Below are 144,179 nucleotides of genomic sequence, written 5' to 3'. Positions count from 1 at the left end.
ATACCTCTTTGTTCATACTTTATTTTTGAAGCAGAGGAGGTTGTTGTTTGTTATAAATACTGACAAAATATAAAACACATTCGTTGATAGTCTCTATCCTCCTTCCTGAGGAGGGTATGGATCTAAGCTCTACCATTTCTGTTTAGCGAATCCCTAAAGATTAAGAGAGTGAACATTATAAGGAGTGATTGAATTACACATTAGATTTTAGATTTAATTTATCTTCTATATTGACTCATTACGTAACATATTTACTTATCTCAATGGTTACGTTTATGTTCATGTTATCACAACAGCAATAAGAGATAAACAATGAGAATGTATTTAATGTCTTATGAATACGTGAAATTCATTTAGGATTATTTACTAATTACAGGCTCAGCACAACATATCATATATAACCTGCATGCCACTTTAAAGTACGATATACTGTACTTCCTGATGTTTCTGGTCTAAAGTGTAGTTATTAATTTAACGCAAGTGTAGTCACATCGTAATATTAATAGATAAGGTATATATATATATATATATAAAGTTTGGTTAATATGTCTCAGGAAATGTTTTTGAATTACTGAAGAAGCAAGTTACTGGTACTAACCAAATATCTGTTTCTTAATATTATTATTATTAGCAATGCATCTGTATGTGTACGTTTAATTTAAGTAAGTTTTCATGTTGAAATATGACCAGCAAAACTTCAGACATTGAATATATATGAGGTAACTTCGACAAATAACACCAGTCAAATATTAACACTAATTGAAGCTTTACATTCTGCTAGCATTAACACATGTTTCGTAAGTTGAACACCCATGGTTTTGCAATATGCAGTGGTGTTTGTTGATTTGTGTATACAAGAAGCAATGCTCAGTCAAACGTCAGTTAAAAGAAATAAATTAGTAAGTATAGATGCGATGGCCGTGTATCAATAGTAGAAGCGTGCCGATTTTCATAGCATCAAAAGAAATAAGCATCTTCTTTATGTAACTTTAAATTTTAAGAATTGCTAACGGTATACGTATTACAGCGATAATTAGGTTAGAACATAGATAGTATGTGCATAACTGGTGTTTTAAGTGTAGAAAGTTTACAAAATAAAAAATATAAATAAATAAATAAAATTAATTAAGTTTAGATTAGTATGTGATTACTTGTGTATGATGTTCACTTTCCTTCGGACTATGGATTGTGTAAATGTCTCACTCACTGGTGGTCGGGAACATACTGGGCCCAGTACAGATATACCACCAACAATCACCGATCCTTTCACCGAACCAATTGTTCCCGGAAAATGAAACTCAAATTTTGCCCAAAGAAGATAGTTCCAGAGCCTCTTCCATCACTACTCACACCCAGGTATCCAGGACTGCAGTCCGTCATCCGCAGCCCTTCGTGAAGAAGGTTGCGGACAACAAACTACCGACACTGGATGTCGACCTCCCAGTTATGTTGGCAATGAGAACTCCTAGAAAATCTGATGTTTTGTCTGTAATGGCCCTAAAAGGAAAAAATCCACAATGACTTCGAAACAAACTTTAGCGCAACGGAAAATTTAAAGAAAACCCAAACTGAAAATTTTGAAAAAAACTGAAAGAATGAATATCAGAATTCGATTGTTCCCATTTCCGATCATACTCAGAAAAGATTTTGGTTTCCTTCACCGCTGTGATCATCATTCTGACAAGTGAGAAACATTTTTAGGTATTGCTTTAAACCTCATCAATATATCCTACACACTGTGAACATCAAACTACATCCTTAATGACTTAAAACTAAAGTGGTATTTTTCGTTTTCTGTTTTGAAAGAAAACATTCAACTCACGGCTTGTACACTTTATTTACATGACCTTAGTCTTGACATACTTTGCTGAAGAAATTTTAAAATAATGAAACTTCGACCCAATGTCACAAGAATTTTGCGTAAAGATGTCTCTAGCTAGACCTATTGTATTTAACATATTTACTGTCTGCTTCTTTAAAATAAAAAATGCAATATCTATTTAGCTTACAAGGTAAAATAATAATAATTCTGACAAACTCAACGGACGAGTTCTACAAACATTCTAATAATCAGCTTACATTAATTTTCTTTTTCTCTCCTCCCATATGGTGTAAGCTAGATTCGTTTTCATTTAGCTTGCTGTCTTTTCTGCTGCGCTTCAATGTCAGTTCGACCTGGTGATGATCGGCTGCAGGATATACGCAATCTTAGCGACCTCACACATGTAGCACGATACTTTTATTCTACCAAGGCCACTCTACTGACACCTGCTTTCTTTTTTAGACACAGCCACAACATACAAGTAAAATCATACTAATTATTCTTAACCTAAGATTCCTAACCTACACTAACCTAGCTAACTAAACTAAGTTATCCTAAAGACACAATATATACATCGACACTTTTTCCACTGTAAAGTAAATAATCTCTCTAGCTACCACATATTTTCCAAGAAAGTTTCGCTATCAGACCCGCTGTCATATTACCATTAAAGAATTTAGATTTAAATATTTCAAATTGTTCCATTAATACTATGAACTATGATGAAGCATTAAAATATGGTAGCTGAGGTACGAGCTGTAGACGAGAACCTCACCTTACCGGTAGTTAAACTTTTACACCAATATACCTTACTTAAGCGGGTTATAGAAATTTATCCAATGGGATTTCACTTTCATATGTTCTAATTATCTCCATAACATGTCTTCTAACTGAACCTTTCTTAAGAATGCCAGCAAAGAAAAGAGATGAAATTTTAAATAATGAGCAGTACTTTGAATCTCCCAAACAAAAATTTCTATAAATAAATGGTCTAAAGTAACGTTAAAATTTTGGGGTAAACATATATACGTGTAGTCCATACATTCGTTATCATTTTTTGACAACCGTAATTTCTAACCTGTTTTCCCCCCATTGAGTAGTTCTTACATTTCACATTGTGAAAATGTATATGTGTAATTTCTTGGGAAAACTCTAAGCTTAGCACATTATAGTAACTTCAACCAATTGTATAGACAACAGCATTTTCACTGTCACGACACAAAAAGTTTTGAAGGTTTCATACCGAACTCATTTTTGGCTTTACTCTTTCTACACCACTTACTTGATATACAGCCAACAACTGTTGATAGTTGAAATATTTCTTTGAAATTATAAATCCACTAGATTTTACAGAAAATCTGATCCGTGGCCTCAAAAATATCAATAAGTCTTTCATCCAACAGACATGTCACGCCGTCATGGCTGACTAGTGACCTTCTTCTTTGTTGATGCCAGTCGCTACTCATTATTTTTATCACTAATGTCCTAAAAGCCTTCTGCAAGCAATTTCACTCACTTGTTCATTTTCTGAAAGTTATACAAGTACAAAATGCCACTACAACTGCTGTCACCATTAAATTTTTCACATTTTTACGTTTTATAGACGATGATAAATTTTGATGTCTAATTTTTCACTCTGCTTCAGGTGAAAGACAAAAGATAATGGGAAGAAGATCCCTAATTGGCTATTATTGATGACGTAACTACAGAACGAGATTTTCTCTACTTAACATCAAAGACGCCGCAAATATCAAACAAAGCTGTGATTGCTGATGATCCAATAGGAGACAATTTTCACTGGAACAAAGAGATGCATCAAGAAGACATTATGGTTGAATTTCTAAAGTTCAGAATTTTGAAATTACGAAATAAAATTTTGAGGTTTTCTTAAGAAAACTTTCTACATCGAAATTCCATTTAAAATAAACTAGAACCTACTCAAAGTTACAAAATATCCTTCTATTTTCTAAAATAACTCCATATTTTCAATTAAATAATCAAAATTTCGAATATAATATTATTACATATATTTGTAAAAAAATCTATACTAGAAAATTATTGTTTTGACGAAATTATGAAAATTTTACGACTTACTCCTACGGTACCACAAAAAATTTCTACATGTTTTCTAAAGTCTTGACTAGAGAAACAAAAATTGTAAATATATACAGAATGCTCAAACATTTCTCGGACCATGTTACATTATACTAAGGTATACGATAACATCTGCCGAGAGCTTCGGAAAAATAATCTGAACTAATGTAATAATTTGAGATATTTTTCATAACGTTATGGCTATCAAGCATACTCTATATCATACAAGATAAAATGAAAAAAAATTAAAGTTAACATGACTATATGAATACCCTATATTATAACTTTTATTATCTTAACCCAAACTTAACCTAACACAATGTTTTTACTTTAGTTTCTTTCTCTTTTCAAAGAATTCTCTTGTATTTATTCTTTTAATAATTCTTGTATCTTCTGTTCTGAGCATCGAAACAGTTTTAGATTATTATAACTCTGTACTATAATGTTTTAACTTTTTAGAGTACGTAGTTTTGCTGAGTTTCTGCATAAAGAAGTGATCAAATATTGTCCGACATAGGTATGCATGAACTTTGCAAATACCTTATTTGGTATTGACGATATGTGATGCGTTTCCACCATTACTAATGAACCTTTTGTTATTGTATCTTGCTGTTTCTCTTGCTTTCTTTCCTTCTTCGGTAATACTGCTGGAATGGATATGACTATTTTCTTGTCTTCCCTTATCTGTGTAGACTCCTTTGGCCAAATATAATTATTCTTAAAATATTTAGATGCTGAATAGGATAAGAAACGCTCCTCAGAAGTACATCCATATGCATCACACCAAGAATGATTACACAAATCTTGACCTACTTTCAGAAAGTTACTCCCTTTGGACTGGTTCTCCCTGCAATAAAGGCGAAGAATCCGATGAAAATTATGATGACTTCTTTCAATAATGCTATGAGAAGCAGGATGGTATGGCGTGGTAAATATATGTTTTATCTGATGTTTTTGACTGAATTCGCGCCAAACTCCCGATAGGAATTGCGGGCCTTGGTCACTCACCAAGTATTTAGCGTATGGCAATTGATAATAATATATTTTGTCAATGACCGTCACAATCTCCTTTGTGTGTGCCGTCCGTAAAGGGAAGGAACACACAAAACGACTCTAGACGTCCAAAATAGATAAGACATATTTGTATCCGTGGCCCCTAGGAAGGGGTCCGACCAAATCGAGACATTGCTTCTCAAAGGAAGAAGAAGCCTCAACATGGCCGAATCAATGTTTTCCACTACGCTGGCAGGAATAACCAGCAACCAAAGGGAATTTTGTGAATTTCGAAGGTAAACTAAATTATTGTCCACATCTACTCTATTATTGCTTTGAGAACCCTTCCAAACGGTATGCAACTTTCTGCAATATGGATCATTCCTCTGTTCTCGCTTCAGTTCTGCGGGATTACAACTCAATGAGTCTACGATTTCATTGTCGGAGCCTCGGATATGGCCAACTTGAAGATCAAATCGTTGTAATTTTAAAAGACGAGTAATTCTGACATCTAAAATACGAAGACTGAAGGCATAGGTAACGGCTGGGTTATCACAATGGACTGTAGTCCGTCGATCAAAAATAAAATATGAAAATTTCTCACAAAGGAAGAGAACTGTCAATTCTAATTGAAAAACTGATATAGAAACTTCGTGCGGTATTCTTCGTCGACTCGCATACGCAGCAAAGTATGGATCATCTAGTCCCGTGGATATTGCGCAACGTAACTAGCCAATGACTCTGCAGAGGCATCAGTGAACAAATGAAAATCAAGATTAAAGTCCTGTTGTGCAAGTGCGGATGGACTGCTTAAGAGGTCTCTTAAATGTTCAAATTTCTCAAGTAACTTCGGAGAGTATTCAATCTTTCGATCCTTATTAAACAGATCGTAAAATGGAGCCGTCAAGCCAGCGAAATCAGGAAAATGTCTCTTTCGCCATCCCACGAGACCGAGAAATCTTCGCAAAGCCTTCTTGGTCCGCGGAAGAGGAAAGTAATGTAGAGCACCATTACTTTTTGTATTAATTTTGACTGAAGATCCCGAAATGATGTGTCTCAGAAAAGGAATTTCAAACTGAAGAAAATTACACTTTTGAAAATTGTGAAAAGTTAGCCGAACGAAGAATTTTAAAGACCTTTTTGAGATGTTGGAATTGTTCATCAATTGATGAAGAACAGCTTAAAACGTCATCTAAGTACACAATGAGATAATTTTTGAAGGATTCTAAGCCGAAGAAAGTGTGCATAACTGACTGAAACACTGCTGGTGATGATCTCAAACCCATCGTTAATCGAGTCATTTGATGCTGACGTCCTTTATAGATGAAACTAACGTATTTATAAGACTTTGGGTGAATCGGGACGCTGTGATAGGATTGTGTAAGTCTAACGACGAAAATATGGCAGCACCACTTACCCGTGTGACTACATCACCTATCGGTTCGATCTGATTCTTTGGACCTATCACCTTTTCGTTGACTCCATGGAGATCCTTCACAGGTCTCAAGTCCCCAGATGCCTTCCGCACCACATGCACAGGGCATCGGTATGGTAAAGAGCATTCTATGATAATCCCTAGCTGTAACCATTTATCCAGCACTTGCTCAAACTCCTTATAAAGGTGAACTGGTATAGGATACAACTTCCGTACCGCGGGAATGTCGTCAGAAAGCTGTATCTAATATGGTTCAACATTCACGACTCTTAGGTTCTCTGTGAAGAGATAACGATATTTAAAAAACAAAGAAAATAATCGATTCCGAGAGTCTGAATCAAGATCTGTTCTCTGAGAAACGAAATCTTTAATTTCTTCCTTAGTAACAGACGGCCAATATATAGATTATTTCTCATTATCTGACGACAATTCTGCAACCGCTACTTCACAACAATGCTGCTGTTCCATGTTAATGCAAATAATCTGTGCTGAATCGGTTTCAAAACCAATCTCTCTGGATTTACCTTTTAGAAAAACGTTGTACCGAATGAAAAAAGGAAAACGTAAAATACAATCAGTTTTGAGCTTGTATCAGGAAAATACAACATACACAGGAACTTCGAATATATGACCCTAAATGGTAAAATTTTAAATTTGAAAATCTTTTACTTGAAACGACTCGTCTCCTGCAAAACTTCGGAGTGAAAGATTAGATATTGGACGAAGCTTAGCTGATGGATATATTTCCTTAATTCTTTTGTAGACGTCTCCAGACAACAAATTCGTATCCGCTCCTGAATCCATGATAAAAACTAAGGTTAATCCCCCAACTGAACAAGTCATCGTGAGTGAAGGAAAGTACAAAAAAATACCTTTATCTGCACTGGAGTCACATTCCTTCTTGTCTATCACAAAACGAATCGAGAACAGAGATGTGCTCGATTTGTTTTCTTGATTTTCTGAATTAGCCGAAACAATAAATTTTAAACTAAGGTTACGAATAAGAATCTAACGAGGTTCTGGCCAAACTATAATTTTGTTTACCCGATAACTTACTTTGTTCTTTCGAGGGAGTTGAGGAATCCATCTCGCAGTCCGCACTCTCCCCTAATGAGGGCTGCCATATGCATTTCCCAAACTATTCCCATTCAATTCCGGCGGCTTTACCATCGGTGGTACGAACCTCGGATATTGCGGAGGCCAACCAGTGGACATAGCCATGTTTACCACCTTGAAAGCAGTGGGCATGGAAGTTGCCACTCCAACTCCTGGAGGCAAATTCGGCGCATACACTGGATAAGCTTGCGATCCCGCCATTTTCGTCGGATTTGGCGCATAAGACTGGGATGCACCTCGATGATACACGAAGTTCATCGCTCCCGGCTGAAACGATTGGTTTGAACCGTACGGAACAAACCGATTCCATGGTTTTCTCTTCTGCAATTTTGGTTTCCATTATTGTACCACGTTCGTGATTAATGATTTCTTCTACGACCTCTGCTTCTAGAGACTATCATTCTTCTCTTCCTTTCCAGTTGTTTCTCCATTGTTCTTCTTCCCTTCGTCTTCCCCAGTTTATGACGAAGTGTCTTTGGTCAGCTGTTTAGCAGTGTTCTCAAGGTTTTTCGCTACTTTGGCCTGACGCATTTGGAAACGTTTAAGCTTCTTGTCTGTTACCAGTTAACTTGCTCAGGATGTCCTTCAATTTCCGCAATTTTAATGATCAAGTGTTGTATATTCGCAGGTTCAATGGCTCTCAACAGTTTTGCATCACCCGCTGGTAAGCAATCTAAGAAGATGTCTATCAATTCGGTTTCATCTGGATGCTGTATCACCGCATAATATTCAGCAATGATTTTCCATGCAAAATCTGTACGTCTGCTGTATTTCGACCGATCATACTTCATGCTTTGTATAAATTTCTTCTGTAGACGTTCCATCCTAGCCGAAAAATAACTTTCCTTGAACAGATGCACAAAATCTGAATATTTTTGTATCTCCTTACTGATTGTTTGGTACTTTTTCTGCCCCAGACGTCAAACAACAAGGTATTAGGATCAAGCGTTCAGGTTCTGAATACGAAATTAATCTAAAAGTTTGTTCTAAATTTTCCAAAAAGGATTTTGCGATACCATATTCTTTTGAAAAAGTGGGTAAATAATTTAACTCTGATAACCTTAAGTTTGGAGCTCGACTACCTGAACATCCCTCGTATTTGTTGGTATTCAGGGAAGAGTTGCAGTCATCCACAGAGCTCTTTGCACCCGGAAAATTTTGTCTGAAACTTGGAAAAGTTTGATAATTTTGACCTGAAATAGGATTGTTTGACATCGATACCACCGTATGACAAAACATTCCCTCCTGAACTCCACCAATCGAACAAGTCATGTCTACCAAATTACTTGAGGACACCACATTATTCGACCTACACATACCTGTGGATGAACCCGAAACCTGAGGTAACATCGACAAATAATTTGATATTCTGTGCATCGACTAACAATTCACTGTTTCACCACAAGATAGATTCAAATTGTACTTGTTTAGAGGTTGTGAATGAAATTCAAAAGGGAGTATATTTGTACTGTGAATAGTAGTCAGCTGACAGACAGAAAGCGTCACCTTGGAACAGCACGAGTCTGCCCAACAGAACAGACTGGTACCTCCACTTGGATGTCAGAGTCTGTTCCATCAGTGTCAACCAAATCACAAGCACCAATGTCACGTGACCGCTTACGATCATATCGGCTACCTTTTCTTTGCTTCTGATTTTCCGAATTCTTTGAATTTTAGCCTCAAGTGAATTATATGTTTCTTTATTACTCAACTCGAGATGTGATTACTCTTTAACCAGTTCATCACATCGTCGATCCTCTTTTTTGGACCGATGACCTGAGATTCTTCTCGACGCCGTCTACTCGAGCATTTATCACGTTCTGATATTCCCAAAATGTAGTTTGTAAATCACTAACTTCGGTTCTCATTACATCCACGTCCTTGGTCACATTCGCAACCTTGTCATTTATTAATTATGACATTTCAACCTTTACGTTTCCAAACTTTTGATTCCTAACCTGAAAGTTACAACCAACCCTACTACTTATATCCTGAAATCTTTCGATACACATTTCACTCATAGCCTGGAATTTGTTATTACACATCTGATATACGTTTTCAACCTTTTCACCCATAATATGAAATTTGAGATTAAAATTTCAAATTGTTCCATTAATACTATGAACTGTGATGAAGCATTAAAATATAGTAGTTGAGGTACGAGCTGTAGACGAGAATCTCACCTTACCGGTAATTAAACTTTTGCACACATATACCTAAATTAAGTGGGGTAAGAAATTTGTCCAATGGGATTTCACTTTCATATGTTGTAATTATTTCCAAAACATGTCTTCTAACTGAACCTTTCTTAGAATGCCAGCAAAGAAAAGAGATGAAATTTTAAATAATGAGCAGTACTTTGAATCTCCCAAACAAAATTTCTATAAATAAATGGTCTAAAGTAACGTTAAAATTTTGGGGTAAACATATATACGTGTAGTCCATACATTCGTTATCATTTTTTGACAACCGTAATATCTAACCTGTTTTCCCCCCATTGAGTAGTTCTTACATTTCACATTGTGAAAATGTATATGTGTAATTTCTTGGGAAAACTCTAAGCTTAGCACATTATAGTAACTTCAACCAATTGTATAAACAACAGCATTTTCACTGTCACGACACAAAAAGTTTTGAAAGTTAGATACCGAACTCAATTTTGGCTTTACTCTTTCTACACCACTTACTTGATATACAGCCAACAACTGTTGATAGTTGAAATATTTCTTTGAAATTATAAATCCACTAGATTTTACCAGAAAATCTGATCCGTGGCCTCAAATATATCAGTAAGTCTTTCATCCAACAGACATGTCACGCCGTCATGGCTGACTAGTGACCTTCTTCTTTGTTGATGCCAGTCGCTACTCATTATTTTTATCACTACTGTCATAAAAGCCTTCTGCAAGCAATTTCACTCACTTGTTCATTTTCTGAAAGTTATACAAGTACAAAATGCCACTACAACTACTGTCACCATTAAATTTTTCACATTTTTACGTTTTATAGACGATGATAAATTTTGACGTCTAATTTTTCACTCTGCTTCAGTTGAAAGACAAAAGATAATGGGAAGAAGATCCCTAATTGGCTATTATTGATGACGTAACTACAGAACGAGATTTTCTCTACTTAACATCAAAGACGCCGCAAATATCAAACGAAGCTGTGATTGCTGATGATGCAATAGGAGACGATTTTCACCGAAATAAAGAGATGCATCAAGAAGACATTATGGCTGCACTTCTAAAGTTAAGAATTTTGAACAAATTACGAAATAAAATTTTGATGTTTTCTTAAGAAGACTTCCTGCATCGAAATTCCATTAGAAATAAACTAGAAGGCACTGAAAATTACAATCTATCCTCTTATTTCCTAAAATAATTCAATATTTTCGATTAAATAAGCAAAATCCCTAATATAATGTAATTACATATATTTGTCAAAGAATCTATACTTGAATATTATCGTTTTGACGAACTTATGAAAATTTTGCGACTTATTGGTACGGTACCACAATAAATTTCTACATGTTTTCTAAAATCCCTACTAGACAAAAAAATGGAAATATATACAGGATGTTCAAAAATTTCTCGGACTATGTTACATTATACCAAGGTATATGGTAACACAAAGGCTGCTCAAAAGACAAGTCCCTTGTTACGGAAAATAACATCTTTATTGCGCCGGGAAATAACGCCACTCCATTTAGTTGCTAGTATAAAAAATAATACATGAGTTGAAAATATTTTCTATTGTCCCAAACTGGCTGTTGAAATGTGTGAAGTGTGATATTTTATGGGTTTTCTTTTCACTTAGTAAGAAAATGTCAAATCAAATGGTCCAAATGAAAAATGTCGGGCCGGATAGTCTGAATGTGATAGTTTAGATGGTCATCCAGTACATCACGGAAGTCATTAGTGCTGCATGAACGTTAAATTTTCATACGAAAACATGATTGCACTTCTGTTTTGTAACGGCAACTCGAATAGAATTAAAAGAGAGAATAATTCGTTTACAGACAATTTGATTTGGTTTAACCAGAAAGCCGTCTAGAGAATGTGTAAATAGGTCGTCGTAATTAATACATTTTATAATGTAAAGCTCCTTGTTACCATCTTCAGAAAGGTCGAAAAGTTGAACTATTATAAACTTATACGATTTAACACAGTAACAGTGAATGATTTTTATCCCCTACGAGAGAATATACTTGGCGCTTCAAGCTTTTCTGACAAAATTGGGCTAATTTACAATAGAGACGACACTGCACTGCTAGTCACGTACAACAGCAACCAAAGAATTACGTACAGAATACAACTAACGAGTACGTAATGCCACACAAGAAAGAAAAACAGAAAGGCGAAACTGGTGGTATAGTTGTGTGCACCAATGCATCGGGTTTCAATTGGATTTCCCCAAGGGTTACATGAGAAAAAAGAGAATTTGGTTATAATCCTCCTACAGATAGCACCTACTCAATGACCTCGTATGCTTAGGGTATGACGTCGCTTTTACCCTAAGCAATGTTTCAGAAAAAAAGCAACCCGCTGCAAAACCTACAGATACACGATCCGTTTCAGAATCACCTCAAGATTCCCCAATGGCCACTCTGTACACTAACTGGTGCCGACACTTAGAAGAACCAGAAGCATCTGTCGGTGGTTGTTTTCTGAATACCAAGGCAGTATTGGTGATACATGCTGTTTACAAGCGCTGCCCCTTGCATCTCTTTCCATAGAGAAACGCAAATCCTCAACAAGGAGGACAGAGGATATAGATTTGTTTTCTGGATATGGTGTTGGATATTACTGCATCGATTCAGGTGGCTTAATTCTGTTACATATTTCATAATTATTTAGGATCAACAGCTGTCTATGAAAGCTTTGGATGTACGTAAATTTTATTTGGAAATTTCTTGTGAACAAAATCCTTTCTCATTTTAATCATGTAATTACAAGTGTGGTTCCTCCACGTTTCCTATAAAGTTTTCAATTGACTAGAACAGCAGTACCTGATTGAGGTAAACAATATGAAGGACACTTCAAACACATGATTTTTTTAAATTAACTTCCCAGCATAATTTAATGTTATGATTCCACTTCAATAATTTCATAGTTTTGTGGTTGATAAGTATTTGTGTCACACTCTGAATCTACAAATGTAAGTTGAAATCAAAATATTTTGTATAAAAAACTGTTTATTTTTTAATGTTGAACTTTCGTTTTATACATGATACAAAAATGCACAGAATGGATTTTTGAAAGATTAATTAATCTTAAGTGTTGCAACTTAATTATGTTTTACCTATTTTGTATAATTAACCATATCTTGAATAGCTTTTTTTCACGTTATTCGATGTGTTATTCGATTTCTCATTTATTATTCAATTGATTCGCGTTGTTCTTTTTTATTATCAAAAAGTAAAAGATTATTATTATTATTTATGATTTTTCTTGTGACTGATTCGATTCAAAGCATAGATATTTTGCGAACTCTTCTATTCAAAATAAATCAAACGTGATTGTGGTATGAAACGGAACAAATTACTATTACTGAACTTTGCCTTACAAGAGAAAAAAATATGATTTATTCGAGCATTTCAAATTCGATAGCCTCCATATTTGCTTAAATTTATAGCAGTTAACGTAAGTATATACAACTCATCTGACGAGTGAATGCTTGTTTTGTAGAGTCAGTAATAGAGTTATGAGATTGAATTGATTGAATGAGTGGGAAAGCAGACGTGTATGTTTCTTTGTACTAGTTGTCAGAGTTTCCAGAGGAAAAGGGAATCGCGGTCGATTGTGTTTAAATTGGTATTATATCACATTGTGAAAGTCGCTGTGCAAAACAAGAATTGTGATTTGAAGAGAAAAACAGAAACGCTCAGAAATTAGTATTCACTTGCCATAATTCGCAGAAAATTCAATGCGATAGAATCAAGAAAAGAAAAGAAAAAAATCGTTGGAAATAATGTTCATTTCATTCACATACTTTCATCTCAGATACCGTCCAAGCATAAACTTATTTTTGTTATTTTAATATTCCTGTTTGAAAATACATATAAAAGCAAAGGTCAAACGTGATATGATATTGATCTTTGAATTTTCAATTTATTTTCAAATCTGAAAAATAAAGTACCCGGTTACACAGATGTTTAATATTTAATTGCTCGCTAAGTAGAGTTACACGTACAGCGAAACAATCGACTAATAAAGTATGCACACGTTATATCTTAAATTGATCTACCAGTGAATACGTCCTCGGTGATCAATAGGTGTTGCAAGTAGTGCAGTGCGACAGGCAGGAAATGTGTAGCAGAAAGGCAGGAACGTAGAACGTGCTTTAAAAGATTGGTTTATCGCGCTGATGCAGGTTGCCCTGACAATCACTATCCTAGGTTAGGAGAGATATTATTATCAGAAAATTGAAGCATTCTTCCGAATAACGCTGTATGCATCATTTCACTCAAATCAAGAACAACGAAAAGAACTGATTGCATATACAGTAATGCTCCTTCAAAGTTTGCCACTGTACTAATGTCATATACTGGGCAGAGACATGGACTTATTAGTATATGTCAGTCATATTCTGTAGACTATGATCGCGCTGGTAATTCGATAGATACAAAAATGTGCCATACAGAGTTATTAGTGACAATACTTCAATTGACAGAATACACACGAAAAAAACTCCAACTCCAACTCTAGCACTGGTTAACACAAATACACCAATCATTTCGATTCACTTTTTGCTGAAACTTGACATATTGTCGTAAAAACATCTTTAACAACGAAAAATGTGCTTAGAAACGAAATCTTTGAGTTTTACGTCCCACGCTTATGCCGGTTAGGCTAAAAGAGACGGTGATGATAAGAAATCAATGAAATGGTGGAATTAAGAAAGTGGAAGATCCCCAAGGAAATCCACGCACATAGTGTTTGTCCACCACAAAATTCATCTGGAGCAAGCTGGTATCAAACCAGGGAGCCAATGCACCAGAGATGAATGCTCTACCACTGAGCTACCGCTGCCCCCATATGCTTATAATGTCTTCGAAGGCTTTATTCATTCCAAAGCCCCAGATTTTCGCAATACTATTATTTTGCTTTTCGTTCACTTAGCGATGTTGATAAAGATGCTTTTATAATAATAATGTTTATTATTATTATTATTATTATTATTATTATTATTATTATTATTATTATTATTATTACTAGGAATGCAATGGATGTACCCGATTGCAATTAAATGAGCTGAGCGAGCTTAAACTACGTAATCATTCCTGGCCATTATGCAATAATAAATGCCATTTTTAATTGTTGACAAAAAAATCGCGTGAAAACTTTTTCCCCATGTTAAGTCTATGGAAGCGTTTTTCGGTGATTATTCCTCGATGGTACATCGGATTTTTTATTTCGACCTATGTTGTCACTCAGCACGACATACTCTATCAGCGTGCTAAGTTTGGTTGAGATCGGCCGAACGGTCTAGGAGGAAGCGTTTTTCGGTGATTATTCCTCGATGGTACATCGGATTTTTTATTTCGACCTATGTTGTCACTCAGCACGACATACTCTATCAGCGTGCTAAGTTTGGTTGAGATCGGCCAAACGGTCTAGGAGGAGTTCGCGGACAACCAAACGGCTAACCCGAGTATAAGAGCTTCGCTTCGCTCAGCTCAATTATTATTATTATTATTATTATTATTATTATTATTATTATTATTATTATTATTATTATTATTATTATTATTATTATTATTATTATTATTACTATTATTATTATTAAGTTCCAACATATGGTACAAGGGCAAAAATTTTATTGCAACCGCATAGTAGAAAACATATTTTAATCTGTAGGATTTTAGAAAGCTATAATGAATGCATATCTTAAAATATCACTTTATTTTAGAATTTTAAATATAACTTAGTAGTTTTTATTTTTATTTTTATTTTTTTTACTTTTAATTTTTGACACTTCTTTGTTTTAATAATTGACGTACACTACACTGTCGATGTTTTTATTAATAATTTATGATATAGATGTAAACATAATTTTATCACTAGTACTATTTATTCATTGCTAAAATAATGTAGAATAAGACAAAGTGCTGTATTTTTGCTGTATTTTAGCTGTTCTCAGCACGTAAAATAAAGTTTATTATTATTATTATTATTATTATTATTATTATTATTATTATTATTATTATTATTATTATTATTATTATTATTAAAGGTATGAGTTTGGCTAATATATCCAAAGAACTGTAAATTTTATCTTCAGAAGATAGCCGATATATTTTCATCTTAATTATTTCTCATAATATTCTTGATGGAACTTTATTGGTGATTTTGTTTCCATAAGAACTTACGGTAACACTAGAATTTTATTTCTTTTGTCCCTAAAGCTTCTACTCTGAAATCTTCCATTTATTAATATAAAACTATTGATGCCGCAAATAAATCTTATTCTGTTATAGATATTTTCTAAACTAAATTTGTGTGATTTCGTTTAGAGCTGATTTTTTTCGCAGAACATTTAATGTTTCTTATTTGATTCAGTGTGATGGTGTCATTTTAGAGTTCTTAGTAAGGGATGTAATTTGCAAATGCTGATGATGTAAATTTAATAGGGGATGATAGGAGAACAATAGAAAGAAATGCAGAGATCTTATTAAACGCTTGCAGGGACATAGGTTTAGAAGTAAATGCAGAGAAAACTAAATACATGGAAGTGCGTCGGGACCGGAATACAGCAAATTATGAATCCGTTAAAATATTAAAGAATACTTTTGATAAAGTGGATAGTTTCAAATATCTAGGATCAATATTAACAGAGGAAAATCATATTCACGAAGAAATTAAATGTCGACTAAAAGCAGGGAATTCGTGTTACTATTCGGTTCAAAATCTCTTGTCGTCGCGAATTCTGTCGAGGAATCTGAAGCTTAAAATATACAAAACGATAATCATGCCTGTTGTTCTGTATGGTTGCGAAACATGGTCGCTTACTCTGAGGGAAGAACATAGACTGAAAGTATTTGAGAACAAGATCCTGAGAGGAATATTCGAACCCAAGAGGAACGGGAATGGGGAATGGCGGAAACTTCATAACGAGGAACTACATAATTTATACGGTTTACCCAACATTGTTAGTTAGGGTCGTCAAGTCTAGGAGGCTTAGGTGGGCGGGTCATGTAGCTAGAATGGAAGAAAGTACAAACGCTTTCAAAGTCTTGACTGGAAGACCCATAGGAAAACGACCATTAGGAAGACCTAGGCGCAGATGGGAGGACAATATTAAGATGGATCTCGCAGAGATTGGAATACAAAGTAGAAATACAAGTAGAAGTTGGATGCAGTTAGCTAAGGATAGAAGTCAGTGGAGAGCTTTCGTCAACGCAGCATTGAACCTCCAGGTTCCAAAGGTCATAGAGTTAGTTAGTTAGTTAGTTAGTTTAGTTAGTAAGGGATGTAATTTTTGAACTTTAACCATTTTTTCTTTCTTTCTCCTTTCTTCTAGGCTTATTTAGTTTGTGTCTTGTATATTAGTATGTTTTATTTGATAGGATTAAGTTAAAAATGTTTATTTTCAATCTGTAACACCAACTATATATTTGTCTTTTATAAAACTATTTTTTTTCCTTTTAGTGTTTTGTAAACTTATTCAACTATATTTTAATATTCGGTAGAGCAGCGGTACACAAGTTTCCCTCACTTTTTTATTATAAAAGACGTTATTTAGTTTCTGTACTCTAATAGATTTTTCCTCTAAAATTTTACATCCTGCCCGTAGCAGCTCGAAGATTTAAGGTTTGTTGTTAAGAACAACCTTGCCCGTTGCAGCTCACAGGTAAGGTTCAGTGAAAGAAAAAAAGAAAGTACAGATTAAAGGAGAAAACCTGAATAATGTGCTTTCTGTTGGGAACATCATGACAAGACGGTAGTGTCAATCGTAATACTGGGTGAAACATCCTTCTTTCCTGTAGCGACGCACAGTGGTCGGAAACTGGAAAAAAAAGGACAAAAATGGTTCATTCCAAAACAATGGAAGTTGATGGACGCCTGTCTATCTTTTTATACGTAATTGTCCTTTCTAAATCGGTTGCAACTACTGCAAAAGTGATTCGATCAACCCCTGCTGCAATACGTGCAGTTATATATACAGGGTGTTACAAAAATGAGAAAATCGTCATATAAATGTCAAAAACTGCAAAATATAACCAAAGGAACAATGTAGGGGAGTAATAGAGGTGAGAAGAAATTGGGGAGGACACAGAACAATGAAAGCTGCCATCATGAAATCCACCATCATGAAACATACATACAGTTTATAAATTCAAAACATATCATTTTAACGCTTTACGTGAATTGAACATTGCTAGCCAGTACGAAGTTATGGCAGGTATTAATGTGCATCTAAGAAGCGATTACGGGTTAGTGTTTCCTTCTTAGACAATGTTGTAGAGGTCTGTGCTTGTAATTCCATGTTTTCACTATCAACTGATTCATCTATTGCAGTGTAGAAGTTTATTAATGGCATCTGCAATTGATTTCTTGCCTGATACACGCAGCGTATATTCTAGAGCGTAATATCGTTCACTGATTGAATATTTTTCGGTAAGCAAATGAGCTTTTCGTCATTTAAAACGTTCAGAAAGGGACATAAACTTTTTTTCTGTCCGACCACATCTTGAGCTTGTTTGATCATTTACAAATTGAGAGATGTCTTCTTGTGGAGGTGACCTTTCAAAATGGCAGTCATTTAGCCAACTCTCATTGTTCTTCAAAATCCTCGATTTTACACGATAACATTTAGTGCACTTTGTATTGAATTGCGGCAGAATCATTTTTCTTAAACTCTCACTCAACTATGCTTCCCACATTTTGGACAATTTAAACTTTGTTAAAACATAGTTAACCAAAACACTTACATTACGAAGTTTGGATGCAATTAATATATCTTTGTTTCAAGAAGATTAAAAGAGTCAATATAGAATTATCCTGTATACTGCTGCATTGACGTGTAATATACAGCAGCTGCACATGACTGAAATATGTATGATTCTTTTACTACAACTTTGATTCAGGGACGAAGGGCAATCCAAATTATGTACAAGACAGAATACCTATGTTTTCTCTTTGTAAGACTCAGATAGAGGATTTCGATTGCGATCACAACAACATTACTCATCACGCATTTGCAGTTAGATGGGACTGCTTCTTCTAACTGCACTTAGCTACAGCTACATCCAAGGCTCAATCTTTGTACTGTAACGTGAACAGAGACTAGGATGAAATTTTTTATTGTTTATAAAAACTATTGATTGAAAATATACCTAGAAAGAATTCACGGAAACAATCCTCTTATTTGAACAAACAAAGTGTAGTGAAAGGGAAAGCAAGAACTATTTCTGACAATAGAAAGGTAGACCTGTGACGAGATAAACAAGGACTTCCTGATTGACGTCACAGAGATATAACAATTTTGTGGTTAAGAAAGTCCAGAAATAGAGAACAGGAAGATAGAAGAGAAAAACAAACTGTGTATAAAAACACTAGTAAAAATTTACTAGGGGACAGTTGGTCAGTTAATCATTATCGGACGAAACTATACGAGTCGCGTTATCCGTAGACTTTGTCCGTCTCTCCTTTCAACTGTTGGATGTACTTGGAAACATGTAAGTTGGAATTGTTCTTTATTTGTTTCTTAACATGCATAAGATTAATACCAGAGGTAATATATATCCTAAACTAATTCCTCAAGCACCTTAGGCCTATGTGCCAGGACTGTATACTTACATTGTACTATATCTAAATTGCATATGAAATTAACTCAGGTTTTGAATACTCATGTCCAAAACTATTTGACTTAATGGTTCAAACTAATGTTATTTATTTGGATAATGGACTGGAGTAATAGATATAATTTCATTGTAAATGCTTGTCAATGTTGAATGAGCTTGTTGGTCCAAGGTATTGTGCCGACATTCGCGTCGTGCTTTATGTAAAGATTGATTTAGTTGTGAGGGCCAACTAAGCTCATCCTTTCAATTCAGATTTACTGTAAATAAAATGATAGACTGGATTCTTAGTATCATCATTTACCAGTAACGATAATGAAAATCCCCGCTCTCTCGCGTGACATGCTAATTAACAGTAGTTGCTATCTTGCTTGTTATATTTAATTTAATCCAGATTACCTATGAGTTAGATAATTTGATATGGCTCCCCGAACTTATAGAGGAATTATAAGGATTATGCTACTTTGGTTTTGATTTTATGCTATGCATGACCTTTGCTCCTAATCTTTAAGTGACATTGCATTTTTCGCTGTTCTCTCTTAGTGCAATTTGCCATTTTTTTGTTCAGTTGTGTTTCTTAGTGTGTAATTGTGTTAACTATGGCTAATACGCGCTCTGGCAGTAGATCTAATAGTACTAACCCCGTTTCGATGATTATCCCTTCTGTTTCTTTAGATGTGTTCTCTGATGGACCTTCCGAAAATGTAGATAGATTCTTAGCGAACTTTGAACGTTTAGCCGAGATTAAAGGTTGGTCTTCAGATCGCATAAAGGCTATTTTTCCCACGTGTTTGAGTGGTCCTCCCTTATATTGGTACAAAACCCAGGAAAATGTTTTACGTACGAAAGACTGGGCAGGATTAAAAGCGGCCTTTGAAGAACAGTTCGGATCATCTCAGTTACCTTTAACGGCGTTGAATGCGTATAGATCGCGAGTTCAGGCCCCGGGAGAACTTTTAATGCATTTCTTATTCCAAAAGAAATTTTTAGCAGATAAATACAATCCAAATCTATCATTTAAAGATTTCGTAGCAGACGCGGTCATTGCTATGCTTCCATCGCATATACACTATTTTTCACAGAAGACGTACCCTAATTTTGATGCTTTTGTGCAGGACGCGTTTACGTCAAAAAGCAGACCTACTGCTTCACAAACGTCTTTGTGATCATGACACTGTAGCTAGAGATCCCAGGCACCATGCAGTGGTATCGTCAGCAACGGCTCCCAAAATGCAATCGAACCCGGTAGCACAGGCAGATCCTTTTTCTGAGATATTGGAAAAACTCGAATCACTCCAACTCCAGTTTAATCAAAAGGCATCCGTTTCGCATGTTCATTTTGCCGAAAAATCTTATCGCCCCCCACCCCACGGGCACATTAACCTGCTAATGATGGTAATTATCAGCGGCAGCATCACCATCCTCAGGCGAAACCGACATGCCAACAATGTCCACCGTGCTCTCATGGAGGGCAACAAAAGGGATATAAAAAAGGGCAAGGTTCTGACAGAGGCTCGGAATCGAACCCAGTACGTAACACGAAGCAGAAGCCCAAGAACAAAAAGAAAAAACAGGCAAATAATCAGCCCCTTGGGAATAATTCCCAATCATATGTCGGTCAACTTCCCCCTACATACCCTCCGTATGCAGCACCGTATTCATATTATGGATACCCTCCTCCATACCCATTCTACCAACCTACGCCGCATCTGGTAGCCCAACCACCCCCAACTTCTAGTGCCGTTACTGATCAAAAAACTAGCGCTCTGCTCCTGCAGTTTCGCCCGAACCTACCCCTGCAACAACAACACTACATCATGCAACTTCGTCTATTACGCTACCACTACACCTCGATGGTCAATTAGCATATGTGGAAGGTCATTTAGGTAATGAAAAGAAGCGTTTTCTACTGGACAGTGGCGCGGAAACGTCTATAATTCCGTGGTCCGCACTACCAAGAAACGTGTCTGTTTTTCCGATACAAACATCCATTTATGGTATTAGTGACAAACCCATGGTTCTGACCCATGCTACGTATATTAAAATTAAATTAGCTGGAAAATCCTTTACTGTCTTGTTTCGGCTTATCCCTATTCCGAAATTCCCCATAATTTTGGCAAATAATTTCCTCAGAACACACCAGGCAGTAATTGAATACCAGACGAATACGCTTACATTACGTCATTTAGGTTACTTTCCTAACAAAGAACAGAAATTACCACAATGCATTAATAAGTTGCCGGATGAAGTTGCAAAACAGGTGAAAACAAACAAACACTTAACGTTGGTATGTAAACAAACTACCACGGTTCCCCCACGTTCAGTGACCTTTGTCCCACTTGAAATCCCGTTAGCTATTAATTTCAATACTCTGCACATTCACACGCCGATAAACAAAAACCTTAAACGTTGTTTCATAGCACACACGGCAGCCAGCGTAGACAACATAACGGTTCCAGTAGTAAATTTGGCTTCCAAGCCCAAACGTTTTCATAAAGGAACGCCTATAGCTATTGCGTCTGAGCTAACAGACACTCCAGAAACAGCGCGAGTGAATACAATTAGAAAGCTATTTACTCCTAGTAGGCAGCAAGTGCAACAAAAAGTTAAACAGCGAATGGGAACGATAGGACATCTCATTGACCAATCTAAATTTAACATAAACCAAGATCTCACGGCACAACAGCAAAAACAGATTAGAGATAGACTTATGAAATACGCAACTGTTTTCAAATGGTCAGACGTAGATTTTTCTCATATTGAAGCATATGAAGCATCATTAGATCTTCAATCTAGGGAATCGTTTCGCTCTCCGATGTTCACCATTCCGCACCGTCTCAGAGAACGTGCGCGGGAACAGATTCTCAAACTTTTAGAGATGGGAATTATTGAGCTTAGTGATTCTCCCACGAGAAATAACGTCTTAGTTATCCCAAAACCTAACTCAAATGAACTGCGCATTTGACTGGATCTCAGAAAATTGAACCTTCACTCTTTGACTATAGGAGATGCGCCAGCCAACATGGCGGATGTTATAGATAATTTGACCGATACTCAATTCTATTGTACCTTAGATTTAACACAGTCATTCTACCAAATTCCATTAGATAAAAAGGATAGACCTTTTACGTCTTTTTCGGTCCCATCCCTAAATTTAACACACTCGATGTATCAGCTGACAGCCATGCCAATGGGTCACGTAAATAGCACAATTATGCTTCAACGTGTTTTACGGGACATTTTCGAAAATGTAGACCCAAGTAGACTCACGATGTACGTAGATGACATATATCTACACGCCCAAACTTTTGAAGAAATGCTTGAGACTTTGTATAAAGTACTTGCTACTGCCCAGCAGTATAACGTACTCTTCAATCTTAAAAAGTCCGTGTTTGGCGTTACTCGATTGAAATGTCTCGGGTTTATTCTTGAGAATGGTCACATACAACCTGACCCTGCTAAAATAGAAGCAATTCTGAAAATTCCAAAACCAACGACGGTGAAAATTGCGGTCGTGGTTAGATTCAGTTAACTTTTTTCGTGGATTTTTTACAAATATTTCCCTTAATTCGGCACCCTTGTATGATGCCTTAAAAGGTGCACCGAAAAAGTTAATTTGGACACCGGAGCGTGACAAGGCTTTCGAAGAGATGCGTCAAGCATTGACGAGCCCACCCCTCCTCCAAATTTACTCTACTACTGACACCACCGATGCCTTAGTAGTGGATGCCTCAACCATTGGCGTCGGAACGTGCCTGTTACAAAAGCGTTCATCCGACACAGAATGGCATCCGGTGCAATATGCATCATCGCGTCACCCCCCACGAAAAACACCTCCGCCCGTCTATGAATTAGAACTGTATGCAGTCTATTTTGGCTTACGCAAATTTTATAAATATCTAATAGGTCAGGAGTTCATAATTTACACCGACTCGACGGCAGTCACGGCTTTAAAAAGTTCGGATCATCTGAGTGGCAAACTTCAGCGTTGGCGAGATTTCTTTAGTACATTCTCGTTTTCAATCCAACATATAAAGGGCCAGAATAACACATTAAGCGACCTGCTTAGTCGGAACCCGCTTCCGGTCTCAGCTGACACCATTGAAGAGGCGGAAGAAACTCCCCAAGAATTTCAATTGTTGGCACTTGATAAGCGTATTGATGTTGGCGAACTACAGCGCCAAGATTCATTTTTTGGCAAAGTGATAAGAACACTACAAGCAGATGACACGTCGCACAGACAGTATAATCAATGGAAAAAGGAATTCACGATTTCTATGGGAATTCTTTATCGAAAAATTAAAGCGATCCCACAAGATAGACTTGTACTCTGTGTCCCTAACAAACTAAGGGGTTCTATTTCTGCTGAGTTGCACACGCACTCTTTGACCCACCCAGGCTTTACGAAGCTGTATCAATTGTTGAAGGAAAAATATTACTTCCCACAAATAAAGAAATGGCTGCATAGTAAACTGCGGAAATGCCATGAGTGTTCCTTATTCAAACGCTCTTACAATCCTTCTGTGGAGACTATTCAACAATTGCCCCAGAGTACTATTTTACGATGTTTTTCCATTGATCTTGCTGGACGTTTGATACCATCTGAACGGGAGAAGTATCAATACTTCTACCTGGCGACTGACCACGCCAGTGGTTACGTCATCACCGCACCTATTAAATCCCCAACGTCAGAAGCGTTTATTAACTTTTTCATGGACCACATTGTGATTCCCTTCTCGTGCCCATCTACCTTGTTTTTAGATCGTCAAACCAGCCACACCTTCATAAAAACCAAGAAATTCTTAGAGAGTATGGGAGTAGAAGTAAAGTGCGCCCTTCCTGCCCATCATCAGACACTAGGTCACGCCGAAAGTCGAATTGGCGATATACAAAATGCCAATCCGCTTTCTCACGAAGGATCAGCATTCACACTGGCCTGAGTTTCTTCACATTGCAACGGCATCTGTGAATAAGACTCCGATTACAGAGCTTGGAGTGAGTCCATTCTCTATTTTGTATGGTATTCAACCTGTATTTGCCATAGATCGTGTATTGAATGCCCCGGAGGATAACCTCGACAATCATGCGCGGCTCACACAAGCACGGGAAATGCGTGATTACGTTTTACATAGACGAAATCAGATTTTCGAACGTCGCCAAGAAAAGTTACACTCGCGAAAAACGCCGACGGAATTCTTACCCGATCAGAAGGTTGTTGTCCGACGTTTATACACAAAACCTTGAGATTGTAAGAGCTTTCAACAACTCTATGTCCTCACGAAATCCATAGTAAACTTGATGGTAACTCATATCTAGTTGCTATCAATGACAAACAGGTTCCGATCACTAAAGCGCGCCTCAAACTCTACATTCCAGAAGACGGACCTAATCCAGAGTTTGTAACCAAATACAGGCAATATTTACAGTCAGGTTAATGATGTACAAATGTGGAATATCATGTATATGAGTGTATGGTATAATTGCAACCTTCATGTTTGAACTCCCAATTCTATTTCACTTTCTCACAATCGGTTTCAGTTATATTTTTGCTTTTCCCGGTAGCTTTAGCAAGAAAAGAGTAGTTCTTTTTTTTTAAAAAAAAGTAATTCTTTACTCGATGCTGTTTCACTTACTTCCCCCTCCGTTATTACAGTGCTATTTCTAGCTTACATAATATGTTATGCGCTCCCATCATATTACTTGGGAATGCACCTTCACTGGTTAGCAGGCTGCATAGCATTGTTTACGGCATACGCACGAATGTATACTCATTCATTGAACAAGTCATCCTACACGTTTTTTTTCTCTCTCGACCGTAAGCAGTGTATCTTCTCCACAAAACTGAGGGAGGCATCGCCCCCCCTAGAGATAGAATGATCCCCCGGAAACGACTAACGTTATTAGCTTTGCATATTTAACGTAAAGCATTGGACTAGGCCCTCGCACTATTTACGGGCGCCCCCCCCCCCCAACAATATAATTTCTCATAGAAGCACTGACCATGTGTGTTCTTTCTTTTTTAAATTACGGAAATATTATGATATTACATCAAGTAACACATATTGGGCTAGTACCCTAACACACTCATCTCATAATATTGCCCCACTTGTACATACAACAAATCACTGGACGACAAAATAATTTTGTGGACATCATGTTCTGTACTGTTGATGACCTATGCCGCCTATAATATCAAACACTGAAAATAAAATCCTGTGAACTACGGATTTTCATGTCCGGTCACAGAGGGGACTTAACCCGCGTTTCCCCCCATTCGGAAATTTCCCCCATTCAGAGCTTAAACTTCTTTTGCATTTGAAAAACAAGAATTGTTCACCTCTAAACACTGCAGTAACATGTATACATAAATGAGCAATGATTAATGCAATCCAATATTTTAAATATATTACTCATAGATTTCTGTGCAAATGTGTACTGATAATATTATTAAGCAGAAAATGCATTCGGTTGTAAAGATGAAGAAGTGGGAAGCAGCTTAGTGCTGAATGCTTCGACATAGGCCGAAGTTAGGTAACGACACAATTGTGTAACACCCAAAGAAAACACGACATAGGTCGTGGTTAGGCCCAATACAAACCCTACCCTCCCTTCATTGTGGTATTCCACATTCCTTTACAGCAACCCTTTTTGAATGCATTTCCTTCTATACCAACATCCCTAACCTACGTTATTAAATGCACATTTATTATAGCTCCATCTTTCAGAGGACGAATAAAAAAAATTATACGTAATTTACAGGTACTCACCAGAGCGGCTTCCCAATGCTACGGCCAGTAAAACGAAAAAAAACACCGAGTTTTTCTCACGGAACAACCTTACGGACTGTATATGATTCACACGCGTTATTGTCGACACATCCCTATCGCAAACTACATTGCAACACGGAAGTCTGTATTACGATGTTCCACACTGGAAATTCCAAGGTCAAGATTTCCTACCCCCTACGATGTCCATAGCCTATCTCCCCCAAGTGTTTTGCATGATCGCTATTAATTTGCACGCATGATTTCCTGGTTCACTGGGATCGCAACCCCGTGACGTCATTGGTAAAGCTATGTGCACCTGACCTAATTTCAGCGCTGACATGTATGAGGAAGTTACAAAATTATCTCCATCTGTAACAAGTTCTCTTTCCCCATATGGAAAATTGTTAATATTAGTTCGCTGTTTTCTACCATCAAAAAAGAAGCTCAGAAATAAACTATTATTTCTAATTTTCATTTTCCCTTTCTAATATAGTGTACGTTTAGGCCTTCATATTTCATGTAGAGTCATTTATTATATGTAGATATATATATAAAAGGAAGTCCCAGTACACGTCTCTATTCCGACCATATTTTCCTTACAGGATTCTCATGTGGATCTTGTGGATACCAGTGGCGCAGGCAGCAAACCTCATTGACGCATCTACCTTTGTGATCACTTGTGCCAGTTTAGGTTCGTTGGCATTAATAGCTTCGTTAATTGCTTGTATTTGTATTTACAGATATGCCCGCCGACGGCCGCGATCACGATTCTACAATTCCAATATCACGTCTCAATACAGGAATAGTCCCTATAGACGGACGAATCCCGTAACTAGTGAAACTGCGGTGCTTATGTCGTCTTTACTAAGTCCATCAGAAGCATCCCCGTCCACACCTGCGACCCCTGATTCCATGAATGCTCCCTTGAACAGCCCATATTATCATCGTTCTACTTCACGAATATGATTACCTATGTAAATATGTTTTGGTGTTGGGTAATTAAAAAAAACGAAAAACCCTAGTCTGTCATGTTTTACTTTTTCGTTCATTAATTGGTCTCTTGATTTCACCTTGAATTGTTATAACGATTAACCTCTCATAGTCCATAACAGCTAATCACCTTTTAACTATTTCTGTGATGGTACATGTGCATTTGAGAGAATAGTAGACGCCTAGGGCATCTCACTTAATGGAGCAATGGTTGGTGCGAAAGAGAAACCAATACGGAATTAATTTCCAACAATATATATATATTATATTCATATACATATACCCTATGTAGTATTAGTATTTAATTTCATAGTTTTAAGTATTATTTTTTAGGTATTGATGTATATATGTTATGTCATTCTAAAATACACATGAAATACTGATGTTTACCTCTTGGTTTATAACCATTGTTATAATATCTATTTCAATTCCAACAAATTTCACGTTGACTAAAGTGTTTCCAAGCTTCTAATAATGTTAAGGATTATGTGACTTTGTTATTTCAATACTTATAATGTTACATTTTAGACTATGTGGTTGAATAATCTAAATCTTCCATACCATTTGTCTATTTTACGATTGGTGTACTTTTGTATAACTTGGTACCATTAATGACACACAGTCTTTCACTTCTATTCTTTTGTGTTCTCTGTCTGGCAGCTTACCCATATGCTGTGACGATCACTCTTCACTTCCCTCTTGCTTTTGTGCTTCCCTGGATCTGTGTTGAGTACAAGTGTTTACCAGTGTTTCAATATACAGGGTGTTCCGAAAAGACTAGCCTGAAATTAATTATTGGTGTCCATTTCAGGATCACTCAGTAGTATGTTTTTTAAGTGGAGGAGTGTAACGTGAACAGAGACTAGGATGAAATTTTTTATTGTTTATAAAAACTATTGATTGAAAATATACCTAGAAAGAATTCACGGAAACAATCCTCTTATTTGAACAAACAAAGTGTAGTGAAAGGGAAAGCAAGAACTATTTCTGACAATAGAAAGGTAGACCTGTGACGAGATAAACAAGGACTTCCTGATTGACGTCACAGAGATATAACAATTTTGTGGTTAAGAAAGTCCAGAAATAGAGAACAGGAAGATAGAAGAGAAAAACAAACTGTGTATAAAAACACTAGTAAAAATTTACTAGGGGACAGTTGGTCAGTTAATCATTATCGGACGAAACTATACGAGTCGCGTTATCCGTAGACTTTGTCCGTCTCTCCTTTCAACTGTTGGATGTACTTGGAAACATGTAAGTTGGAATTGTTCTTTATTTGTTTCTTAACATGCATAAGATTAATACCAGAGGTAATATATATCCTAAACTAATTCCTCAAGCACCTTAGGCCTATGTGCCAGGACTGTATACTTACATTGTACTATATCTAAATTGCATATGAAATTAACTCAGGTTTTGAATACTCATGTCCAAAACTATTTGACTTAATGGTTCAAACTAATGTTATTTATTTGGATAATGGACTGGAGTAATAGATATAATTTCATTGTAAATGCTTGTCAATGTTGAATGAGCTTGTTGGTCCAAGGTATTGTGCCGACATTCGCGTCGTGCTTTATGTAAAGATTGATTTAGTTGTGAGGGCCAACTAAGCTCATCCTTTCAATTCAGATTTACTGTAAATAAAATGATAGACTGGATTCTTAGTATCATCATTTACCAGTAACGATAATGAAAATCCCCGCTCTCTCGCGTGACATGCTAATTAACAGTAGTTGCTATCTTGCTTGTTATATTTAATTTAATCCAGATTACCTATGAGTTAGATAATTTGATAGTACTATTCATGGTCAACTCAATAAACCTTATTTTGCAGATAAGCGAGGATAAGCTTAGACTGCAGAGCTACTAACATCAGCGTATAGGTAACTTTTCGATAACACTAAGAAATCTATCATATAAATTATATGACAATGGATAATAAATAAAACTCTTCACTAAACACACAGTATTTGAGTCCAATGTACTACCCAACCACATTCATCGACCTCAGAAACGATATAAATGGTTAAAACATATCATACCGTCTGGTTCAGTTTTTACTGATTTTTCGGCACTTTTATTTGTTCATGTTCACATGCATTTTATGGACAGCGAAAATATTCCTATGTCCTGAAACCCATGGTCTAGAAGCAGGAAAGATACTTATAATCAAATATCAATACCGATTTCATAGGCGGCAAAGTTGACAAAATCGATTTTTGACCGCTTTCTTTTTTCAGTTTCCGACCACTGTGCGACGTACGTCAGTAAGTAAGAGCACCAATTACTCCTGCGAAAACAGTAAGCATCGCTCTCATGCGTAACGGTTTTCATCCAGTATTATGATTTACACTACCTTCTTGTCAGAAAGCACATCTTCCTTATTTCCTCCTTAAATCTGGACTTCGTTCTTTTCAGTGTTAGAGGAGTCTCTCTCCCACCTCCGATCCAGCTTGGAGAGATAGGTAGATATTGACCAGTTAACAATTGATCCCATCTGCCTCGAAATGTCCATTTTTATAGCCATTCTTTGGAGGCGGAGCCTGTGCAAAGGTTCAAGGGATTCTCTTCGTGTCGTTTTCGTGTTACTCGGTGTCGGTATCTGTCGGCTGCTTGCTTATGCTTGTGCCAAAGTGTGTAGTTTTGTTTGCTAATAGGGAAGATTGCAATATTGCGAATAACCATCTATTTTTATATTTTGTATGATATATTTATTCTAAATGCACATTTATTATGCTCTTATTTTTCATTATTATACTTTTTTAGATTGTAACAGATACTTCATGTTTTATATTATCTTTCTTTAATATTTTATCTATTTCAACTATGTTTTGTATGATCAGCAGTATTTTATACTATAGCATGTTGTTATATTCTATTTGCAAGCGCCCTCTGCTTGTAAATATCCTTTTCTGTAACACTTGAGTCTCTGTTGCTGTTTGCTACCAATACACATACTTCAAATTATTATTATTATTATTATTATTATTATTATTATTATTATTATTATTATTATTATTATTATGAGAGGGAATATTTTGTTTGGCAGGTCATTCAGGTATTGTTATCAAATAAGTTAAATTCTCTTATACAAGGAACAAGAAGTAAGCTTTACTATTTTACGCTGTACTATTTTTAAACAGCGGCCTTCATTTCAAAGAGCTAAGAGTTGATAAATTTATACAAACTACTTATAGGACCAAAATTACAATTTGAATCGGGAATATAGAATAAACTTTCCATAAATTTGACAAACATCTGTGCGAAAGTGTTTAATGTGAGTCATCATGTAGTCATCAGTAACTGCCTTCTAGAGAGCCTCACAAAAGAGAAGTCTTTTTTTATAAAGTTTGCGTGTTAAAGGTATTCGATTTTATATATATACAGAAAGAGAGAGAGATAGATACGATATTTGTAATTACTATATGAAATGTTTGTTTGAAAGTGCCAATCCACGGCTTAAGAAAGTATACGATTTTAGTTCTTTTGTACTGTAAACGTAAAATACTTTGAATTGCTGACCAATTCTTTAAATATAAAAGTTTAGATCACAATAGTGGTACAAGTAGTACTAGTAGTACAACTACTACTAGTAGTAATCTCTTTTAGTAAAGTTATCGCATTTTCAATTACGACTCAAAATCTTAACATTTGGCAGAATCTCAAATCTCTCCATTTCATCTCAATTCTCTCCACAGACGTCTCCGTTTCCTTCTTTCCGTCTGTGCCGTAAGGGCTTTATATAGGTTATAAACAAATAAAGTGTGTTGTGCTACAAATATCCGACACCCAGTACTGTGCAGCCAGTAATTTGTTCTTACTTTGACACTCATCTGCTATGTTGCCTTCTCCTCTAACTTTTTACTCTCGACAATGGTCGAACATAGTGAAGTTGTAACTAGGAATTTGTAAGCATACATTATTATTTTTCTTTTGATGATGGTGCCACCGCAAAGCAGATAGACACCTCTACGATGCTCTTGCTCTTCAGTATGATGCTTCAATTCTTCTGAACTGGTGCAACTCTTGGAAACTTAGTTTAAACATCGAAAAATGTGCTTCTCTTACGATTTCTTAAAAAAAAAAAAAGGAACCTATAAATCACATCTACAAAATTGGTCATAAGAACATAAATCCTGTCACCTCTTTCAGAGATCTTGGTATTATCATTGACAGTAAGCTTACTTTTGCGGATCATATAAGCACAATATCTCGTACTGCTATGAGAAAACTCGGACTCCTTTATCGCTTCACTGACATAAAAAATCCTAATTCCTTAAGCTTGTTCTATAAGTCATGTTGCTCCCACTATTGAGTAATGTTCTCCTATCTGGTCTATGGCCTGCCCTACTCATAAAAAAATTAAATTCTGTAATTATTTTTTTAGCCATTGTATCCAACGAGTACCTCGCCTCCGAACACTTCCAAAAAAAATGACGTTTTAAAAGCCCTCAATACCAAACGTTCCCTGATAAGAAACAAAATATCTGACCTAATACTTTTGCATAAAATTGTAAATGGCCATATATCATGTGAACAATTATTAAATCAGATCAATTTTGGCGTACCCGCTAGAACAACACGGTCTAGTGATCTCTTTTACTCTCGAGCGGCAAGAGTTAATGTTGTCCCAAGGTCCCTTCTAAACCGAATTGTCAGTATTTATAATCAGCTACCAGAAATTATAGACGTTTTTTCTACTGAGTATACTTTCAGAATCTCTATAAATAAGCCATCTTTGAAATGTTCCCATTATGATGTACCATCTTGAGCTCAAATTGTTATTCTATTGTTATGTTACATAAAATCTCCTAGTACTGTATCTGAAACCTGTTATAAAAAAGTAAATTTAACCTCCGGTGAAAGTTATTACGTAGTTGAAGATAGACAAAATTTAATTTTAAATTCAAACACTGAAAAAACTAGAGGTGTGCAGGAGAGCCCTTTTGTCAGAATGACAACTAAGATCAACAAATATTCCCATTTCGAGACCTAAATGAAAATAGCAAGTAAGGTGGTGAAGTTAGAAACTTTGAATTTTAAATGCAGAATGTCCGAGTCCCAAAGTAGTACAGCAAATAAAGAATATTCTCAAATTAGCTTCTCTTAATGCCATTAAAAGCTAATCATACTTTCACTCCTTCTGTTAATGTGATATAATTCAAATATCTTTTGAGAATAAACAGCTTTAAAAAGTCCAATTTGAAATATTAAACAGTAGAGCAGGCAATAATATGATGTTGAAAATTATAATGACTGCATCATTCCTATCCAGTCGACCATAGCTTTCTGACCATGTTTCATTCTCTCTGTTGGTAGGTCATGGAACTATAGTTCGCGTCACCCCAATTAGCGTGTGGTTTCAGCCAATAAGCTCACAGTGCCCTGTTACTATACCTTCAGGGAGGAATCTAATCATTTATAATTGATTTTGTTCGTATTTGTGGACAACTATGAATGATTAGATTCGTCACTGAATGTTTGGTAGCAGCGCACTGTGAGCTTATTGGCTGACGCCATACGCCAATTCGGGTGACGCGGACTATAATAAGTTTGTGTTTGTTCTTACGTTCGAGCCTGTAAATATTTCTTCCACATTTTTCAATCTTTAACTCCCTCTTTTAACTCAAGATATTTTCTTCTATTTTTTAAATCATCGATCACTTGTATTCTTCTTTCTACTCCTCGCTTTACTTCCATCTTTCTCTCGATACCAGTTTGAGGAAGACATTTCTTTGCAAGATGTGTCCAATCTGATTGGTCTTCCTGGCTGCTAACTAAAAGCGTCCTCTTCTCTCCTATCCTTTGTGAAATATCTTCGCTTGTTACTCTTTCCGTCCATTTTATCTTGTCCATCTTCCTCCAACACCACATTTCAAAGTTCTCTAAATATTTCTTCTCTAATTTTCGTAATATCCAGTACAATATATTACGTTAATAACATTATTCGCAAAAGTATTTGTTTGTAAAAGTATGTATTATTTTGTTTTGTAATAATAATATTGAATTACTCTTGTTTGAACTGTTGAATTCGAAATAGCTTTCAAACTCAAGTATTGTTTAGAACTGTAGCCTTTTCTTTATTATTTTCAGTTTCGGAGAAATGATTAAGAAGGCCTGCCTGTATATTATATTTCTTCTTGTTAGTAGTTTGAAAATAACGGAATCTCAGGGGAACGGTATGTAAGAAAGAAACCATAATATACTTTCGAAACAAAAATATGAATAAACCTTTGTAGAGTAGTATTATACAAACACACAACTTCAAACTAGCTCAACTTCAAACAAATATGTTCTAACCTAAGTTATTTTATAGTATAAAAGCAAATACAAGTAAATGCAAAATAACTTATATATTTCCGAAGGTATATCAATAATTTTTATGCTACTTGATGTTTGCTTTTTATATATGAATTCTTCAATGTATTTTAGTTCAAAGATTCAGTTTTAGGAGATTTTGTTTCTACTGATTGCCATTCTAAAACTGAAAGCCGCCATAGTTTAATGTTTTAAGTGTCTTATAAGAACAGTCTAGTTGCTCCATGAAAAATGTTCTCCACTACATAGCATACTGATGGTCAATCCCTGCCATAGGACCATCCTCGCCATGTTTTCACTAATGCTTTTCTTACACACTGAACCGAGACAGCATTACATACCTGAAAATTTATAGACTACATACTACGAATGGAAAGAGTTGCTTAATTCAATTTAAATTAATTTTTCATAATAATATGTACAGCCACAAATATCCATGAATTCATGCCCTGCGGTCTTACAGTCATCGAAAGTAATAGATTCGTTACTCATAGCTTCTATTGCAAAAAGACTACAACAATCGGTCAAATTGACTAGCGATATACAGCATTGCAGATTTTGTAACTTTTGCTGAGAGATATTCCAAAGCTAAAGTGCAACATCCCACACAGACAATTTATTTAACGCTATGTTTTAAGGAAGTCATTTATACCTTTGGAGGGTTTGGGTACAAAACCTCGCGGCCAGAACCTCGCGGACACAAACCTCGCCTGGCCAAAACCTTGCCTCCCAAGATCTCGCGGCCCAAAATGTCGCCGGGCCGAAACCTCGCCTGGCCAAAACCTCGCCTTGCCAAAACCTCGTCTTCCAAAACCTCGCGCCCCAAAATATCGCCATACCCAAAATCTCGCGATACAGAGTCTCGCCTGGTCTAAATTAAGCGAGACGTAGTGTCGCCTGGGAAGAAATGTCGTCAGGATAAACGCTCTTCACGACGATTTCTTCAATGTAGAATGTTCTATATATTAGTGTATGTGTAATAACACATAATTACATTAAAATAATGACAAGAAAAATTCTAATGCATGCTTTGGAAATCTATATATATAAAAATTAAATGACTATGTTTGTTACATTATACCTCTTGAGCCATCCTACCGATCTCAATCAAATTTTCAACATAGATGAGGTTCGAGCCTAGGATGTCTTTTATAATTTCACTTTGTCGGCGCAACAAAAGGGAGGGGGAGTGATATATACAGAGCCGTGGCTAGAGATTTCTGCCCCCGGGGCGAAGTAGAATTCGGCGCCCCTACTCTCACCACACCAAGCTCTTCCTTCCTTTTTTCTTTTTACTTATAAGAAAAGCAGCAGATATTGTTATATTACAGTGAATTTCTATTAAGCTGCAGGCGAGATTTTGGGCGGCGAAGTTTTGGCAACGCGAGGTTTTGGCCCGGCGAGATTTTGTCCCGCGAGGTTTTGGCCACGCGATTTTTTGGCCGGCGAGATTTTGGGCGGCGATGTTTCGGTCGCGAAATTTTGTCCGTATCCCCTTTGGAGGTATTATATCGAGGTAAAAGTCTATATTTCTTTCTGGATATATAAATGACTTTATACGAATTGATTGATTGATTTGCAAGTACTGACAACAATATGTGGTACTTTCAGAGCGGCAGCATGCAGAAGTTATGTGTACAAACAATTAAATAGTAAACAATGGTTATGTTCTTAACTAATACAGATAAATTTTCCTACATGTTTGTTTTGAGTTATTCGATAACTTATTTATAATTGGGAGAGGAATTGTTGGGAGTTGTTATACATATCCGGATGTTAGGAGTTATCGTGAGTAGTATGTGCAAAGAGATGAAATTGTAGAAAAAGTTGGATTCGTATGAACTGTTTATATGAGGATTAATTAGTTGTGATAGCCTCTGATTGAGCAAAATATCAGAGTTGTATTTGCTTAAGTATAATTCGTTGTGGTTTTGGTACTTGTTGGTGGTAGACTCTATAATTATTATAATGTATAATAAAGTATAGGTGGAAGTGAATAACTGTGTTGAAATTACATTATTGATCTAGATAAGTTATCACATAAGTGTAGGGTATTGAGTACACCTAAATAGATACATCATTGGTCTATTTCTTACAAACATTTAGTTTCTAACGATTTATATTACCAATGTTAAAACATTTTTTTCTAATGTGTGTGTGCTTAGTGTTCCATACTGGATCCTAATTAATTGCAACTTTATTATGTACTATTTTTAATGAGCAAATGTACCTAGGTACATACTAAGCAGGTCGTTATTGAATGAATCTAACCATTCATTTTGTCCACTATATAATCTAAAGAATGTCTACACTTTATCCATAATGCGAAGTAAAACACATTTTTTATCTTATTCACAGCTCATCGTCGAATCACTGTGAACCAATTCGTGGCTATACATTGCCCAAGTTCTTCAGCGTACACCTGGAAGGAAGATTGCAATTACTGCAGCTGCTCAAAAGACGGGAGATTATTTTGCACCAAAAAGCTATGTTCTGAACGGGACTGGACATGCAAACCACTTGCTACCGAATACACAATCAATGGAGAGTGTATATGTAGCGAGGACGGGCAGCACACAATATGTTTTACAAACCCGAATATAGGACCGAGTTTTCAGTTTTAAAAACAGTTCATTTAATAATGATTTGAGGATCTCATACCTTTCTTTGAAGAACAGTTTAAAGAAAATATTACTTAATTTGTTGGTTTGTTATTGGTAATAATTTACTGTAATAATATAAGTCACCTAATTTTAAATCAGGTGTTAAAAGTAAATTTTCGGAGAAAGTAGAAAGGACTTTATGTGTGACTTTTTGCATTGCTTAATGAGAAATTAAATTTGTTTTCGAACTTCAGAGAAAAACATCAAATGCTATGTATAAGCACAATGAAATTATAATTGAATGATTTACGTTATGTGCTCCACATTTCCAAGCCATGAATCAAGATAATTTGATTTCAAGAAATGCAACCATTATTGTTAAGTAACAAAAGAAATTATATTCAAAATATTGTATCTATGTGTATTAAATGTTAAAAAAATCATAAAGCCTTTTCAATAAAGTTCAGATATTAAGTGGTACTGGCATAGAAATAAATTACATTCACACTTTCCTGCGCGTAACAATTCTAGATGTTTCCTAGTTTATCATCCAGTTAGTGGAAACTAATGCGAATCAATTACATTAGGAAAAAATATTATTATATTTTTCTTCTATTAAATGTTTTGATAACGCTATTGGTTACAATATAAAATTTAACTACTTGTAGCACGTAGAGCAGCGTTTCCCAACCTTTTTCAACTTGCGGCACACCTCAGGGTAACTTGAATTCTCGCGGCACACATATTATTATTATTATTATTATTATTATTATTATTATTATTATTATTTGAAAATATAAAATACTGTAGTATTTTTTTCTGATTACTGACATCCTTCTCGCAGAGAAGAAAGCTCGATCACTGGTTTTTCCCCGTGGTAAATCATTATGCTTATTTTTCATTTTAATTTAAAAATAGAAAACAATTGCAATCAAATATAGGACTCAAGTTGTTAAAAATAAACTTTCTTTTTCGAAAACTGTATCCAACCTTTCATTAAGAAGGAGGATCAATAAATAACTAACGAACAAACAAATCTTTTTTATTTTTAAAACACAAATATAGGTAATTCGTATGCATGTTTACTTTGCCGGAAGGATTGAATAATATTGTAAATTTTCAAATTAGGAACTGCAACAATAAAGAAGCAATAATGGTCATAACAATGATAACAAATACTTTTTTTTCAAAATTAGAAGTGTGCAGAAGAATGTTCTACAAAAAATTAAAAATGTTCTATAAAAAGTAACACAGTATGAAACTATGAATTTTAGATTCATAGTAGTAATGTGAAATACAAATATACCTTTTTCTCTGTCTTGCAATTTGATTGCTATATAATTAATAATTTTTTTTTCGATTTCCTCGCGGCACACCAGCGGCCCATTCGCGGCACACCACTGTGCCGCGGCACACCGGTTGGGAAACGCTGATGTAGAGAATGTTACTTCAATGTAGAGTTATCTCATCGTATGACGTTAATGCTAATAAAAGTAATCTGTATGTAAGTAATTACATCAAAGTTTCAATTTATCTTATTAAATTTGAAAAGCGCTACATTTATAATCTTTGACTCTCATAATCAATTATTGACTAAATTTTGGAACTCCAATTATTGACTCAATTTTGGAACTCAAATTTTGACTTTCTGTAGAGTAAGCTTGAATTTTTTTTTATCTTCGCCAATAGTGCCTACAATAATGAACGTTAATTAAATATATAGTCATTATACTACATAGTATTCATGATTGTATGAACCACTTCATGATTTTATCGAATTATTTCTTACGGTAACAACACTGTATAGTTTCATATGAAGTGTCTGTTGATCCGTTACTTGTTTGAAATACAAAAACGGAGAGTAGGACGTTTCTCACTCGAGATAAATGCGTCACTGTTGAAACTGGAGTAGTACCAGCTTAGCATGATTATATCAGTGCAAAGTCATTGATTAGTCCTGTCAGAGACTAAGTCCAAAAAATCGACCCTAGATCTTCATCATTTCCCTTTAGGTTTGATTCATTTTCTTTTCACATTTGATGGAAGTGGAAATTGAACAATAATATTACATTATGTGTATCAGAATTTAATTCTAGATCAAAATAGCTAACCAATGAAAGAAATTACTGTAATTTTAAATCGCAAATGTGACATATTATTTATTATTTACATTTAAAACTATTTAAAAAAGCAAGATTGAAGGAAGGCTTGTATCATAACTACGGATGAACTACAAATGATTCAATATCTGCTTTATGCATTTGGTCAACTATTTCACTGCCAATTTAAGTGTCTCTAAAACATGCATTTATTGGTTACCAATCTTAGAGGAAAAAATAAAGAGGACTTTATGGAAGACTCATTCAAATCAGCTCTAGCAACATGTTATTCATCCTTACCATCTTTGTCTTACGAAGTTGAGAAGAAACTGCTGTATCATAAAGAGATGGAGATGTCACGAAATTTTACCACGACCTTCATGAGGCAATTAAATAATTTTGTTAAAATACGTAGGGTAAAAAGTAAATTAAAACTCGAAGATAAAGTAGGGATATATCCTAATACATTTTGCTGTGCATAAGGTGATCTTTCTTTCTCTGTTAACCCTTTCAGTCCTGATTTCTTGTTTGCTCTCCGATTTTATTTTTGTCTTATATTCTTTTTGACATAACAAATTAAATACAACCGTCAATTTGTTTGCGTATGTCATATTTAGAGAATTATGGATGAAACATTTTGTGTGCACTAGGGTTGGAATACGTACGTAAAATACAAAATGCCATTAATGCAAAATATCATAGTGATCTACATAGTTTAGAAACTTCAAACACATCACTAAGGCAGAATAAAGGTTTATTGCAAATAATTTGATTCGCTAAGAATAAAGCAGCCCACGTGGCTGAACTTCGTCCATTGCGATAGCCCCTGCAAGTACTTTACAAGCTTCCTGATAACAGACGAAAACACCAGAGAAAGAGCGGAAAGTGATTCAGACAGGTTCAAAGAATACTGACAGGGAAACCCTGACATTTTGAACCCTCCAGGGTAAATATATTAATCTTAAAATATGATGTACATAAATGTTAAGAGCAGGTCTGAAAGGATTAAAGCAGAGCTTTTTAAACAATACCATTTTTGACAAAGCAGCGAAAGATTTTCGTAACTGGTGTAAAGTCCTTCAGCAGCTAACACTGAAATTAATACTAAAAATAAACATGCAAACTCTTTGGGAAGAATTCTTAAAATTATGAATCTTTATTTTGAAAAATATTCTTACTTCTATCCCTGGCATGTAGGGATCTCACATACATTCCACAAAACTGGATTCCAGATTCTTGTAAGCGTGAATTTCTTTTCGGAGTCCCTTCGTTTCATCTTACTTTCTTCATTTCATCATTATCCCTCTTCTCAATTTCACCATTTTCTTTAACCTCAGTGTATAATCGTGAGACACTGAACAAAACAATGTTCATTTTTAAATTTGACCGTAAAAATTATTTTAAGGTAAGTTTCATAGCTAATCTAACTTTTGAAAAAAAAAAAAGAAATTTGGATTTTCCAGTGTAAGAATACTGCTGATATATTGTCTTTTATTCTAGAGGATGTTAACGTAGAGGGTAATGCTATTTGTTACAGAGTGAGGAGAGATTACAACGATCCCTGAGACACTGATGGACTAGACAATTGCGAAAAATCATGGGGTTCGTAAAAACATTTGATTTACAAGGGTTCCATAGCAAGCTTCAACAAGGACATATTCATAGAACCAGCACTACTAAAAGAGGCATCAAGAGTTCAGAGATTTTTATTCAGTTCTTCATTTGATGTTTCTCAGCAGAAACAAGAGGAATTCGTCCACTAGCGGTTTTATTAGTTTTAAGGGGACAATTATTCAAAGTACATTTAGAGCCAGAACACAAGAAACAAGTAATAGGTTGATTTTCGTACGACACGCTAATTTTATATCAATCCACTAATAGTTTGGAAGGGAGATATTATGAATTTTTATATCTACCAAACGGATTCCACTATCAATACCTGGGGAAGATGGCGGACTCCAAAACTCTTATTATTTTTTTTTAACACCTGGCCACATTTATTGAGCGTGTTCTCTAACAATGTCTATGATATTTCCAAATGTACATCGTACATTCATACAGTTTAAATATTATCAACAACTGACACGATTTTCATAATACTCACAACATTATTAGGATGCTTAAATTCCACTGTTGAAGGAAATATATTGAAAAATTATTCAAACTCAACCTCTATATGAAACTGCAGATATTTAGCGTACTTCTGAATTTAGTTAAAAGGAACAAATGTACTTTTAAAGACCGGGAATGACGCAGACCGGGAATGACGCAGAAAGTAATTTACAAACTGCACTTGGCGAGTGTTATGTGTCCGCTTATCGAAGGTAAGTTTCACTTGACGTTCTTTTGAATTTCCCATATAAAATATTACTATTCTGGCATACACTCAACAAATAAAAGCACTAAAAAACTATCGAAAAATATACGTTCACAATACTAGACGTATACTTTTTAATACATTAGAAGTAAAAATTATGCTAAAAGAACACTCTTAAATCTAATGCACCATTAAAACAAGGGAAGCCATAGTATGAGCAAAATACTAGACCTTTTGGCTCGCGTACTCTCCCCTTAAAAGTAATACTAACAACATGTACTTATCCTCCGCTATCATGGATCTCACATGATTCATGTTATAGCCTATCTACTCTTTGGTCATGGCAGAGTAGTGGCAAAATAGATTTAATTGTAAGCACAGATCCGAGGGACATAAGGACCTAGGTTCATTTTTCTGGATTTTGTCTTTGAAAGGCAGTCTACAGTTTTGTGAACAGCTGTATCCCTCGAAATGAAGCATCTTCAATTAAAAATAGTGTGACGTACCCAAAATCCTCACATTTATTTTGTAAATTTATTTTGTTTATTGTAAAACAACGAAGCGATATTCAAACTGTTTAGGAAAATAAAAACAGGCATCACACCACAATTATAGGAAGTTTTCCTATACGGAAATAACAAAGTAATGCATTTCATAAGGAGACCTGAGCTAAGCTCTACGCTACAACCAGGAAGCATCTGAATCCCGGAAAGCGGGTTGTGCTGGTTGAGGACAGAGAGTAGACTAGAGAGTTGTAATTAAGATCACATAGTGATAAGACAGCGATTGGAGATTATCAAAGCTGAACTACCTGTGAGTATTACATCTATTTACGATGTTGGATAGTCATAATGGTTAAGTTTCTGTGTCATTACGATTTAGTAGATTTTTATAGTTAAAACCATTTCGAGTCATGATAGTTTGTGGTGTGATGTCGAAAATATCCAAAAGAAATTGATTATTTCATCTCTTATCCTCAGAAGATTAGTTAAGTTAATCCTAGAGTTGTCTAAATACAAAATTTAAACCACACAAATTCACGATCCAGCAGTTCTTTAATGAATATGATGATTGTGTACGGTTAAATAATTGGACTGATAAGATAGCAAAACAAATGATAATCACCGCGTTTCCAGAGAAACTAAAAGAATAATTTCGAACTTTGTTAAAGAGAAAGAACATTACAGATGAAACAACCAATGCAAATTGTGAAGCTGAGATAATTAAATGTTTCAAGAATGCTAGAGATAGTGTAGATTTTTTCTCTATCGTACAAGTAGGATCCAGAAGAAAACATGAACCCATTCAGCCGTTTGTTTATGATATTTTATCCATGGTAGACAAACATTGTCCAACTTTGACAGAAGAGCAGATCATTTCAATCATTACAGCAGGGTTGAAACCGTAGTATATTCAACACCTAGGTTGCGAGTCTTTTGACACTTTAGATGCGTTTATCCAGGCTCTCTATACGTTAGAAGCAAATTAATGTAAAATTAGAAATAGGAAAAAGAGAGAAATAGATGCACGTATTAAGAAAGCGTATAAGAAGTGTAGAAAAGGGAAATGTAGGTGTTCGTCATCTGATTCTGAATCACAATCTACGGTTACTGACAGTTCTTCGACTGGGTCAGAGGACGAGATTACGTCACATACGCACAGGAAAAATAAAAAGAAAGCAATTAGACAATTAGTGGAGAAACAACACAGAGCTGAACACTCGGAAACTCAGAACACAAACACCTTCATCATCATCTCAAAGTAGTGAGGTTACATCTTCCATTAACCAGTTACAGAAAGAAATAGAAAAATTGTCGCTGAGTATCGAAGGCGGTTCTCCAGATTCGCAAAAGTCAAACACTTACTGTGCGCAAAATGATTCGCAATCCCATCAAAATAACAGTAATAATTTTCGAGGTAGTAAGACAGGCAATTTTAAGAATAATCAGGGCAGAAACAATATTCAATACAACAATTTTAGAGGGAAAAATAACAATTTTCGAGGCCGTGGTGGTCGTGGTAATTTTAGATCAGGACGCGAAAATTATCATAACAACCAGTGTTGGTGTTACCATATTAATGTGTCTCATGTATATACAACAATATAGTTTTAATCAAATGCAAGGTGTACATTACATGCAAACTAATGGTACGACATATTATGTTCCTGTACAAAACCCTTCCCAAATGAATCAGGTAGAGGGGACTCATAATTTAAACTGATAACGTCTGTACATTCAGACGGTGGCTGTACAGATAACAAGAAAAAGGGCACACCCGTAGAGATTAATAATACTAGTGTACACCGTCAATATAAACAAAGTGTTCAGGGAGAAGAGATACAGACTCCATTAGAAATTGAAGGGGACATGCTTAGATTTACAATACAACTGAGAAAGAAACTATTAAAAATAATTGCAGATACGGCAAGTACAATATCAATTTTAGATAAATCATTGCTATCCCCTAAAACTAAATTATCACAGGAAATTACGAAAGTTATTGGTGTTTCATGTGAATCTATAGAGCTGAAACAGACAGCCATAATCAAATTTCTAATCAACGGACGATCCTTTCATTACAGATACAGAATAGTGGAGAATTTTGGTTCACTTCTTTACTTTGTTAGAAGTTCTTTTAGGAAATGACTTCTTTATTTTTCATAACTCCCGTGTTGATTACCTCAATGAGATGCTATCTTTGTTTAGATATGGAAAGCCTCCTCGTAACACACAACAGAGTAATACAGGTCATCAGGTTTCAGAGCCAATATTTTGTTTATTGGCAGAGGAATATAATCCAAAGTTTGTTATTTATCAGAGGACGTATCTTCCTCCAAGAACAAGAATAATTGTTCCACTTAAGTGCATTAATTCGAAATCATGTCAAGAAATGATTTTAGAGCCCGACATGTCTATAATTGAGAAACTAGAAATGTTATTGCCGCGAGCTATTTTAAATAAAAACGAACCTGTAGTTGAAATTATTAACCCTTTAGTCACAAAAGTCGTTCTTCATAAGACTTTTGTAATCGGAAAAGCGGAAGATGTTCAAATTGAAGGGTCAGATCAATGTTGCCAATCAATAGATGAAAATTATGTGGATGAGGAATTATTACGGGAAGGACAAGAGTCATTTCAAATTTCTAAATTAAATATTGGTCGAGATGCTAGTCCTGAATATAGAGAAAAAGTAATAGACCTCTGCTATCGCTTTGCTGATGTGTTTACGTGGGATCCTAACAGGATCGGAAAAGCAAGACATTTTCAATCTAAAATTGAACTTAACACAGAAATTCCGTTTTCACGCAAACAATTTGCAATTCCACGTGCACTGAAATCGGAAGTTTCGAAATTTATAAATACGTTATTGGAACAGCGGGTGATACAATGATCCAATTCACGTTATAATTCTCCGGTTATGTTTCTTAGGAAACCGTCGGGAAAATTGCGCAAGATTATTGATCTCAGAGAATTGAACTCAGTGTTTTGTATCATAGTGTTAGTTTACCTCCTGTCTGTGAAATACTGTCAACTATGTCAGGACACTTGTACTACGGATACTTGGATATTTCTTATGCTTTTTTCAGATTAGAATTAGAGCCTCAATCAGGGAATTTACATCATTTATCATTCCGAATCTTGGAAAATTCGAATATCTTCGTATGCCACAAGGTTATATAAATTCTCCTTTTTATTTTAATACGTTCCTGTCAGTTGTACTAGCAAATTTACAGCCCAACAATATAGCCTTATATGTGGATGACCTATTTCTATTTTCAAATTCTGAAGAGAAATTTGTAGAAGTTCTACAACAACTGTTGCATAGACTGAGAATCTATGGTTCAAGAGTGTCGGTAGAGAAATCATAGTTTCTCATAAAATCAATCATAGCGTTTGAACACAAAATTTCAAAATTTGGGTTTGAAGTTTCAGACATAATTTTGGAAACCATTGAAACTTATCCTCCACCTAAAAATAAGAAACAATTACGATCCTACCTAGGGCTTTGTGATTATATTCGAAATAGGTAGAAATCATGGAACCGCTTCAAAAGCTCGTTCTTAAACGACAAAGGTTTGAATGGACCCCTCAACATCAAGAAATTTTTGAACTTTTGTAACCAAAATTGCAAGCAGCCCCCACTCTGGCAAACCAAAACAAACCTTTGTGCTTGCATACTGACGGGTCAATACCACAATTTCTTCAAATTTGCTGCAGACAGATTATGTAAATTCAGGTGAATGGTATGTTATCTCATACTACTCTCGTTTATTAACAGAATCTGAGAAAAAATTGAATGTTTTAGAAATTGAATTTCTAGCAATTATAGCTTCATTTCGAGCATTCCGTTACAGTTTCTGTTTAAAGACATTTTTATCTGAAGACGGATTAAATTAAAGAGCTCTAACATTTCTGAAGACTAGTAAGAATTTGCCACCAAAACCTTTGAAATTTTATTTTTATATATTAGACTATCAATTCACGATTATATAGTAAAAAGTGAGCTCAATATAGCTGACGGAGTTAGCCGTTACACACTACTTCCCGTACAGCTGGGAGATTTTTCAGTAGAAAATATCGATCAGGACAAATGTTTAGTGAATTTCACAGAGCCACAGGATATAGGCCCCTATCAAAAAGAGGAAACATTGTTTGGAGTTATTTATAAATATTTAGAAACGGGAGAAGTTTCATCAAACACCAATGCAGTGCGAATGTCGAAATGCTATGAATTAGTATATGGGAAGCTTTACCGAATACTTAAGTTCGCAAATGTAGCCAAACGTTTACTATGTATTCCCTTTAAGTTACAAAACAAAGTGTTTGATATGATTCATAAGTCACCATTAACGTCTGCTCATGAAGGTCAAACTAGAATATAACTATGTATTGCATAGAATTTATTTTTCACACATGAAAACTTTCAGTAGAAACAAGGTCAGAAGTTGCTTATCCTGTTTATTAAATAAACGAGTCATTAAACCTTCAAAAATGTTACCACAGACATATGCTCAATCACAGCCTTTTCCTACTACCCAAATTGACCAGGTAGGCCCTTTCTCAATGTCTGAAAAACATAACAAACACATTCTCATGACATGTGATCTTTGTACTAGGTATATTGTAACAGATGTTTTAATAGACGTAACAGCAGAATCAATAGCTGACTCGTTATACCGAAAAGTATTTCTCAAATATGGTCTGCCAGAGAAGATTATTTTGGGCAGACTTTCTGGACACCGTAGTAAAATAATGGCCGGACTTTCAGAAAGGTTGGGAACCACATTGAATCTTATAGCTGTCGATCAGCACGAATATTTAGGTTTGGTGGAGAAAAAGCAGACACTATTCAGCAAGCGTTACGACACTATATATCGTCTGAAGGACACACATGGGACTTATTTTTACCAGCACTCACTTTTTCGTTAAATAATGTTACAAACGTAATTCAAAATTTAGCAATTTCTTTTTGCTACATGCTTACCAGCCAAGGTCATTGTTGGAAAATGAATTTCAGACTCCAGTACAAAACAACGCAAATGCAGATCGCATTGAGGTTTTGAAAACGATAAGAGATTAGGCTTATCAAAATATTATTAACATCATGTCCCCTCTAGGAGACATCAGATCTTGTTGTATACGATAATCACCTTACAACTTTTTCTACAATTTTGCTATTTTATTTTAGTTCTTTTGATTGAAACGGGGTTCTTGGTATAGACATACTTATATTTTTATTTCATTACGTCTGTGGTGTGGTAGTTCAATGATACTTCTCTTACTTTCTGTTCGAAGAGTCCTTGATTCAAGCCCTTGCCAAGCGAGTTCGTATTTATGACGTGGAGGTCGTGGGTTTTCTAGGTTCTTGTTTCCTTCCACTTTCTCATTCCATCAATTTTTCATCACTTTTCATTATCACTTGTCTCCTTTAGCCCTTAACTGTATAACAGTAAGACGTCAAACTAAGATTTCATTTTGTTTGATTACGTGCACGTTAGAACATAAATAGATAAATTCTTTCTTTACGCTTCTAACATATACTTTCAAAGATAGTGTAAAGTTCACATTACACTTCCAAAAGAAATTAGATTTTTCTTCAGCTGAAGCTTTTCCGTCGTCTGGTAATCTCAACTGTTTTCTAAGTATGAAATACATATTTCTTGCATGTTGTCAGCAACAACAGTAACCATTGATTTTGTTTACCAATACATTCAAATTCTCGGATATTTCAGGTAGGAAATAATAATACAAATGGTAAAAAATTGACTTCTTGCACTGTACAATTCAGTAGCTTTCCAGTGTCAGATAAGTATATCTGACTAATATGTAAGCAGATTGCTTCAAATATGGTTTCTGGTATATATATATTTTCAGAAATTTTAGTAACTGTTCTCAGATTATCAGCTAGGTGAAGGCATTCACATCCGGTGTTTCGAATGCAGACTTAAAATCCCTGAAGATGAATGCGATGTCTGCATTCGAAAGGTCGGATGTCAATACCTTCACCTGGCTGATAATCTGAGAACAGTTACTAAAATCACGTAGCCAGGAAAAATTCAATTCTTTCTTCACTTTCTGAAATAATCTTTTGGTGGTAGGTTAATATTAATTAGTGGATTTCTTCATATTCTGGGGCTGCTGGAAGGAGATGAAAGTAAGTCGTCTTTTTCTAATACTGTCTTATTTGTTGATTACCATTATCTGATGGAGATTGAGTTATACTGCAATTAAAACAGTCCTTTTTCTCATAGAAAACATCACTACTGCCATCAAATACACCTTGTTCATAATTTGAAATCCAAATTTGATCGTTATCTTCATAATCTGATAAACCGTATTCCTCATCCTCTGCACTCAATTCTGAGCATATAAAGTCAACGAAACCTGGAGAATCTGAAAAGATACAACAGATAAACCAATATTTAGTAATATAAGAAATTTCCGCTGTAAAGTTAAGCTACTTTAGTGTGAAATTCTATAAGCTGATAGTCATTGTTTTCCCTCTGCAATTTTTAAAAATATATTTACTTTACATTCATTCTCTGATCTTAACAAATGGTGATAATTCGAAGTGAATGATGGAGAAACAATCGGAAGAATAAGAATGTAAGAGGAAGAGGAATACCCAAAACTCCATCTCATTGTACTTCGCTAAAATTGATTCAATGTCTTCCTTCGAAACAAGGGATGTTGAAAGTAGTATTCTCTTTTATTAATCTTTGAATTTCGTATAGTAAACATTCCTGATAATACACATAAAACTTTCCAGCAACTACAGAAGATCCTAATCTTTAGCTGTTAATGTACATATTCGAAATTGTTTAATAATTTTCGAAAAAATTGTACACTTTTTAATATTTAGATCCTTACTTTTGCATTTAATTACTTCTCCAAGTCTCTTACAGTATATAGATATTTGAACAAAAATAATATAATAACATACTATTCTTTAAAATTTATAAATAAACGAAAAACAGCTCGTCTATTTAGAACACACATCTCTGGAAGAATTTTCGTTTCAATATTTTTGTTAATATATTAAGAGCAAATCTTCCCTGCAGAGGATATTCAAGTTTACACGTTTAGTATACTATCGACGAAAGTACAAATGATGAATTACTCTTACTTTGTATTCCACATTCTTTTGTGTTTAATTAAACTAATCTTCAGTATTCAAGGAAAATCTCTAACCCCTGAAAATAAGTGTACTTACCTACACCTGCTCGCTACAATTCCATTCGTTTTGAGCGCCACATGTTTCCAACACACTTGAGAAGCGAAGTAGAAAACTTTGGAGCAAAAAATGCATCACGTTACGTACTGACATCTATCAACAATATGTAGAGATAATCGTCAACCTTCCCAAGTCAAATCATTACTCACTAGACTTCTTTACAAAGACAGCTATTTCATGTCCCCTATAGGGAACGTTAGGACCTAGATGTATATAATTTGACAACTAGATCAACAATTGAATTCAGTGACACAAAACTTAGAACAAAATGATGCCCGGATTGAACACATGATTCAACAAGTGACAGAACGAGTTAATGCCCGGATTGAACACATGATCCAACAAGTAAAAGAACGAATAACTCAACAAATGACAGAACAAGTCGATGCCGGGATTGAACACATGATTCAACAAGTAACAGAACCAGTACCTCACCAAGTAATGGGACAAACGAAATTGGAGCGAACTGATACCAAAATGGAATTGATATTTCAAGAATTTGAGGTTATTCAAGATTCAGTCCACGAAGTGCAAATACAACCCAACGAAAATTCAAACCAGATCAGAAAGCTTCAACACGAAATACAAACACTTAAGATCAAACTTGGAATGACTATGGATAATCCAATTTCAGTGGTAAACACAGCAAATTTAGAACCACGAGTGCATGAGATTCAGTTACGCGAAGAGGATCGTCATCCTCTCAGTCTACATACTTACACCTGAGGAATCCACTTGTAACTCTGAGAGTGAGGGAGAAGGAAGAAAATTTCTACTAAATACAAGTCCTCTCCTTCATGTGCAAAGGGGTGTACCAACTCATGTGAAGCATAGTAGAAAAAGGTATTCCAAGTTTCGTTTTAAGTTTAGGGAGATACGATCCATGACCAAATTTTGTGTCAGATCAGATGAAATACAGGCGACATTTTGGGGGGAGAAATTTGAACAAAAATGCGATTTAATTGGTATACATAAATCGCATTTTCTTAAAATAATTTTACATATTCTGTTACTACTCTGTTCTTCGTGGTTTAAGTAAAAAAAATCAATTTCATGAGTGTAACGAACTCTGTCCAAACTTAGTTGAAGCTAAAATATATGTTAATATATATATATATATATATATATATATATATATATATATATATATATATATATTCATAGAACATTTAACCAAATCATGTTTTCTTAGTGTTTCCTTTGCTTATTCTCTCCTTGTTTCCAGTTCTTGTTTCAAATTTTGTGTATTTTTATCCTATAAAATTGTAAACCTAGGAGAACTATATCATGGCAGCAAAGGATGGAAGATACAGCAAGATGAGTCCGTCAACAGAGATTGATTAAGAGAAGGTAGGAAAGGCAGGACAGTGGATCAGTGGTAGAACCCTCACCTGTGGTGACTGGCTCCCTGATTCAATCTCAGACCATGCGAGTTTGTAGTGAATGTGAATTTTCTCGGAATTATCTGGATTTCTACAACACTGTATTTACACTAATACATTAATGCATAATTATCGTCTCATTTAGCATACCTAGGTACATAACAATTGCGTGTGATGTTAAGATCATAATTCACAGAATTGCAGGAGATTTTTTCAAATTGATACATTTTCTCAGAATGTACGTGCATGAAGTTTCATAAATATACAGCATATTTTCATTAGAACACAAAATGTAAATGGTTGACAATCAAAAGGCACTAAGTTCTATTTAGTAACTATTTTCTTTCTTTCTTTTTTCTTTTTTTTCTTTTTTTTTTTCGCTGAATATTGATGGTGTACTCTCATTGCGTTCGATGAAAAATATGGGTAAATTTATTTAAATAGTTTTCCGATCCCTTTCTTTTTAATATGAATCACTTACTCTCAGATACATACTTCAAGGATTATTACAAGTAATTATGTATAAGACATCCAACAACGAAAACTCTTAGTGGCCATTTATGAATTGAGGCGTTGGATGGAAAACTGGCTTAACTCAGTTTTGAGATATTCTGAGATACTGAAACTTTTATTAGAATCGATATAGAAAAATCGGACAAAATCGATTCTTTGTGCTGCCCTTTTGGCCTATGGCCTGGTTCTTTTACCCTGAGACACGCGACTTTGTCATTTAACAGGTAATGGTTTCAAGTTCATGGAAATGACTTAATCTTATTTTTTTAAAGATCGCCCTCCAACGTATCAATTGTGCATCATCTCTCTTAACTTTATCTTGTATAAGACAGAGTGAAATGTAGAAGTTACGTTTTGCAGTACAGAGTGATCTCAAAGTCCCGTTAACCCCTATTGTGTGTCCACATATTCATAGATATTAGCACTTTATTAATGTGGGATCATGGCAGAGAACAACTTTGAGATGATGTGACTGTTCTTTACTATTTATTTCCCGAGTGTATGATTCTCCTCCATGTACGATATGAAATTCTCAACATTGCTGCCATGACGACAGTAAATGCACATCGAACAGCATTCTTAAGTTCGTGAACTGTCTCGTAACGTGTGGAAGCAACCTTTTGTTCAATGAACCCCCATAATGCATTGTTGCAAGACAACAGATTAGGGCTTCTTGGTGGCCACTCCAAAGGTGAAGGCAAATGGACAGAACCACGTCCAATACATTTATCCCGAAATACCTCATTGAGATATTCTCTAACGGGAAATGCATAAAAGGATTGTGTTCCATCCTTCTGGAACAATACATGACCGAGTGTTCCCCGATCTTACAGGTATGAAATAAATCAATCACGTAACATGATGAGATACGGAATGTGATTCACAGCGCCGTCAAAGGAATATGGACCTACCAAGTGGGTTGCAGAGATTGCAGCCCAGATCATGACATGTGGTAGGTTGCGTTCAAGTTCTTCATAAAAATGTGGGTTTTCTTTACCTCAGAAATAAATGTTTCTGACTTTCATACTGCGATGTATTGCACACTCGTATTAAAAAAATACTTTTCCTTTTGAAGAAAGAGTTGTGAAGACATCGAGTATTCGCTCACAAGCCTGCTGGCGTTCTGAGTGTCACTATTATTCAACTGGTTTACAAAGGTTTAAAAGTATTTAACTTCAAATCCTTTGTTATATGTTTTTTTTCTTTTGTAATGTAGAGTCTGAAACTCCCAATTCCTGTGACCGGTTACAAATGAACTTTTTGGCGACACTGCAGACTCCACACACGTCTCCAGTTGTGCTGGCAGTGGTCCTGAATGAAGCTTATCTTTTATGCGACAGTTGCAAAGAGCTTTCTCTCCCACCTTAAAATGTTGGTTTTGGCCGGAAACGTTTCTGAAACTTGAGTTTAGATATCACCATCTGCAACAATAATAAACAACAATTCACTAATATCTATGTAATACATAGGGGGTAACGGAAATTTGTGTTCACCCCGTATAAGGGCGTGTAAGTAAACTCTTACAATAACCTTGCATGTCAGTTTCTATTTTTTAAGTAAATGTATTACTATCATTAGAAATAGACTGTGCGGCAACAAAATAAATGGATTGACTGTTTAACCACAGGAAGCTGGTTATAAGAGGAAAGACCACAGCACGTAGAGAATGAAGCAAGCCTCAACAATAGTAATTGCCCACCTGATCGCGTTTTGGACTTTGACCCTCACCTTTGTGACATCATAGGTCTAAGGTCAATGACCTTGGCCCGGGGTCAATGACCTAGGGGTACCTAGGACCACCCCCTCTAAATTTTGGCATGGGTACCATAGCCCACCCCCTAAATTTTGGCAGGGGTACATAGGACTACCCCCCTTAAATTTTGGAAATTGCCAAATCTAAAAATTGGGTGTGGTAGCCTAGGATCATAGTATGTACCTCTATCAGTATTGGGGGTCTATGTCGTTCCCTTTCATGGGTAAAAATTGCCAAAAAATCAAATTTCGGGGGTTTTTGACATAATTTCTCCCCTTTGATGAGGTGTTATTATCCTATATGGTTATATGGGCGTATACAGGAGTTCATTCCCTTTCATAAGATATGGGTATATTTGTGCACCCCTTGAAAAATTTGGGAGGGGTACCTTGGCCCACCCCTTAAATTTTGGAAATTGCCCAATTTAAACATTTGGTATTATAGTACTGGATCCTAATATGTATCATGATAAATTTGGGTGGTCCACTTCGTTCCCTTTTAGGGGTACAAAATTGCCAAAAATATAAACGTAAGCAATACGTTGTACCACGTGTTTGGTTTTTGACCTAATTTATCTCCTTGGATGATTACCTATTACCTTATATAGTTATATGGTCATGTATAGGGGTCCATTCCCTATCACAAGACATAGGTACATTTGTGCACCCCTTTAAATTTTTGGGAAAGGTACCTTAGCCCACCCCTTTAATTTATGAAATTGACCAATTTAAACATTTGGTATTATAGTATAGGACCCTAATATAGATCACTATAAATTTGGGTGGTCCACCTCGTTCCCTTTTAGGGGTACAAAATTGCCAAATTTTAGTACAACCACGTGTTTGGTTTTGGCCCAATTTATCCCCTTTGATGAGGTTCTATTATCTTATATGGTTATATGGTCATGTATAGGTGTCCATTCCCTTTCATAAGACATGGGTATATTGATGCACCCCGGGAAGGGTACCTTGACCCACCATTTAAATTTTGGGAATTGCCAAAACCAATTTAAACATTTGGTGTAATAGTATAGGACCCTAATATAGATCACTATAAGTTTGGATGGTCCAGCTCGTTTCCTTTTAGGCGTACAAAATTGTCAAAATATAAACGTAAGCAATATGTTGTACCACGTGTTTGGTTTTTGACCTAAGTTATCCCCTTTTATGAGGTCCTATGATTACAGGTGTTCATTTCCTATCATATTGATGCACCCTTTATAAAAATTTGGCAGGGGGTCCACTGAAATTGTCCAATTTAAGCATAGTACAGGACCTCAATATGTATCATGATAAATTTCGGTGGTCCTTTCATGCGTACAAAATAGTACAACCGCGTGTTCGGTTATTGACTCAATTTATCCTCTTTGCTAAAGTTATAAGGTATGGACGGGTATCCCCTTTCAATTTGGTACGACCCTTAGGGTGACAAATGCTAGTACGGTCACGTGATCGATGATTTGTTTTGATGCGCGACGGGTCCCTGGTCAATGTTCTCTAGGAATTAGATGGAAACTTTGTCCAGGGTTCTCGTCTTATATCGCACAGTTCTTTAGGAGAATCTGATAACGTTGTATGTATCATATTGATGGAATGAACAATAAAAACACATAGATAAGCATAAATTCTATTTTATTCATTTTTCTGGTTTCTTCTTTTTATTTCTTATTGACAATTTTTGTATATTGAGCTGGGTTTCTTCATTAGACCTCCTCCTCTTCTTGATTGTGATGATTTGTTTCCATGTTTCGCAGCATAGCACCGGTTTGCAAAGCTTCGTATTGTGAATTTTGTAAAAAGAACGAGGGAAAAAGATGATTAGTATAGAAATAGGTGATGATAAAAACAAATACAGTCTCAATGATAAATAAGATAAAATTACCTGGAATGTATATTGTAGTAGTCTACGATCATTAACCGTGGGTACTGTTGTGAATAAGTATTGAATTTCATGCAGAGATTTTCCTTTGGCTTTACAGCACAAATAAAAATAAGCATAATAGCCACATACGGATGAACCAAGACTTTGCATTTGGCTATTATTATATTTATAGTACATACAATGAAGTTTTAAGAATGCAACATGTTGTGCATAAGGAGGAAGGCCATAGCTGTCAAAATATTCTCCAACACCGCGATTATCAATATAAATTGCAATCCAATGGCTTCCTAATTTTGTGGATGGATCTGTATTTACAATGATTGCCAGAGGTAGAGGAATCCGTGAGGGCAACTCATCGCTTGCAATACCCCGGTAAAATGATTTCTGAATAATGGACTACCATTTAAAGCACTAGCTGATTGTAATGTATTCAACATCGTGAATGGAAATGATACATAACGTATACGTACCTTGTAATTTAAAAGTCCAGAATAATGTTGCGCTGGTGGTCGATCTCTAGGAGTAAGGAAAACTCCCCATACACAATACAGTTTGCAGGTGCTGCTAATTTCTCTTGGAAATGAACTTCCAATCGGATGGCTCCATGTCGTTGTAAATTCCAATAGTGACAATCTCCAGCAGAAGAATCGGGAGTTAGGTCAAATACAAACAGTGTATATCCTTTCTTGTAGTCGGCTCTTGAAATTGTATTTCCAGTATTGGTAAAATGTATGCCAGAGCCTGAGAACAATGTGTGGTACGATGAAATGTAGAGATTTTCTTCAAAGTTGGGTTGCAATGGTTTTGAAGGTACAGCTTTTCCATCCACGTACAATGTAAAGAAATTAATGTTTAGATGTTGAAATTCAAATGGATTGCTGGTAATAGTTCCACTGGATGCTTCATTCGATGTAAATCCTACAATAACACGATTTGGCAATGTTCCCATAAACAGGTTATCAATAGTTTTGGGTTGTATATCCTTCGGGATGGTAAATGATTTCATTTGAACCCTTGTCAGAGGATACTTTGCCGGTGTAGATTGCAAAATTTTATTGTGTACCAATTTGACACTAGGGCTAATGCTGACTTTTTTCATCTGCAACGATGCATCTAGAATATTGATTTTTGCATTGACACCACTTTCACTGGCCATGAGACAAAAGTTTGGTTTTGCAGGAATAAGTTGCACACGTAATTCGTAACAACGCATTCTGAGTAAGAAGACGAGAAGAAATGAAAAAAGAAACAAGACTTATGAACACTGCTCACACTTTGCTGTTTAAAATTCCTCAGCTCCTCTTTTGTTACTTCTTATAACGATACTTCTAAAGCCTTTGATAAACATCTTGGCATTTCAGCTAAACGAATAAAAAGCAAGGTCTGACGCGACGTTGCCGAGTGCTTAGGGGTGTGACTATGGCTAAGCAGACGAACTACAGCGCGATCAGGTGGCAGAAGATAGACGTGGATGTGTACAAAATAAACGTGGCAATACGGCTGGCCTTTTATTTGCTAGCAGCATTTAAAGGGAACTAGGAGCGCCGCCTTCAAATGCCAAGATGTTTGTCACGCCGTTTACTACAAAACAGTACCTTAGCATTAATGCAGAAAATATTTTTTTCTTTTTTTTAAAAAAGAAAATACACACACTTCTCGACGAAAACAAAGAACGTCATAAAAACAAATCTAGTTAAGGATTTCGTTCTCTATCAATGAATTGAAGGAGCGTTCTCTAGTTGTTGTGATTGCCATGCGTTTTAAGGAGTCTATTTTTGTGTTGATGCAATACTTTTTAACCTGTTTCGATTCCCACTTGATGCATTTATTTTTTTTATTTTGTAATTTTTCACTCATTCTTGCCGTACGTTTTTACAGTATATGTGTGACACGGAGGCTATGGACAACGTTCTAATTTATCCAAAAATAAGGTGTACAGGCGTAGAACCTTTTCTATATATCCCAGTGTGAGTCCCCCATAGTGCAAACCACTTCTTGCATCGATCCATAAAATTTTCGTAAACCTGTAAATAAATCCGGAGTACTGGTGTTCAGGATATCAGTATCAGAATTAATACTTCCTTCATCACTGGAACGCATTCAAATTATTATTATTATTATTATTATTATTATTATTATTATTATTATTATACGCATCTTTGGTATGGGACACCCGGGTTCGATTCTCGGTGGGAGCTCATGTGGTTCGGGTCTTATGTTAAGCTGTAGGTTTACATCTCAAATAGCCAAACTGCTGAAAAGGGCGCTAAACTCAAAATCAAATATATTATTATTATTATTATTATTATTATTATTATTATTATTATTATTATTATTATTATTATTATTATTATTATTATTATTATTTTAAGTAGACAATAGAAAAAAATGTTTGAGGGTACTAAATTTGGTGAGACATTGTATTTCTTCCCAGTATGGACTTTATTGTTGTCTTGGTGTATCAGAGCCATTTTAGATAGGTTTTCACGACGATCTTACATTTTTTCTTTCATTTAAAAGTCTTAATAGCTCTCAATAGTATCACCACTTGCTAGAGTCTATCTCACAAGAATACATTCAGTTTCATAAGACTTTGGCCATCACCCTTCCCTGAACACTCTCAATGAGTATTTTACGAGAGGAGATGAGATGAGTTCTTTACTGTTTTCAAATCGATTTTGTGTAAAGGTCAAAGTAGTGAGTGTAAACCATATATTGAATTATGATATTTTTTAAAAAAAACTGGTTGTATCCTTTTTTATAAAGATAAATAATGTGCTCAAAAGTGAGATCTCTATCACATTTTCCTATAGAAAAGCTTGACTGAAGAGAAATCAAAATGAGTTGAGGCCATAATGGGACACTATTTAGTATATCTTAGATCAGCCATGTGCAACAGCCGGCCCGCCTAACCCTGTCTTGCGGCCCGCTGGTCATTTACTGAAAACGATAATTGTTATACGTTTCTTTTTTTACAAAATCTGTTAAGAGTGAATTAGAAATTTTCCATCGATCATGCAGTGCAAAATGTGGAAACGTCGTTAAGACGAGCACTTGACATACGCAGGTAGTTGGTGGAAAATTTCCCTCGGTACAAGGATTGTTAGATGTAGCGACACCCGAATCGTGAGTCGAGAGTACCGACCTCGAGTTCGGCTTACTAGAAAGATAACGAATTAAAACCACTGAAATTCAATTCGTTTGTTCTCACCTGCGTAGATGTGATTGCACATTCATAATCACTTCCTTGTGTGTGAGGAAGTGTTAGATGACTGTAGGGGACTGTCAAAAAGTAAAGGAAAATTAACTGAAAGAAAAAATATATAAATAACGCGTGTTTTTTCCATTGCATTTTACACCAGGAGAATCTTTTGACAAAACCTTGAAATTTGCCCATATTATGAATACAGTGCCTTTTTGTGTGAACTAAAAGTCGAAAGGCCTCAATCACCGCCAATTTAGAGCCTTTCTAGATGAACTGGGCACGGCGGATGAAGATCTGATCTACTACTCTGAAGTACATTGGTTGAACAACGGAAATATGCTTCTGTATTTTTACAATCTGATAAAAGAGTTGACACGTTTCTTGGACATGAAAAGAAAACTTATGTCCCAGATAAGCGATAAAAAGTAGTTGTGTAGCCTTGCATTCCTTGTCGATATTATCTATCACTTGACTCAAGAACTTTACGGATATGTCAAATGCTTTCAAAATACTTTCAATACTGTCAAAGTGTTTCAGTGTGATAAATCATTGTGTAACTTCCGTTTCTAAGCAAACTCATTGGCAGATTATTGAAGAATTTAATGTCCAGTTTAGAGACTTCATTAAGGAGGAAGTGAAATGCAGCATTTTCTTATCAGCATTAAGCGTTGACGTTAGTTCAATCCTAACAACTTGAATTTCACGAGGACGTTGTATTGAAAAGGATATTTCAGGACACCTGCTTTCAAGATTTTTATTAGAAATAATTTCTATGCAGCAGGTATTTCAACTTAACTCTTTTCAACACGAGGATCATGGCATTGTTTGGGAGAACATATTTATGTGAGCAACTTTTCTCGCACATGAAGCAGAATTCTAAGGAGAGGTCATTGATAACAGATGTCCGCCTTGAACACTACAACTCCACGTTGAAGCATCTAGTGTACCCCTGAACACTGAGACACTGGTTCAGGATATTCAGGAGATCAAGTTTCCTCACTAAAATTATTATAAATAAACACATTATTCTGGTCCTCTTCAGTGAGTAAATATTTTGGTTACAATTATAACAGTTGTTTTGCGTTGTTGTAGTGTAAATTGCGATGAACTTGTTCCATTATTGAATAGAATACCATTAAATTGTCGTAAAAATGATATACCAACATTGTGGCCCGCGACGCCAATTAGTGCTCTGTGATCGGCCTACCCACTGTTTCAAGTTGCACATCCGTGTCGTAGATCCTGCGCAGGGCGATGTTTCAACTTCGCGGGGAAACGTACACCTAGAAGAAACACTGAACTCGCTGTCGACTGTGTTCAGCACTCAGACTTGGGAATCTGTGTCGTCAATATTTTCCTCATGCTCTGCCACACATTTGTATCTTCAAGACTTCATCAAAGGATGTAACTTCTGAGAGAAAATGCCTATAATTTCTATAGCACACGAAAGATTTTGATTTTGCAATACTGTCATGGATAACATCAATGTTTTCTGGGTCAGTGTTATTAAAGATCCACTGCAGCGAAGTTCATTAACAATGAATCTTTGACCTTTTAGAAATCTGCAATGGATATTTGAGGTGATATCCTTCTAGTAGAGGTACCCAATAAAAGCTCCGTAATGTGCACCACAGAGCCGGGTAAGTTGCGATGAGCTATCCGCTCTGTTCGACTCGACTCAAATGAACCATCTTCTCTAGTCGGTTCGGTTAAAATTAAACCAATTTAAACCAATTGCACAATTAGCCCAATTGTTCAACGCATTCGAATGGACCGATTTTGGTCACTAGAGGTTAGATTGGTTGTCGCTATTACGGAAGTGACTGTATGTCCAGCTTTGTGAGTCTTCTTGTATCTGATTTCTCCTTAAGGAAATTCCTGGTTCGGCTGTGAAGAGGATTGTTACAAAACAAAGTTCTTGTAAAATCAGGTGCAAATTCCCAACTCGATACTTTTTTTTTTTTTTTTTTTTTGTATAGCTATCTTGAAGAATTGATGGATTTACGCAGTATTCAGTAGCTTTCATCGGTTCAGGTGAGGAGGGCCATGGTTTACATTGGACATTTCAAAAACAAACACTAAAAAGAATGATGTTTTTTATTATTATTGAAAATCAAACTTTACAGGTTTTGTTTCCAACACCATGTTTTGCATCCATACAGCACCACAAGATTTTCATTGGAGAAATGATATTCAAGTGACAATTAAATCAGAGTTTCTTTACAGTTAATGCACTCTGCTGTTCTCTTGGAGATATCAGTAAAAGTGTTTAATGAGTATCATTTTGGGCAACAACAACAAGCTGATGTTCTCTCATGCTTCACAGCATGAAAATTCATGAATTATCGGAAATGAATTTTCTAAAAGGTAGTCCAAATTTTTGAATATATATAGGGCATTTTTGAATAGGTCTAATATAGGCACATTAAAAGCAAAATGATGATATAGAAATATAATTTGACAGAAAAATTTAATATCTTCTCTTGAGTTCAATCGGTTAGTTAAGTTACTTTCAAAATGTAACGCGTTACTTTGTCATCAACTTTTCTTATATACAGTATATGACACAAGTTATACTAGGTGATAAAAGTAGTTGCTACTAATATAACTCATAGTCGGTTAGGAAGTAGCGTAGCTCCAATAGCTAATTCAAATTTTGTAGCTCTAACTGTAGCGACGCTACAAGTCTAAACCTGTAGCTTGTAGCTGTAGCTGAGCTACATACTCCTATTTTTATAGTTTGTAGCGAATTTTGCACTAAAGCTACAAATAAATCTTTTCCAGGATGCAAAAATATTTTGTAACTCCAATTCCTCGCAATTTTTAGTAAATTTTTATATGATGATAGAAAATATGATTGTTTTGTGATTTCTGTCTCCAATTATTTTGCAATAATATTACAAGAAAATTTTCTGAAATAAATTGCGCACTGATGATCGGTCAAAAGGATAGTAATGACTTTTAAAATACACCTACATGCCATTCTAGCAGCGAAAGCATATACATTTTTTGAGGGGAAGGAGTAACATATATATACTTTTTAAAAAAACACAAATCATAATTTACTGTGAAATGCAAATTGACAAACAAAGCTCTTATGTAATATTTTAACCAAACTTTTAAGTTCAGTTACGCATGTAAATGCCATGACATATATTATGACGAATGAAGCCAAGTAAACTGTATTTGTGACAAGAGTTTAAGTAGCGAATACGTTTCTGGAAAACTAGGTAATAGTTATAGGGAGCGACAATTTTTATCATATAGTTGTAGAGCAGCTACTTTTGAAAAGTAACTTTCTGATCACTGCTCATACTAAAATAATGTTGGTAAATGGTGAAAATACTATATACTTGACTTCTACGTATGCCTCTCAGGTCTATTCTAGGCGATCTTGCTTTGCTCGATTTCAACAAGGGATAGAAGGAATTTTATCACTTTTCTCAGTTGGTTTTCTGTAAATACTCAGAAAACGCTTAAAGATATGATCTAGAGTACTCAGGTCATAACCAAAGAATGGGCAAGAAAACCATGGCCCTACTCACCTCAACCGATGAAAACTACTAAACACTGCTTAAATCGATTAATTATTCCCAATAGCTATGCAAAAACTTTATCGAGTTGGAAATAGTGGTGTCAACTGGCTCAGCTTGAACTCCGGCTCGGTTCAACTTGACTCGGGTCGATTGGAATAAGCCATTGGCTCGGTTCGGCTAGGCTCAGGTGAGCCATTGGCTAGAACCGGATTGGTTGAGAAGAGCCACCTGCTCGGTTCGGCTCGGCTCAGCTAGGCTCAGGTAAGCCATTGTCTCGAGCCCGCTCGGTTGGAATGAACCATCGGCTCGAGCCGGCAAGGTTGGATGAGCTGTTGGCTCGGCTCACTTCTCAGTCGGCTTGGTGGTGACTGAACCGGAAGCCGAGCTGCTGCAGCCATTGACAACCCTACTACTTTGAACCTGAAAAACACCGATTTGAAAGCAGTAAAGATCCACCTCATCTCCACTCGCAAAATACTCATGAGAGATTGTTCGGGGTAAGATGATGGCCAATGTTTCATGAAACTGAGGGCATTCTTGTGAGGAAGGCTCTAGCAAACGGTGATACTATTGAGAGCTATTAAGACGCTTAAGTGAAAAAAATGTGATATCATCGTGAAAACCTATCTAAAATGGTTCTGATACACCAAGATAACATACAGTCCATAGGTGTAACCAGCACCGTAACTTAGATTAATTTTTTTTTGGGGGGGGGGAGGTCAAGCATTAATATGCGTATTAGGGCACCCTAGAAAAGTTGTTTTTCTAATTCTTGGGCCCTCTCTTTCCATCTTTCTCTTACTCTTTATAGAGCCTGTGGACCCTCCCGCAAGACAAGGTCTGTGAGACCATTAACTGCGACTCTGGGTTTATTTCAAACTTGCACTGCACCATGGGACGGAATGTAAAATCTTGTCACAAGGCTTGTAACAAGTATGTGTTACTCTTAAATGATTCCATCGATGTGACGCATCTCGAGCACTTCGATTTAACATTGGAAGAAGACTGCAGATAAGAGAATGCACCTCAGTAAAGAACGAAGCAAGAAAAGGATAAGTATACTCCAATCTAGATGTCATGAACTATATGTTTTTACATGTTGAATAAACCTATTATTCAATCCCCCGTTATGTCGTTTATTAATTTCATATTAAGTATCGGCATTTAATCAAATTATACATGTTCTGCTCCATATAATTACATCGTGCAAAATCCATATTTCATATCCTCGGTATTTATTCAGTAATTTCTTTAACAAAAGTAAGTTGCAACTCATATTAACGTAATTCATAGCTACAATCTAAACATTAAACACACGTTGCTTCAAAATTACTTAAGTATGTCAGAATATCGTGGCAAACTATGACAAATAACTATTATTTTCGATAGAATTAGAATCAATTATTGGCGAGTAATCGTCATAAAATTATTTAACTTCTATATTTTTAAGGGATATAGTATACGTAAGACCGTCTGAGTTCCAGAAGAAGCTGGACGCTCATACTTTTAGGGATTATTCATTGAGTATCTACGAACTTAGAAAGGGGGTAACAAACCCACTTTCATTTACTTATCCACTGATACGAAAATAAAAAAGAACGTACCTATTTGCCCTTGTACTTTATATGCTATAGCGCATTACATTATATGCAACAATTATTTTGGTCTGCATCATGATATAAATTTAAAAAATATTTAACATTTTTCGAATCGAAATCAACAAAATTTATTCTAGAAAGTAAAAATAGAATGTTAAGCACATATAATGAAGACAACGCAGTGATTTAATTTGGTAACGTATAAATATATAATATGAAGTATCCTCGCGCACGGAAGACAGGGGGTTCTCATGTATACTATTACCTTTTTAAGAATCACGGAGTAAAATCATATCAACATTTTTATATTTATTAAAATTAGAACGAAAGTGGCTCAGAATTTTAAGTAATTCTTGGCCAATACCTTGAGACAAAGTGCAGATAAAGTATACGTCGGTCAAACCGAATTTGTGAAAGATCATAATAACCTGATTCAAACATGAATAAACAAAGAATTAATCGAAACAAAAGACAATCTGTAACGTCCCGTTACATAAGCTACATGACTAATGAATTTGGGGACAATATTGAAAAATCTCAAAGTCATATTAATACATATTAGTTCTAGGGCACCTAATAGTAGACATTTTTTTTATTGAAATGGGCCCTAAACTTATTTTTGTTTTATTTACCTTTCGTGTGCTGTTTTATTTATGTAATGTAGTGAATCTGTTTGATGCTTCATTTATAATTTCATGTTCGTATCATATATGGAGTAAAAAAATTTTGTCTTAAAATGGGCCCCCATCGAACGGCGGAGACCTTGCCTGGGGGAGGGCAGTTGCCCGATACCCCTCAAAAAGTTACGGCCCTGGGTGTAACAACAATAGGGAGGAAATAAAATGTGTCACCAAATTTAGTACCCTCAAACCTTTTTTCTATCCCCTACTTAATAATAGATTAATAATAATAATAATAATAATAATAATAATAATAACATATTGGATTTTGAGTTTAGGGCCGCTTCCAGCAGCGAGACTTTATGAGAAGTCAACCTACAGCTTAACGTAGGCCCCCAAATTACATGAGCTCCTGCTGGGAATCGATCCGAGTCTCCCACGCTAAAGACGCATATAATAAAAATAATAATAATAATAATAATAATAATAATAATAATAATAATAATAATAATAATAATAATAATAATAATAATAATAATAATAATAATATGAACTACGTTCTGGTAGTGATGGAGGAGGTATTAGGGCTGATAATGATCTCTTGGACTCTAGAACTCCGGATTTACTATCAGGATTACGAAAATCTTACAGATTGATGCAAGCAGTGATTTACACTAAGGAGGAATTACACTGGGATATATAGAAAAAGTTTTACACTTTTACACCTTCTTATTTTTGGATAAATTAGAAAGTTGTCCGTTACCTCCTTGTGATACATACACTACAAAAGCGTACAGCAAGAATGGCTGAACAATTACAAAATGAAAAAAAAAAGTAAGAGCATCGAGTGGGATTCGAACGAGGTTCAAAAGTCTAAATCCGCACAAAAAAAAAGCAAGAACTTAGCACGCATGGCTATCGAGATAACTGTGAAGTTTTATTCCCATTTTATGGATAGAGAACGAATTTGTTAACAACTCCTCTTCCCCTTTTTTAACGAATATTGTGATCGAAAACCGTGTGTGCTTTGCAACCAAGTTTTCTGCATTTACCAATTACTATGATGTTCTAAATGGATCATTACATTGAGTTATAAAAAGAGAATTGAGTATTTCAAACAGCAAACTGTGAGCTGTGTTCGGAAGTCTCGTTATTTTTTTCCCCTTTGACTTCCAATACCATTACGTCGTCTGCGCTGTTGCCAAACCTACAATTTTAAGGGACTTAGAAAAATTAGGTCATTCATTTATATTTTGGAGAAATGTACAAAGCGAAATTTTACGATAGTAATGTCATTCGTGGCCAAGAATGGTAGATTCAATGACACGACACCTATATTAGAATGAAGCTGATTCTAAAACATATCGCTCAAGATTTTCATTATTATCTCTTCAACTTTAAGGAGATTAAACAATTTTTTTTTTCAAAATTCAGAATTGTATTTCTAATAATGTGTCCCTTTGAATTGGGATCGTATAAGTCTTACCACCGAGGGCAAGGTGCTGTTAACAACTATGACAAACATGTGAAAGTGGTCGCTTCAAGTATGACTAACTGACCAGAGAGTGATGTGGACTTCATGTGGAACGATCTCCAGTGAAAAAGCACATCTTCTAACGGAAGTTATGATAAGAAATGTGTACCCCTAAAACGAGATTTACCTGCCATTATTTGTAAGTGTTAAACAACTTATATACTTACCAAAATTACCATATCTGTTAGTTGCTTTGCAATTGATTACTAGAAAAGAACGGTGAGTGATGTGAAAATCCTTAAAAAGTGCTTTTCTTATTTCAATAAAATAACACCTTTGTACTGGCTATCATTTATTTAGGTATAAATACATGTTTGTGTTTCACCTGTGATACAAATGTTACGCAGTACTACGTTTGAGAAACCAAACGCCAATGTATTTGAAGGAAAGCTGAATTCCTTACAATAAAATATTATGGTTGATTTCAAAATGATAATATGTGAATGAAATAAAATTATGGATTTGGTGGCAGAGGTTGTTGTGCCAATGGGATCGTTAGGCATCCTTTCAAAGTGCAAGCAGCGATGCCTTTCTCGGTGCAGTGGCAGTCATTGCAATCTATCTTGAACGTTTCTCCTGGAGTGCAGTTCGTTCTTTTGTCAATCCCTGCTGGTGCAGGAGCAGGGCGAATTAACGGCTGTCTCGCTGGAGCATCTTCCGTTGATTCTGAAAAAAGGAAGCAATCCTTCAGTATTATATGCATAACTAATACGAATATTGTGCATTATAGAAGGTGAATTAGATAATTATAATACCAAACTTTTTTTTTTTTTGCTCTACTGTAAGTCTGCACTTTCAGTAAAATTGATTGCGAATAAATACGAACTTCGAAGTCAATTACATCTCCGACTACCTAGTTATTACCTGTGCCTCCACCATGTAAAATTACTTTGATAAGGTAGTAAATAGAACAATTGAATTAGTTCATACAAAAAGGGCTTCAGTCACCAAAATGGCGAAATAGTATTAAGAGGCCTCATCACTGCGAAATTAAAATACCGCTAATTTTACAGTAAATAACTTACGTTATATCTTCAAATAGGTATAAGATAATCCAAAAGTAGAACAAGACCTCCGTAGACAATATTATTTTGCGTGAGATACCGTTATCATCACTCATTTATCTGCTTTCGATTTCCAGCCATTTAGAAAAATCGGCATTTATTTTCGCGTTTCTAAATAACTGCAAACGGAAAGCTACTAGGTGACTCGTGATAACGGTACCTCATGCACAATAACATCGTCTAGGGAGGTCTTGATCCACTTTTCGATTATCTTTTATCTATTTGAATATATCATATAATTACTGTAAAATTAGCGGTATTTTAATTTCGCAGTGATAGGGACTCTTAACAACGGATTTTTGTTCCTATTAGGTACACCCATATTGAGCTTCAGAAATGGTAGATAATGGTAGATCTATCCAGAACATAATATTATAAGAAACGCTCCTGGCTCGCCTTTCGTGCTACTGTAACTACACTGAAAAGTGTACTTTATAATTTTTAGCCCTGATCTGGAAGAAATTAGCCTTTTCATCAATTTATAAAACACAAACCATTTATAAGTCCTTTTATGAACAATTTCTTGAACGATACGAATATTACGCAATACTACGTTTGAGAAACCAAACGTCAGTGTATTTGCATGAAAGCTGAATTTCTTACAATAAAATGTTTTGGTTGATTTCAAAATCATAGCATGCCAATAAAATAAATTGATAAATTGTAGCAGTTATTCATCTCTGAAATTAATATCCATTATAATTATATTCATGTCGAAGTTTAAAATAAGTGAGTTCGACAGTGTCTTGTCCTATTTGTCCTATTATTATTCTACTTACCCCTATGACTTTTTAAAATTATTTTTCCCTTTTATATGCATCTACTGAAAATTATTGTCAATAGTTTGATTCAAGCATAGATTTACTAGCAGTACACAATTAAGACTATGGAGAACAATAGATATTAGCAATTGGAGATATAATGTAAAATTCTACAATATTCTTTCTTTCATTCATTTTAATATCCGACGATTATGCGCTTTAGGCGAAGGGAGGCAAGGATTAAAGCAAATGAATGGTAATGGAAGGTTTAGTGGAATGAGAAATTATGAGGAAACAGGAATACCCCGAGAAAGCCCACGAACGCGCTGTTGTCCACCACAAAATTACTTGTCCAGGAATCGAACCAGGGACCATACACACCAGAGGTAAGCACTCTATCACTAAATTCGCAGAGCTTCCACTGTAAGGCACAAGTAAAGTACCATTACAGATAGTAACATAAGTAGCTTTAGAAGTGTGAGTTAAAATGAAATGAGTGTTATATTCTTTTTAATCTTTGTGGGCCTAATTTGCATGTGTTTTAAAAAATACGTATTATACAAGTAACCTACTTACTTTGTAGTGTCAATTGTGTTGAAACATTGCGGCTCAAATTTTTAGCAACTTTTACTCAATTTGGAGTGTTTCCGTCTCTCATTTAGCGACTTTTTGCGTTAGCAATTTGACAAACATTGACCCAGAATTTAACCCTTAAGGAAAACAAAGGTAGATACCTAGGTACCGATCTGCTGAATCAAAAGGTAGAATCCACTTAGAGCTATATTCAATCAAAAAGAGGACGACTTCTTAATTACTATACAATAGATGTGAGTTTAGTATAGTTCATTTTAGCATAGAACATAAATTTCTAAATTATATTGCACAGTAATTGCAATATAATGTAAGTATTAAAAACTAAGAAGTACAGCATAACATGATTTAGTTTAAGAAATTACAGTGACAAAGATTAGTCCGGTGGCCCGTACCTTTTTTTTTTTTTTTTAATTATTCTTTCTGCATAATTGAGTGGTCTCTGCCATTCAAAAAAGACTATGACAAGCAGCCATACTAGCGCCATTATATAATTGGATTCCTTTTATTATTATTTATATATTTATTTTTATGTTGGTACTATCTGGATCAAACCTCTTCACGTTAGAGGCGTGTCCCCTTCCGTTGCTCTAGCCAGTGTTGCGTTGCCGCATACGATCTTCATAATCCTCGATTATAGAATTTACGCTAATATGCTCGAAAAGATTATTGTTCTTGGAGACTTCTTTCCGACACCACATGAAAGATATCGTTTTTCTGAACATGTACGAGAAAAATCACATTCATAGGTCAAGTGGTTCAGCTTTTCTTACATTTCTTTTGTTTACATGTTAAGTCATATATACCCCAGACATCATATATCACGCAGCTGTATATGTATAAACAAACTTCGAAACAAGAGTCCACGTTGAAGATAAAACCCACACAACCAGATTGCCTTTCAATAACTGGAGAAACGAATAACCATGTATCACCCTCAGTCTGAATGTTTACTTTGGGGTGTGCAGTCGAAGAAAATTTCGGTGTAGTTTTTAGGTAGAGTCGTTGTAGTGTTTCTTTGTAGCGAAGATTAGATTAAACTATATTCTTTGCGTTTCACTATGTCCCTTAGTAAACCATAAGTAAGACATGTAGTACAAGTAAGACTGATTGTTCTAGTGGGTACGGTAGTAAAGTTCGGAAAGTAGTGTTCAGTGTTTATTCTTTTTTCACAAGTTACAATCTGAAGATAGCCGAAGAGATCTCGACTTTTCCAAATGCCAAGAACTAACTGCAGAGACGTGTTCCATAAGTGTGTCGACTGTTTCACGTATATGTAGGGAAGTTAAGAAAGCAAAATTACAAGGTGTCCTAAAATTATTTGTTTCCCCAAGAAAACACATAAATATTGCTAAAGAATCACAAAATTAGATGACTTCGAAAAAGATATCTCCCGTCGTACAGTGTTCGAATTTTATGACAAGGGCGAATTTCCGAGTGTCAAAAAAATTACAAGTGCACTTCAAGAAAAAATATCGTATACTGGTTCGGCTTCGTCAACAAAAAGATTATTGAAACAGTTAGGCTTCCGTCATCGCAGAACTAATGATGGCCGAAAATTTCTTATGGAACGGGAGAATATCGTTGCGGCAAGATTGAAGTTCCTGCGAAGAATGCATAATATTAGAGCATCGGGAGATACACAACCTATATTCTATTTAGATGAAACATGGGTCAATCAAAATCACACTGTCAAATTTGTTTGGCAGGATTCATCGAGAAATGGAGGACTTAAATTACCCATAGGTAAAGGTAGTAAGTAGACTCATTATTTGTCACGTGAGGTCAGAAAAAAACACGTTTCCTTCATGATAGCAAATGGGTGTTTAGGTCAAAGTCGTCTGGAGATTATCACCAGCAAATGACCTCAGATTCATTTCGAGACTGGTTTTTAAACAGATTTTTAAATTATTTAGAGGAAGGCAACATAATTTTTATGGACAGTGCTCCGTATCATTCGGTCTGATAAATAAAATTCCTAACTCGTCTACAAAAAAAGCAAGATATTATGCATTGGTTGGAACAGAACGACATTCCCTTCTCCCCCTCAGAAACGAAAACAGAACTCCTGGAAAAAGTGCTACTTTTTAAGAACAGCAGAAGATATATGAATTGGATCAACTTGCGATCGAAAGAGGACACGAAATTAACCAACTTCCCCCATACCACTGCCAATACAATGCAATTGAGCTTATTTGGGCTCAAGTAAAACGTGAAGTGGCGCGGAAAACACTAATTTTAAGATTTCGGACGTAGAAAATCTAGTTACCGAAGTACTCGATAAAGTGACTCGTGAACAGTGGGCTGCTTGTGTTAAACATGCAGAAAAACTGCTAGATGATGATTTTGTGAAAGAAATAGGACGCGAAGAAATTTTAGAACCAATAATAATAAATATGACCGAAAGTAGTGATAGTGGCGACAGCGAGGATGAGGATGAGGACGAACCATTAGCTTCGCCTCTGGATTAGTAGAAAACATGGTTAAAAGTATGCTTTATTTTACTATTGTTTCTTATTGTTGTCAATTATTATATATTTGTAGAATCAAAATTATTTACTGATGTATGTTATTTGCGACTGTATAATATAATTTGCACGCGTGAAGAGAAGTGGCAATCTGACAACATCGCCTTCGCATTTCATTGGCTCTCATCAAGCGTCAAGAGTTTGAGCCAGACAGTAGCATAGTAGATAGTGTTGTCTACAATTATATAGTTTATTTGGCAGCCGCTAGAGCGGTACACGGGCTAAACTTGTACTGCCATCTTGTATCGCAGCTAAGAACTATTTGGAGAATATTGGTAGCATTTAGAATACTAGTTCGAGCATCACGTCAAACGTGGAGTGATAAGTCATTCGTAAATACGTTGTGATCTTGTAGAGGTCTGCACGGGCTCGGGCCGAACCCATCGGCTTAAACCCGACATGGCCCGCGGACCGGACTCGGGCCTAAAAAGCATATATCACTTCGGGCCCATTCTCCGGCCGTAATTTTTTAAATATACAACCATATTTCTCGGGTTTATTCGGGCCTAACTTAGTAAATATACTGTACTTCGATATTTATTGGATCATTCTTTCTGGAGAACTTTTAAAGCCAACTGCAAAATTAAACCTCTAATTGCTGTAAATAAAAATAAAATTTTGCGTTAATTATTATTTTTTTGTAATTCAGCCTTATTTCGGGCTCATTTGATTATTACACGATCTCGAGCCTAAATGTTAAAACATATTTCGGACTCAGGTCGAGCCTCATATTATAAATTCACGGGCCGAACTGGGCCCGGGCTAAAAATTCCGGCCCTTGCAGATCTCTATCTTGACCCCAACGGGGTCCACGCCCGAAAACTTTGTAACTCTCTTGAAAAAAAAATGTACTTGTGTTTTGTAAGTACCAAAGATACACTCACGGGTCTCTATCCTCCAATCTAGCGACTCGACACACATACATTTTTATAATAAAACTATAGGCTCGCTACTGTACTTATTTAGCAGAGAAAACGGTAATATTTTGGACTGCTGCACGGTGCGATTTCTTGAGAAATTAAGTAGTTTGCCAGCTTATAAATGTTGTAAAATTGTCAGCCTTGATACATTTCTTTAGAAATATTACACGACAAATCATCTTAATGAAACGTATTCGAAAGCAGAAGTATAAAATAGTTGATTTGGAAATGCTACTTCGGTAATGTTCTCTGCAGAATATCATGAGTTAATTTCATCTGTATTACTTATAATCTACTGTATTAAATGAATTAGTGACCTATTATACTTCAACATGTACTGATATAAATATTTAATGAAAAAGAATGGAATTCATTTTCGACTTCAGACATCCTCCTCTCGCAATAGAAATTTCTGGATGTTCACCTGGATTTCCCTTTTTTTGTTGAAGCGAGGTGTCCCTTTTCAGCATCGAGGTTGTATGAAACCCGGACATGCAGCTTTAAAGTAGAATCTGAACCACCGTAGTGCATTCAACACTCTTCCACCGGGATTCAAAGTTGGGAACGTCTGAGCTTGCGATTAGATTCAATTTTCAAAGTTCGATATAATTGCATCATGCACTCTAGGTCCATTTTAATTAAGTACATTGTATTCCAATTTAACATACGAATCCCTGCAACATTTACAAAACTATACTTATTTAACAGAGAAATACTTGCTGTTGAGTAAAGATTTGACTTTATACTAGTCATCTGTACTATCTCTTTTCTGATTATCATTTCTCGTGAGAATACATGTGTCAGTACTTAAAAATTGCTTATCTTTTTTCCATTGTAGAATAACCCGTTAGATACTACATAAACATGGTGTCTTTTATTTTTGAACCCCTTCCACCAAACCTTGAAACCCTGCCAACGAAAGTTTCTGGAGTTATTCTTAGGACGTAGATTCTTGCTAAGACATATTTCAAAAATTATATAGGTGTGTATATATATATTTATCAACCGGTGAAATGAGTTGAAAAACGGGATTAACTTTCCATCCGACAGACCTAACTCTGAAAAGTTGGACTTTGGGAAAAGATGCGAAATTTACTTTGGTAACACCACCTTTCATTCAGTCACTCTTCAAATCATGTACGTATATTAGTGTTGAAGCCTTTCCACACAACCATGCTTTGTTTCTAAATTTTAGCACAACTTTAATGTTTTGATTTGATCTTCTTTCGTATCCGCTTCAACTTTTATTTACATTTCATTCATCGCTCTTAAATGTTTGATTCACATATGTAAACCATTAAAGAAATTTTTCTCATATCTCAAATTTCTTTAACTCTTTGACTGTCATATTGACTGACCAATGCAATGTTCCGCAGCTTAATGCTGGAAATCTACACTCAAGAAAGACCTCAATGCTGATCTAGTTGCTAATGCACATGGCTTTGATTCATAGGTTCCCTGGTTCGATTCTCGGTGGTAGAGATTTGAAGCATGTGAATGCATTATGGTAGTTCGGAATCCAACTTAAACTGTAAGTCCATGTCTCAAACAGTTTCAGTCCTGTAAGAGGCGCTAAGCTCCAATTCAGCTAACTAATCTACACTTAAAAAAGAGAAATCTTTGAAGCCTATATGGATTTCAGAAACCTATCTAGAAAAAGTAGTCTAATCCACATGCAAACCAACATCTGAAATATTTCTTATGAGGCTATTGTGACGTTTCTTTGAAACAGCAAACCATAGAAACAATTTGACCAATTGCACACTGATAATGCAGTCATTGTTTAACAAGGAATTTGAACCACAATTTACTTTGTGAAATCATATATCGAATATGGAGGGAAGATAACGGTTTTGCTAAAGGTTCATCAAATTGCACTCTAATGGTTTGAGGTTCCAGAAAGATATTTAGACAGGATTGGAGCTTGAAAACTCGTCTATGAGTGACTTTTAGGAAGAAGGAACTCATTCTATATATGATAAATCGACAAAAATTAGAATGGCACTATTGACTCCAGTGGAACTAGACCCTTCGTCGCGTAGGCACTTGCCACCATTCACCAATGCATAAACTTCGCTCCCCATCACTTTGCCGATGTTACGAGAAATACTTAAGGTAACATTGTCTCTTCAAATCCTTTTACAGAACAAGTACTTATTCTTTATAAAAATTTTCTCCGCATTGAGACTTCCCAAACCATCCTGCGGAATGCGTATCTCGTATTTGAGTAAATCAAATGGAATTTGCAGTTTTGCGTTCATTGACGGTTTGCATTCTTTAGGGAGTTGAGGACTTTGATAGTTATAATTAGTATAATGAATTACAAATTTCAAACACTGATATATATTCAGTAGTCTTTTGCACGGCTGGACTTACCTTAAACTTCACACATTTCTTTTAAGAACAATTATAAATTTTAAGCCACTATAAATCGTCTTTGAAACCATTTCGAAATTTAAAGAGAAAATATCCTAACTATTAGCAAAGTTGGTTTTATATGGACGAAATAAAAACAAACCTGCAGATTGTGAAGTCACGTCTCTTTTCGGTTTAGTACCCACTGGTGGTACTCCAGCTGCTGTACCACCGCTAGATGTTGAAACTGCTCCTGGAGGGCCACCCGCTATGCAGGCCTTCTGAGTACACAGACCGAGACCTCTTGACGTGCAGCGGCATGTGTTACAGTCCTTTTTGTACGTAGTGCCTGGACTGCATTTGTCCAAATTAACTGAAAGAGAAATAAATAATTATAGCTGTTTCGATGGAAAATTTAATAGACTATTTGGTAAAATAATTACAATCAATCAGTGGTGTAAGTAGAAATTTGTCAAACAGGTTGAAAATCAGCGTATAGATAGATACGAGGAGCCGCAAATGTCATGGCAACTATATCTTTTAAAACAAGAAGAGAAACGAAGCAAGAAATTCTGAATATGCAAATGGAAGGTTAGTACGCATGTACGGAATTTGATTAATATAATTATCCCTATCAGGATATAGAACGAGAAAAAATGAGTACAGCAAATCATACGTTTCATAGGTTTTACTTCGAATTACAAAATACAAACTATGAAAAGTACAATTACAATTATCTGTAAAGACCAGAAGCACATACCAGTGGCATGTTTGAAGTAATCTTCACAAGAATGTACCACATACTCCCACCGATGTGAAATCGCCGAATACTCGTTGCCATAGTATGAGCGAATCTTCTTAATTCACGATTCACTGCTGTAGCAATGTCTTCATATGTTCAAAAGCATGTTCCAAGTAATAGTTCTTTCAGTTTTGGTATGAGATCGAAATTGCAAGGTCATAAGTCTTGGAAATAGGTAGATCTTCGAGTGTCTCCCATCCCCATCGCTCTAGAAATTTTTCCATACACGGTGCGTGCCATATGAGCTGTCGCGTTGTCATGAAGGATGTTGCATCATCTGCAAGTTCATGGTGTTTCTCCCGAACATTCCGACTTAGGTATTGCCGCTTGCAGGAAAGTGCGGAAATAGTACAGTACGTTCGCGGTCAGGCCATGTGACGTTACAATGGGGTTATGGTTCTGCCATCTAGTGGGGTCTTTGGGAAACCACTTCGAAAGACTATAGATGTCACTGGTATGTTTTTCTGAGCTTTACGCGCAATTCTAATTGTACTAGTAATGGATTGTAATGTTTTAATTTCTGGTAAAACAGGAATGAAACGAACAAACCGGTTGTACCGGTACTCATTTTTCTCTTATGGGGATAGTTATTTTGATACAACTCCCTACATGTAACGTTTACATATCAACTAACCTTCCATTTGCATATTTCATAATGTCTTGCTTCGTTCCCATTTTCGTAAAAAAAAAAAAAAAAAGAAACAAATTGCCATGACTTTCGCGGTGACTTGCGTAAACAGATTTAGATATAGATATATGGTAAGTATATTTTTCCATAATCTTCAAGATGGAAGTGTTTAAGCCCCTTGCGTGAGCCATTGCAATTAATACTTGGTAAGTCACTATATATAACATTTTAGACAGAAATGTGTTGAAAATCCGTCAGCTGAACCATAGCAATCATCTATGGTAATTTTTAACTGTTAACTCTATGGCCTATGGAATCCGGAGGTTTAAGCACTTACAAAAGCTCTCCATTCACTTCTGTCCTTAGCCAACTGGATCTAGGATCTACTTTGTATTACTATTTCTGCGAGATTCATCTGCGCCTAGATACTCTAATGGTCTTTATCCGATTGGATTTCCAGTTAAATTTCTTAAAGCCTTTTCTACTTTCTTCCATTCTGACTACATGATCTGCCCACCTGAGCCTCCTAGACTTAATTATCCTAACAATGGTAGGGAAATGGTATAAATTATAGTTTCTCATTATGAAGTTTCCGCCATCCAATAAAACTCCTAGTAATTGCATTCAAATATACAACGATATATGAAATATAAATAAAAAAAATAACAATTATAAAGGCTTAATGAGTTCCGGATTTTTTTATTCTTATCCATACTCCTGGTTAAAAGTAATACACATTAATGCATAATTTACATATAAAGAGAAATAAAGTACAGCTCACAGATGACGAGAAGAACCCTAAAACAGGGGAAGCGGGGAAAGGTCAACGACACGGTCAAATCCATTTTCGGTTTTTGAGGTGTGGTCTATACTTAGATGTCGTCTACTACTCCGGGTAGTTATATGTGTGCTATTCCGTGGTGTCATTTGAAACCCCTGTGTGAAAAGTGGGCGAGCCCATACCTACGTCACACTACTTCTGCTAGAGTTCTTCTCATCATCTGAGAGCTGTAATTAGCTAGATATTTTACTCATGCAGTAATGTATTTTCTTTCACATCTTGTAAGGAAAGAGTTTCGGAGTGCCAAGATTATCAATATATTGTCCATAGGCGGCGCCACAGTGGGTGCAGTGGGCACAGCTGCACCCACATTAACTTCGATTTTTAGATTTCCTACAATAATCCTTTGTATTTTGTATATTTATTGTTTGCTATGTTTCAATATATTTGAGTGACTTCTTAAGTCTCTCATAAGTTAGTTGTTTCATAGTTGTTTCATACAGTGTTTTTCTAGTTTATATATATATATATATATATATATATATATATATATATATATATATATATATATATATATATATATATATATATATATAAGTGAAACTTAGGGATTATTTTTGACATTTTAAAAGGTTCAGTATTGCAGAGCGTACTGGCAACAATGTTAGGATGTATTGTCTCTTCCCGGCCTGCACCCACATTACCAAAATCCTGGCGCCGCCTATGATCTTGTCTCTATATGGATGCTGTTGTGCAGACCCCCTTTTTAATAAGGCTTGGGACGCATTCTTTCGATACTGTCCTTTGCTTTCTTATCATTTTGAATAACATAAATAAACGTAAGATACTGTACTCCTGTTAAATACTTTCGGCAAAAGTTTCTTTGAGCAATATATCATAAATCCATCAATTAACTATAAGCAATATTTTTGTTCTTCAAAAAATCAAAGTATTAGTATTTAACATTCCATAGAAAATGGAATACTTACATGTGGAAGCTGATTCAACTACAACGACGGTAGCAACTACCAACAAAATGCAGATTTCCTTCATGTCTGTAAGGTATCTGTAGAAACGATAATAGTAATAATAATAATAAAATCATTAAACAATCATTTATAACAACAGAAAATAATATATTATAGTATAGTTACAATGTATATAAGAGAATTGCCAACTAAGCAGGTTATAAGTCCCTTTGGCAGAAGGTTAAAATATAAAACAAAGAAAATACATGCGTTGTCAATGCGAAAGCACGGGCAAGCATTTCTACATCTTGCGGAACGAATCAAAAAAGAGAGGGAAAAAAAGAAGAAAGAAAAGGAAAAGGAGATATAACACTGATTCTAATATTTTAATTTTTGTATTTAATTTATTTTTTATTTATTTATTTATTTCGTTTTATTAGATTGTGTAATTTTATTGTACGAGGGTATATCTTCTTTCAACCTCCATTAAGTCAACATAGGAGAACAATGTGAGATGATGAAACAATGATAAGACAAAAATTTTCATACGAGTATGACATCTCCCATTCCCAGCTTCCTATTTAATTCCCATCCGTGGTGGCTGTGATAGAGCGTTCACGTCTGGCGAGTGAAGTCACTGGTTCGATCCCAGTTCGCATCAAACGGTCTTTGTGCTGGGCAAATACCGTTTATATGTGTGTTCTTGGGGATCTCTCGTTTCCTTCCACTTTCTTAATTTCAGAATTCCGTATTTCTTTCATTAATGAACGTAGGTGAAGCATAGCCTAAGAAAACCTGCGGTGAAATTATTTTAAGTAAGTTGAAATTAATTGATCTAAAATCAAATAGGAAGAAATGTTTAATAACCTATGGCTATGCTCTACAAGACAAAGAAAACATGATTGTGAAAGAATTTGTGAAATGGGACTAGAGAGGAAATAGAAGAATCTCCCCCCCCCCAAAAAAAAATCCACGGACACGATGCTATCCAAACTTACGCGGCCTGGGGTCGAGCCAGAGACCCCTTGCATCAGAAGTAAGCGCTGTACCCTACTTTTTAAAATTGTTATTCAACACTTTCTTTCTTATATTGTTGAAGTTTTCTCGGAATCGACTTGGGTACGAAAATAGAAACATCTAGGGGAGTTAAAAAATGATCATCGTCATCAGACGGACTCGGATTTGCGACGGATTTCTCTTCACTATCAGGGGGCGCGGTTGCTCAGTGGTAGAGCGTTCACCTCCGGTGCTTGGGGTCCCTGGTTCGATCCCAGCTCGCGCCGTGTGGACCTTGTGGTGGACAAACACCGTGCTCGTGGGTTTTCTCGGGGTTCTCCCGTTTCCTCCCACTTTCTTCATTCCACCGTTTCACTCATCTCTCATCATCACCGTCTCCTTTAGCCTAACCGGCATAACCGTGGGACGTAAAACTTAAAAGATTTCATTTTTTTTTCTCTTCACTATTGTCAGTTTAATCCCTCAAACCTGTCCACTACACTACACCAGCACTAAACTACTGTGCCTCCCTTGGCTAGTCCAAGTACCAACAAGTAAAACCAACAAGCTGTTTATATTCGGTATTCATCACTTTTAACATATATTGTTGTTGCTTCACAATTCCGATATATCTGGTTCGAATCACGCAGTTGGTCACACTAAATTTGTTCAAGGACTTTTCCTGAGTCAGATCATACAGTTGCTGCGATTTAATCTCTACCTTTAGATTCTCTGACTTATTCTCTTAATGTTTCTATCAAAGTTGCATTGTTTATTGCATTCTTGTAGTTTGCAATAGTTTATCAATTATGGTTGGACTAAATCTAATAATGAAACTGATCTTATGTGGAATTGAATCATGCTGAAAACAGCTGAGCTGTTTGAAATGCATTTCTTAAATATAGTTATCACCTACCTCAAACTTGGTTTTCATCACGTCATTTTCATTAAGGCAGGAGTAAAGGTGGATCTGAAAAGGTAGGGGGACGGTAGGTAGCGGCATGACGTAATACCGTTCTCCCTGCCTATCTTTGCCCATTGTAATATTTTAGAAACTGGAAGGACGCCGTACATATTTTTTCGAGGTGGGGGCACGGCAAGCCCCGCATTCCCCCTTACTTTTACACCTGGATTAAGGGGAATAAGGAGTTCAAAATTTATCCTTTGAAACCTTTTACTTCACAAGCTCGTCAAGTAGGAAGGTGAAACTCAATATAGTCTATAAACTCCTCATTAAGAATAACTAGATATTTGTCACAATGTTTCTAGAAATTCCTGTTTTTCGGGAGAAGAGGCATTTTCTATATGTATTTCGACACATTAAAAGTGACGTTGTTTGTTGTTTGCAATTGCATCACGGGAAAATAGCCGCAAAGTTTGAGTTGAGTATTGGAACGCAGAATACTTAGTAAATTTCTTACCTTGAGCTATTCTTTTATCATATCATTTTGATAAAGAACATATTTTAACGGGACACACTGAGAAAAAATGTGTATGTGGCGTACGTAAAATCGTATGTTACATTTGTAAATCCTGTAGTTTTTTTTAACTTAACGTACAGCAAACGTATAACTGAAAACACATGTTTTATAATACTTTCTGTATAAATGTTCAATCTGTACGTACTTTCCGTATGAAACAATATAGGTGGTCAGGATCTCACATACAAATGGACGTATATCACATATAGCTAACAAAGTAACATACACATATGTATGTGATATAAGGAAGACCGTTAGATATCAGACATCGTGCAACGGCATGATGTAACATCTAAAGGCAGTGTCTATGTAGCATACGGATAACGTATGCTCCATACTGATTTCTGTAGGATTCCATATATTAGTATAATATACTGCTGTCCGGAGAACGGATTTTTTTCAATGTAGAGGGTTCAAAATATATGCCATAAATCAAGCATCTCGTGGGTTTGTATCATTTCTTCTTCATTGAAATTCATATCCTAAGAGAGGAAGAATGTTCAAATATTTCCATAAATATTTTCTTCCCATACCAAGAATGGTAATTTCAGATAGTAAATAAATAAAATGCATATTTATCTCTTATATATGTTAGAAAATAAAGAGACAAATAACTTTAAATATCAGAAATGGTTATTCAAACTCATCGTTAGTAATGACTTCTGCCACAGGCTTAAAAAAAATAATATCTCACCACAACGGAAGGAAGATCGTTATCTAAACACAAAAGTTTCCTGTTTATATTCAGTAAAAGTTCCGCTGACATTATTATTTTCAGGAAGTATTGTAAGATAATTTCCACAGTTACTTAACTAACGAACATTATTTATGTTCTTAGAAACAAAAGTAATTGTTTTTTTCAAATCCTGGATTACAGGTCGGACAATAACATCCTTAGCAAACCGCAAAAACCTATTGCATTATCTCTCTATTATAGGAACAGGACACTTATTCCTGGCCATTACTAGAGAAACTAGTTGTTCAGTTTTCCTCCACTGTATTTAGTATATCCTTCTTCAATATTCCAATACTTCAATCTATTATCCTTACTAAAGCTTCAATTCGAGATTTTCATGCCTGCCTTTTTATTCCACAAGTAAAACGAACTGATCATTTCGTCCCAGTCCAATTCCAGGTTTCCATACTCCTCTTTTTAAATAAGGACAATAAAATGGTCATCTTGTTCCTACTCTACTTACTTAACTACTCTATTTATTAATATGTGAGTTAGAATCTGCCTTTAGTCATGACAATCAAGAAAAGAAAGAGGAGAAACAGTCTTCCAATTGAATATAATCATTAATAAACAAATTAGATAGAAAGGAACTTAACACATTAACAAATTATCGGCAAAGATCAATATTAGAAATGTAAACAGAAATTGGACAACGAGGAAACATCTATCTATATCATTCATTTAAGTTTAGCGTCTCCTTTTAGCACCGTGACTATATGAGACGTGGACCTACAAATTAAGGTGAAATCTGAGTTACCGTAATGCGTTCAAATTTCAAAGCTCTCCTACCAGGAATCAACATCTTTTTATATATCACTTACGATAGTAGAAACGAATTTAGAAACATTTCACGTTCATAGTCCAATTCGAAGTGCAGCCAAACTGATCATCGTTAAGGACAGGTGTGTTCCTACTTGTCGAGTATAGTTGTGTGTATGAGCCACAGTTTATGTCTGCAATGCCAGGATGACACCACCAAACGCCTACTGTGCAATTAAGCAATTTCGAGTGTGGCACAGTGATCCCAATCTGAAACGCTATAAAATCCCATCGCGAGAAGCAAAACGTCCTATTTTCCATCTGAATTCCCCATGTTGTACTTCTACTACTACTACTACTACTACTACTAATAATAATAATAATAATAATAATAATAATAATAATAATAATAATAATAATAATAATAATAATAATAATAATAATAATAATAATAATAAAATATGAAAATGAAACTTTGTAGGCCTATGTCATGTGTAACTTCCTTTTAATTTGCGGATAAAGTTATTAATAAATTTCGATCTTCCATAAATATAAAATAGTTTGTAAATAATTATTTTTCTTAATCGAGAATAATATTATTGTCTTATGTTATTAGAAATGCACTCCACACATTTCCATCACACCTTATACTACGCAGAATCATAAAGAAAAGTTTTGTTCTCCACACATTTCATGCGGAATGTTTGGAAATTAATTGTCTGTCGTTTGATATTTTATTTCCTTTAATTGTTCTTTGTTTTGTTTTCTTTCTTTAAATATCGGAGCGCAAATTTCGTTTCTTGCTGCTTAATTTTTAAGAATCACATATGATTAAGGCACTCATCACTAGCATATATTGCCAATAATACAGAAAATACTCCAGACTAAAAGTTAATAACACTGACATCACTGATGCCTCATTATTTCTACTTTCTGCTCGTACAGTTTATTTTATTTGTTTATTTTTTGGGTTAAACATATAGTGAAAAATATCATCTATGTTTCCAATTTTGAAGAAAATTTCCTTTATCCTATTTAAAAAAATATGCCCTTAAGGCTAAGGGAGACGGATGATTAAAGCTTGTTAATGGTGATAGAAGAGTTGATTTTCAGTTTAACGTCCCTTTCAGCAGCAAGGCTATATGAGACGGGACCTACTGATTAACGTGGAATCCGCACTACATGAGCTCCTACTGGGAATGATGATGAAAGAATTCGTGAAATGAGAATGTGGAAGGAAACGAGAGTACCCCGAGAAACCCCCGGACACGATGCTGTCCACCACAAGCTTACTTTTCGGTGATCGAAACAAGAACCTCACGCATGGGAGGTAAGTGCTCCACCATTGAGCCGCCGTGTTTTCTTTAATAAAGTACATAGAATAAAAGTATTTGAAATACATTGAACAATTAGTAGCTACAGTTTAATGTGATTTCAACATCTGGAAATTCTTCCGACAAAACACCTGACTTTTCTAAAAACAAGAAATGTATACATTCATCTCTCCTTCAATGAAGCAACGAATCGTTGTCAAGTCAATAAGAATAATATCTCTCATGGTAACAGGGCCGCCAATTTAATAATAATAATAATAATAATAATAATAATAATAATAATAATAATAATAATAATAATAATAATAATAATAATAATAATAATAATAATAATAATAATAATAATAATAATAAAGAATTCTTTCGCCTTGTGTTGAAGAAATAATGGGCAGAAGCACTAGTATTGTAATTGAGTTCCGTGTTCGGTCCTACATTATTTGTTTTCTTGCGACTAAATAAATCGAAAGAACTTGACTGGTTATTTTTTAAAACATATATTTATCTCAACAAATAACTTAAAGGTTTCAGGAAGAATCAGCCGAGCTATAGTCTGGTTCGATTCCCGATGGGTGAACATCGACCGCTCTAGAGTGATTCAGATCTCAGGTCTCATTCTATACCAGATGCACAAACAGAAACTTTTGTTGGAGGAAGAGGGAAGTCAAGATTAGTAGGAGTTCGGATTCGATGGATTCCCGGGAGTGTATCCCTGATGAAGACAAAAAGCAAGCATATTGTTTATAAAATGTTGCGTTGCAGCTGACGAAAGATGTAAACAATATATATCAATTAATGTGGTCGCGAGCTATTATTGATACTTTCGCAGTTATTCCTTGCAGGTTGAACGAAACGAATAACAAAACAAGAGTAAAGGAGGATGATATAATATCATGATGTAAAAGAAATGGGGATTATTTCCAGAGGATATCCATAGTCACAGTGTTTACACAACTCGTATGACTTGCGATCGAGGCTTTGATTTGATCTACCAGATACGAATCATCTTAACTCCACTCAACGTTCACTGCCACTCTTGACAATGGCTCATAATACAATCCGGACAATTTGCATTTTTAATATGAAAGACTTGATCTGTAGGCTTGCACTAGCAGATCGCACTTCAACTCATCTTTATACAATATTTAATAAGCTCTGTATTGTTTAAACATTTCGCAATATGCATTTTTATACCGGATATTTAAAAATACGTAAGCGGTTACATAGCTTCTAAAGTGAGACCTAATCTAGAATGAAATGAAATATTTAAGTTTTACGTCCCACGATTATGCCGGCTAGGCTAAAGGAGACGATGATGATGAGAAAAGGGCGAAATGGTGGGATGAAGAAAGTGGGTGGAAACGGGAAAACCCCGAGAAAACTTGTGCACACTGCGTTTGTCCACCACAAAGCTTACTTGGTGCAAGCTGAGATCGAACCAAGGACCCCATGCACCAGATGAGACTTAACATGTAACACCTCAATTTACTCAATATCAATAACACCTCAATAACAATACAATTTGGATTGCACCAATAATATATACATGAAAGAAGAACGTATTCACCTGATACAACAGCTACAAAAGTTGTTAGTAAGCACTCTGACTTTTGTTGATATAAACGAAGATCACCCACCTTCCGTGCTGCTGGAAGATTCAACCTAGTATGAAAATTGCATTCATTGTGGGTGGACCTTTTATAAACCAGTTGTTCATTGCCGCGTTTCTTGTAAGGATAAATTCCCATTAAACAGGTATTGTTTGGTAGGAAAATAAAATACAAGCCAATGAAACAGGCCGACACTTTCCTTCTTTCGCATGTTCTAACCTTTGTTTTTTTTTTTTTTAAGTGGATTACGTAATACACTGACATCACCAGAAAACCTCATAGCTTAACATACTACAACGGGTTATACTGTATATACTGTATATTTTCATTACTTGGAAGTTGGTCTTCTTCATGCAATATACAGTATGGAAAGTCTAAAGAGGTAACTGGGAAAAGGTAGGGCAGAATATAAATCTAAAACTTCTTTCAAGAGAATACTCGAATTTCTTGCATCGATAATATCCACATATTGTTCTTCAATATCTCTAAGAATTCGTTATAATGGTGTGTCTATTCAATGCACAATAAAGAATTCTTCCACTTTTCTCACTAACTTAACCTTCATTGGCGCCAGTGTGAATTCAGTTCTTTCCAAAGCTAGATAGCGTGAAATCTTTCACAAGGTCAGCGTGAATTCGCATTCGTTTTATAATTGAAATGCAAGTCCTGGTCATGGTAATTAACTAAATAAAAGGAAATAAGCTTCGACTGTTCTTTATTCGTGTATCTCTGTAATTGGAAAACGCAGTGTTTTCTTCTGTACTCGAAGAAAGAGTAGCGAATTGATGATTCTAGATGGGTGGTTAGAACATTCTTGCCGAAAAGCAATGCCAATTGTAAAGTCAAATTTAATGACACACAATTAAAATAAATTCGTGCAGGACTAGTCAATGATTTGCTTGTGTTATTTTAATGAGCTGTCCAGCATTTTGTCAACAATAACAACTAATCCCAGGTAGTATGACCTTGCTCTTCACGAGTGCAGTCTAATGGAAAGAAGTTCCTCTACAACAAACTTTCTTCAAATTTCCTCCTTAGAGCCACGATTCTATGCAGTAAACACAACTGAAAATATATCCAATATATGCAATTATGCAAGAAGAAATTTGAAAACGAAAGTGAAATGAAATTAAAACTTTGCGCTTAACGTCCCACGACTATGCCTATTAGGCTAAGGGATATGGATGATTAAAGCAAGTGAATAATGATGGAAGAATTGACGGAATGAAAACTTGGAAGGAACAATAGTACCCCAAAAGAAACACAGATGCGACGTTGTCCACTACAAACTGACTTGGTCGGATATCGAACCAGGGACTACACGCACCAGAGGTAAGTACTCAACCACTGAGCCACCGTGCCTCCGAAGTTTGAAAATATTCACTATAAATGGCATAGTATGTATTTAAGAAGCAATTTGTTCATTTCAAATTCATTCGTGTGCAATGTTTGCTGTGAGAAATGAATTTCCACTACACTACTGGGAGCTTTTAAATATTTCCTGTTATCAAACTTTCTCTATTGTCTTTCAAAATAAGTTTATAGGCCGAAAATGATTTTTCAAAATCAACTGAAGTGACTATACAATGGTACAGTTCTTGTAATATTTGTATATGCAATGGTACAAAGAAGTTCGTAAGAACTATCTGGCCAAATATTTACTGATCCCACACATGTATTGGTTAATTGATATGATCTTTTCACTCTTGGGTATGAGTAAAGCACCTTATCCACTTCTCTTTAACTCTTTTTCTTTTTTTTTTTTTTTTTTTTCAATGCATGTTCCGCCTGAGACAAAACTTCAAGAATTTGTTTTCTTACAAGTTTGACTAACTCGTACAATAATCTATCCTCAGATTCCATACGCATAAATGTTTCAACAAGCGTCGGAAACTGTACATGAATGATAGTAATATCTTGGTACCACTTTCTAATGCTAGAAAAGAGTATTCCAGAAAGAGGTAAAATATTAAACTTATTTAAAATGATTTGAATTTCAAATATATGCAGAAATATGCGAATAGGGACAGAATATGCACTAACGTTCAAAGTATACATTTGCATATGCAGATATGGATTTCCTTTTGAAATCCTTCCCCAACTGATCAGGGATAGACTGAGCCAGAAGGCAAATGTCCGGTGTGCTTTTCCCTATGTAGTATCCCCACAAAATGAAAATCTATTTAATAAAGAAAATAAAATGAATAAATTCCCTAAAATAATTATATTCATTTTCTGGAATATTATCTAAAAATAATTCGCGTATAGTATTTTGTGATAATTTATTAGTAGTAACTTTCCAAGGCACAAGTAAGGTTGGTTAACCTGAAGTAAAAATTCTATGCCCGGTTCCCCACAAGTGTCTTCTAGTCATCAAACACCAAACTAAAATATTACCTTTGTAAGTAAAAATACGTATATATATATATATATATATATATATATATATATATATATATATATATATATATGTGAAGCGTTCCGGGTAGTACAGGCAAACTTAACATGTAACCTGAACTCTTGGAAACCATATTTAAGGTATTTGATTAGTAATACCTAACTGCTTTGTGGTAGCCAGTTCTAGTGCTTATGCATATATTTGGGGAAGTCGTTCCTCTTTCTCTTAGAAAATAGTATCAACATAAATGGATGACTGTTTTCAGTATTCAGAGTGAATTTTCAGGAAAGAAGCTTTGTGAGTTCGGCATTACTATCAGAAACATTTCATATCGTAGACTATGAGATATTTGTAGCAACAGCCGTCCACAGATGATATAAACTTCTCTCCTCGATCAATTGTTTTCTTGGTTTGAATTGAGTTTAGCGTACTTTTAAGCAGCGAGGAAATATGAGACATGGATCTACAATTTAACATGGAACCCAATCCATATGAGTTCCCAGCAGGAATCGAACCAGGGTCTCCAGCATAAAACGCGTGTGCCATAATCACATAGTCACTAGTTAACTCTTCCCGGCCAATTACTATGGCGCCCTTCCAATATTTCTACCATCACTCTTTTCATAGTGCCGTCTCTATATATGTACCACGTGCTGCAGTGGCTGATAGAGCGTTCACCTCTGGTGCATGGGGTCGCTGGTTCGATCTTAGTTCGAACCAAATGAACTTTATGGTGTATAAACACTGTGTGCATGGGTTTCGTCGGGGTTCTCCAGTTTCCTCCCACTTTTTCATTCCACCGTGTCATTCATTTCTCATCATTACCGTCTCCTTTAGCCTAATAGGCGTAATGGTGGGACGTAAAACTCAAAGATTTCTATATATGTACACTCATGTGCAAAATGATTGTCGCATATCTATAACTGTCTTTTTGCTAGAATATAATTTGATAATGATTTTGCAGGGTACTTTTAATACTGATGCTATGTGTATAATCGTGAAATGTATATTTGTTTTAAATTTTATAGGGAAAGAATTATAAATACGGAAATTAGAATGAGTAAAACAGAATGTTGCTAAATGGACAAGAAAGTTTTATTTTCGTTTTATTGTTCTTATTTACTGTTCTTTTGACATGAAATTTACCACATACAGTACATGTCTTTGTTCATTATACGCATACTAACATTATAAGAAATATCGTGCGAATTCGTTATCAAATTATATTCCTATAACAACATATTTATAAACATGAGACAATAACTTTGGACATGAGTGTACGACTATCCGTTTCATGGAGCCAGTCCATCCCATCTGTGATTATTTCAGTTGAGAGTAGTCAGAAATTCTCTTTGAGTTTTAAAGTTCGTTTGTAACATCGAGGCTATATGAAGCGTGCTGCTTAGCTTAACGTGGAATTCATATTATCATGCATTAGGCGCCATTGAAAATTGAATCAGTGTTTTTCGCACTTGAGGAGCGGGCACTAAATATTTTATACCCTGTGTAATTAAGGTAACTCTTGACTAGATTGTGGTAACCTATATTTGCGGATATTCGTCTATGACTTTAATCTATCAATGTTTTTCTTTTTTCCTTTCCTTTTGTTTTCTGTTTTACTAAAGACTGACAATCCTATTACTAGAAATTGTTTTTTTTTTCTTTTTTTGGATCAAAAGGTCCAATATTATTCCACCCAAAAATTTTCTTGTATGCCTTATATCTGGAGAACTATATATATATCTATATATATATCTATATTTGGCTACACTATATACACACTATATATATATATAGTGTAGCCAAATCAAAACTATCACTTAACACAGTATGATGTTCTTATTTCGTAGAAAATTCGAAACCTCGATCTAGGGATCGTTCAAAAGTTTTGCGGCCCCAGATCCAAAAACTAAGTATTAGCCAAGATCAAAATTTTATGATCCACTTTTTGGATCATTCCTAAAATATTTGATAGTTTAGTTTGTTGCCCTCTAGGCTAAAGAACATAATGGGTGAATGAATTACGTATAATTACATGCATGATAAGAAAATAATAATAATGTCCATGTTGTGAAAGATATTCGAACATTTAAGAAAAGGTCTTGTGATCACTAGCCTAATGCCAGAACGTTCGACCAAGCTTGCCAACAATTAGGCTATATTAAATCAATTGAATTTTCTGAGTGGACGCAGTGGCTCATTGTTAAAAAGAGTTAATCTGTGATACTAACAAGGAACGCCTTGAGTGCGAGGTCGGAAGTGCAATCTCTAGTAAGGCTCATTTGAAACTGTAGTGTGAACAATGATGACAGGAAAAATATTAGCTGCTAATGGCTTACCATGTGCATCAGGAGGGCGATAGAAAATACGTGTCCGGGAGGTGCAGATATCAACCTTCTATGGGATATATGTATTGCACTTCACAAAATGGGCATTGTCGACATTCACAAAATGTTCAAAACAAACCATTAACTTATACCATGAACTCCGAATGAAAAATTACAACACAGTGATCACAAATGTTCGCACTATCAAGATCGAAGGCAAACTTCTTGGGATTTACAGGACGTTGAGCTAGGTATCTACTTTTAAAGATTGCATATAAAATCATATTGATATAACGGGGAGATGAGAACTGATGGGATGTGATGACACCCGTTACACCAACATGATTCTATATGCATTCTTTAAAAGTGGATACGTAGCTGAACGCCCTGAATAGTTTGCAACTCCCAAGAAATTCGCCTTCGATCTTGATGGTGCGAACATTTGTGATCATTGTGTCGCGTCATTTTTCATTCGGTGTTCATGGTGCAAGTAAATGGTTTGTTTTGAACATTTCGTGAATACCGATTATGTCCATTTTGTGAACTGTGTTACATCTATCCCATAGAAGGTTGATCTCTGCACCTCCCAGACACGTATTTTCTATCGTCCTCCTGATGTACATGGTGAGCCATTAGCAGCTTATATTTTTCCTGTCATAATTGTTCACACTACACTTTCAAATGAGCCTTACTAGAGATTGCACTTCCGACCTCGCACTCAAGGAGTTCCTTGTAAGAGTCTCTTATTGATGAGGGGAGATTTGTAGTTTTACAGTATTTATTCCACATTTCTCACTCTGATAAATCCTGAATCATCAACTCTCCTTTTTTCTTTTCTTTTTTTCTTTTTCTCTTCTTTTTCTTTTTTCACCTTTGCGTTATACACTGTAAACTTGTCTAATCGTGTATTATTTAACCCTTTCACTGTGGAAGGCGACGGAAAAAAATTTCCCTAACCTGCGAATGTCGATTATAGTCGACGTGTTAAAATTTGTCTGTATCTTGGTTTTGTCGATTGTAGTCGCCAAAGGTTTTTTGTGTGATTTCTATTGTTTATCGAAAACAATAGAACACAAACAAAAATGAACGGTACAACTTTGGCGACTACTCGGGACAAAGCCAAGATACGGACAAACAAATTTTAACACGTCGACTATAGTCGACATTCGCATGTTAAGGAAATTTGGTTCTGTCGACAAAAGTCGACTTCCTTTGTGAAAGGGTTAAGCTAAACAGAGCTTTGAATGAGACAGGAAGAAGTAAGCAAACGCTGCAGTACTTATGGTTCTTGACCTACCTCGTATCACTATCTTTTGTAAGCAGTACTGCTACTATAAAGGAAATAACACAGAATCGTGAACTTACCAAGAATTGAGCGTAGATTCCAGAAATCTCAGTTAATTCAACGGAAAGTGTCTCATTCCTTTCAAATTTCAGCTTTATATACAGTATGTTCTTTTCAATACAAAGTTCAGTCATAAATCTTTCAGTTAGAACTTTATTATTTGCTAATTTCAACGTTGAATTATGTTTTTACTTTAATTATGTTTGACACTATTACATAAGAAAAGCATTCTAATACAAATAACCTGGTGATAAAGGCAATTTGCAGTAAGAGATTTATTTTATAGAGGAAAAATTAGATTTCTTTTGAACTTTCCTTGTTACGTTGCTGGTCTTTGTAGATTCACGGCAGTTTTGAAGATCACATCAAACTGCTTTTCCTATTTTCGTGATTCAGAGCGGCATGAAGCAATCTACACCCTCCCAGCGCCCCGTAATACCCCCCCCCCCAAATTTCTTTATACACACACACCTGTACGGAAAAGGAATACTCCCCCAAATCCAATTGTATCAATCAGTATCATATAGGTTACTTATTACATCAAGTTAAAAAACTGTTTAGCGTTTAGGAAAGAAGGCAATATTCTTATTTATTTATTTCACTTCAAAATACGAATCGACCTCGTTCTCATGTACGGCTTCGAGAACAACATGAACTCATTGTTTCGGGCGGTGTTTCGATCAAAACAATTGCTAAAACACCCGCTCATACCTACCGTCCTGGAATTTTTCCTGTCGACGTGGTTTTAGTAACTCTTTCTCAGGCTATCAGCAGGTACAGATATTGACATCCGATGTTTGAAATGTAGACATCGCATTCGAAACGTCAGATGTCAATACCTTCACCTGGCTGATAGCTCGAGAAGAGTTACTAAAATAATATTTTTAGTGTGTAGATAGCGTTGTAAGTTGAATGAAAAACTTAAAAGCTTAACTGCTTCAAATTGGAATTGAAACTCAAAATTTTACATGCCTGGGCGTATTTAGGGAAGGGGGCTAAAATAAATGAAATATATTGCAGAATTTTTACATTTCAAGGAATAAATTTAGCAAAGCCCTCCCCTTCCCCCCTCCGAAACAAAATCGTAAATACCGGTACGCAATTGTCTGTAGGTTTATGATACCGACACAGAAAGTACAAAAATAAAACTTTTCTGTTTCAGGAAGTTCAATGCGGTTTTCAAATTTCGACTGTATGTATTCTTAAAACATCCACAATTTGGCACGTGAGTGGGTTTTTAAAACTGATAAACAAGAAAATCGTCAAAAAATAGTATTTTCCTGCTTTAGGGGGTTCCTATGTTGTTGTTTTTTTTAAACTAGACCTTATATTTGAAAGGTTCGTAACCCCCCCCCCCCCAACCTAAGATAAATTAAATTCAAATTATTTGTCTCTTTCGTGCATGACAAATCCTTTACGAAATAGTCTCTTAGTGAAGAACCCTCCCTTACATTTTCACTTTGGCCTCGGGCCAAAAATTTCCAGAAAAAAAGTTCGTCTATAATCATGATGTGGACAGGCTATTAGGTGTGAAAATGTAACGTGTTATTTGAAACACGTTTTGCAAATAAATTTGTGGTGGACAACACCGTGTCCGTGGGTTTTCTCGAGGTACTCCAGTTTCTTTTCACATTTTCATTCCACCAATTCTGTCATCATTATTCACTTGCCTTAATCATCTGCCTACATTAGCCTAAAAATCATAATCGTTGGACGTTAAATTGAAATATTTCATTTTGAAATATTATTTTTTCGCAACTAGTATTATTATGAAGATATTTACGGAAAAACATTCACTTATTGAAAACATTTATGACTGCTAAAATTAATGGAACTTTTCTTTGTTAATAAGTAGAGCAACCCTAAAGCATAAAAAGCATAACAGCAATTTACACATATGGTTGGTACCTAGAACATGGTTGTGGTTGTCTAAGGGTCCAGAAGCAAGTAAGTTTAAAAGCATAATTTTAGAAAATAAAGCATAATTTGGAATATATAGCACAATTCTTGAAAAATTCTATCCACAAGAACTCCACACTATATTGTTTTATGTACGCTCATATCCAAAATGATTGTCGCATATCGATAACTGTCTTCTTGTAAGAATATAATTTGATAATGATTTTGCAGGGTACTTTTAATACTGATACTATGTGCATAATTGGGAAATGTATATTTGTGGTGAATTTCATAGGGAAGGAATTATAAATATGAAAATTAGAATGAGTAAAACAAAATGTTGCTAAATGGACAAAAAAGTTTTATTTTATTTTATTGTTCTTATTTAAGTTTTACTGCTCTTTTGACACGAAATTTACCACATACATGTCTTTACCGATTAAACACATACTAGCATTATAAGAAATACCGGGCGAATTCGTTATCAAATTATATACCTGCAACAACATACTTATAGACATGCGACAATAATTTTGGACATGAGTGAACCTCTTGAACTTGAGCACTTTCTGTATATTTTGGTGGCATCTTTTATTTTCCCCTTTCTGTATATATGCACCTCTTAAGGCGCACACAAGTGATAAAAAAAAAAACTGCCTGGAGTAAAAAAATCTCTTTACAATGCATTAAGTGGAAAGTTCATTAAATACGAAAGAAACTGGTTGCATAAAATATGAATAAATAGATCAAGATATTTAGAATATTTCATGTATAGTAAATATTATGCATTATACATGATTAATGTAAAACAATGGTTGAAATTAACAATAAAGCATAACAAAGCATAATTTGAAAAAAATAAAGCATAATTAAACAAAAAAGCAAAGCACAATTTGGGTTGCTCTATTAATAAGTATTACACAAATCACGTTGTTCTTTTGATGATGATTTTGAGTTTAGTGTCCCTTTCACTAGTGAGGCTATGTGAGATGTAAATCTACTGATTAACGTGGAATCCGAACCACATAAGCCGCCTGAAATCGAACCCTTGACGTTGTTCTTTTGTAAGAAATAAAAGCTAGATATTTTGAAGTAATTGTTTAAACGTTCAACACCACGGGGCAGATGAATATTGTTTATTATTATTATTATTATTATTATTATTATTATTATTATTATTATTATTATTATTATTATTATTATTATTATTATTATTATTATTATTATTATTAGCGTTTTTTCTTTCTTCACGCTGGAATAACCAAAACTCTTATCTACTCGTTCATCTATGGTATGAGAAGGCGGGATAAACTAGAAGTTCAACTGAGACGATACTATGCACTGCAAATTCATACGATTTAGGATCAAATCAGCGTTCTCTCGCATCGGAAATGAGAAATTCAACGCTGAATCACCGTGTCCCCTGTGAAGTAAACGTAGGACATCCACACAAGACTTGAAAACTTTCACTAAGCCTCAAATCCTTATATTTTTAGTAGTCAACAAATGCGTAGTATTGAAAGCATAATTATAGATTTATTGGAATAACTAGTTCATTCATTTTAAGGAGTTTAACAGATAAAACAGAATATTTACAAAGTTTGTAGTGAAAGTGCTCAACATAGGAAGTCTTTGTTAGGGAAATAAAAAAGACTATTGTGTTGCTTCATGTGTTGATACAAGAATTAAAAAAAAATGCCATGAACTAGAAAAAAAGCGCCTATTTCAAAATTGAAGGTTAGAATGAATACAAGTAAGTTAAGGTGCATTTTTAACTGCAGGAAATGAGTGAACTCTGCGCGAAAGATAATATTTACGGTGTTTCTTTTCCATTACAATATTTCTTTTCTGGAATCAACTTGTTAACCTTCGCATCAGAAACATGAACCATCGCAGTTAATACTTCTTTCTACAAGAAAGATATTACTTTTAATATAATCTTCTTTATGTGGTATATGAAGCAAATACAATAGACTCTCAAGTGATTCCGGCAGTTCGTGGGAGTATGTGGTGTAACTTACGTAGCAACAGCCATTGCTTCCTAACACGAGTTTCCCAGTTCAATTCATGCTTAAATATTGTTTATGTTACATAAATAATTACAGCCATCGTAACCTTAAAGATTTATGGCCTTGATCTTCAAGAAAATGAAAAGTTTAGCTTTCAAGGTTGGTGTCTGTATGTGTGTCTGAGTGTGTATGGACAGTAAATTTAACTAAAGAACAAAAAAGAATTGAAGATTATTTACTTTATCACGAGGTTCTCAGGACGCTTTATCAACAATAGCTGAGCACCAGTTGTATTCAAGTGCTACAACCAGTGATGAAAATTTTCCGATTCATAAACACATACTCAACTTATTCCTACATCGTTGTTTAGTGGTGATGTGAGGTGGAAAATTTTCTTCTATATTTTTTCTGAAAATTTTCCGTTCTAAACAAATTGTTAAAAAACAATTCCTCAGTAATCATAAAATTGATTGAACTCATGTATAGAAATGTTAAAAAGTGAAAGATCGTTTAAAGAATCTGAAAATTTTCATGGCTCACAAGGAGAGTGTCCGAAGTGTAAATCTCAGATTTCAAAAATGTTTGTGCAGATCGTTAGGGGGACTCATAGAATAAAGATCAGCACAACAAATTTCGGCGGAACCCCATATTTGGGTGGGGCAGTGCCCCATTTGCGATTTTCGGCTTTCGTAGTAAAAATCGGCCTTTTGATTTGAAAATTGACTCATTGTTGTCGACAATCGTTATCATTCGTCTTCATTTGCGTAAAGATACTACAATTGTGGGTCAGGGATCCCTATGTGTGTGTGTGTGGAAGGGGGGTCCGCCTCACAAATGTGATACATGTTTCCGCTCCATTTTGACGAGCTGAATTCAAATATGTCATTAAAAGTTCTTTGTGGAGCACATGCACGGCACAGGTCTCTATCTAGTTTCTGGGATGCTGAATCACAAGTTGAAAGAGAACTGAAGGGCTTGAAATAGAAGTTTGGCAGAATTAGTGCTTACTGTATGGATTGAAGCCAAAAGAGATTTCATGCCTGTACATGACATGGATGTTCGGAAATGGGCAACTGAAGAAGCGAAAGAAATTAATCTTGAAAACTGTAAGGGTCCCAAATGTTGATGCACCAGTTTTAAACGGAAACATAATATTGCGTAGCGAGAAATAACAAAATTCATGTCGCGAGCAGACGTTGACACTTCAGAACAAATAGTAACTTCGGCCATATCTTTCCAGCTAGAAGTCAGGAATGCGTAACCGGAATTCGATATAGACAATACTTACAATTCCGATCAAAGTGTTTTTGCAATGGAACTGCACTATAATCGTATGTTAGGCATACAAGGTGGAAAAAAGTAGAAGCTTCTGTACAATACAAAAATGCCTTATCTCTTAGCTATACAATAATACCCCTTATGTCTGCCAGTGGAAAATTTGTTGGGCCATTATAGATTGTATTCCCAGAACCGACAGGAAAATTTGGAGCACAAGTCAAGAAAACTTTATTCCAGCCCCCAAATGTTAAGGCTTCTGCATCAAAATCTGGAAAGATGGGTAAGCTGCATTTGGATCCGTGACGTTTTAGTTCCTAACATAGGGGACAAAAGTGTCTTGCTCGTAGATTATGATCAACTTTTAACGAGAAAGAGACGCAGCAACACATTCCGGACGAACAAACGCTATGTAAACAGATTCCACAGGGAGTAACTTGGGCTGTACAACCACTGGATATTTGGGGCTTTAGAATATGGAAGAATTTTGTACGGCAAATAAGAGATTTCGGAATTTTACACCAAATTGATATACAACTTCACAACGTAACATTATAAAATTGCAATCGCTAGTTTATGAACAACTTTCATCGCCAGGTATCATGATGTGTTCAAATGTAGTTGGTATAAATCCGGATATGTAGATGCGAGGCCGCCAGAATTTGTTAATCCAATGAGTTTCTCATTTTCCTTAAACGACACTATCATATGTGATGAGTGCGAAGATATAACACTCCTGAAATGTAGTTGGTGCTGCAAAAGTCTTTGCGCGGAACACTTTTTCGAGCAGTTTCATTTCTGTAAAATATACAATACATAAAGTAAGCACGAATTCTGCCAAACTTCAGCCCCCTTCAGTTGTCTTTCAACTTGTGATTCGGCATCCCAGAAACTAGGTAGAGACCTGTGCCGCACACGTGCTCCTCAAAAAACTTTTAATGACATATTTGAATTCAGCTCGTCAAAATGAAGGAGCAACATGTATCACAAATCTGAGGGGGACCCAATTGAAGGATCTAGCCCTGGGCCGGGGGGAAGCCCCCAGTTTTTTAAGTGACAAAAATAATTGAAGCTATTATTTATTCTATATTCTATATTCTATATTCTTGAAAGTTTATAGTAAACTCATGATATAGCATCATAGCCTGGGATAGGCCTCCCCAGTTTTTACCTTCTAGTTCCGCCACTGGGGACCCCCCACACAAGGATCCTCGACTCACAATTGAAGTATCTTTACGCAAATGAAAACGAATGATAACAATTGTCGACAACAATAAGTCAATTTTCAAATCAAAAGCCCGAATTTTACTACGAAAGCCGAAAATCGAAAAGGGGCACTGCCCCACCCAAATATGGGGTTCCGCCGAAATTTGTTGTACCGATCTTTATTCCATGAGCCTCCCTAACGATGTGCACAAACATTTTTGAAATCTGAGATTCACACTTCGGACACCCTCCTTGTCAGACAATTTTCAGTACTATGTAGGAACAAGTGAAAATTTTTCATGAATCGAAACATTTTCTGTCTTCTAAGGAAAAATTGAAAAACTTTTTATGCGTCAAAAAACTTTCATCATTTTGAAGCAAAAAGTAAAACAACTTTTTGTGAATCGGGAAGTTTTATTGCTCTGTAGAAATAAGTGAAAGGAATTTTCATGGATCGGAAAATTTTCATTGCGATGTAGAAACAAGTGGAAAAACTTTCATAAGCACGACAGTTTTGGATATTATGTATAGTGATGTTAGGTGCAAAATTTTCCACTATATTGAACTGCACATTGAGATATAAAATTCAATTCCTGTAGAGGAAAATTAGACAGCAACAAATTATAATTTTCCAATTAGCTTTCGGGAACCAGAAAATTTTCTAATATTTCAAGTAGGGAAGTAAAAATTTAGACAGTGTTTCTCTCTCTCTCTCTCTCTCTCTCTCTCTCCCTCTCTCTTTCTTTCTTTCTTTCTCTTGCTCTCTCTCTCTCTGTGTGTGTAGTGTGTGAAGTGCAGGGAACATACATTGAGTTCGTAGAGAACAAATATCCCATTCCAATATTTAAAATTTAACAAGAATTCGAAAACAAACCTTTGTGAATTTGTCAATTATTTGAAAAACAGAAAATTCCACTATTTCTTCACATATAGGCCTGCCTATGTAATGAAATAACTACATGAACATTCGTTATGATGATTATTTTTGTAACAGAAAATAAGAAGAAATCCTTTGATTTTATTGTCTTTAACACAAGTAAATCATAATTTCAATATTGGAACTTTGTATAATCAACATCTTGGAGCAGATATTTGTATTGTAAAACTACCATTATTATGTATAAAAATGTATTGGAAATAATAACGATTCGATAGAACAAGTACATACATATATGAAAAAAGAAATATGTTTTTTTATTTTGTAAATTAAAATGAAATTACTTGTTGCTTTTAGAACGCAGCGCTAATAGTGCAGCTTTTTACGTTTCTTTTATTATTTTATTGGAAGAACAACTACACAAATCAGCTTCCTTATTAGTTATATTTCACTTTCTCTTCTGAATGAATATATGAATAAATAAATGTTTATTTCCAAAAAATGGCCACTTTTTTTTCATGAGTTACTTAAACTCGAAATTTGTGTAGTCTAAAAATTACAGTAGTCACTTTATATCATCTCTACTTAATTATAAATGTTGCAGTATGTAAATCTAGAAAAGTACTAAAGCTATGAGAAAACTTCGTCTTACGCGTATTAAACTGCCGAAATATAATTTTGAGATCAAAGGTGGATTCTGAGGGAAGAACGCATTGAAGGTTTTGAAACATTTTTGAAGAAATGAAGAATCATTAGATTTTCGTCATGAAAAGTTTTAAGAAAATATTTATTACCAATAAATTTTACAGCTAACCAACGATGTACGAATAAGTAAAGTATGTTTTTATGAATCGGAAAATATTCATCACTTTTAATAAATTTAAATTTTAAATAATAGAATTGGATATTTATACTCTACGAACTCGATGCATGTTCTCGGCATTTTACATATATATATATATATATATATATATATATATATATATATATATATATATATATATATATATACAGAGAGAGAGAGAGAGAGAAAGAGTTGAATTGAGTTGATTTTTAGTTTAACGTCCCTTTCAGCAGCGAGGCTATATGAGACGGGACCAACTGATTAACGTGGAATCCGAACTACCTGAGCTCCCGCCGGGAATCGAAGTAGGTCTCCCATGCCAAAGGCGCATATGCTAACCGCTTAGCAACGAAGGAACTCGCAAAAAGAGAGAGAGAGAGAAACACTGTCTAAATTTTTACTTCCCAACTTGAAATATTAGGAAATTTTCCGGTTCCCGAAAACTAATTGGAAAATTATAATTTGTTACTGATTAACTTTCCTCTACAGAAATTCAATTTTGTAGCTGGGGGCGCGGTGGCTCAGTGGTAGAGCGTTCACCTCTGGTGCTTGGGGTCCCGGGTTCGATCCCAGCCCCCGCCAAGTGAACTTTGTGGTGGACAAACACCGTGCTCGTGGGTTTTCTCGGGGTTCTCCCGTTTCCTCCCACTTACTTCATTCCACCATTTCACTCATCTCTCATCATCACCGTCTCCTTTAGCCTAACCGGCATAACCGTGGGACGTAAAACTGAAAGATTTCATTTAATTTTTTTCAATTTTGTAGCTCAATTTTTTTCAATGTGCAGTTAAGTATAGTGGAACATTTTCCACCTAACATCACTATACATAATATCCAAAATTGTCCGGCTTGTAAAAAGTTTCTTCCACTTATTTCTAAAAATTGAAAATTTTTCGATCTATGAATATTCCTTTCACTTGTTTCTACACAGCAATAAAACTATCCGATTCACAAACAGTTGTTTTACTTTTTGCTTCAAGATGATGAAAATTTTCCGACAAAAATAGTTCTTCAATTTTTCCATAGAAGACAGAAAATATTTCGATTCATGAAAAATTGTTTCGATTCATGAAAAATTGTACTTGTTCCTACATAGTACTGAAAATTGTCTGACCCATGAAAATTTTCAGATTCTTTAAAAGATTTTTCACTTTTTAACATTTCTATACATTAGTTCAATCAATTTTATGATTACTGAGGAATTGTTACTTGATTACTCATACTTTTTTTTAGAACGGAAAATTTTCTGGAAAAATATAGCGGAAAATTTTCCACCTCACATCACTAGCTGTAACGTGTAGTATGGCAGAATCTAAGAGTTAGTAATGGAATTAAACGTTAGCGTAAATTAGATGAATTGGTTCAAGGTTAACATAATTGAAAATAAGTAGCCTATTATTTATGGGTCTATGTTACGGAAGACATTTTCACTATAACATATTCTCATCATTCTGCCAATATTTGAAAACCACTTCCTTTAATTGGCATTACTATACTTTACTGTAAATTCCTTTATTGTGAATTCTTGTTTCTTACAAGTAAAGGGTCCAAATGGATGAATCGAGTTGCAGGATGAGACATAGTGCACCTGGTAGAGGATGTGAAAATATGTGTATGTGCAAAGTTAAAGCGGCTGACCGCCATAAGAAACGGAGGGAGAGGGGGTCAAAGTTGTTGGGAGAAGGGCTATGTTATGTTATTGAAATACATAAAAAAAGCTGTTGAATCGTAAAATTAGTGAAAGATAGACAATGCAAACGGTGATAGTTTCACATATTGACAAAAGAAGAATGAGCAGAGTAGATCACAAACCTCCGCCGCCATCTTGAAATCCGCCATTTTGAAATATTTGATATTTTTTGAAATGGAAAGGTAGTCATGTGATATATAATTAGGACAGGCATGTTCTCAAAAAGTCAATTGTGACCTTTATTGATCGTTATCTGCACTTATTTGGAAGATTTAAGATAAGCTTTAAAGTAATTTACGAAAATCTAGGAGACTGATACTCGTATATCGAAAGTTTGGATTATCACGAAAACACATGTAAGTTAAACAATCTACAAGCCAAGAAAACTAACAGTGAAATTTGATATCCAAGTTGTATATTATTACATTATTATTTCTGACATCATTTTCAATTTGCTTCATATAGTGCCGAAGAGAACTATTCCGGTCTGGATGAACTGCTTCAACCTTTTTTTTTATTGTTCTTGTTTTTTTTCTTGCTCTTTTACTCGAAAACGATGTAGGGTTTATATAGCTACCTTTTGTTAAATGACATATTTACTAATATAGACCATAACACAATAAAAATCTCAAAGATTGGAATGTAATTATTACTACTGTATGTAAACCACTATATTTTTCCCCACCTGCAATATTTTTTAACAACTTTCTTTGTCCATCTTCGTAAGCATTAGCAACTTGGGATGAGTGTAGCATATAATATCTAAACGAAAAGTGGTTCGCGAGTTCGGAAGTTGTAATGATGATCCATCGTCGGGGGACACAATAATCGTGTCCTGTGCCAACTTTATCACGATAATCGAAGACTTCATATTGCGAACAAACCGATCAAACATAATGCGACACGATATAGACACTCGAGAAAGCCACCTCACTCGATAACTTATTTTCCGCTACAACTTCATTGCTCTGTTCGACTGCAGTAGTCCACTTTTCGTTTAGATATCACATGCTACACTCATCCCAAGTTGCTAATGCTTACGAAGGTGGACAAAGAAAGTTGAGTGAAAAATATTGCAAGTGGCGAAAAATATAGTACCTAGGTAGTTTACGTACAGTACGTAATAATTACATTCCAATCTTTCATATTTTTATTGTGTTATGGTCTATATTAGTAAGTATGTCATTTAACAAAGTATGTATATAAGTTCCACATTGTTTTCGACTAAAAGAGCAAGAAGAAAACAAGAACAATAAAAAAAAGCGGAAGCGGTTCTTCCAGGCTGGAACAGTTCTCTTCGGCACTATATGAAGCAAGTTGAAAGTAATGTAGGAAATAATAATGTAATAATATACAACTTGGATATGAAATTTCACTGTTAGTCTTCTTGGCTTGTAGATACTGTATATCTAATGAACATGTGTTTTCGTGAAAATCCAAACTTTCAATATACGAGTATCATTCTCCTAGATTTTCGTGAATAATATGAAAATGATCTTTATTCTTCCAAATAAGTGCAGATAATGATCAATAAAGTTCATAATTTACTTTTTGAGAACATGCATGTCCTAACTGATATATCACATGACTACCTTTCCATTTCAAAAAATATCACATATTTCAAAATGGCGGATTTCAAGATGGCGGCGGAGGTTCGTGATCTACTCTGCCAATTGTTCTTTTATCAATATATGAAACTATCACCGTTTGCATTGTCTATCTTTCACTATTTTTACGATTCAACAGTTTTTTTAAATGTATTTCAATAACATAGCATAGCTCTTCTCCCACCAACTTTGACCCCCTCCCCCTCCGTTTCTTATGGCGCTCAGCTGCTATAACTTTGTACATACACATATTTTCACATCCTCTATCAGGTGCACTATGTCTCATCCCGCAACTCAATTCATCCATTTGGACCCTTTACTTGTTAGTCCATAAAAAGAATCATTGTGCCTCTTTAAATCAGTCTTATCCTTGAGTTGTAAGAATTAACCAGACTCAACTTGGCACTATTATTATTATTATTATTATTATTATTATTATTATTATTATTATTATTATTATTATTATTATTATTATTATTATTATTATTATTATTATACTTCCAAACTATGCTATGCATAAGTGTTGGAAGTCTTATAGAACGGCTTTGTATGTCCGTCTGTTGACAGATATCACAGGAAAAACGGTAAGAGATATCAAGAAGTGAATTTTTGTAATCGATTTAGCGTCCTAAAACCCTACATTTAATTTCTTTCGACAATATTATTGAAAAAGGAAGAGGTTGAACCTAGCCATTTAAGGTATCAACGTTAATAAAATAGCGACAACCGTTTTTTTCAGGCGATTCTGTGTCTCAAGGAAATATATCGCCATCTGCAATACTCTACCAAGACCGAAGTGCTTGAAATTTTTTTGAAAAAACGAAATGAAATAGTTAACGTCCCCACGATTATGCTCTTTAGGCTGAAGGAGACGGCTAATTAATTAAAGCGAAATATAATTCCTGGGTTCTTCGGTTGAGTTACCCATACTACATCTTGAATCTATCTCAATGCGAGAGGGGCACGGTGGCTCAGTGGTAGAGTATTCACTGTTCATCTCTGCTGCTACCGGGTCTCTAATTCGATTTCAGACCTTGTAAATTTGTAGTGGACAACATTGTGTCCGTGAGTTTTCTTGGAATTCTACTTTTCCTCCCATATTCTCATTCCACCGTCATTTTCATAATCATTCTGCACTGAGAAAAATCCGTTCTCCGGACAGCGATATATTGTACAAATATACGAAATCCTCTTGCTTACTACAGAAATCAGTATCAAGCATACGTTATCCGTATGCTACATAGGCACTGCCCTTAGGTGTTACATCATGCCGTTGCAGGACGTCTGATATCTAACAGTTTTCCGCATATCACACGCATATACTTATGTTACCTTCGTCAGCTATATGTTATATACGTCCATTTGTATGTGAGTTCCTGACCGCCTACATTGTTTCATACGGAAAGTACGTATAGATGGAACACTTATACAGAAAGTATTATAAAACATGCGTTTTCAGTTATACGTCTGCTGTACGTTAAGTCCAAAAACTACAGGAATTACGCATGTAACCTATCTTTTTAAGTACGCCACCTACAATTTTTTTTCTCAGTGTGCTTTATAAATGATCCGTCTACCCTAGCCTACTTGATGTTACCGTGAGAGGCAAAACTACAATTTAATTTCTTATACAATTGATTTTACATCTTGCTAAGAATCTATGAAATTAGTTTCAACTTCGATCTTGGTTTACAAGCACGCAAGTTCAGTATCTAACCATTTCATTTGTTTAAAGTAAATGGATGAAGGTAATCAGTGTTAGAAAGTTTATGTATAGATCAACAATGAGGATAGCTTATTAAAATGTGGTTTCCAGGAATACTTAAACCAAAGACAATATCTTGCTATTTTTTCCCTTTAAAAGTGTTTGAATATATCAATGCTAAAAGGTACAACATTATTTTCTTTGAAAGCTAAATAAACCAGGTAAAGAAGAAGGCCTTGACTAGTCAAAGAAATAAATAATGACATCACTCTTAGTGCAAATATAAGCGAAACGTCATTGAGTAAATATTCGCGGATAATCTTATAGATGAAGTACTCTTGAACTCGCAAATATGTATTGTTGCTAACCAAGCTGGACTATGTCATTCCAAAGCATAAATCGTCTGGAATTTTATTTCAGGACAATGACGAAATTAAAGAAGCAATTGGGTAGGATAGAGGGAAAGTAACATTTTCCAAATATCAATGTTTTTTTTTTGTTTTTTTTTTTTTTTTAAGCAAAAGAAATATCAATTTGATGTATCCAATAATGATCGCTTCTTCCTTAAAACCTAGTTACTAAGACTTAATCACGTAGGTACAACGTACGTGATTCACAGACCTCATCACATCTTGACCAAAGTAAGCATAGAATCTTGAATTGTCTCGAACGTATGTGCAGACTTTTAGTTCACTAGTTATCAGTGACGACGCCAGCTGTACGTTCCTAGGGGGGCAAAGGAGGGGCAGATACATTTTCGGGGGGCGGCTATTTTCCACACCAAAAATGACATTTATTATGTTTGACTTACTTTACATTGTGTATTTCGTTGTTGTTTTTATATTACGAATATATGATAAACTTATTTCAAGTAAAATTTGTAACTAACAAATAAGTAACGTCTGCACATGAAATATTTTTCAATGCAACTTTTGAAACCTAAATTGAATTACTTTCGCGTTTGCTACAAGTAACAAATTCGTCTAGTACTATATGCTATATATATATATATATATATATATATATATATATATATATATATATATATATATATAAATTTACGAGGGGCTGCTGAAAATCTCCAACCCAGAAGGCGTGTAGGTACTAGGTAGAAATATGAAACTGTGGTTTTGAAAAATATGTTTTCAACAAATTTTCATATTAATAATGAAATTTTTATTGCTTTCTCAGGCCTCTGAAGTGATTATGTGTGCCCAAACAGCGAATTTCACGAACATCCAGATCACAACTATTATAACATTTTTGTTCCACCAAGGATAGTCACCAAAGTAAATTAATGAGAAAATCAGTGAAACACTACGGGGCTCTCCTCCATTATATACAGTGGTGAAGAAGTGATGGCTTAGTTCAAACGTGGCGGTTTCTCAACAAATTATGCTTTACATCCAGGATGACTTTACATCCAGTGACTGTTCCCGAAATCATGGATGCAAATTGTAACATTATTCTTGAAAATTGCAGCATTTCAGCCAGTGGTAGATACAACCTGTGGCCGGGGTTCCTACGCCACCCCAGTTTTTGACTGTCAAAAAGAATTTAAGCTATTATTTATACACTTTTTAAAGTGTATAGTAAACTCACGATATACTTATTATAGTCTGAGGTTTGGCTGCAATCCCCTTCCCCAGTTTTTACCGTCTCAGTAAAACTTGTGTCAGAGATTGTGGGCATTTCTTTGGAACGCGTCGGTAGTATAATTCAGAATGGCTTGGGTATGCGCAAGTTCTTGACACAATGGGTTCCCAAAAAATTCTGTCAGGAGAATTAAAAAGTGACGGCATTAAGAGAAGTCTTCTTCCAATTTGAATGTAATGCTGATCATTTCGCTCACGAATAGCAACCATGAACGAAATATGGTTGTACCACTATGATCCTGAAAAGAAACAACAGCCAATGGAGTAGTAGCACTCATTTCTCCCTCGCCCCAAGAAGTTCAAAACACAGAAGTAGGTTGAAAAACTGTTTGCAACATTCTTCTGGAATAAGTATGGAGTCGTACGTACTCATAGACTACCTCCGCAACGGTCAGATATTTAATTCAGAATCTCTACATTACTCACAAAACTGAAAGAAAAATTCAAAGTTCAACATCGCGGAAAATGAAAAGAAAGGAATTGTGTTCCTTTAAGAGAATACACCTGTCCATCGAACCCCTGCGAACACAATTAGCATTGCATAATCTAGGATTTCAATGTCTAGAACTCATCCTTATTCCCCAGATTCAGCTCCGTCTAACTATTGCCTGTATTTATTTACCAAACTTAGATCTGATTGAACTTTAGATCTGATAAGGGTAGTGTTACGAACAGTGGTGCGAGGATGTCTCCAGATTTTTTTTAAACTCCTGGGTTGGGCTACGAATTTTTCAGCAGCTTCACGTACATTTCTAGTCAATATGGTAGACGTCATGTCAGTACTTTGAAACAAAATAAGTAAGGGAGCACTAGTGCATACCAATTACTAACTAAAGATCAACACTCTGACAATACGTTTTATTGGGAGCTAAACAAATAATCGATTTAATTCCATACATTTATTATTATTATTTGCAGGAAGGGAAAACAACTTTTTTTCCTTCAAAAAATTAAGCCCTGGTAGTCGCAAATTAAGCTGTTATAAGCCCATCCTCAGAATATAGAACGCCGAGAATAATGTTTCAGGCAATAGAAGTATAAAACCTTTAAATAAAACAAAATATGAAACCGAAAACTTCAAAACTGGATAAATACAAACAAGTTATGCAGTTGGTTTTACCTTTCTTTTGTTTCTAATCGAAGTTGATCCAATGAGAAGAAAACAAGTCGACCAAATCACTATTGTTCGCTAGGCACAGTAATTAAAATTCATAAGAAAGAACTGTAACTAAAATTTACCGAAAAAGGCGCTAAATTAGAAAACAGAAATATACGTGCATACCCAGACGCTCAAAGAAGAAAGCTTGAGGACTAATCTGCCACATAGTAAATGCATGGAAAGTAGACTACAATTTGACAATGAGATTGGTTATGATACTGATATAAAATACTATATGTAGAATGTTTTATGATTGTAGGAGTCTGGGGGGGCAGTCTGGATGGCAGTCAGGGGGGCAGGAGTAGCCACCAGGGGGGCGCTCGCCCCCCTTGCCCCCCTCTGGCGTCGTCACTGCTAGTTATGGGGTACAAATGTTAGGGTTTGGATTTACAGTATAATGACTGAAATACCTCATTTTCGCATAGAAAGAATCGATTTATGGAAAATATCTTAAAGATATTTGAACTCCATTTCCCGACGAATATGCGTATTTAAATCGAAATAAAGGGATTAAAACTCTAGCTCCACTCAAATGTTTTGTTCAAAAATAAATTTAATGCGGAGCAACGAATATTCGTTCCGAAACATTTAAACACGTTTAGGGCAATCATTTCAATCAAATTATGCACTCATCCCTCGATTTAATTTATAACAAATGAGTTTAGTTTCCCAGTATGAAACTTCGATAGACTTCCAAACTACGTGAATTCAATACTAAATTTGAAGAAATACATGTATAATAACTACTATTTACAACTGCCACGTGCAACAGCCGGCACATTGATTCCTTTCATCCGGCCCGTCTGATCCATTATTTAAAATAAATGTCTTACTTAATATTTAAAACTCAATTTAAACTGGAACCCTTGAACTCATAGTAAGACATGAAAAAGCAATCCAGAAGCTAGTATTTCCCTTCAGCACCACCCCTTCCCACTCAACTTTGTGCTTCAAAACTCCTCATAAGTAAGATTTTTATATTTTTCTTTAGTAAATAAATATTTTTGGTAATCGACAAAACAGTTTTGACTTTCCTGTGATGTTAGTTTTCGAGAATGAGATTCTCAATTGAATATAGCTATTCAATACTTGTAAAAATTTTATACATTGTCTCGTGCGGCCCTCGAAGCCAGTAAAAGTCCCCTGTAATTAGCCCACTACGTGTCCCAACTTGCATAAGCCTGATTTACAACAAAGTAGTAAAATCAAAGATAGAATCGATTCCTCGGATGCTGAATTCATATCAAAAATAAATTAGGACTACTAGCTGTCCGTTACTCTTTTTGTTCTATGGCGATAAATGTTAAAATCAGATATTGCTAATATGAACAACTTCCGCTTTGAATAGAAGGTTAACGGAGAAGATACAACCTACTTTTAGGAGGGTGAACCGATTGCAGAAATCCTCTTCTCGATATCTCTTACAGTGCTTGCTGTATGAAAATCAGATTTGAAACCGGAAATACTAGTAAATTAACAAAAAGAAATTATCTGTTTTCGGTAGTGTTGCAGGTTGCGGTAGTATATCTGGTGTTCTAAAAATGGCGCCCACGGACCATACAATAACGCAAATTGAATCATCATAATTGAAGAAAATTTGAAATTTCCCATGTTATTTTATTTTATTTTATTTTATTTTATTTTTATTTATTTATTTTTTTTTTTTTGAGATGTGCTGTTTATCTCCCTGATTGACCTTTTGTTGGGTCTCTATTTGTTTCCAAAGGCGCCCATGTTGTGGTTTCCAAGGGGGGCAAGTATAAGTAACGTTTCAAAAATAGTTTCAAATTTTGCTGTAACTAATGTAAAAATTCTATTGGATTTTCGATATTCTGAAGTACAATTTCCTCTAGGGGGCCAGCGCCCCAACTTGCCCCCCTTGATGGGCGCCCTTGTTTGTCCCTTTTTCTAATCAACAGAACATGTGTATTAAGTTTAATAAGTTCATTTCGATTTAATTTCTTTTAAACAGCTTCAGGGGTACACAAGAGGATGGCGAACTGTCTAGGGGTACGCGATAAAAAAAAAAGGTTGAATAGCACTGGATTAGAACTACCATTCTATCAAATACAGTACAACCCCTCAAATCCGAACCTCGGAAATCCGAAAACCCGGCAAATCCGAACACGTTCTCAGAAGAAAAAAAAACTACAGCTGTAAAATGAAAAAAAATAGATTTAATCACACAAATTTAGTTTTTTTTAAGGTTTTAACATTTTTAGACTTAATGCTTATTCTAAATCATTATCTAATTATATTCTTACAAGAAGACAGTTATAGACATGCGACAATCATTTTGGACATGAGTGTACACCCGCCAGTCAAGGTCACTGCCCTTTCGACCACTGGGCCACCTTGTCTAACCTCAGTCGTTGTTTTACCGCAAATTCAGTGACGAAATAAGTACGTAATATTATTTCCCGGGTAATCCGAACCCCCCGAAATCTGAACAGGCTTAGCCCCAATTTGTTCGGATTTGAGGGGTTGTACTGTAGTTATATCGATTCTTTCCAAATGGTAGCTAAAGTTAATATTGATTGACACTAACATCACTTATTACTGTAGCAATCGATTCAACTGCTTGTTGTACTCGTACAGTAATACTAATGGTTCCGAGTTAATCTGCGACGTTGCCACATTGTGGAATTTTGATTCCCCATAGCGGCTGAAGGAGGCCCTGAAGGGCAAACCATCATATAATATTTTTATAACTTATAATAATATTTCTCAGATAAATTCCAATAATTCAGAACTCCATTTTGCTTCTAGGTTGTTTATTTAAGGATTTAAACTAGCATTACCTGGTTTTTAGTAGCTTTTCCTGTCATTTTTTTTTTCAGCGGTGACGTGAAAGATGTTAACTCGATGACTGTTCTTGTAACAAAGGCATCGTAGAAACGCGCCAGACCACTACGGTTGCATCTAATTTGCAATCACTACGCAGATTTTTCGCGCGGCAGTATTACAAAACGGATAGAATATTGTTGAAATTGGATAAAACCAGATCTTAGCAGGATATGGGTATCTTTTTGGGCTGAAGGGAAGGGGGTTCTTAAGGGCCCTACCAGATTTCGGATTGATGGGAAATTTGTAAGAAATTATGTCCAAGTATTAAAATATGAATTGCATTGAAATAATAATGTATGTTTTATAATTATCCAAATGACATACCCATACACTAAAAATGTATAAATGCAAGAAATTATTTCCCAAAAGCCTACATACTTAATTATTCTGGAACTTCTAAACTAATTTTATTTAAAAGAAGATAAAACGGATTCAAGATGTAAACTAAAGAAAGTGATATAGTTAAACACGATCATGCGTTTTATTGTTATACAGTGGGGTTCAAAACTATTGGAACAGGGATGAGGGCTTTAAAAATTAATATTACGTACACTGTAACTGGAGGGTTACACTGGTATGTTGACTTGAGACGCTGAATCGTTTATAAACATACACATACACACTTCCTGCTGTGTGTTACCGTTTTCTTTCTACGGCGACAAAAGTTGGAAACGGTAATGACTAATTTGAACTACCTCCGATTTAAATAGAAGGTTAACAGAGAAGATGGAGCCTATTTTTGGGACGCTCAATCGATTGCGAAAAAACGCATCTCAATATATCTCGCCGTTTTTCCTTTGATATCTGTCAACAGACGGACGGACGGACGGACGAAGCCGTTCTATAAGACTTCCGACACTTATGCATAGCATAGTTTGGAAATCTGAAAGGGAGACGTTTGACTGATGTTGTCAAATGTCTGTCCGGCACGAAGAGTCCCGTGGATACGATCCACGATTACAGTACGAAAGAATAATTACACTTCTGTACCTTTATTAAAGCAACTGTTCAATCTGACATTGGCAAATACCTGTACCCTGTAAAAATACACTATTGCGTATAGTTGCCGCAACTCCTTCCGTAGGGAGTAGGACTTTCGAGCGGAATCGGCTGCTCCAGATTTTGTCCGTTGCTTCCGGTATCCGGTAAAGGAAGGTCCGTAAAACCAGGGGATGTGTGTTGTGTAATGAAAAAAAAAAGTAGCCCAGGTAGATCCAAGAGCTATTTCAAAATTTTATTTTAAGCACTTAACTCTTTCCTTATTTCTTTTTTCATTTTGTGAATGCAAAATGGAAATTTAAAATCTTATAGAAACTACTCCTTTGTGTTCTTACCAGTGGGACGCTGGGACACGTGTCCAACTATTATAAATGAGAATTTATAAATCTAATTTCATCTCCTTAACTCGAGGTCCATGAGGTATTCTATTTTCTTCGCACAAATTTTGAATACTGTCGTCCTCCTTAGTAACTTTAATCAAAGTGACGTGATGAAAGTCCGACCTGAGCCAAGTTTTAAGTGTAGTCAAAAATTCATTTCAAATGATACAACCATTTTGCCATAATAGTGCGACAAACGATGTCAGTTAGAAAGTGGAGAAACAAATATGGAAATTTCCTCTTTCCGCCATTAAAAGTGAAATTTTTGAAATGCTTAAATTCATGCCAACTTATTGTCAAGGAGTAGCTTATGTAGAATATCAGTTTTATCTACCTAACTTAAGAAGCTCGTGAGACCTTGTAGCTTTGACAAACTTTTCAGCTCCCTCTTCCCTTAAAATACACATTTTAGAAATTCTACACTAACTAAAATCCGTTGTCCGGACAGTGGCATATTGTATAAATATACGATATATTTATGTTTACTACGGAAATCTGTGCAGAACGTAAGTTACCCATATGCTACATATACGTAGTGCCCTTCTCCTGCTTAGATGTTACATTATGCCACTGCAGAATGTCTGACATCTAACAGTCTTCCGTGTATTACATAGTGTACGATACATGTTATGTACGTCCATCTGAATATGAGATCCTGACCGCCTTTAAACAGTTCTTTCTTCCGTACGGAAAGTACGTTTATTCGGAACACTTGCACGGAAAGTACGTTTATTCGGAACACTTGCACGGAATGTACGTTTATTCGGAACTCTTGCACGGAAAGTACGTATGAAACATACGTTTTCAGTTATACGTTTGCTGAAGGATGTTAGCTACGTAGAGTTGTACGTTAAGTTCAAGAACTACAGGATTTACGCATGTAACGTACGTTTTTACGTATGCCATATACGTTTTCTTCCTCTCAGTGTCAGTGTAAATAGTTAGGATCTCTTCCCTGCAGTTATCTAAAAATACATCAATTCGAAGGTGTGAGCTTGTATAGCAAGCAAACATACCAATAGACACTCAACATTAGATATATATAAGATTTGATGTATGATCCATAGAACTCACCCTATCCTTAGCAAACTAAGAATCAAGGAAGTACGATTGTTTCCTCAATAGAGGAATCCATTACTAGTTTAATGGTTGTAGCTATGACTATAAATTTAATTAAATTTTACTTTAATGTCGCAGCCTAAAGGAGACAGACGGTTATGAAAGTGAAATTGAACTTTAGTGTTTCCCCGCGTGGAATCGAACCCGGGATCACTTGCGCAAAAGGCGCACGCGCTAGCCACTAGACCAGCTTAGAGGGCTGCCCATATATATATTTATCACCGTTACTAAACAGTAGGTATAAATATTCTAATATGAATATATTCACAACTATATGTGTACGTACTCACCGTATGTATGCTTTGACGTCTTGAAACTGAAATGAATGAGTGAGTGCTGACAGGTTTCTTAGGTGATGTTTTAATGCTCTAATGCACTTACCATATGGCTGTGAAAACCAAACCAAACAAAAGGACACATATCACACACGATCCTTTCCAGTTAGTTGAAATAAGCGATAATTGGCTCTGCCTGATAACACAAATTCTCAATTTTCTCAGAACATGAGAAACGTTTTATCTACAAGATCTGTTATCAATGGCAATGTCATAACAATTAGATAAGTGTTGACAACTCTCCTATTGATTGAACAAAGTTCCAGGAAGTTATTCTTTTATATTAGTACTACAACTATACTTTAATTTTGATTGTGAATTCAGTCAAGTGCCTTCTCGTATTCTAGTCATATAAGTCAATAATGAGGTGTTAAAAGTGCCGGATGAAAGTTTTGTTGGTATTATCATATTAATGCAGACCATAATACTCTAGGTTAAGAGAACCTTGACCTTTAACATTCGGAGAGGAAGTAAAACATTGACACTCATAGGTAATTGTAATCAATGATGATTTCAAGTTTTCTCTGGGAGGAGCTTTGAATAAATGGGAGGTGAAAGTAGTACTGCTAAAATATTAGTAACACAGGTCGAACCTGGTCGTAGAAATGTCCGAGTAGGAATATCCTAGCTTCGGGGGCTTTGACTTCCTACATCACTTTGTAAAATCACCACTGGTTGTAACTATCAGCAGTACATGACACAGTGCATACGTTGACTATGTTGTTGCTTAAACGTATCCTGGTGTAACGGTACAGTGGAGTCGCGATTAACCGAAATTTCGTGTTATCCGAGCTTAATCCAAACAAACAAAAATTTAAAAACTAATCTGGTTACAAGATAAGCAGTCTACATGCGTTTGTTTTAGCTACAAAGCAAACATAAAGGTTTTTTTCTCTTTTTTTTTTTTTTAAGATAACGACACCATCCGACATTGCCACACATATTGCACGTCTTAAGTTTCAGTTTGAAAAGAAAGTATTCTACGTCGTAAACAAGACGACACAGTATCAGGTGACATTATGATGTTGCTACGTCTGTGCAATATAGCGACCAAAAAACGAGACAACTTGATGAAGTATAAGACTATTAAAGACTTTAATATATATGGTAGTTACGGGATATTTCTACAAGCTAAGGAAAAAATGGTAATAATATGAACTGAAAAGTGCAATTTAATGAGAAAAAAGAGCAAAATGCATTAGGCCGTAGGCTAGGTAGGGTCTAGGTTGAACTTCTTTGTCAATTGGGTTTTATGACTGATTCCTATAGAGAAAAATACGGTGAAATAGAATTAATATGTTACCATCCTGTAAAAGTAACCATTCACCCTTAAAATGACGTCACCAATATGGCGCTCGCGGGAAACATATCCATTTATGCTTAAATTGTTATATCTCATCACAGAATGAAGATAAAACCTTCATTCTGGTGTCAAATTAAAGATAATGAATGCCAAAAGATATTTGAGCAAGTTAAACTCTTATATAGTGCTGTCATCTTTAAATATGACGACTTTTATCTACAAAATTTGGGTTTCTTCGTTTTCTTAAGCTTGTTTCATGGCAGATAACTTTGAAACTACTGGAGATATGGAAAATCGGTTCGAAGTAATTGTTATAGAGTGGAATCTCACCTTTCTAATGATAATACTATTATTTCCCTATCTTTGAAACTAAGGAAGTTACTTCATTATAAGCAGAACGTAGTGTAGAATTTCGTGACCATTGATTATGATGTAATCTACTGTGCATTTTTTTTTTTTTAAAGCATGTTTTTGTTACTGATTATAATGATAACAGTTCGGAAGCCATAGAATGTATGTTATCGTGCTATTAAAATGTCCGTTTGAGAGCAATCTTGAAAAACAAGATGGTCACCGACACGTTATGAGTAGCTATTACACAATAGTGAATGCATTTCGTATCTGCACAAGCTATATACAAATTTGTAATAGGAAGGGGTCCTGGATGAAGCAGTGCCACAATCTGGTTCTGGAGACGGAGAACGTTCCTGGTTTTCACATGACACGCACTTGCACTTATGGCACACACACATTGGCAATCCTCTCATCTACTTGTTTTTGTCTTTGTCCAAGAGCAGCTAACCATTTCCAATATTTCTCCTGGAGTGATGTCTTCAGTTGTCCATTTTATGATAAGATCGTCACAGCTTTTTTCCCAGCCATGTTCCACTGGACCCACAAGATTTTCCTGAGTTTCTAAAGAGTGCTTGATAGTTTGATCGCAGCAAGTGTTGCCATAGTTGATAATTAGTTGCTGGAAGCAAATGTGGCACAAGTTGACTCATGCAAATAAGGCTCTACCTTGTTGTACCCATGTCATTACTATGTAATGTCCCATTACAGTCAAGGTAATGAAACTTCTTGGAGGGACCCAATACTTTTCGACCGTACCGCTTACTGTAATTTTTTCAACACATAATTTTCGGTCTAGGTAGTAAATTTATTTGTTCTCTACTCAAACCAAAATGAATTTGGGAGCTTCGGAATAATCTAGGAAGAATTATACTTCGGAGAATAATTTCTTTATTTATATATTATTTCATTATAAACTCTGTATATTGGCATTTCCAAATGGATGATTATTGAAATTAGACACCTTAATGCGATACAAGAGCATAGGCCCGCAATTGGATAGAAATTCTTAAAATTATCCACCAATCTGATGTTTGTAAGAATAATTTAAACCCCCTTCGTCCCTCTGAGATGCCCATATCCTCCCAAAATCCGATTTCATCCAGTTTTTACTATTTTTCATTCGTTTTATATTTTCCGCTGGCAAAATTCTTTGCTCTGATTTGAGAACTATATTCCACGTCAGTATTCAGGCGCGAATGACGTCGTCTTTTACCAGCAGCAGTCATCGGAGAAACAACTCCTGTCGCAATGATGAAGTAAAATTTAATAAAAGGACTGAAATTTCATTAAATATTCAGGTAAAATTAGTTTCAGTTAATAAATAAACTTGTTGGAAGCAGAAAGGCGTCTTGAACAGTTAAATTTTGCAGTGAAATTAACTAGAAAAAACAAAATAAGGAATTCAGCTCAGCAAACGCCATGTTGGTGAATATAGATAATGATGGACAGGATTCAGAGTACAGTGCATCAAATTCCGGAGTTTAAGTGATCTTTTTAACTAGGTCTTGATGTTCAGGATATCCTCTCCACCTTCTAAAGTTTCCGTTAGGGTTCGATAGGCTTGTCCTTATATAGCTTTGTGTTTGTACGTAGTATATGTGATTTTTTTATTAACATGGCGGTATTTGTAGGCTTCCTGATAGTAGAATTAATTTTCATTATGTCAGTGTAAACGTTAACAGGGACTCTCATTTATTCCTAAATTAATCACGGCTTCCAACGATAATGGGCTAAGTCAATAATTCATAGGGGTTCTTTTCCCTTCAGGAAAGGAGGTTTTTCGGTAATAGTTTCAATATGTTCCTCCCGGGGCATTATTATAATTCTGTCATTCTAAACCCTGATTTAGTTAATAGAAGGGCTCTGATTATTCTGTTCCTTTTCCCAGTTCATAGAGCCGGTTTAGAATGGTGAAATTTAGTGATTTGTTCGATTTACGTATATTTGAGTTGGTGGTAATATGAATTAACATGTGTAAGGATATGTATTAATATTTGTTTTCTTGGTTTATGTGGGATGTAGCATGTATGTGTGTGATTTAGTACGTAGATTTTTGGAAGTAATGTGTGATTGAAAGTATGATTTATTTATTTACGGACAATGTGAAAAAATAAAATTTTTGAGTTTTACGTCCCACGGTTATGCCGGTTAGGCTAAAGGAGACGGTGATGATGAGTAATGAATGAAATGGTGGAATGAAGAAAGTGGGAGGAAACGGAAGAACCCCGAGAAAACCCACGCACACGGTGTTTGTCCCCCACAAAGTTCACTTGGCGGGAGCAGGGTTTGAACCCGAGACCCCTAGCACCAGAGGTGAACGCTCTACCACTGAGCCACCGCGGCCCCTACGGACAATGTATTATCGTGTAATTATTTATCTCTTTTGGTCAGTTTAAATGGGTAAATTAATTCACCATGCAAATTCATACTAATTCCGTACCATAACTACATATTATATTGCTTATGGTTAACTATGACAGAGTACAAAGCGTGTTTAATAGTGCAAAGTTTGTTTTCGTACTACCAATGTCATTCCGTGTCGGACTATGAACTAGTATTCTGTTACTCAGAAACTTAAGGATCTAATCCATCCGAAAATTACCCTTCCTTCAACGATTTGCAACAAACTTAAAATGTTCGTTACTGAATTCTGTGTGGGGGGAGGGGAAGGGATGCCTGTTATTTGAGAAGTTTTCAATTTTGAGCTCTTCATACCATAGATCATGAAAAACTATCTGAAAGAAATTATGGAATTTTTCACTTCAATTTTACGTCTCCTAGATATTGGCCAAAAAAGTTCCGATTTCGGGAGATTTAAGGATCCATATCTCGGGAGCCGTAAGGCATAGAGAGATGATATTAGTGTTGGTCAATACCTAAGAGGATGGTGAACATTTTGGTACTAAATAGTAACCGGTGGCCACTAGTTATATCTGCATTTTCAGTATATATACGGTTATAAAATGTAACAGCTCAATATAGCTTATTCAATAAACCCCCTAATACGCAGGTTCTAAATACGTAAGTGTATTATCTATTGAATTTAATCAAATACATTTAATATACAATTTCACATAAATTTCGAAAAAAATGATTCTTTTTAAGTTTGTTCTGGCAATGCTCTTCGAGCATTCTCAACTGGTTCTGTTTTGATATCGTCCATTAATGTAGTCTCCTTCGCCCCCTCCCTCCCTTTCCTGGCACCAGACCCTCTAGCACAACCCTCTACCACAAACATAATAAATTAACAAATATAAAAATTACATTTAAAAATTAAAAATATAAATTGCTCAAAACATGTTTAATAGAATGGAACTTCTTTTCGTTGGTCTAGTTCCAAACCGTCTGCTAGAGAGAGTACATTGTTTAATGATTGCTCCAGTGCAGTATCTGCAAATGCGCAGTGCCGGAACCCTGTATTCATATGTTTGTTTCCCTGAATGCCGGTATGCCCCAGCATCCAGCAGACAACAACAACACATCCCTGTTTCTGTAGCTAATAGCATTTCAAAAAACAAATGTCTTGGAGAAGAGTGTGTTTACTAAGGCATCTACTGTAATTACGTTTTGAGAGTTACTGCAGAGAGGTCTAACTCTAAACACACAACGTAACAAATGATGACCATGTGGTCAAAGAACAAATTTAACTGCTGTGAGTTCAGTAGTAAATACTGAACACTGTCAATCTATAGTACACTCTCGGTTACTTTAAACTATGCAAAATCTATAAAATATCTATAGATTTATAGAGCGAATCTATAAGAGTACGCAATATTTTTACCTGTGTAGTAGTAGTAGTAGTAGTAGTAGTAAATGATAATAATAATAAACTATTGAGTTCTTTATTATTATTATTATTATTATTATTATTATTATTATTATTATTATTATTATTATTATTATTATTATTATTATTATTATTATTATTATTATCTTTTACAGTAAGTTTCAAACATTTTTCTACTTGTTAAGATTAATCGCCAAATAATTAATTATACACCATTCACATAAGGGTTCGATTTCCGACGAGAGCTCATGTGTTTCCGATTCCATGTTAACCAATAGGCCCACGTCTCATAAAGCCTCGCTGCTGAAAGGGGCCTTAAACTTTACTCAACCATTCACATAAAAACACTATCGCAGCCTTTTTCTGAAACCAAGAATTGCGCACTGACAGTGTCCTCTTGGATATTGAGAATCGTGAAACTTTCCTTCTTCAGGTCGTCTAGATTAGGAAGTTTCTGTGCATACACCTTGGTCTCTACTTATTATCACAGCCGCGAGTGTGGTAATCTTGTTGGCGAAAATATAGGTTCGTTTAAGCCAATCCTTCTCTCCCGAAATTGTTAATTAAGAAACTGCCAAACCTCAAGGGCGAAATGTGGCGATGTTCCATCTTGTTGCGCGTAGACTTCATTGGTAATGCTTATCTTCTTGAGTTCTGTCATAAGGAATGCATTGTTCAGATAACTGTTGCCATTTAGCGTGTCTCTCTCGAATGGAAAATGAGCAGTGATGTGATCCATTGAAACTACACACCACACATTGCCTTTGGGACAACATTGTATATATATTCACTTTGAACTCATGAGGGTTTTCAACCCTCAAAATTTGGTACTTGTGCCTGTTCCCTTTTCCCATAACATAAAATTTGGCCCTGTCTAAGAATAAAATCCAAGACAGAAGATAACCATGACCTTGTAAATGGATAAGCACTAATTGATAAATTTCCTTTCTCGTATTACGTCTGGATCTATCAGTTCGTGTAGAAACTTTAATTTGTAGAGTAGGACCTTCATCTCCTTGCGTATGATCTTGTGTGACGCTGACATAGGCATTCTTGGTTACAATATTCGTCGAAATAATGTAAATGACCTCTGTTCCACGTAGAGCGCACTATCTGAATTGCATTGTCACTCGTCCCTGTTTTACTGCGTGTCAAACCTAATAGGTTCCTTAACCTTGAACTTTTCATATCATCTCTTGGTACTCGTTTGTGTTGGTGATGGATTCTCACATTTTCACTTTGGTACTCTGCACCGAAACTCAAGATTTTTAAGTCTCTAAACCACAGCACAAACTCTCCGATTTCCTCTATGGACATTATCTTGAGTCACGTGATCCTCCGTGCAAGCAATATTAAGTAGTGTGGGGGGAAATTGAGCTTTTATTTCCTTCGTCCAAAAAAATTGTAGTTTGAAACTTAAAAATTAGAACGTTATTGAGTTTTAGTTTTCTGCAAAACTTTGTGTACTCACTGTATTATAGTGAGCTATAATTGGAGATAAGATATGGAGAGAGATGCAACACTTTGTTGTATTATTGCTCAATCAGTCAACAATTTATCTTGGCTTTGCATAAAAATCTAGACTTTGGTTGCCAACATTTCTAACTGACGACACATTTTACTTTGCACCCACGACATTGCAAGACACATGTTTGATTTTAATAATAATAATAATAATAATAATAATAATAATAATAATAATAATAATAATAATAATAATAATAGAACCTGCGCTTTCTACACTGCACATCATTCACGTATGAGCATGAATCTCCGTGTCATTTTTCACAACATCTGTACATGTTCCTTTATAGACACAAGTGAAAGACGTATTTTCAATATCTCACACCATTTGCAAGATTGAGCCTACTTCCAGTTGGGGTCTCTAATTCATTTATGATTAGTGTTTTCTTTCTTCTTGCATTCAGAATGTAATAAGCAAATACATTACATACATAATTAACTATATTAATGTCAGTGATATATGATGTTCATTAGGCAAAACAGTCCAAACAATAAAGATTCATCTTAGTCAGACGAAATGGTTATCCTTTGATTTTCATTATAATTTGGCCATGAAACAAACGCCTGAGAGATATACAACTCCTGTATACAACTATGTTGTGTTGGAATGTATAACTCGTAGGATATGATATTTAACTTTTAGTTTTTAACACTTCCAATATACTGCTAAAAAATGTAATAAGGAAATAACGGCCACGTTTTTTTTAATATTCAATTAGAACTAGACCATCTACACAAAATTTGGAATCGACCAGCGAAAACGGAACGTTTCTAGCACTTGTGGTTTTCGAGATTTGATTGTCAAAAGGATCGGAGACATACATATAAACTTTTCTTTGGAGACAAACTTATAAACCTAGTATTTTATTATATAGATAAAATAAAATAAATTCTAAGACTACAAGACTATAAGACTACAAGTATAAAATAGTGATTATGTTGTACTGGGCATTGTTACTGCCACTGGAGGCGTTGACTGGTACAATCTGTCTTAAAATTGATTTTAATTAATTATTAAATCCTTCATGATTTTTAAATTCTAAAATTTCGCAATACTCTCTACATGAACGCGATATATCTGTTGGAAACCACTGAGCTAGGATATTTTATATTTCACCATCGAAGAACTCGATAAACAAAGCTTTTGGCGTACAGTAGCTTTTGTGTAATGGAGGTTAGGCACACGATAGCTCAGTGCAATAAAAATATGTAAGATAACACTTTATCAAAAGAATTTATCAGGAAGATATAAACTAACGCAATACTGAACTGACATTACCTGCAACATTTAATCAACAGTGGATCATTCCTAACGATTCCCTTCCATTATATGATAGTGTATTAAAGAGTATTTAGCAATATTCGATGTGGGGGTTACCAATGGACCAACTCCTCCAGGCCCGGCGCTTCTGATCATGTTTAGAAGTAGCATGGTGGCGCTCGGCGATTTTTACCAGAACTCTGGTCCCGTGGGATCTTTATTGGCACTAGGCCCCGCGCGTATCTAAAGCAGTCTCTGCTCGTAATACAACCTAATTTTCATAAAACTTGGCTCATGTTTTCGTAGATGCTTAAGAAATTACTTACATTGGCCCCCATCTGGTAAATTATACAATAATAAGATTCGAAGCACTGTGATTCACGGTAGAGCGCTCACCTCTGGTGCGAAGTGTTCATTGTTCGATCTCAAGACATGCTTGTTTGTGATCTACAACATCGTGTTCGTGGGCTCATTCGAGGTCTTCCGTTTCCTTCCACATTTCCATTCCATCAATTCTCTTTTTATCATTCACTAATCATCTGTTTTCTTTAGCTTAAAGGGTACAACAGTTGGACTTAAATTACATATTTATTTTCATTTCATATAAATAATCAGAATGACAATTATCTTTGCGTACACCAAAAGCATAAATAGGTTTGTAATATAAACGAAGTTCCGGCGGAGCTGGACTAAGCCAATGTTGAATGGATTTGCTTGCTAGACAATAGTGTTCAATACTATTTGATTCTGCAGCAATAAACTTTGTGGTTTCTTTAGTTGAAAATTGACTAATAAATATCAGGTAGAACGTAAAGCTCATAAAATCACAAAAGGCACATAACTGCATTTAAAACAAATTGAAAAGAGGATGTGAGTGACGTCATGCTGACGCAATATTTTTTTTCGCTTCGGTCAAGGGAAGTTACGTATAATAGGAAAATATTGTATAGGTTCTAGGTCAAATTGTTTTTTCTCTGTCTACAAAGGTCTTGAAAGGCTAAGTAATAACCTAGAAAATCAGTTGTCAGATGCAGTAAAGAAGAGAAAGCAAGGTGTCAAACGAACAAATGAAAGTGAAGAATCATGTTGTCTTCTAAAGAGGCAGTTTCAACACATTATCTACTTTTATGTTTGAATTTTACTTTAAATTACGTCATGCAGTCTTGTTAAACAGGTTTTATTTTTTTCTAACAAAATGACAATACTGATCTTCTGGTTGCATCTTAAATGAACGTGCAGTAGGATTTAGGATTTAACTTCATTATATGTGACAACTTACAACTTAATGTCTGACTTTATCATACATTCCCTCTGATCTAGTGAGGACAGTGGCATTAGCCGAATGTTTAAGGGCATTTGGCTCTGGACCACAAGGCACAATCCATCGCGGGTTAGAATTCTACTGGAGGGCATGAGTGTCCTTAAGTCTTCTCGAAACTTCTGTCCTTGTTGTAGTGGATTAAGAAGAATATTGAATATGATAGAAGATCATGGAGATACGTATCCAGGTTGAGTTGATCAAAAGACAGAAGTTGCTGGATAAGTTCCGTATTATTATGATTTGGATTTCACTTTAAATTGTAGGACCACGTCTCATTTAGCCTAGGTGCGGAAACGGGACTGTAAACTGTACCCAATCCATTACCATTGCAATAATAATTTTCACCTTAGTCTTTTAGCTCCAAATTCGGGGGCTAAATTTTATAAATATAAGAAACTTAAATGAGTAGTGCAACCAAAGATTTGGAGTTCCAATATTTGTATTACAAAGATTCTTTCTGCGTTTGGTGTGATGGCTCAGTGGTAAAGCTCTCACCTCTAGCGCGTTAGGTTCCTCGGTGGATCTCAGCTCCAGCCAGGTGGGCTTTGTGGTGGACAAACACTATATGCTAGGTTTTCTAGAGATTCTTATGTTTCCTTCCACTTTCGTCATTTCACCATATCATGCATCTAATCATTACCGTCTCCTTTAGCCTTGCTTCGTAATTGTGGAACTTTAAATTAAAAATAAACAAATAGGACAAAACATGGAGAACATGCCTACGTAATACACACGAATTTACCTTGTGATTCTCATTCCGCTCAGAAATTTACAGTTATATGCTTCTCGTACATACAATAGATTGACGCCTCTCACACAATACTAAATTATAAGTGGAAAGTAATACCTTAAATATATGTGCATAGAAGTGAAGAATGTTATTCTCCCCATATTCAGTTCGTTTACTAAGAAATTTGTTTAGCGTTTAGTTATATGTTAATCTAAACATTATTATTTAGTAGAGATTACGTCATGAAGACCTCACATACTTACGTAGCAGGAAAATTGTAGAAATACAATTCATTTAAATTGATTTTGCTAATATACTCAATTTAGATTTAATTTACTATACTACATTATTACTGAATTTCTATAAATTGAATAATTTTTCATGTCATAGAAAAAGTTTCAATCTACTTTAATCAGTTTGATTTACAGCGATTAAACTAATTTATCGAAATCAAACATAATATGGAATTATTTTCTTTCCTTAATCTCATATTTAGTGGGGGTTGGCATGTTTACATGTAGCTGCTTCTGGCGAGGAAAACAGAAGGTGTAGGATTACGAACTATTTCAAAGATGTGAGAGTGTGTTTCAAAGATGTCCGTATAAGTTAAAGAAAACGTGATTTTTTTTTTTTTTTTTTTTTTTTTTTTTTTTTTTTACAAATATCCAGCCATCTATTGATTAAATGACGATATAAATTTCAAAACAAAGTTCCAGCGATTATTTGGATGGTTAATTACGTACCAAATAGTTATTTATTGCTTTGATATCAATACCTAAATATCCTGTTGGAAGACAAGTGCAAATATATTTTATACTATTGGACGAAACCCGTAGTAGAATCATCTGATTGTCAAATTTACAGATGCACACTCATGTCCAAAATTATTGTTGCATGTTGGATGTTGTTGTAGGAATATAATTTGATGAATTCGCCCGGTATTTTTTATAATGTTAGAATTTGAACAATCGGCAGACATGTATGTGGCAAATTTAATGTCAAAAGAGCAGTAAATAAGAACAATAAAACTTTCTTGTCAATTTAGCAACATTTTGTTTTACTCATTATAATTTTCGTATTTATACTTCTTTTCCTATGAAATTTTCACAAATATACATTTCCCGATTATACACATAGTATCAGTATTAAAAGTGCCCTGGAAAATCATTATCAATTTATATACTTACAAGAAGATAGTTATAGATATGCGACAATCATTTTGGGGATGAGTGTGCCTAATAATTAGTGTGATTTTTGAAGCAAAATACCAATTAAAAATACAATACTTCACTTTTAGTCACAATTCTACAGATAATCAGCTTCCTATCGGTAATATATCATTTGTGCCTCTAAACGGAAGCTCTGCAAACTAATGAACATTAAAGGTTGTAGTTGGTCCTAGTTTTGTTTGCAGTACAAAAGTCGCTAGATTTGTAAGTAAGTCGTCAAATCGTCATTAAAAAATCACCAAAAGATTCGCTAACCGGAAAAAATTTTTTTTATCGCTATCCTGGAAGTGGAATCCCCTAGATTTAGCGACTTTTCTCCCAAATTGGCAACACTGACAACGAACAAGGAGCAGAACGCTGCTCTTTTCCTGTCACAACTTATATTTTGCACATGACACGTAGGAGAATCGTAGCAAACGCCCGATTCCAATGCCTTAGCAATGTTACCAATACAACACCTTGCCTTCCACATTTAATTACGATAAAAGAAAACCAGGCCGGACAGTTGCGAGCCGGATACTCGGAGTCTACTGTATACACTGACTTTGTTGTTGAAGTGGCTTATAATTACTTTATTTATGTATGAATATTTATTTAAGCGACGAAAGTCAATGAATGACTTCTATGTAGTAAATAATATATAAATAATTGCAATGTGAAAGTAAATACATTGACTATTTCTTGAATGGCTGAGTCAGGGTTTATTTCAGTGCGTTTAATGTTCATATTTTACTTCTATTGTAAATAAGTTAATCTATATTATATATATATAAATGAAAATGACTACGTTTGTGACTTAATAACTCTGGAACCGCCCTACCGATCTCCATCAAATTTTATACATAGATAAGGTTCGGGCCTGGGATGGATTCTATCATTTCACTTTGACGGTACAGCATAAGGGAGGGGAAGAAGGGAAATATATAAAAAAATATCAAAAATGACCGATATTAGTATTGCTGGGTCGCTGAGACGAAGAGTGACATTTCCGATGCCGTTTACATCCAAATTCACCCATTTATGTCCAAAATGAAACGTATTCTCCCGTACGAAGAACAGGTATTCTGCTAGTCTAAAATAAAAATTATTCCCGCAGAATTAAAACTATTATCAACTGCATGGGATTGCTAGCCCTCCATGTAAACTTTAAAAAATCACTTTTTTGCATTAAATTGACAACAAACTATATCAGCTTTATGCAGAGTTGTTTTGACGTATCATTAGCGTCATACTAAAAGACGTAACTACTGCGGGAAACATATGTTAGTCAAACTCTTTAGCATGGCACTAATCACGCGTCAGAACGACTCTGCATAAGGCCCTATATTCTTAACGCCATAGAAATTAGTTTCTGTCAATTTTCTCGAAAACTATACATGAGAATTCACCTTAAAGCATATCATTTTAATAGATATATGTCTTATCTTCGGGCAAGGTCATAGTTACACAAAAGTTAAAGTTTAATTGTTGATCATCATTTTGACCTGTACCTCATTAACCATACTGTATACTGTGGTCTTGTTAGTCATAATGAAATGCTTTATTAGTGTATGTTTCGGGATCAGTTGCTGCGTGCAATAACACAAAAAAGTGCAAAAACTCATTATAACTGCTGTGCCGATTATCCCAAATTTTACTTTGCGTTGACGCAAACCGTTACGGAATGTGTTCGCAGATTATGGAATACATCATACATCAAAGAGGGTAGTTAGCCTACTAGTTTAGCCAAGGATGTTATAAAATAGAGGATCTGATTATACAACAAAATCGTCAAGCCACACGTCACAGTTTTCGCCACCCCCCCTCCGTCCGCTTAGCCCAATAAGATCGCAATGTTTCGAGCCGACATTCATTGCTGAGAAGATAGATAGTAGCCAATCAGACGTGCCGATGTTCGGTGCTTTTTTTTTTTTTTTTTTGGCTTCATTGAGTTAACAGGATGAAGATACATATCGCACACCAGGTAGAAGACTTTACAAGTCAAAATTACACATTCGTGAGAACAAGACATTTAAAGCTTGTTATTCTATCAAAATTGCTCCCTGGAATACTGGTATTTCTGCCATAAAAGGCTTAATTTGTTTAATTACGTTTATGCGAAAATACCACCAGGTAGAGCTCGTTTCTTTATATATATATATATATATATATATATATATATATATTCTCTTTTGTGCGATGATAACTCAAAATTTCCATTTTTTAAGTTGTAACACTCTTCCACCAGCTATGCGATATGGGCAGATCCTCTATTTTATAACATCCTTGAGTTTATCATTGTGTTTAGATGTATTTACTTTACTTCGGGGAGTGTTTCATATCTCAACCAATGCGGAAAACATTGGTATGATTTTCCGACATAGTGGCGAGCCTATTCTTCAACAAATGATCCATCCATTTTTCGTATTGGGCAAAATTGTAATTGAAAAATAGTAACATGAGCAGAAGAAAATTAAGAAGAGACTATGCAAGCCTTGTATATTAACTAATCCTAATGGTTGCAGGACAAATCATTATTAAATTGCTGAAGATAAATATGTATTTTTTTAAATTTAATGTATTGTAATTAATTTATCACACTACATGACAAAAATATACTTTTCTTTTATTAAACCAAAACATTTATTCATTTATGCTTCAGTACATAACAATATGAGAAGTTCTTGTAATACTTATGAATCAACATTTACTTTCATTATAAAATAAAATAATGGTCTACAAAAGGATAAAAAAAAACATAAAATATAGAAGTACACAAAGAATGCAAACAATAACGCACAATCTATTTCTAGAAAATATTAACTAATAAACAAGGGCGCCAATCCTGGGGGGCCGGGGAGGCTCGGACCCCCAAAGCACATGTGAGCCCCTATTCTATTTCTGAATATACAATATTTAGCATAATTTGAATGCAATTGGTCTTTAAATCTTCATATATATACCTTCTGCATCTAAATGGGCCCCCAAATTTACAGAGAAATCGGCGCCCTTGCTAATAAATGCATTCCTTCTTTAAAAATGTGATAGTTATTGTTCTGTAGATTATATTATTCTTCTCTTCAATTTCTTCTTTTGTTTATTTTCCAAGTAAAGTAGATCCTTTCTTCAGTTCTAACCAACTTAACAAATAAGTTGCGTCCTTGCAAACACTTTTTCTAATATATAACAGATCGTGAAAGAAAAATAATAATTTTCAAAACCACATCATTTTACAATAGTATCTGGTATGAAAAATTTGGAATCACAAGCAAATAGAAATATACTGACTGAACTTGTTAAGGAGAAATGCTCCATTAGTTAGATACCATTGAATCTTATTACCTAAATTACTCTATTTTCGAAGTATTAGCCAAAACATGAAAGAACAGTTAACGTTCTAGCCTAGGTGTCAGGAGGAGTCTGGTTTCAGTTCTTCGGCCAGCTGTCCTATCTAAGATTTGTTCTAATGTTTCATCAATTACACAAGATGATTACCAGGATGGGACTTATAATAAATAAGAGCTTCTTTCCATCCTCTGTTATTAATGTATTCGTTATATAATTGATTTTTGATTTATGGTTATTTTGATCTTATATAACACATGAAATAAATGCTTCATATGAGAATTATTATTTCTCCCATTAGTTCAACAATACTATGAAACATAATAGAGATATGTAGAATACCCATATTACATATATCATGTACTATCTACCCATATTTACTTGTATTGCAGTAATAATATATTGATATTGAGAGATTTGTGAAGCACGGAATGTTAAATTCGAATTCCTTCAACAAGATTCTATTCCTCTTTCGTAGGTAAAAAATAAGATAAAATAAAATAAAAATAAAATATTACAAAATTGCCACGATATATCCGTAAGAGAACAAACATTGCTCTTAGGAACGTAATAATCTAATCTTGTGATAACCCCCTTCTCTCCCTTTTCCTATGTAGGTACCAACGTTACTATAATCACTAAATAAAATGTCAATCTGTGGTTTTAGAAAATAGAAAATTTAAGTTGAAAGTCATATAAATGTATGTTACATAATACATAATTAAAGAAAGCTAAGTTTAATTTTTTAAAAGACATTTTCAGTATAATATGACTTTGCAAATATAACTCTTTCTTTAAAACTTACTAGAGATTAACATTCAAATCAAAACGTAAACATATTTTCCATCTTTTTTTATTACAGACTCATACAAAATATATCAATATTTACAAAAGTAAGTGTATTTATTATTTTCATGTTTGTTTTCGATTATTTATCAATGTTTGAATTATTAATATGAGATTAAGTAGCTTTCAAAATCGTGAATATATTTACAATATGTTATCAAATGAAGTTTTAAGTAAAACGAGTGCAGTGTTCATTCATTTCCTGTTACGTTTCCTAAATCCATGTCCATTTCTTTTCCCCTATGCGTCCATTTCGCTCTTACTATCTGGAAAGAAAATACATAAAAAATTAGCAGAACAGTCAGTAGGAGATCTGTTGTATTTTACTAGACATGTGTTTATTCTAACCCTAATATATGTTATACAGGGTGTTTCGAAACAACACTGACAACGTTTGGGAGGTGATTCCTGACACCAAAATGAGACAAAGACCGTGTCCAAAAGATACAAGTGCACATTTGAAGTACGCTTATTTCGTTGTTTATGTAGCTTAATTGAGATAATTATACTATCGGTAAGGCAGCTATTTCCACGTAAATGACAAATTTTAATGGCGTATGAATTAAAATATTAAGCTCTAGCATAGAATAATGAATACCTAAATTATTCATTTCTCTATAGCTGCAGCTGCAAATGTTAATTCGTAGGTAAGTAGGCCTAATTTTGTAGTTTTGATTCTAAACAAATTCCTTTCAAAGCTACCATGATTCCTTGCACTTGTCAGAGACTAATATGCCAATTATCGCATATTTCGCATTCTCGACAGCTGCCCAAAAGTGAAATACAGATCAAAAATTTCTTTCCACAAATTTATCAAAGATTTCATAAATTCCTCTTGGTAAGTCTTTACTTTGGCCATTTCATTCATTCTTTTCGATTCTTCTATTCGGTGATTTGATCTTACGGTTCCGGAGTTTGAGAACTTGCCTGTTAGCCCATATATATAGATTAGTAGCTAGGTTGGTTCCTTTCTGTACCAAAGTTTAATATTTAATTTGCATAATATTGCCGAGCGAGTGAAGGCGGATTAAGTGCCTCGCAGGGCACGTTGTTTTCTGTCTTCGTTACGAATCAATTCATTGAGTGAAATGGCAAAAATAAAGACTTGCCTTCCTCTCAATTCATATAATCCCATTATTGTGCCCATTATGAAACGATCATGAACAAATAATTCCTTCTGTATAGCCTAGTTGAACAATGAGAGCCATTACATAACATAAATACTTTATTTTTTTCATAAGACTGTCTCTTAATTTTTTGTAAAATTCTTATCATATTAGCAATAGTTATTATTATTTTTTTGTGGTTATACTTGGACGAGGGGATTTGCTTTCTTACTGAGTAAACATTTTCGCAGTGGAAAGCATGTAGGAGAGACAGATGGTGTATAACAAGAGAGATGTAGGGCGCCGAAAGCGTAGTGAAGTGCAAGTAAATGTTGAAATACATATAATGTACAGAACTCCATTTAAGCGGGCTTATAAGATAGTAATCTTCCATTTATTGTTATTTTTACCATATTACTTTAATTAGGGCTATTCACCTTGGGTGTATGTGATCCTTATAAATTGGTATTTCATAGTGGCATAATAGTTTTTTTCCTGTAAATTTTTGTCCTCATGTTGTTCAACTCCACCACTTCTTTCCTTGTCATCCTTACAAATGTTAACTTTTGATGTAGATTAAGAACAAAGAGACAATATTTCGAAGATTTACCGGTAAAATCTATAGATTTACAAAGAAAGAGTAATATCTAAGGAACTTCATTACTAGCGCAATATAGTAGAAATAGTTCAATCCGTATACCTGTAACTGAAGCAATGCATACTGGGACAACTACGACAGCTATAGTGTCATTTATGTGTAATCTACAGTATAGGAAGCATTTATACTCAATATGAACTCTCTCCCAAAGTAGTTTTGAGGCATATTATTGTACTTTTGCGCTCTCCTCCCCTCAGTACCTTCAGTGTTCTCATACTCTTGGAAGTTGAATACTTACGCGTGCAATTAAGTTCCTAAGCTACTTCGCAACAGTGTCGTCAGCGCCCTAATCACCAGTGCTACTGTTCTTCCGGGGATCAATAAATAGAACGTTGCCAATAGTTTAGTGGCTTTTCTGCTGTTACGGGTTCATTGTGTGCATAAGGCAACACACACACACACACACACACACACACATTTATATATATATATATATATATATATATATATATATATATATATATATATATATATATATATATATATATATATATATATATATATGTATATACGTATTGCATTTACGCTCTGCTCTTGTTAATCTGTGCGTGAAAGATCCGAAATGACAGATATTTGCAGGTACGGCAAAGCTAAAGCTGTTGACAAACATGCAAGAAACTCTTATGTCATTTTATGGTTACCCCATGTTGTCAATCTGAACGATATATTTATCTTTAATATAACTGGAAAGTCATTCATCTAAAAGGAAAGAAAGAATTATTTTTTCTAGTACGCGAAATTCTCCCTTCTTTTGTTGTCAATGTTCCATGTTCCACCACGATGAGGCGTTGGAATAAAGTGCGGATCAAAAGCTAATTTGACGAAGTGTACACTATTTAGTGTGCACTCCATTTGTAGACTTCGAGTGTGCATCCTCGAAGTGTACACTATGCACTTTTGGACACGGCCAAAAAGTATAGATCATCCTGTGTGCAAAAATGCTTTTCTTCGAAGTTATAGGGTGCCGAAAACATGAAAAAGATTGAGTTTAATGGTCCATAGCTCCAACACTATGGGACCTAATGTAGTCAGGTCAAGATTTTACTTAGGAACTAGTATGTGAGCTATCAAAAATACATGCTTCAGAATCCTAAGGTACTCGCGCAACAATTTTTATGGAGGAAGTTTGGATACGGACGTATAATTTCAAGTACTCACCAACTACCTCTATGAAAATGGTTGCGGAAGTACCATAGGATTCTGAAACATGTATTTTTGGATAGGGCACATATTAGTTCCTAAGTGAAGTCTTGACCCGACTACGGTAGATCCCATATTTTCGGAGCTATGGACCTTTAAAGTTCATTTTTCGTATTTATTTTTCATTTCTTTTAATGTTCATATTTTATTTATTTATTTTGCATACTTCAAATGAAATTTAATAATATTAATAATAAGAGGAGCAGGAAATGAAAGTACAAAGTAGAAACTGGATCCAAGTCGACAATAATAGAAGTCAATTGGTTAGTTAATAATAATAATAATAATAATAATAATAATAATAATAATAATAATAATAATAATAATAATAATAATAATAATAATAATAATAATAATAACGGATTAAACAATAATTCCTTGTCAAATTAATACCAAATATTTTTAGGCTGAAAATAGACACATCGTCAAAAATACTACAAATATTTGTGAAACTTTAAAATTTATGCTTGAACATTGTGAAGATTGTGAAATAACGATGAAAAAAAGACTGAAAGTGTTTGCAACGTGAGGCAAGAAGGACAATAGAGAAATAGAATGGGTGGAACAAATGTTCAGTGACAATAATGTCATTAAAAAATTCGGAAAGATTCTTTAAAAAAAAAAGGGGAAAAGAACTGTTAGAACAATATCACAAGTTTCTTGTTGAAATTTTGATAGAAGATAGATCTATAGTAAAAGGTAAATGAGGAAAGGGAATAAGATTGTAGATAAACGATATCATTAGTGAAAACGCGGTGCATGAAGTTTTTCAGTTTGTCCACTTGACTTACCTGTTATGTTAGAGTACTCATGATGATAATCCAACTAAATCTACATTTCATCTTTAAGATATTGAAATGTTGCTACACACTTTCATGGGGTATTTAACATCCAGGCTTGTGCTAAAATTTGACTTAAAAGAGAGGCTAGACCTCTAATTTTTCCTTGTTATGACAAAATTAAATCGAGCGCTGGTTCAAAATGTGATAATGTGTTTAGTGTCCTCAAGATTCAGTTTGAAATTTTGTCTATCTTTTATATTCATCCTCTGATATTGCTGTTAGATATAAGTCTAATATAGTCTACTTCTGACTGGATGCTCTGTAGCAGTCATAATTAGACGATCCCGGGTTCGAATTCCGTGGCTACTCATTCTGACTTTAGATTATGTAGTGGTTCTTCTTCAATCATACCAGTCCAATATTGGAGTTGTTATATACTCTGAACCACTTCTTTCCAAACATTCTTCCACGTACCATATTTAAATGTTCATAACATAAAATGGATTCATAGTTGCATATAGAACATGTTAATAAATAGGCTAAGCAATACTAACAGTGTTGCCCACTAGATGAGAGAGGGTTTCTCATGACGAAAGACGAGACGAGAGAGAGCTCTTGCAATAGAAACAAATATACCTTTTGTGACGACGCAACCCCAAATCTCGTTTCATAGCTACACTAAATACTAACGGAACACCCTAAAACTGTTTTAGATATAAGTTAACATAGTCATTTAATATGCAAGCAGGATCATGGTATGAAAGGTATCCATATTTGTTTGAATTGTACTAGAAATGGCGGAAGAAATGTGGTTCATATTAATCCAAGTTTGTGAGCTTAATTATCAAAGATTTGAGAAAACTACTAGAAAATTTCTAATTTGAATTATCAGTCGAATGTTCATCATCAAGAGAAAACGGCTGAGTTGTTTGAAATGAACTTTGAACATACTTAACATTGTTTTTGAGTTGATTTTTTATTATGCTACTTTCATTAAAATTCGTATCCTAAGGGGACTTCAAAATGCATGACAAAAATACAATATTTCACAAGGTACTCATGTCAGGAAGATCAAACTTAATATGTGAATTTTTATTAAAAACAAATGAGCACATACTTCGGCGTTTTAAAAATTCTACTTTTAGGGAATAAGAGATCAATTCCTAACATATTCATAAAATAGAAGATTAAAGGAGCATTTGGACTTTTTAAAATAAAATTTTAAACATTGATAACACCTGCGTCGACCTGAGCTTTTATCATTTCACTTTGATTTAAATTTACATTTTACGGGAAAAGTAACGGGATTTTTAAATTATTCGCAAAGAATAATGGTTGCACCGCTTGAAATGCATTTTTAAAAATAGCACTTTGATCAGGCTAATTTTTCTTTGTTTCATTTTGACTCAAATAGGCATCATAAGGAGGTATGGGAATTCAAATATTTTTCGTGAACCTATTTTGCCAGTTCTAAGAACAGGCATTTCAGCTAGTTTTAAATAATAATAATAATGTACTTACTCATAGTTTATCGTAGGTATCAACCTTGGAATCCATTTACGCAGAGAGCCAGAGTACACGCTTTCCCACTGGGTGTACAGAAACATGTATTACATTGCTCTCTCCAAGATCCTCTTCGAGTGCATCGGTTGGAATGTTGCCTGTTTATTTGTCTTTTCTCTCGATGGTTCAAACAGGCTCTCAGGGTGCAGGCTTTCTTCCCGTTGCCCAAGCAGAAACAGGTATTACAGTCTTCTTGCCATGTTGTGTTTGGTGTACAGGTGGAATCTCCAAGTGCAGGACCTGTAATGTTTCATACACTTAAATTAGGTTTACTTTTATTGTCATATCTTTGATAATTTGAATTGATATTTGACCTCTGAGCATTCAATAAGTGCAAGTTTATTGAATCTCTCTAAATTTAAAAGAAAAATGTAGAAGAAATTTTGGTACTGCCGGGTCTGTGTTATAAATTGAATGTTCAAACATACTCACGTGGGCAAAACCAAAATCTTACATTGTCAGGCTTTCGAAAGCGCATATAATTAGTAATGACCTTTTTCTTCACAAGATTGTTGTAATTGTCTACCTCATTAACTTACAAAATGTCCTCACTGATCCTACTTGTATCAAGGCCATCATCTCGGAAAAACGGCGGACAAAGAGGCACCTTCATTCGGTTTTCGGCTAATTTCTCAAAAACCGCTAAATTTAGAAAGTGAGCGGGATCAATCTGAGAGAAAGCAGACCATTTTGTATTAAATACAGTCCTGAGATTTTTTTCCCAAGACCCCCACCATTCTTCCGAAATGATCGTTGCTTTCCGAATAATTGTATTTACAATATCTGGAAAATGTCACTTTTATTGGAATGTTGAAGTGATTTTAGAATTAATGGTCACTACTTGTCTGCCCGAATGATATTTTCATTATGAAAGGTGAATTTTATGATATTTCTTGTTTCTCAACGATCGGAAAAATGTTCTTCCCCCGCTTTTTGTCGAAGTACATCTAATATTAAAGCTATGTTTTTTGTTTCGTCATTTTCTTTCTTTTTAAATAAAAACACAAATACTATTTATTTCGTTCTTCAAAACGTTTGTATGGTCCTATCGTTAATTCCGGAGTAGCTTCCAAAGGGATCCAAGGAATCATGACCCCTATCCAAATAATGATTGGAAATAAATACATGGTTCAATAGCCCGGAAATGTCAGCAAAGTGGCATAGTAATAATAATTACACCCGAATTAATATAGGTATGATAAATTTAGTGTTCTGGATTTAAGTTACGTATACATAAGTTCATGCTTACTTAAGAATACATAAGATCATCTATTCTTCACTAGAAAATGTATTGAGAACAGCACTAACTTATACCCCCACCTTCCTAAAAAAAAAAAAAAAAAAAAAACTCCTCTTCTTTATAACTACAGGTCTATACGAGCCGTGGATCTACAACTTGATGTAAGATCCTAATCACAGGTAGGGAAGGTTGATCATGGAAGGTACCAGCGAATATGGCACGTAGCCTTTCTAAATTTCCCTTAAAGTGGAGTCATTTCTCAAAGTGGGATTTGGCCACCATGAAGTATAATTGCATACAGCAAGGAAACAAATGAGAAAGAACGCGTTTTCTGTTTACGTTGGTATTATATAAAAGTAAGTTTTGCTATTGACATTCAGAACTGTTTTTCTTGTTGCACATGGATATGGCAAGCAAATGCCACAATAAATTTAAGATGTCTATCTACTGTTTCTACATTTAGATAACTTTTATTTTATTATGCATTGCTTTTGTAATATTAACTTTTATTTATGCATAGGACAACAGTTGCAGGCCTACCAAGAGTCATAAGCCTTGATGAACCAAGGGACAATACTTTGCGTGTAATAATAAGTAGTTGTAATAGTATTATGAATATTTCTACTATTGAAGCCAAGATTCCTAGTTTCATATTAATCCCATGTTCATTTAAAAAGTAATCTAATAAAACACAATATTATTTGTTTCTATACGCATACTTCATACCGTGTTTCTTCTTACTGAACAGTTGTTTTAAAAAGTTAAAATTCTAATTCTAATGAGAAAGAGAAAACAGTGTATGATTTCCATATAGTGCTTTTTATCGTTTATCATTTGGTGGTCCAGAGGTTCGGTAGTGGTAGAGTGTGGTAAGTGCGGTTCCTGGTTCGATCCCCGGACATCGTATCTGCAAGTTTTCTCAGGGTACTCCCGTTTCCTCCCACAATATCATTCCACCGAATCTTTCATCATCATTCAGTTGGCTCAATCATCCATCTTCCTTAATCTAAAGGGTCTCGTGGGACATTAAACTGAAAGATTCGATTTCAACGTTTATTTTATAAGAAATAAATTAATAATTGAAGATAGTGTTATCATGAAATTTAATATTGTCTCTAGGTACAACAATCTCTTCTTTTGGTAAATATCCCGTGTGTACCAAAGGGCGAAATGACTTGCTCAAAAAGCGAAAAAAAAAAAAAACTCAGGAATTCATCTAGTTGGCGCAATACCCTTGTAACTTTTACAGGATGAAACTGAAATATCATGGAAATATCAAATTACGAATATATTTTTCTTTAGTCTCGCATTAATAAACTCACTTCTGTAAAGCAAAATATAAAAAGTGTCCCTGGGATGAGTCATTTCACCTACTTCCACCGGGGATATAAATAGGACCCAAACCCTATCCATTTATCCACAAAAGAGAGAACGTAAAAAGATAATTTTCTTACCTAAACACACTGGCCATCTTAGATACAGTTAGTGACATATTTAAGGAGGGCTTCCGGGCTTAAGCCCTTCTCCCCGAAACTTTCTTTACTATATTAAAGTTAATGAAATATCTTGCAAAATTTTCACATTTCCAGGAGTAAAATTAACAAAGTCTGACCCCGAAATAAAATCGTATATGCGCCACTGGATGCAGTACACTTACGCGAACAAACTACGCAAGCACAAGTTGCTCTCTTTGAAATTCACAAGCAAATGGTCAGTTGGAGTAGACAAAACTTTCTTCTTTCTCTATCATTATATTTACCATGTCAAAATAAGTCCTCATACAAACTTTTAGAACTCGACTGTCGTTGGTTTGGTAGGAAAATGTATTAAAAACTTCTACTCTTTATCTAAGATTTTCCTCTTGTGGAAAAATCTATGTACTTTTACTTAAACGGAAATACCTCATCAGAAGATAATCTTCATTCATACAGTTTCTAACTGGACATACATACAGTCTATACCTCGTTGTAATTTCAGTTTAGTGGTCTTTCTTTTTTAATAAATTAGTTTTGTTTGAGTACTCCGAAAATCCGTGAAACAACGGAGGGAATTTTAAAAATATTTTCTGACGAAAATGCTGCTTTCCTGATTTTATTCTGGAAGTTTTCTCTGTATTTTCCCCGTTATCGGGAGTATTCAAACTAAACTTATACCTCAAGAAAGGCCACTTAAACGTAATTCAAATGAGTTATAACTAGTATTTTTAATTTAATTTGTGCTTTAGTTTAAATGAAATGAAGTGAAACTTTTAGTTTAACATTCCACGGATATGCTTTTTACCCAAAGAAAGACGGATGATTAATAAAAGTAAAGAACTTCGTACTCTTCCACCTGGAATCGAACTCCGGACCACATGCACACGTGCTCTAGCCACTACACCAGCAGGGAGACTTAATGCTGAAGTTATATGCGTCTAAATAAAACTCTACGATTTTCCCAGAAGAACAAAATCTCATAAAGGGCAGAAATTAGATTCTGAACACAACATGAGAAGAAAAACTTAAGATTTTTCTGCCCCATCGAACGTTTGTCACCAAGGTATAGACTTCTAATTACCACAAACGCTCACTTGAATGCACGCCTCCAATCTACCCCACTTGACACACTACTGGTACCAGAGTTGCCAATCTCACACAACAAAATTATCAATTTCCGTCTTTAAAATTATTGTATATTTCAAAAAACATCGTACATTCGTTGTGCATGTGATAAATATAGAAACAAATATAATACTACTAATAATATATAACATATAACAGTAATACATAATAAACTTATCTAGTAATTTCAGTTTCGAACTCCAAATCGGCGTCACTGTCCTAAACATTATTCAATCCTTATTAATACTATTCTGAACATCAATAATATTTTCACTCCCTCGTAAACGTAATTGAATTTCAAGAATGGATGCAGGATTGCCATTTTCCAATTCTCAAATCATTATTTATTTATTTTAGTGGGAAGGACTGTTAAAAACCTCCGTGTGTGTATGTGTGTGGGGGGGTGGGTGTTATAATTATTTAATGCACGTCTACAATTTATTGCACGTTTAAAAACTGCAAAAAAAAGTGTGCATTTTAAAATCATCATATATTCACCTTCTATTGCAAGGGCATTATCGAATATAGCATTAAGGCTTAAATTATCGATGGTTACCATAAATAAACTATTGTACGGCTAGCAAGCCTGACTGGTACAGACAACCACCTAACATATCACTAAGAAAAGTGAGACTCTGCACACGCATACTCAGTGTTACCACCTTAAGCATCTTACACGTTGTAAACTTTAGGTTTTCCATTATTTGTGTTAATCATACATAATATTCTGCAGGGTAGAAAATTTAGCTGTTTAGAAACGACTGAGGCATATAAACACACAACCGATCGTTTCGTTGGTGATGGGTATGGTATTTAAACACATCTTAACTGAGAGGACAGGTGTGGTTTATAAAAGATCTGTTTGCGTTTATTTTGTCAAATTAAGTCAGTTACTACCAAGTAGTAGGTTTGGATGGCTTCTAAGGCGTGCATTTTCTCGTCTCTTAACATAGACTGATAAATGTCTCTAAAGGTTAAAACACACTTAAATATACCAAAAACTATATATATATATATATATATATATATATATATATATATATATATATATATATATATATATATATATATATAGTTTTTGGTATATTTAAGTGTGTTTTAACCTTTAGAAAACGAAATTTCGTTCTGAAATTGACTTCTATACGACAGTTTGAAATACTAAACTAAATTATAGGTAAGGTAAATATTAGGGATGCCCAAAATTTTCTAAATTCCGGATTTTTTCCGCATTCCAATTTTTTTCCAAAAGTAAAGTTAAAATTCCGGATTGCGGAAAGTAAAAATTTCGGAATTGGCCATCCCTACCAAATATACTATATATAAATATACTAAATACTGTATATTTTATTTTATATATTAGATGCAAAATTATTATTTTGTTTATTTATTTATTGTATGTTTATATGTTTAAAGCTTTGAAGCTTTGTGCAAGAAGTAAATAAATTTGAGATTCTTACCAGCAGATCTTTCTTGCCTAAGAAGGGGAGGAACTCTTATACAGGCTCTTCGTGTACAAGCCGCACGACCATTAGATCCACAGAAGCAGGTATTACAATCATTCCTCCAGCTTTGGCCAGGTATACATCTGCCTAAATATTAAAGGCAAAAATAAAATTATTTGGAGCATCTAACTTAAAAAAGAAAACACGAAGATATGGAACTAAGTTAAAAGGAAACGAAGGAGATGAATAGAATTGAAGTAGGGTACATAAGATGACAGGTTTGTCCGAAGGTTACATAGACATTTCGCTGAGGGGAGGAGGAGGGAATTACCGTATAATTTGTGTTTTCTTGAATTAGCTAATGTAAGGCTATTTTCAATTATAATCTTCTCTAGCCTGCAGTTCTTGATCACTATACGTTAGACTAAATATTGCGTTGGATTTCAGTTGAAATCTCTTAATAACGGACACGGCCAGGACATAATTATTTGTTCTTAAATGAAAGGTCTCTTTTTCAAAGAGATTACACATATTTAGATCACTCACAGCTCATATGATAATAATGTATCTTCTACAGTAAATACATTAGTTATAAACAGTGGTGTATTTAAGATTTTGTTTCGGGGGAGGTCTATGCACAACACGCGTAAGCAGGGGAACGAAATTGCCCACTTGAGTTTGAGAACTAAATATACGTATATTAATCGATTGTCTACTAATATACTGGAAAAAACGCGAAACTCACATGTCGGTGGAGAGGATCTTAACCCCTCTTCCAGACAAATCTAAAATGACGCTCCTGCAAACAAACACACGTTGAATATTTGTAATTTCATTTCAACTTAACTGACTCCATTTTAGAAAAAAAATGAAATATTTAGCATTATCTGTCTACGTTTTTACCTGAAACAAAATGTTGAGACAAATTGAAGCTGAAATATATTGATTGCAGTTTTAATGGCGAGAATTGCAGATTGATGAATCTTATGTGATACGATACCCAAAAAAAAAAAAAAAAAAAAAAAAAAAAAAAAAAAAAAAAAAATCTAACCTTTCATTCATAGCAGAAAAAGGAAACGTCATCTTGGCCTACCTAATTTCCCAGGCTACTGATTCTCCCTTTTCTTGATTTAATTTATTTCAAACATTTACCTTTCTTTATAACTACACTATGTAAATATTCATTTGCTACAATAACTAAAGTCCCATTATGTTGATATCCGTGCAAGTTGGTGTGGAACACCAGTTTCGCTTATCAGCTCCTCTTAGTTTTGGTCTTATTAACGACGGCCGACTTGAATCATAACTAACAATGGTCGAAAGTATGATAGGAGAAACGAAAAAAGTGACAATTAAAAAAACGCAGTTCTTACATGGAATGAAATTGGGCAAATAGAGTACTATTTCTGAACAAAAAGCATAAGAAAATGTAAAGTCAATGAAATCCTTACCAATGGTAAGAAGATTTATTGTTGTAGGTGGAATGCGAAAAACTAACAAATTTATTTTAGAAGGGGGAGGGCTTGAACTCGTTAGCCTCTTAAATACGTCACCGGTTGTAAATGTCAACATGTATGGAAGTGCTGTACTCATAGTTCTGATTACTAAGGATATGAAGAGGAAAATCAAGTTTATAAAAGAAACAAGGTAACAATATCCACTGAGGGCGAAGGAGTTACAAGAGGATCAGAAAAAGAACACGAACATTGATTATGGATTTTGAGAATGAGGGCGTGATTATTACTGGAGTAGCAAGGAGAGTGAAGATGGGGGAATTATGTAAGGATAAAGGGGAGGGAGGGAGGGATGAGGTTGAGGGTGCGTGGCCCTCACATTGCCTGTCATTTGTAATTAGGAAAAGTCCATCTGTGATTTGTATTAATGAATTAAAGTCTGGAGCTAGAAGTACGAAATTTAACTACTTGAGCATAGCTTTAAATTTGAAACAAGGAAGAGAAATACTATGTAAACTATTAATAAAGGAAGAAGTAGAAAATTGCTCTGGTCGTTACGATTTTCCTTGGTTACGATTTTCCTTAAACATTTCAGGCAATAGCTGAAATAATTTCTTCTATTAGAATCTTCACGTAAGTTTCAGTAGAAGAGTGGCTTCACGGAAATGGCCACTTAGTATCAGGTGGATTGGTTTAAGTTAATCAACAATAAACATTAACTCAATTAAAGATTTGAAATGTGGGATCCGTAATAAAGCACTTATCTCAAGACTGCAAGTTCACTAGGCGTATTTCGTGTCCCGGAAGCCTTATTGTATCCAATCTTATAACTAACTAACTAACTCTATGGCCTATGGAACCCGGAGGTTCAATGCCGCGTTCACAAAAGCTTTCCACTGACTTCTATCTTTAGCCAACTGGATACAGTTTCTACTTTGTACTCCCATCTCTGCGAGATCAATCTTAACATTGTCCTCTCATCTGCGCCTAGGTCTTCCTAATGGTCGTTTTCCGATTGATCTTCCAGTTAAGACTTTGAAAACGTTCCTACTTTCTTCCATCCTAGCTACATTACCTGCCCACCTGAGCCTCCTAGGCTTGATGACCCTAACAAACTTACAACACACCCCAATATTTCTCAAATCCTTTGAATTATGCTTTATTAGCTTAAGGGTATAATCATAATACATTAAACAGTACTTCCTCATATTCTATCAGCTTAATTACCGAGTGTGTTTAAGTGTATAGTTAACGTTCTGTCTCGAATTCAGGAGTTCCTGGGTTCGAACTCAGCAGCAAGCCATCCTGACTAGGATAATCAATTTTTTCTTTATTCCTGTCACTATAATACTGGGAGAATACCTTGACAAACGAGTATTGTCCGAGCCCACTCTCATGTTCTAATGTTAAAGGATTCCTACATAAAATTGTTTCAATAGCAATATCTTGAGCTTTGTTCATAAATAAATAAATATTAAGTTGTCCTCTAAATCTTATTGGGATGCAGTACAGCAGTGAAAAAATCGGATGCAAAAAGTTATTTTGCTTTGACATTTAGGAAGAAAAATATAAATTTTCAGCTAGTCAATATTGCTTACCTGCTTGTCTCTTATCTCGAGAATTCTGTTCCTCCAGCTCTCTGAGGGCCGGTGGGCAGGCACGCCTTGTGCATGCTTTCAGTCCAGTTGTGGAACACCAACAAGTATTGCAGTCTTCCTTCCAGCGATTACCTGGAGTGCATTCATTGTCTGCAAGAAACATAGTAGTTTAAACTAATGTAGACGATTATATTATTATTATTATTATTATTATTATTATTATTATTATTATTATTATCTAATCTATGGACACTCATATAATAAATGTATAGTTTTTCATTGAAATGCGGACCTAAAGATTAACATGGGATCCAAACCACATGAGCTTCCACCGAAAATCAAACTAGTATCTTATGTAGGGAACTCAACTACAAAAACTATGCTCCAACATTTTCCTTCTTTAAAGTTTATAAATGCATTTGATACGTATTAAGGTTTATATATAGGCCTAGACGTCCCATGTCTGACCCTCTAAAGAAAATGGCAGAAGTAATTCCTATCCGAACCAAAAAGCATGCCAGAGCTCCCTCCCTCATGTTTCTAAGGTTAGTATATGTGTCTACTTCACGAGAAACCTTATTTTGAAGGAAAAAATGAAATGAAATGAAATCTTAAAGTTTTACATACCACGATTATGCCAGCTAGGCTAAAGAAGACGGAGATGATGAGAAAGAATGCAATGGAGGAATCGAGAAAGTTGGAAGAAACGTGTTCGCCACAAAGCTCACTTGGCGCGAGCTGGGATCGAACTAAGTACCCCATGTACCACCGCGACCCCAAACGTAATTTTGATTTCAGGTGGAAGCTCATATGATCGGGAACTCATTTAAACAATAGCTTTACGTCCCCCCACAGACTAAATGTTGCAAGGGGCAGAGAACTCCAATCCAACTTTAAAAGAAAATGGATCGTTAATGACATAATAATAACAAAAATTAAAATTATTTGTTACTAACTGATTACCACATTAAAATTATCCTAAGTGTCACAATTAAGGACTGAAACTCTTTCAACCTCTTGCCTTGCTTATTGCTGCCACCTCAGGACACGTAATCATGCGTTCTCATAGCTTCCAAGTATTGTCTCTAATTTCTTCCACATTATAATTACAATGGATTCTGTAGCAAAGCACTTATCTTAATATTATAAATATAACATTGTAACATAAATCATAACTACTGCTTCATAATTTTGATCTACCAAGAATTGAATAAAAGAACATTTCATCTTTATCTATCAACTACTTGGAATTAAACGCTAAGTATTTAATATTCCATAGTTGTTCAATTACTTATTTGTGATTTATTAATTCGAAAAGGGAACTACTGATGTTAGATCTATTAAGCAAGAGAATATTTGATGGTTTGGTTCGAAACACTAAAATTTACAACTTACAACTTCACAAGTTTGATTAGTTTGAATAAACTTCTATAGAGAGGAAGGATAAATTTAACTAATGTAAATGAAAAATGTTTACAAAGAGTTGTAACAAGAACCGTAGCTAGGGGGTGGTCAGGATGAACTGAATCTCCTTCGGACCACCTTCAAGTCTCCCTAAAACTTTCAGTTGTTTGTTCATAAGTATGTATGAATATAAAGTGAACTCAAATTACCTCCTATCTAAAAATTACCCCCCCCCCCGGTCTAGTGTTCTGGTTACAGGCCCGGTTGTAACATGTAAGAGATTATGGTATCTGTATTATATTAAATTGAATTTGAAAGCCATTCAGGAAATATATTAATACTAGTCACGATTTGATTCAAAGATTCAAAATGTCATATATATATATATATATATATATATATATATATATATATATATATATATATATATATATATATATATATATATATATATATATATATAATACAATTCCTGCGAGTTGTTGCTAACTACTCTTGCTCTGTTTCATTGTCAATTGTAAAATACCGTACTCAAGCAAATATTTATACCTGTATAAATAAATAGAGTATAAACAAGTAGCTATGCGTAAGAAATCAAAGAATAGGAGCACATATTTTACCTTCTTGCAAGGAAGGACCAACCGCAACAAACAGGATCACTGCTAAGGAAAGGCACACAATCTTCATGGTGATGTTTATGTTCTGCAAAAGGAAGAAGAAAATTAGTTTGTTTCAAAATTTGTGTAACATGCAATGAACAGAGTTCATTATTGAAATTATCATTGTCTATCTATCTATATGAAGAATGCTGTCACTGGTAGAACGTTTATATTTCCTTTAAATACATTCTTTTAATCAAGTATATTGACTTTCACAATTCGGTGCTCAAGAAAATACAGAATACAGAACATGAAAATACAGTGCTATTGTTCTGTGCTGGCTTTATACTAATAAAGTTCCGTTTATTCATGCATTGAGTGTGATTATCCCGCATTTTTGAGTCTCTCTCTTGAATGACACTTACTTGTTAGACAAAATGCCTATATACATCTTCCTTCATGCTTCTGATGCCCATTTACTATAACCATATTGTACTTGACTTTATAGAAGGAACCTTAAAATATATATATATATATTTTTTTTTTTTGAAAATAATAATATTAAGAATTGCCTCATATCGGGTACAGTTCAGTTCAAGATAAGTTGACCACCCATCCCTCTTTAGAAAGTTCTTTACTCTTATCGATAAACAGAAATTAATTAAACAAATCTCAAATTCCTTGAGTGGTGTAAGTACTGTGTTTAAAAACAGAGGCGGCTAGTGAGGGAACTCACATTGGTTAAAAAAGAAAGGTGAAAAGGTGAAAAAACAAATTGTTGACTTACAGAGATTGCAAACAAAGAAAAACTATAAGACTACTAAAATGAATTCATAAGGGATTTAGCCAGTGGCAGATCTAAAAGGTAAAAACTGGGGGATCAACCAGAACCCAGATTATGATAAGTATATCATGAGTTCACTATGAACTTTCAGAAATATATAAATAATAGCTTCCTTATTTTTGCCTGCCAAAAAATTGGGGGTCTAGGGTCCCCGGGCCCGGGCTATATCTGCCACTGGATGTAGCAAGTTCAACTGGATTACACATAGAACTCAACTGTCATTATTTCTAGGTTTCCTATTCCATAATCTATTGTTTATTAGCCCTTCCCGCTGGGAGTGAGTAGCGCGCGCCTTTGAAGCAACTAGTTCCGGGTTCGGATCACGACAAAAAAAAACATTAAAATTTGAATATATAACAGCAGTTCAGGTTTAATCTTGAACTGTAGATCCATGTTTCGTATAGTATCGGTGTTGAAAAGTGACGCTAAACTTTAATAAACTATAATTTATAATTAGTAATTCTCTAGTAACTAGCTATTGTGTCGATAATGTTCTGTAGCCCCACCGAGCATTGAACTCTGGACCTTGAATACTGAAGGCACGCGTACTCGTTGTTTCGTTAAATTCGAGAGCACTACAATATTCTTAAGAATTTTCTGCGATAATAAAAGCAAAATAATTACGATTCTGAGAAACAAAAAAAATGTAGGTTTTTGCCCTAGGACCACCCATCAGATTGCATAAATGTTACAACATGGTTGTTGTTGAGTTGATTTTGAGTTTAACGTCCCTTTCAGCAGCGAGGCTATATGAGATGGAATCTACTGATTAACGTGGAATCCGAACCACATGAGCTCCCGGGGAATCGAACGCAGGTCTCCCAAACGAAAGGCGCGTACGCTAACCGCTTAGTACAGCACGGTAGCGTGGGTCGCCTACGCACCACCGCGCCACCCAAGATAAAGATATATATGAGTTATGTTTGGCTTACGACGTCCCTGGCTTAAAACTAATCGGACTTAAATTCAATTAAGTGATATTAAATGTGTTAAAATTGTTGAATACTATCCGAATCTTATTACATATCCTCGAACACAAATTGTATAATAAACAAACATAGAACTATGTTTGTTTGGAACACAGCCTTGTTACGTGGTATTTGGATATGCTTACCTCGATGCAAACGGCGGAAGAAGCTGAGGAACCACTGATGCTCTCAAGATGCTATGATGCTGTTATAAAGTCTAGTCGTTGTTAATGCATATACACGAGCAGTAAATGTGGTTTTGTGGTTTTCCCGCTGGCCTGATTAAATAATACCCCTCGAGTCAACATGGATTTCATACGCCTTTCTTCTCCTTTTTATTTCTTTGCATCCCTACTTTTTTTTCTTTTTAATCAGTTTCCGGAACGTCACTATGAAAACATTTTTGACCTTGTATCAGCTTCCTTAGTTGGAATCTTTCGTAACGTTTCTTTATTTCATTTCACTTGTCTCGCGAAGAAAACAGGATTGTGGTTATCATTGAATCATCTGTCACCAAACCTTTTACGTAAACAAGTCACCCACCGTCCTTTTGCTTTCTATAGAAACATGATTCGTGATTCACCAAAAACCCAATCTTAAACTTTAGAGGAAATTATCAGCCAATCATCGATCAATCCCTTTTCCTTCTGCTTCCTTGACAATCTTTTGAATAGAAGGCATAATTAAAAAGCTGGCAATATCCCAACACGTCAGTGGAGTTCCCCGTGTTTAACACTTTGAACCATCTAATAGATGTGTTTCAAGGGTTGTTGAGTTTATTAATAGCAATTTGCATCTGTTTACGTTTTGTTGACGGAAGGTTGGAACAGCGCCAAGCAATAAATTGTTTGTTTTATTATTTTGTGACTTGTAATGTTCTCATATGAAAATTATATGCTCATAAGATTCATCTTGCTTTGACGTAAAGTTTTG

The 144,179-nt window shown here is 35.0% G+C and overlaps 1 protein-coding gene across 1 annotated transcript; it reads right to left on the bottom strand.

Moving 5' to 3' along the window:
- Positions 1-64,397: 64,397 nt before the first annotated feature.
- LOC145661581 (uncharacterized) lies at positions 64,398-143,564 on the bottom strand. The gene is made up of 11 exons (XM_081726899.1): positions 143,393-143,564; positions 141,456-141,537; positions 139,432-139,581; positions 136,395-136,526; positions 131,078-131,337; positions 125,998-126,054; positions 112,215-112,385; positions 110,065-110,162; positions 75,542-75,618; positions 72,505-72,714; positions 64,398-64,788 (listed from the first exon to the last, which is right to left on the bottom strand). The coding sequence occupies exons 2-11, from the start codon at positions 141,520-141,522 to the stop codon at positions 64,577-64,579; spliced, it is 1,434 nt and encodes a 477-aa protein (XP_081583025.1). The 5' UTR covers positions 141,523-141,537; positions 143,393-143,564; the 3' UTR covers positions 64,398-64,576.
- Between the last annotated feature and the right edge of the window lie 615 nt (positions 143,565-144,179).

The sequence above is a fragment of the Thermobia domestica genome, chromosome 10, assembly GCF_964235325.1.
Source record: "Thermobia domestica chromosome 10, izTheDome1.hap1.1, whole genome shotgun sequence".
Taxonomy (NCBI): Eukaryota; Metazoa; Arthropoda; class Insecta; order Zygentoma; family Lepismatidae; genus Thermobia; species Thermobia domestica.
This window is presented reverse-complemented; position numbering and strand designations above follow the sequence as displayed.

Excerpts from the sequence above, each read along its gene's own strand:
- LOC145661581 (XM_081726899.1), bottom strand. The coding sequence starts at position 141,522 with ATGAAGATTGTGTGCCTTTCCTTAGCAGTGATCCTGTTTGTTGCGGTT. Across the intron at positions 136,527-139,431 it reads TCGAGATAAGAGACAAGCAG|GCAGATGTATACCTGGCCAA; the intron begins GTAAGCAATATT and ends TTTAATATTTAG. Across the intron at positions 64,789-72,504 it reads CGTGACTTCACAATCTGCAG|AATCAACGGAAGATGCTCCA; the intron begins GTTTGTTTTTAT and ends TCCTTTTTTCAG.